Raw genomic sequence first — 135050 nt, forward strand, 5'->3', positions numbered from 1 at the left:
CTTGTTACTTCACTTCAATCTCATTATATCAGATGATTGAATGAAGGATTTTGATCCTTTGCAGTATCTAACAAATTCTTAGGTGGTCAGCTTCTAACAAGTCTCTTCCAGTAAATAATCATTATTCTCTTCTGAAAACCTACATTGAAAGCCTATATAGTTCTCATATAAGGGGATAAACTACATTAATCGAACTTCTCTATTTAACCACAGAGCAGAGGAGATGGGTGTAGTAACCAGTACACAACTCTCTACAAACCCACTTCTGTCTTCTTGTGGCAGAGCCTGTGTCCAGCCCATGAGGTACAGCAGAGACTCCTACTGCACACCATCATCATTTTTAAGATGTGGCTACACATCCACCACGTACAAGCTGTGCTGGCTTCCAACTAGTCCATCAGCAGCAACTTTGTCACCTCAACAACTTGCCTGGCTTCAGCATAAGAAAGTGCTTGCAGGTGAAAGGCTCCGTACTCCATCACCCATCACATGCCACCTGCTCCTGCCAACAGCCATATATTAATTGCGTAGCATTCACAAACAAGAGCTTGCTTCTTTGTCACCATTCAAAATCAATTCTGCAAAGAGCAACTAGACCTCATAAAGAACAGCTAATAATTAATTACACTCCAATGGTCTTCCAGCTAGCTCCCATACATCATAGGCCATTGAATGCTTTTAATCAAAGTGCTTCATTATCATATAGCAATGTATCACTTTTTTTTTTATTTTTAAATCAAGGATGACATTTTTATCGCAGTAACCTTAAACTTTCCAGCAACACATCTTATTAGTTAAGAAATGCCATGAACAACTACAGATATGATAGCAAACTATTCTTTCCTTTAAGTGGCATCCACACACTGTGGGGAGGGGGAGGAAAGAAATAATGGGTATCATATCACTTCAACAGGACAGCTACATATGTAAGGAACTTTAAGACAGTTTTTCTCTCCCCGCTCCAGATGAGTTACCCATTCTGTCCGCAGGGTGCGGTGCCACTGAATTCCCCGATGCAGTTCTACAACCCATATGGTATTCTCTATGTTAAGCAATCTTGTTCACCACTGGAAAAACAATTTTGCAGTTGAATTGATGTGTACCCTTGGAATGGGCATTTCTTCAGCATTTCTGAATATCCACAGCATAGAGCGCTATTCTACCAGCAGACACATTGAGAAGTTGTAAACAAATGGTCACAGTTTTCACATTCCTCCCAATTACTTTCCTGAGGGGGGAACGACAGGGGTGAGAACACAACACAGACACTACAGCTTGGAAAATCTGGTTGAGACAACTACCAGTCATGAGGTAAGGATCATGTCTGCTCACCTATGCAATATAGTTCTGCATTTTCTTCTGTCAAACAACCCAGTCCCTTCCCCACACGTCCGATATATTTCACCAACTACTCTCCAAAATGCATAATAAATGCTGTGTGAAATAAAGCCCCTTCTAAACCATTCCCAATAGTGGAATTCCACCCTTCCCTGCCTTCTCAAGGTTCACCCTCTCCACAAATGTCTGTTCTCAAAGAGTTGGCCTACAACTAAAAAACGTGGCTGATTTCCCTAAGACTCTTAATAACGTGGGGTTTTTTAACATTCATTTCTGCCCTGTTGTTCATCTATGGGTAGTTGATATGTTTTTATGGGAATTAGATATAATATGGAACCTTGGTAGATTTTGAGACATAGTAATAATCTGCTAACACTCTAGTGGAAAATTAATCACACAAGACCAAATATATCTAGCTTTTCTGTTTGAAAGGCCAGAGTAAGTGGCACACAAAATTCATATTTTGAGAACACATGGCCAGTTTTCTGTTCATCACCCACTTCCAAACCTGTTACATCTTCGGATGAAAAAACTTCTCACAAGAAAAAGTATGCTGAATACATATTTAAAGATCCCAAGCAGTGCAGAAAGTAAAACAGGTTTCAGGCTAGACAGACATGATTTATTAAAATAAAGTGATAAAGAAATCATTCAAGTTGTACCATTCAACTTTTCCCCATTTCTTCCTTGTGGAAACAGAAGGCAATTACCATTTTATCTACACAGAACAACACATGGGTTAAAAATTATATTGTGAAGATCAGCTTTTACCAAGGTTATACACAGCTTCAGTGTTTTTCTAGAGCACGTGGCCTTTGTAGCGTGCTTGGTAACTGCTGCTGCAACAAGGGTGCTCAGAGCTCCCACGGAGCAGGGAAGCAGTCAGCAGTACAGAGCTGCTACAGTTATTACCTAGATGTGAGCCATCATAACAGCTCCAAAGAAAACATTACAGTTTTTCTTGTAAAGCTTTCTATAGAAGAGTCATAAAAATATAAAACTTTGGCCCAATTCACTGCAATGGTTTTAAGGCTCAGCAAACATATCACCCGGAAACAGGTCTGTCTGCCTCTAACTGTGATTTTAAGTCCAGTACTGCTTTTCTTCATCATAAACCCTAGGATCTCATCTTTCATGTTTTCTTAAAGAGCATTCTGGACACACCTGGAGAAAGCACATCCATACTAATATCAGACAGAAACTAAGATGTAGGGTTAGTAAATAGCTGAAAAGGAACACCAACCAGCTCAGTTTTTTCTGCTTGCTTTTTAACTACCTATGAGGCATAAGTAGAACAGGGAAAATTTGATTCCATTCTCACAAGAGGAGAAATATCAAGAAACAAAACTTCATCCTAAATCCCTAAAGTCTCATCCATCTTGCTTTTCCAAAGAGCATCCCATAGATGGAGAAAGCATACCATACCAATATCACCAGAAATTTGAAATATCATCTCTATCAGATCCCATATTTTCATATCTGTTAAACCTAGTTAGATGTTAGAACAAATCAAGGAGAAACCCCTCCTGCAAATATCTGCATAGAAAATGATGGCTTCCTTCAATGAGCAATGTTTCACAAGCAAAACCAAACAATTGTCAGCTTCAGAGTATTTTAAGCAGTGGAAGCTAAGATCCCTTTCTGCTCTCACATAAATCTGCCCTGGAACTGAACAGGCAGCTGATATAAGTTTCTGGAGCACCGTACACCCTCACTGGCACTTGGTCTCAATGCTTTGCTGTTTGTGGTGTGAGAATGGTCATTCGCAGTGTTCAGGAGCAACCGATGTAACATACATAGAATTATTTTAAGGAAGCTTTCTGGTCTCCTCTTGTCCACCGTGAAACAAATTCTAAATTGTCCCTTTAATATATAGGTTATTTTTACATATGTGGTAATAGAAAGATAAGGAGAACATAGTCTAATGCTGAAACAGTGGAAATAAATTTAATGTACTGAAAACAAACACATGCTTTTACCTTTTGTCCTAACAAAAAAATGTTATCCTAATAAAAACAAAACATTATGTTATCATACAAGCCAATTTAAAAACGCTTAGAAGAGGTATTTTCAATTAATTCAGTCATATTCCTAGTCTTAGAACTAATCTTTAGAGTTCTTATGTCATTTGGTACTCAGACCTTCATTTCCAAGATTTTTTAAAATTCAGCTTCCTACAGCATTAAAGTAAAATGTAAGCAGTTCAGAAATATGTTCCCAATCATATACATTCAGGTAGGAATGAACAATTAAGCTCTGACTACCCAAGCTGCGGCATCCAAATATCTCCTTGGGTACAGAAGGCACAGAAAGTCTGTTCATGTGAATACACTAATTGCCTATGAGATGCACCATTTCCTGCACTTACATTCGTATAATTGCTTTCATACAAAGGTCTCACCGCATTTCATTAAAGCTGGTCAGTAAGCATCACTAGATTACATTTGTCCAAGTACAGGGGCTACTGCCAGCACAGCACACAGTGCTGTGAAAACAGAGACACAGCAGCAAGATGTGGGGCAGTTGGGCTAGGTGATCACTGTAGGCCCCTTCTAACTGAAAATATTGTATTCTATTCTAAAACAGCATCTGTGTCCTCTGACAGCAGGTGGCCAACCTCTTTCCCATGAGACAGCCAGGCTGAGCTCCAGAGAGTGCTGCCCACAGCCACAGCTGCCTCCAGGAGCCTTGACCCTCGGGAAATCCTGGCAGGATTTCCCTGTTTACCACAGCTAGAAAACCAGGGACATGGGGAACAGCCTTTCCTTAGACACATGCTCTTCTCATCCAGAATTGAATTGTCTCATGGATTGCCATTTCTCACCACGGTGACTCCAGCCAATGGTGCCAAGCTCAGCAAGGAGGTGAGGTGTTTCCCTTCTTCCTTCTGCAGAAATCAGAATCAAACCCTCGACCTCTCACATCGCCTCCTAGACAGGCTGTCCCCTCTCTGTGCTGACACATCAAGGACAGAAATGTCTGCTTCCCCCTACACAACTACAACTACATGATAGAGCAACTGGCAAAGGACGGCTCCTATGAAGGAGGGTTCCCATGACAGGCTTTGGTTGCTGGAAGCCATCTCCAGATGTACTTCACGTCGCTCAGCTCACACGGTTGAAGCCTGTCCCCTGATCCACACACCGTGCCTGCGTCTTCAGACTCGGGATTTAACTCCTTGCCATGGTTACTTCACTGACAGCCCTGAAAAACCTGGACGTCTGGCAGCACTTGGCAACCCTTGAAACATCATAAGCACTTTTGGTTCCTGCTCATTACAAATATTTAAAAGCTCAAGAACGCTTAGGCAGTGTCCTAGGGCATGCTCACACTGCAGTCATACCTCTGACATGGCCAGCTCGGGCAATTACAGGAGCATGCACCGCAGCCCAGGTTCATTTACTGATAGGTTCCCTCAGACATTTCCACCCTAGGCAGAAGTGTGTCTACTGGGTGTAACTCAGCTCCTGAAAATTGTCTTTCCTTCAAACCTGATATCTGCCAAATGAGAGATGTCATTATTCAAAACAAGCTGAAATAAGTGGAAAGGGTGGGGAAATAATTCTGTATCAAGAGTGTGAAGTTACCGCCACAAAGGAAAGGTCATTTCACCAATTATCTCCTGCACATATTTTGCATTAAATTCTGCATTATTCATGGCTTCACCAGGCTTTCTTCTGACTGCTATATGGAGAACTGAGTATTTACGTAGAGCATAAGGTTAAATTACAAGTCATTGAAAAATTATGATGATGGATTTCAGTTTAATAAGCAGTCACCTAAGGAAAAAAATATATATGTACATATATATATAAAATAAATATACCATGCTTAATTGATTGGAGAAGCCTGCTTTCCTATTCTAAGTGCTCTTCCTCCTGTGCAAGAAAAGCAGTGTTATAAGGAAGGTTTTAGGTCAGAATAAGCACTATCCTCTTCAGTAATTAGGCATTCCACATTAGGGCAGCTGAAAAGAGTTTAATTCCCTTTCCAACTTAATGTTCCGATTGATTAACTTTTCCTAATTACACCTTGCTAATCCTAACCTACCTCCAGTTACAGATTTTAGTACCGAACAGAAGTCTCTGAAGCCGTGCTTATAACCAAGCATTTCCCCCCCGCTTCTTTCAAACCAGCCCAATGATTTGCAGCAGAGGGGCTGGAGGGTGCCCCCCGCCCGCTCACCTACGACTGAGGGTGGCTGGGTGGAGGCCAGGCGCGAAGCCCAGGCACGAAGCCCACGGGTTGCTAGCGACAGAGACAGATGCCTCTCGGAAGCAAGCGCGTAGCTGTACAGATGGCACCAGCAAGAGATCTTTGGCTTCCTTAACTAGGGGATGTTATCCCACGAAGAAGTGTCTCTGAACAGATAAGAAGAGCAGGGTAGGAAGTATCAGCTTGCCTATCGAGTGGGAAAGATTTTAAGCCAGATTGAATAGCGGTGGATAACAAAATTCTCGTGTTCTAAAAGCAACGATCTGGCCCAGAGGGCTGAAATCTGGCGAAGTGATAAGAAACTGTAATAGAGTCTATCAGAAGAAGCAGCAGTGAGACACTTTGGGAAACTTACTTAGATGTCTATATAGTAACCCTGTGAGCACAGAAAAGAGAAAGGGAAGAATTAGAAGCTTTAATATTTGAACTAATATTAGAAGAGATGTTCTTGGGCAAATTCTGTACAGATGAGAGTAAATTTCAAGAGAATATATAAAAAGTGAAATGAGGAAAAGAGAGGGGAAAAAAAAGGAAAAAAACCCAAGAATTATGTCATTATAGGAATCTTAGCACGGCTAGATCAAAAACACATCAGAAAAGAAGCCACTGTTCCCTGATGCATAGGGCAGAGAACTTCAGCTAGGTGTGCTGGTAAAGCAGCACAGCACCACACCGACAAACTGGAATTCAATGGGATAACCCTCCCCCCGGCCCCAGAAAATGCAGAGGAAGTGCTAGAGGGGAGCTATTTCAGCTCCAGTCCTGACTAACAGGAGAGTACCAGTTGAGAATTTGACATATGGGGATAATAAATAACACTTTGGATTAAAGCAATCAAAAAAGTATGTGTATATATACATACATAATTATTTTAAGCAAAACAGCTTTTCTTCTGATATAGAGGAACAGACTGCATAGCAAGACCACCGAGGCCGTGCCAGAAGTTATTTAAGGCACTTGAAAACCGAAAGAAACATAAATCATATGTCAAAAACAAGTATACATGACTGAGGAATACAAAAGAACCGACATTAATCAAAGTGCATTAAAGACAAGACACAAAGCTAACTAGAAAGGGACAAAATGCATCAAGAACAACTTCATCAGCATACAGTAAGAAGGAACACCGGAAAGCAAGACCTTCTTCCTAAAGAGGAGTTCCTTGTGCCAGCAACTTCACCAAAAGGTGTGTAGTGTCCTCAGTCTCACATGGTACCAGACTGAGGGCTGGACAGGCGAGCTTCACTCAAGCTGTCAGACATGGACAACATTTCCCTGGAAGGCATCAGAAGCTGCAGGAGATGACCTCCAAAGCGGGCAGGAGTGCCCTTACAAGCCAACGGGGCACAGAGGGAGAGACTAGAGGGCTGGAGACAGGCAAACACAGCACCAACTTCTGTTGAGGAAAGAGCATCCACTGCTTGTCTGGGGACAGTCGATCACCCAGCCCAATGTCACTGCAAGAACTACCGCAGCTCAGTCAACACCAGGGACTCAGCACTTGGTGCCTGCTGTGATCCAAGTGGGCAGGGTTCCACTGCCAGACCAGCCTCTGGTCTGTTAGAGGGGCACATCACTTCAATAAAACGCAATTAACTCATTTGATGGGGTCCAACCATTAATAAGCTAGATAGATTTGTAGAAATTACATTCTTAATTTTAATAATAGGATATAATTCTCATTTTGTCTTTTCTCCCTCTCTCCCCTCCTTTTCCTCCTATACAAGGCCTTTGAAAGGTGAGACAGGTACTTCTCTGCAGTTCTTCAGTGTCTACTTGATTTCCATGGGAAGTTCTGCATTGATATTGGACAATTAGGAAATTTCATGCTGCTTAGACCTGTAAGAACACACATCTCTTTCTGTAGTGGTTAGGAAGTGGTAGGTTTGCTCCAATAAAACCTAAATTAGGACAGCATTCCCCTATCATTATCTTTGACTTCTTTGGGAAATCAAATCACAGAGAGGAAACATTTAATTGCCATCTCCAATCCAGCTGTGTTTGCACAACTGAAAAGGACCCAGTGCAGTCTCCTGGCTGCACTCAGGGCTGGAGCCCAAACCCTACTTGCCTCATAAACAGACAATATACACACATCTGGAAAACAAAGAAGAAAATTTTAAACAGCATTGGGAGGTAAACTACAACTAGTAACAGATCTTTAAGAAAACTATAGTCGTATAGGACATGTGAGAAAACATATCTTGAGACAGTAGAAGCTGTTTTTAATCTTATATCTCACTGATGCACAGTTATGTGGTGTTATGTTAATGCATTGCACGTCCAGTGAATATTATGGCAGGATTTCTGAAAAGGCTCCTTAGATTTTAAACAAACATTTATCTCTTCGGCAAATGAAAAGGATGGAGAATTCCCCTATATTTCTTGTTTGAAAACATTAGCTTAAATCAGTGTTCATAGGAGAAATATACTTTAATGATGGTAGGTAGAAAACATTGGACTGAGTTTATGCTTTAAGCATGTTTAACAATATTCACTGCATGAGTAATGTCAGGAGTGCATCAGAACTGATCTTTTAACCATTCATAGTTTAATAAATTTTACATTTTAGGCTGTTGTTACTGAAGTGGTAACTATAGTCTCTTTATACTTACTGTAATTTTCCATTTCATAGGAAAAAATTATTTCATTAAAGCTGTTGCTCACAAACAGCAGCTCCAAAAGCTTACAACTGCAAAATGGCTTGATACCATCTGGTCATTAGTAGTTAAGCAAGGAGAGGATGTCTCATCAGTATCACCTCAGTAACAGAAGAAGGCAGATGAAAGGATCTTGGCACAATGCAAGGGGCTGTAGACATTAGCCAGGTGATTTTTACTATGCTATAGGGCTTGTGGTCTATACATGCAAGGGCAAACAAGCTTTCATTTGCATCAACACACATACAAAGCAGATTTTCGGAAGGAACACCCTTAAAAACAGAACAACAAAACAAAACAAAAAAAACCCACACTAAAAACAAGAAGTAGATAAGAATCAGATCAATCAGACATCCATCAAGGCTGACTTCAGTACACTTGATTAGACTCTGGTGGACTACTGTTTTTTTCAAGTTCTCTCGATCTTTGTACTTCTACTCATCTATCTCAAGATCTTCTAGAAATCAAGCATGAGACATTGCGGCTGCAATCCACAATTAGGCATGAGACTGGTGACATATGGGAATTGCTTGTCATTATTTGATCTTAAATGATTTTCAATAATGCTTTGCTGTCGCAATAATTTGCACTCTTATTAAGATGAATTAAGATCATCATGTTGTATCATGACACACCTCATTAATACAAAGCAGCTTTGTACCTTTAACAGTAATATGCATTTTCACAAAGATCCCAATGTCCTTGCACTAAAATGATTATAATGTTAAGTTACCTACTCTATATTTTCTCCACATGAGCATGACAAATCCTTTCTGTGGTTTCTTTGTGTATTATAAAGTATTGCATGTACACAGAGGCAACATTTTGCTTAACAGAGAGTGGAAGCACAAGTATTGCATTAATACTACCCTTGTACTGTTTCTGGCTTTCATACCCAAAGATAAGACAGTGCATTAACACACTCCAGTGGATTTAGGTTAACAGCTGAGTAACGAAAAGATAAGATTTTATAAAACTTGATATGATATTCGATCTGTTTGGACCAAGACCAGGTATAGATGCCTTGTGTGAAAGTAAGTGATGAGGAATAGGAGACATTCCCTCTACCCTCATCCACTATTTTATTTTGACTTGGGATATAATTTAAAATGATATAATTTAAAATACACACCCTCCAAGCATAATGATGAAGAAATTTCCTCTTCATAAAGCAGGAAGTTATTTTTCAAATGCTGTCTTTTAATTTTAGAAAAGACTGCATTCAAGCTAGAAGATCAGCGACCAATATTTTTTTAAGTGATGTGAAGCATGACAAGCTTAGCCAGCAATAGAAAACCCATACAATCTATCCTCTATTGTCTGAGGGTTAATATGGTTATACGAAGCCTATTACTTCTGAGCCTCCTAATGAAAAATGTTCTATTTAACAAAGTGAACATCAACATCCTGAAGAGGTTCCTCTGCTATCTGTCTTCTACCTTTAATTTTAATTAAGAAAACAAATGGACAGTAAATTTGAAGCAAAGAATCAACATTAATCACTAAATCAAAAGGATTTATATTGAGATTACAATTAATCTCATGCATGAAATATCTTATTTAATAGGGTGATGCCCTCACTTACTTTGTTTAATCACTAAAACAATTCAATTTCCAAAATTAGAATTTGGAACCATTCCAAACATATCCCATTAAGATTATCAATCCAGCAAGAACAGTGACACTAAACCTCTGAAAAATAAACTCCTCAAAACTTTTTATTCCTACACTGAAGAATGTAAAGTGCACCCAGACAGAGACACCATCAACTAAAAATCAGGAGGGGTAATGCAACATCTAATCAAGGAGGTGACTCCAGGACATCTACACTAAAATTTGTTGGTGACATTACTCAAGATCCATCCAAATAAAGGCCATTAGGCCAGGTTTTAGCCTTGAGTAAGCAGATAAATTCCACCATATCCCTGGATTTTCCTCCAGTTACACTGGATGTGATTTTGGTTAATTAGTATAGAAAGGATTTTGCCATCATCCTTAACAAAGAGCAGAGAGGACACAGTCTTAAATTTGCACTTAGAATTACCAGCTGTCATGTGGGATATTGCACAGAGATCGGGTCTTGGCCCAGATGCACAGACAGGCTGTCATCAAAACCAAAACGTAGGCTCCAGGGTATGCCAGCAACAGCTTCTGCAGCTGGCTAAGCCTTTTATTCAGGCTCACTTTAAACCTGTTTCTTCAGCCACCTTATTCAGAGTTACCATGATCATTTTCCATGCCCCTCTGTTGTCAAAAACAGACAATTAAATATCCCTAAGAAGAATCCTCTGTTGTCCTCAAAAACACATGGAGGTGGATGGCAGGATATGAGAAGGTAAACCAACACACTCCATTTGGATTTAACTTAGCCATAATGTTTTAGCTAGCATACCAAAACAAGGCTAGAACAATTTAATGAAACATTAATTTACACACACGCATCTTACCTCAAGCCAAATCCCATCAGTCTTTAGATATTGCTTCAGCAAGATTAACACAAGACTATTCATTACGTGATCAATAAGCCTGTCCTCTTACAGGCTGTTTTTCTCTTGCCCCACTTAGCTCCCACTCTGTGGCAGGGTGGATTTACTTAAAGGTATGGTATACATTAACTGAAGACTGCCCAATGATTTCTGGTTTCCTTCTGTACTTTAGCACTGTGTCTCCCCCCTTTAAAAAACAGGCAGTGGGGAATCAAGAAGAAACTGGGTCTTGGTGCCATGGACACCCCAAAGCACGTTTGTAGGATAATGCATATCTTAATAGAGAAGAGCAGTCACACAGTGCTTTCTTACTTAAATGACACTTCTCATCTAAAAAGTCATTTTTCAAGCAGATTTTCTCATGCCACGTGCTCAGAGCCGCGCTGCCAGCAGAGGAGAACAAGCCCTTCTGGCTCCCTGCTCCCCTACACAAGCCAAATCTTCTCCAGTAGCACCTCAATCTTTTCTTCCTTCATGCGGCTCCAGTCACTCATTGCTCTGCAAACCCACTGGCAGACCCAGAAGAGCAAAGAGCACACTCAGCTCCAAATCCAGACCTGCCACTGAGACCCTGTCCTGGTTTGGGCTGGAATAGAGTTAATGTTTCTTTTTGGTAACTAGAATAGTGCTGTGGTTTGGATTCAGCGTGGGGTTGGTATGAGAAGAATGCTGATAGCACACTGATGTTTTCCACTGCTACCGAGACTTCAAGGACTCTCCGACTCCCCATGTCCTGCCCACACGCAAGGGCACAGGGAGCAGGGAGGGAGCACGGCCACAGCACCTGACCCAAATTGGCCAATGAAATATTCCATATCATGGAACGTCATGCTCACTGTATAGAGGAGGGGTGGTCGGGAAGGGGCTCCCTCTCTCACTTGCAGGATTGTGCTTGAGGGATCTTGGTATTTTGGGATCGCTAGCCAGGAATGGGCAGGGTATTGGTCAGTGGGTGGTGAGCAACTGCATTGTCCATCTCCTGTTTATATTTTCTATTACTGCCATTGCTTTTATTTTATTACCATTATTAAACTGTTCCTATGTCAACCTGCGAGTCTCCCTTTACCCCTCCAATTCCCTCCCCCATTCCCAGGTTGGGGGGGGGGGGGGGGGGTGGTGAGCGGCTGCAGGGTGTTTGGCTGCCAACCAGGCTCAAACCACAACAGATCCCGCTCAGCACTTCCACGCCTTCAAACCCATCTGCTGAGACCCCCGCTAAGAGACACCGATCCCCCTTGGCCAAGGGACAACCCCAACCACAGAAGACAACAAAATTTACTATTACCCCTCAAAACTGCTGGCCAGAACAGATGAGCCACTTCACTCCTTCCTCTAACCCTTAGGAAAATGCAAGTTTACCCATTAGAGCAAGGAGCCCAAAGGCGCTCTGGGACTAGCATCAGACAAAAGCAGACATCAGCATGCAGGAATACACTCCAGGCGTTTTCCTCAAGCATGCACTTAAATGCATGATGAAACCAACAGAGATGGCTGCTCGAAGAAAAACAGTGACAGAATTCAAGTCCGGACCCACTAAGAACCTTGACAGGTCGGGGTGACCCTGCACGCCACTGGAGAGGGAGGCTGGATTGCACAGGGGAGCTCACTGCACCCCGCTCCTGTGCCTTGCCCCGCGCTCAGTGGCTGCGGGTGGAGGTCGGGATTGGAGTAAAAATACTCCAAGCAGTTTAGCAGCCCTTTCAGTACAGCAGTTTAGCAGCCTTTTCAATACAAGCCCTGTGGGGAAAGCAGTAAATCCTGGTTACCCAGGGCAGGAGCTGAAGGGCTGTGCAGAATACTAGTCTAAACTCTCTCACTGAGAGCTGAATACTCTCACTGATTGGCTGAATACTAACAAAATGCAAATTGCATAACAAACTAGACAAACTTGCAGGACAGTAAGGCATGTAATTTTGTTGGGTGGAAATCTAACAAAGACATGAGGGGTTGTCATCATGCTCTATATTTTAGTGCTGTATTGTATTACAGGATTTTTATGAAGCTTCTGTTTATGTTTCTTTCTCCTAAAAGCTTCTTTAGGTAAAGAAGTTATTTCTATATCACCTACTTCTCTTTAGCAGTTCTTTCTGAAAAGAAGACACATGCCACATATAAGGGATTAGAGTTAGGACTGCTCTAACCAGACTTCTCATCTGCTGAGAAATGTTGTTATTTTGCTACCTCTGGGGACAATATAGGCTTGAATTTCCCTTGGTTTCTGATGCATGTGGAGGAAGTACCAGCACTTAATGCAAAAACGGGACCAGCTACTGGAAGGATCACCATTTTATAAAAAAAAAAGATAATAAATTATATATATATATAAAAAATCTCAGCCAGCTCTGCAGCTTGTCTTCTTGACATGTCAGCTACCATATTGCCTTCAGGCAAGAAATAAAGAATATTGACCAACAAATCAAGTAAGCCCATCTTCTTGTGTGCATCAAGATAACGGCTTCCTAAATAATTCTTGGTTTTGCCGGTGCAAAACCACAAGAAGGATATACGCAGAAGCAACCGATCAGACCTCTTCTGAGCACCCACAGCAATTTAAAGGGAGCCAAGAGCCAAGCATTAGGCTTCTCTGTTCCATGAAACCTATTGTGATAAATTCAGCAAGAAGACGCAAACATCTGAAACCAAAAGCGGTGACAAGAAGGCAGTCCACTTCATGAACCTGGGTACATGCCCTAGCATCACCACTTGTCCTTCCCTCCAAGTCCCCATCCCCCTCGAAGCGGTGCCAGCTGTTGCACCCTGGGGCAAGGACGAGGTGCTGCCCCTGAGCCCATGCTGCATTACAGTGACAATGCTTGGCTGAAGAAGACTTGTCCAGCCAGCCACTGCCACCCCGCACAGCACAGCTTCCTCACGCCCACAGAGCTGGGGAGAGTTGATTGATCACATTAAATGGGGGAATGGGACACCTCAGACTGGGGGGAAACCGATCCTTTCCAGTGGCAGTAGAGGCCCTGCCCGGAGTAGCACCGATACTAAGGAAAGTGGAGTGATTAATGGAGAAGAATTGATCTACCCAGTCCTTGTCAGGCAGCCAACTGCTGCCTGAAACAAAGAGGTCTATATATAACATTACCAGGTAGTCATTCAAATCATGCCACAGTTTATAATGCCCCCCCATACATTCCCCCACGTAAATTGTAAATCCACCCTTCCTTTTTAACAGCTACTTATGTACCAAATAACCTCTTTTTCTATGGACTTTGAAGACCAACAGTGAAAATACATCCTCGAGGTATGGCAGCCTTATTCTCCCAACTGCCCCCAGATCACATCCCACCTTCTCTCAGAAACAAGGCCATAAAATATTTCCAGAAAAATCAAGGGAGTCCAGGCCAGAGAAACTCCTTCAAAGAACAGAGAAAATGGAGGGAGGTCTTGTGAAGCTTCTCTGTCTGAGATAAAATTAGTCAACAGATAACAAAAGACCCAGGAGGGAAGATATGCATAGTTTTCCAGGCTGAAGTGTACCGTGTCAAAACCTGCCTTGGACTAGACACAGTGAAGTATTATTGCTGCCTGTTACCTTCTGGCAGTACGTCACATCTACAAAATATTTTTTTTCACCTTGATACATTTTCCTGAATTAACAAAAACTCTTTACTTAATTCCTTGTCATGGTTGGGCAAGAGAGTCGCATCAATCCCTCCACAAAGGGCAGAAGCACACCTCTCCTTCAGATTTGACCCTCAAATCTCATTAACTTCAACAGCGTCCTTAGGGCCCAATGTTTGCACATGATGTCCCCGAAAGGGGAAGGGAGGGAGGAGAGATGAGCGTACCCCCAACAAACAGACAGACTGCTGACTGCAAAGATCTGGCTCCCCTCCACCCCCCACTGTAAAAATCCCCAGGGCAGAGTTCTGCTAACAAAAAGGGGCTTTGCAAATAGCATGCTAGATAAGCACAGTAGCATATGCAGTATTGGCATCTGTTTATCATTAAAGATAACCTCACCTGAATAGCTGGGGAAACAACCCACCTGTTTTTAAAAATAGGTTTCATCTCTTTCTCACAGCAATCTGCCTGTGCTGAGTGATGCTTTAAAAATATACCAAGACATAGTGCTAACACTGAAGCATTTCCTTACCCAGCCGGCCAGGGATAAGATCTGCATCTCACAAAAGGCCAACATATGGTGCTGATAGCTCCCCGATTATGTCAACATTTATTAGTTAAGTAAAAATCACCAGTCTTCTTTAAAGGAAGGAGCCCAGATGCCTGCAATTAATATTTCTCCACCCCACCGAAGAAACTGTAACGTAATTCCTAATGTCTCTACTTGAAAAGGCTCAAAACTCACAAATTATGTCATTAGAAACAGCAACGGGTAACAAGAGGTTCAGTATAATGTATTTTCATTAGCCAAGGCTAATTGGAGCCAAATGAGTAAAACAATGCTGTAAGGGTGAGCAGCAGAAATCCTTGGGTCTTTAGGAGACGAAATAAATGAGGGTAATCAGTGGCGTATGCAGAATACGGCATGTTCAATTAATATAAATAGGATAGCAGTCAACTGCAGCACTCCGCCGGGGCGCAGATGAGTGCTGGTGGGCAGCAGATGTCTTATTATATTGTACAAACACAAGCAGTATGGCAGCCTAAACCAGAGAAAACACTTGGGTTTGAGGGACACCCAAGAAACAGAACTGGGGGGTTAAACAAACCCAACAGATTGCCGCAGGAGGAAATTCTGCCCAGTTGAGTGGAGGTGTTTGGAGAAGCCAGCACAGACCTGGGGAGGAGATGGAGAAAGGGGAGGAGGCAGCTGCCTGTCACGTTAGAGGAGAGACAGTCGTGGCAGCTCTACCCTTGGCAGCTCTAACACTTGCCACCTGCACACACAGATATTTTGTGGGGGTGGATTATCAGATCCATCCTCCTCCTCCTCCATCTTTTCATCATGTCAATTTAATTGTTACAGTAACGATAGTAAATTGATTTTGCAATTTCAGCTTTCAGACCCTTCTGAAGTGAGAACAACCAACCTTGTCTTTCACTTCAATCTTCTTCTCAATAAGATCAAGGCTGCCGTCCCTCAATTTTCTCTTCTTTAGAAGAGATAATAATGATGAGATCCCTCTTCAGCATTTGCTTCTGATCTAATCAGTGGCAGAGCATGATTTTTTTTTTTTTGTCCCCACTAGGCAAACCCCCTTTTTTAATATTATGCTTTGGGACTTAAGGTTTTCAAGATTATTTTATTCTATAGCTCAAAAATCACAAAATGCATGTGCTTTTTCAAGTTACTGACATTTTTATGCAATTCCTGATATATTTTTTTTCAGTTACAGAATATGAATCAGCAATAACTCTATTACTGTTCTCAAGCTACAAAGCTCAGAGGCTCACACCCCTGTACAGCCAACATTGAAGTCTACTCTACAAAAGTACTGAATTTAAGCAAATTATATGAAAGCTTGATGAGCTATCACTCACATACACAGACAACCAGCTTCTTCTCATCTTCTGCAAAACAGTAACAACATTCTACAACCATTAATAAAAGTACAGTTTCATGATCAAGTCCACACTGACTAATCTTGACTTTCATCATTTAGCATCAATAGATGATACTCTGGTTATTTAAGTAGTGTGTGATAGTCATGTTTTCAGTCAAAGACTGATTATGTCTTTTACCAATTCATTTATTTTTGTTTTAGCATTTGATACAGGGATTATTTTTGGTCTTAATGTCAAGACTTCCCCTCCACCCTTATTCTCCTCCAGAAGAAAATAGCTTTCATGCTAAAGAAACCTGGGAAAATATAGATGTTAAATACTAGGAAGGTCAAAAAGTCGTATCATTATGAAACTGAAGGTGAGTTAGCATTTTTTTTTTTGGTGCTGCATTGCATGGCTGATGTGTGAAGATTAAGGCAGACAGCAAATTACAAAGGAGCTATCTATGCAATACAGTTACAAGAAAAAAAAATAGTCAAACATACAAGATGGCATATCAGGAATGGTTGAGTAAAGAGTCACATACAGGAGCAAAGAGAAGCAATTATGTGTAGTAATTCATGCAAAATTACTGATAAGCAGCTGAACATTCATATCCATGAGCTGTTAAAATACGTTCCAAGTTCCTGAATTTTACCAAGACATTTGACTCTTAGCTCTATTTGTTGGTCCCAAAAATCTATCTATATCTAATTTAAAAAAAAAAAAAAAAACCTACTGCAAAATCAAACAGCCCTAATCCTGCAACAAATTTTTGGAAGAGGCTTGAGGCTGCATCATCCAAACAATGCTTTAAAACCCAAGCAGAGGCCGACTCATAGACCTTGCTACTGCTGAGTCTAGAATAAGTACATGAAATCCACAGCAAAAAGTTAAGCTGAAAGAATGAATTCCAGTAATCCACTAAATGCTTCACAAGCGGCAGTTGCTGGTGCTACTTTATTGGACTGGTGCAGAATAAATTGTGCTGAGAGACATTAACTTTTCTACTGTCCTGTGTGGAGGAAACAGAATGAGTTATAAGGCAGACTATGAAGATCATCTGAAATAAGTGAAAATGCATGTCTGAGCTGAACAAGCTTGTTGGCAGTGCAGACAGACAAAAGATCAGCTCCTTGGATTGCTTACAGACACTATACAAAAGACCACCAATTTAGGTTTAAATTATTTTTTTCATAGAAAAATGCATTCCAGGGATATTTCCCTGAAAAATACTGGAGAAAAAGAAACGGGAGACTGATATCCCTGCACTTCTTTTTTGTACTGAAATTGTTAGATTGACACTAAAACCAAAATAATTCTGCTCCCTTCTTCCTTCAGTGGATTATAGCAAAAAGAAACTGGAAGGAAGAATCTATACATCCAAGAGGAAATTCAATAACTTTAAGTTAGAGAAGAACCTGTGAGGAAAGGAAAAAAAATAACCTCAACATGTATTTGAGGTGAAATCCTGGTCCCAATTAGAATAGCAGTGAAACTCACAAGAAGTCTACAGATTTGCCACTTCTGCTTTCTTGTAGGCCTCCTGCCCTTTTTAAGCAATACAGCATAAAAATGGTAAAAAGGAAAAACCTGAAGTATTTCTGTAAAACAAAAACAATGCCCCCCCCCCAAAAAAAAAAAACGACAAAACCACAAACCAGCACTAATTTTAAATAGTATTCCCCCCAAATATCATAAAAAAGAAAAGCGACAGTTAAAAAGGCACGTGCAAATACTTTATGCTTTCAGGTAGACCAACTCTGGTGACACTTATTTTAATTTTAGAAATTAATCAGGATGAGTATTTCTACTAATAAATATTTAGAGATGGAGATGAGAACAATTTTCTAGAAACCCACAGAAACAGCATAAGTCAAAAGCTGTTATCCCCAAGCGCAGCACCCAATCCACCTTCAAAGTAAAATCTTACAGATTTCGCTATTATCTCAGTATCCAGCTTTCATACGAAATAACGGGCGAAGGGCTAGGAGGACGGTCAGAGGGAGTAAGTTGCACATTTGTCAGCACATAGCTGACGTCCACCTTTGTAAACACGTTCTCTTAAACCATCTCAGTTAAGTCCCCACTAGGAAGGGCTTGAAGGAGCTGCTTAAGGTCAGAAGTCAGCCAGCCTTTGGCTCCAGGAACCTGGGGGACCTGGCAGCCCGTCCTGCCCTGGGGCCCACGGCAGCCCCCTGCTTGGCCCCAGCCTCCCCACACAGGGAGCCCGGCCAGAGCTCCAGGGGGAAGAGAGCAGGGAAGATGCAGTAAGCAAAGAGAACGAAGCCTTACGTATCGGAAGAGAGTGTGTCTTCCTTCAGTCGATCTTTAAATCGGTGCGTTCACTATAACGACGAACGCAATCGGGACTGTTACTTTTTGGTTTTGAAGATGCTCCTCTGAGATCTTCTCCCTTCCCCAAAATAATCTTAACAGAGCAGACACTTCAGGTTTTCCAGATAAACAGAACTTGTTGAAGAATCTGGGTTTGCACATTATATGCACAAGTGTGTATAATTAACTTGGCTTAGCTTTTCCTATATAGGTCATATTATGTAGGGCAAGTAACTCGTGAGCCAGATCACCGCAACACCAGAGGTGCTACTAGGTGGTCGACCTTCAACAATTCGTTCTTCCAGCAGTGAGCCCATCCCAAAGGTTTATCTAATAGATTGCTTAGGTTAAACTCCTGTACTCTAGCTCACGTTCGTGTACATGTTTGGGCATTGGTGTAGAAAGGGTCCCTATTTCCCACCAGCCCTGACTCCTCAGCTTCCTCCTTGCCCGATACCATCTTTGATATGGAGGTAAAAGAAAATAGTGTCTTTCAAATACAATAATAGTAACTTTAAATCAGTGTGGCCTCTTCTATCTCAGGCTTGGATATCAACCGTAGAAACTACAAGGGCTGACCTAGTGACCTTCAGCAGCCTTCCCATCAATACTAGCTAGGAAAAAGATCTTTTAATTTTATTTTTTTTTAACCCGGAAAAATAAAAGCTCAAAATACTACTATTAAACCCAGAGCGTTGTATCACACTGTATAGTAGAAGAACAGTACAGGTATGGGGTGTTTGCATTTTACCATATTGCTGCTTCAACGAGACAAAAACATTAGTGAGCATTTCCACTGCACCACAGTCAGAGAAACCCATTGGACACTTAGCAATTATGTTTCACAGCCAAAGAAGATTAAGATACTTCTTTCAGCTGATGTTTATTCAACAGACTCACAGCTGAGGGTTCACCTCTGCAGTGCCTAAATAGGCAGATTAGCAAGACACCAGTGAATGTTTCTCTGCAGATCCTTTTTTATTGTTGAGCAGGAACTGCAGCAGGGTGAGGCTTTCTGGCATGACAGGCTACCTCGGGCTTTCGGTTTGACTGCTCACATGCCCTCCTTTGTCAGTGAACATGCAGACCCAAGGAGGCTGTGGGAAGAGTGTTCCCCAGTGGGAAGACTTAGGAGGTTCCAAGTATCCTTGCTCTGGTCATCATTCAGGAGTCCTGGGTCTGATATTTCCAAAGAAGAACACTTTATTTTACATCTGCCCTCCTTGGAAATTATGTCAATCATTCACCTTTTCCTCCTAAAGGAAAAACAGCTCTGCCAGTTCCCTTCAGCACTGTGAGTCTGAAAACTATGCTATCCACAGTTCATTGCTTTCCTTTGACGTATTTAGGATTTTATTCCAGAGAAGTAAGTTTTCTTCAGGGGCAGGGGAAGAACCTCAGTCACCGTGATATCCAAAACACACAGCTTTCCTTTCCCAGCTCCTTGGAAGCTGTGCTGCTAGCATCACAGGCATTTACAAGCCTGAAGAAAGTCTGAATAGTAAGTTACAGACAGTAGCAAGGGTGGGGTTTTTTTCCTCACCTTGTTACCACTGAAGTATTGATGAAGTTGCATGTCATTACCACCTCCTTCTACACTGACTCAGCTACTCTAGTACATCTTCAAACTCGGGTGTCCCAGTTACACAATGGAACTTTACAAGGGAACCTGCGTAAGTGGTTTTATTTAAATCTACATTTGATACAGAAGACAGTTTTCATATTACCACTTGTATGACATCCTTGTCCTGATTTCTACCTTACACTACTAAACTCACCTTTCCAAGCTACTAACGTGATACTGCATCAATAAACACACCCAGAACCTGGCTAAGATGAAAGTCCCCAAAACTCTCATGAGTAACTTCTACTCTGATGAACATTTTACAACTTTCAGGCATGAATACAGAGATACATTTAATCTGTTGTAAAGACATGTGCATTTCAGTCACTGTTTTCACAGCTTGTGCTTTGAACAGAAAAGCAGTAGATGAAGGTCAGCATGGTTTCTAACTACCCTGTTAGCATGCAAGTTTCAACTCTGATTTCTCTCACCTTTCTCTTACAACAAGAAGTGATTCTCTATCCTTTTTATGTTTAAAAAAGAGATTTTTTTTTTTTATCTTGAGCAATACCATTTGTAATTAAAGTTACAGAGTAGAGAAACTAAGGGATGGGAGCAAGAGAGAGAATAGAGCCAAGACTTTACCAAGGGACTTACCATAGCCTGTATGTAAGAGGCACGAAGGTTTTTCAGAAAGGTCAGTAGCTGTATAAAAGCACTAACACAAACAGAGGCTATATTCATTCCCAAACAAAGCACATAATCAAAAATGCCTCATACTCAGCAACACCATGACAATAGCAGAAAACTTAGCAGCCACTAGCTAACAAACCCAGAACTTTATTACATTGAAAAGCACTGTAGCAGCCTTTATGGTCATTACTCTGAAGCAGTTATCTCTCACAGCACGTCTTCAGACCTTTCAAATTCAGAGCACCTGAAAACACAAAATTTTGTGTTTAGAATACACCAGAATTAAGACTTCAAAAACAAGTTTCATTTTTGTAATTTCTGAGTAATTTCAGAATACTTTAGCTCAGTGCCACTAGCCAGTGTTCAGTACCTTTTTCTTCCCACAGATAGAGGGGGAACAAAAGCTGCTGCAACAGCTGATCATCAGGTCTCTTCTCGTCAGGAAGAACTTTCACCATGACAATGAAGACCAGGTCAATGAGAAGTTCATCATTCCATCCAGTATAGTCACCAGCTTATTGAAGCACACTTGTAAGTTTTACTCCAATACCTCACCCCAAAACAAGCTCTAATTAGTCTTTCTTTCTACTTCTAAAAATGACCAAACAGGCTCCCTCTAGCAATAATCTCTTTCTCTGATCATTATGGCTGTCACCATGTCAATTCTGGTGACCAGAGCCCCCGCATACCTGAAAGACCAACAAACAGGAAGAAGGACAAGGCAGCCAGCTCACACGCACTACTGGTGGCTATGGGGCCATGCAGAAATGTTCTTACCACCCACTGCTTTTTCCCCAATCTATACTCAAATCACACAAATCATGTGGGATGAGATTTTTATACCACCTGAACTGAAATATCTGCCATGGAACAGGATTGTTTGAAAGTTTTGAAAGTGCAGGCAATGGCTATTCTTTAGTCTTATTATTTTTATCTGTGCCACTAGATATTGGTATAAAACATCACAGAAACAAGCTTTGCACCCCTCTTTATGAGGGGTTCTACACCCACTTCCACCAACCTTCTCCCTTACAGGGTTTGGGGGCATGCCGGGGGGTCCTTCTCCTGGGGGAAAACCTCTGTCAACTCAACGAGGGCATCTAAAAAAAAAAAAAAAAAATCAAACTAAGCCTCACAAAAATCCCCATCTACTGTGGAAGAAAGAGCTTGACCTTAATTGCTGCTTAATTTTTGTATTACACTCCCATCATTCATTGCTATTGACAAGTCAGCTGTGATTAATCATACATGATTGCATAAACCAAGACACTCCACAAAATAATAATTAGTAGATTAGCATATACATATAACTTTGCACTCTCAGAAACACTTTACAAACATTAACTAATCAGGGCTTCTAAAACTCCTTTCACCTGTCTCTCACCTAGCTCCCTCCTTTCCATTTCCCCTCCTCTCTTACTGAGCTCTTGCTTGCATGTGGGGAAGCTCTTTCCTCTCCCAGGTGTAAAAAATCTGTATTCTACCCTTTCAAACCACACCTTTCTCCCCTACTCCCTCTCTTGTCTTCTCTTTTTCTTCTTTTCACCCTCAGGCATCCTTGATCCAATTAAAAACCCAGCTGGAAGAGGCCTAAATACCCTAATGAACAGTGAGATGTAACAAAAGAGGCATTTATGGCTTTACTATGAGGTGAACAACACAGAGAAAAGGAAATATGAACGACAGAAAATAGGGTGAGGCATGTTTGCATGAAAGTGAAGACAGCAGAGAGATATGGAGAAGAAACAAATAAGAGAAAAATGAACTGTGCCCATAAACATTTGTCTTTTCTTATCAAGATTTCATGTGTGGTAAACTCTTTGGTTGCAAGGTGCTCGTGGAAACACAGCACCATGTGAGCCTATAGCAAAGACCAGAAGCTCATGCTGACAGACATTTAAAATGCACGGAAATTCAACAGCTCAGGTTTCATTCTCTATCAGTTTCCAGACATCCACAGAACTGAATTGAGATGTGGATAAAATTCACCTTGTGTTCGAGAAAGAAAAAAAGGAAATTGTAAAATAAATACCAAAGATTCAAAATAAGTATCTTTGTTTTTCTGTTCAGTATGGCTTTTTTTAAAAAAATAGAACAACAGAAATTTCAAGGAGACGTAAGAATCATTTAATTTGAAGGCAATACATGCACAAAGTCAGATTGTTATAACTTATTTATGAATAAATTTTAAAGTAACCATTTGAAAGTTTCTAAGAATCAGAAAAGTGAAGTTCTCAAAAAGCCTTTCAAGCAAGATGATGAGGAACCTCTGTTGCATCAGCTCAAGTCTGATAACCTAATGGAAGAGACTGTAAAGAAAACAGAGAGATCCATAGAGACAGAAAGTTCAGCTGGTGTTACCAGACCCCCAGTGTCTCCAAGGAGGTTCAGAGAAGTTAATCACTATTAGTTTCCCCCTTGTTCATGCTGCAATGCTTCCACACTTCCAGGTGCACTGTGCTGAGACACAGGGTCCAGCATGGACTGTATTTTCTCCCCTGATATATAACTTGGCTTTTTCAATAAAATTTCAGGGTTCTTGTGAGGTGTTAAGGACACCTAAGGTGGGAATTTGCTTGTGCTCTGACTATCTGCTTTTGATATTCAGTGCTTGATTATCAGGTTTGAGGTAAGGAGTCTTCCCAAAGGTGAGACCTAGCAGGGCCATTTTGTTTTTAACTTTCTTCCACAAGATGCAGTATAATTTGACTTCCTAGGATAATCTGGAAATTTGACATAGGAAACCTCCCATTTTCCCAGGGACCCATGATATTAGTTGCTGACATCCCCCCTCCTCTGCTCTCATCCTGTGGCAAAAGGCAGGTGTAGCTGTTGGTCCTTCCTGTGAGGCTTTGCATGTGTTATAGCATTTTGGAAAACACCTTGGAGCTCGTGGAGAAGATGTTCTACAGACACAGACAGAACAGGAAGAGAAAAAAAAAAAAGAAAAAACAAAAAAAAAAAAAAAGAAAAAGAGGAAAACAAGGGTTAATATTTATAGAGGGGAAAAAAGAAACTTTGCAAATTTATTGCTATTCATTCTTCCCAGGCAGCAGGGCAACGTGCTCTGAGCCTGCAGCATATTTAGCTCTGGTCCAATCCCACTCACTCGTGCCTTTTTGAAGGGCTCCCCTGGTGACACAGAGTCCCCCCCTCCCCTGGTGACTCCTGCAACGGTGCTGGCTCTGCAGGCCCCCCACACATCCCATCCAGCTGCCTGGAGGTCCACAGACAGGGTTCAACAAGAAGGTAACCTGCTTCCTCCTGGCATCGGGGCAGCGCATCTGAGACCTTCCTGCTTTTCCGCATGGGTCTTCTGGATGGAGAAAATCTCCACAGACACCCACGGTGCGGGCAGGGACTGTACTGCTGAGCAGCATCTGCCTTGATTGCACAGTGTAATGCTGATTAAAAACCAACGTGTGGAATGGTCATGCTAGGAATTACTTCTGTTTTGCTGGTGATGGGAAACAAAAAAAGTATTGTGGTAAAACTGGCTCAATAAATTAGGCGCAGCAGAGTTAATGCAGGTGTGCTTTCTTGGCTGGGGCTTTATGTGGGGCAGGCAAGGGACTCAAGTAGTGACTCCGAGGCAGGGAAATTTGAGATTAGTGGTTTTGCCTTCAGCAGAAAACTGATTATTTGGAATTAATGTTAATAAATCTAGCTTTCTTTTCCTATACTTACTCCCCCCTCTCTCACACAGACTCTCTGCACACCGCTGGCTGATTATGGTAGCCAGTGCAAAACAAACCTCTTTCCTTTTCTTTGTGTCCCGTATATCCAATGATACAAAACCTTTGTGTCTCTTGCCATGACTGACATGCCAGCCAGAGCTAGCGATCTTCACTTGGCAGGAATTTCCATGTGAAAGGAATATTCTGAAGAAAGCCTGTGGGCTGGAGCCAAGGTAAAAGCTCCTCACTCCCCCTAGCAAATGCTGCTTTTCCAGTGTGAAAGCACAAGAAACTGCCTTCCGAACCGCTGTTCCCATGGATTTGCCCCAGGTTGGAGCCTGTCATCTTCACAGCGGGAGTGGGACAAGGCTTTTACAGTGGGATGGGGATCGCCAACAGCACAAACATTGTTTCTCCATGAAGGAAAACAAACTTTGGTCCAAGGTTTTGGCCAGTAATGGCTCTCTAATGCAAACAGTCCTCAGTCACTTTGCTCTACAGTATGTAAAGAGCCCTCAAGGGGAGGCAATGCCAGGTAGGGAAGGGTGACTCGGACTAGCAGGGAGAGATATAATCACTGGCAGTGGCTGGAAGCTAAATCCAGGTGATTTAAAATGAGAAGCAAGGCACACAACTTTAACAGTTACCCATTGAAGTGAACTGCCAGGGGGTAAAGCTGGGCAGTTTTTGTTTTGTTTTGCTCAAATTTCTCAGATCAAGACTAGATGCCCTTCCTTGCCTTAGAAGTCATTGCTTGGAAGAAAAGCAGACCGGAGCTAGACTTGTTGAGTTGCAAATATCCTTGCATGGGGTGAGCACTGCAAAAGAATGGAGCTTTGTAGAGCCAGGGTTTCAGCAGGAATATTGGAAATGACCAGTATTGGTACCGCTACTCTTTCAACTTGAGCCATTAGTCGGACCTGGAGTCTTGCCAACAACGTCCCTCAGGAGGGGAAGCAGGCGATGGAAGTCGGGAAAGCCTTCGCGCAGCTCGTCCCCGAGCGCGGGAGGAATTGCACAAGAGCAGGCAGTGACTTTACTGGCGAGCCAAAGCCCTTTGCAGTCACCTCAGCAACAAAAATCCTCTCTTGGCTTTCACTACGAGTATGCCACAAGCATCACCACCAGGTTTTCTGCTGCTTCTTCAGTGCATCTGATACCTGTCGCTCACACAGCTGTACCCCAGGCAACTCTCATCCCTACGTTTGCCTCCAGACTCTAGGGCAAAACTGCCTGTTTTTTTTGGTCAATAATTCGTACCATTTCAGCCATCCGTTCCTCGAAGGATCGCAGTGGCTTCCTACTTCCACGTGGAGTGAGGAAGAGGGAATCACGCTCATCGATCCCACGGGCAGCAGGCTGCCGATCGGCAAGCTGGGGCGACCGCGGGAAAGGCCCAGCGCATCCGTCGAACCGCGCGGGCAGCAGCAAACACCGCGAGGCGCCGCTTGGCCCAGCGCCGCCCTGCTCACGTCCACGGAGGTGACCCGCGCCCGCCCCAGCGTCGCCGCGTGGGCCAGGCCGCGTCGCGTGGGCCGGATCCTGTGCCGGGATCACACCCCGCAGCAGCGTTAGGCCGTGCACTGGCTGCGGTCACCCCGCGGCACCGCTTGTCTGGGAAACTGGCGCCCCCCCTCGCACCGCACGGGTGGGATGTGTGTGGGCTGCAGTGGGGGGGGGGGGGGGGGCAGGAGGAGACGCCGCCCCACGCGCCTTCTGTGACCCTTCTGCCGAAACCGGGTCAGAGCGTGGCCCAGGAGCGGCTCGAAGAGCAAGCCGCCCCCACGCAGGGGTTTGACACGCACGCCGCCATTCCCTGCCCTCCTTATGAACGCCACAGAAGTTGGTTTAATCCATGAGCGTCGGTGGCAGACGCCGCAACCGCACTGCAGATGAGATTTATTGTTCCGTACGCGAATGGCAATAAACACCGCTTTCCCCGCAAGGGCCCCGGGGCGGGCGGGAGGAGCACCGCGGGCCCCGCCGCGCCCCTTCGCCGCCGCGCTCAGCTTTGCCCGGCCCCACTTCAGCCCCGCGGGGGGCCGGAGCCGCCTCCCCGCCGCGGCGGGACGGGACGGGACGGGACACGCCGGGGCTCCCGCTGCACCCCACGGACCCCGCCGTTCCGCCCGCCCGCCTCCCGCCGCCACCGCGGGGCAACAGCACCGCGCCGCGGCCGCCGCCCGCACTGCGCCGGCGCGGGTGGCGGCGGGACGGACAGACGGACGGACGGGACGGACAGCCCGCCTCAACTAAAGCCTCCTCAGGCCGGCCCGGGACGGGAGGAACGCGGGCGGTCGCTTAGCGCCGGTTCCTCAGGCAGCACCGCGCTCGGCCTCGCTCCGCGGCGCAGGCCCAACTTCCCGGCTCGGCCTGGCTGTCCCTTCCTTGCCGGCGGCGGCAGGGCCCGCGGCCTGGCTTCGTCGAGGGTTCGCAGCTCTGACCGCGGCTTAACTGCCGCGGCCTCGGGTTGTTACTCTAAACTTCAGCAAATCAGGAATAGTCGTCGGCAAGCGGGGGTGAAGTTGCCTGTTGCTAACGCGGGCTGTTGAAAATGGGTCTCTTACTTCAAAGGGCATTTATTTTCCTAACTCTTAACGTTTTCCTTTTTGTCATCGCACCTGGTTTACTGCAAATTGCAGCTGAAGGGCTCTTTCCTGGAAAGGGATTCCTTTTTGTAGAGGAAATCTGGATATTGCAAGCTTTCTGCGGGCAATTACTTGGCCCATCCTCAAAGTGAGCTTCTGCAGTGTGCCACGACATTGTTCTGTGCCGGTGGTCATCGACTATGGATGTTAGTTCACTGGCCCCGAAAGAGATTATAGATTGCCTTTAATATGCATAATCACTTGAATCAAGGCTTTTACACTGTCTCCTACCACTTGCGCTAAGGGAGTCTTGCTTGTGTTTTTTTTTCTAACTGACAAGCTAGCGCTGACAAAGTATCCCATACAGAAATACTGGTGGTACATCACACGCACCGTGGTTTCTGTCTTCATGAAATTTGCCAGACAGAAGGCAATCACGTACAAATACCCACACCCCACTCGGGTATAACATGTTACACGTACAAAGGCAAATTTCCCCATGGTGACCCCTAGGAGCCCATGCCAGCATCCAGCCCAGTGCACCTACTTCCACCCTGCTCCCCCTGGTAGCAGATAACCAGATACTCCTTACCCTTCCAGTTCCTCTGCTCCCTATTCCCTTCACCCTATCAGCCAAGGTAATCACCAGAGGGCTCCTTATCTCTGTGATGATCTCCTGAATTGCCTTTTGTCTCCAACAGTTAATTGCCCTGCCCCTCACCTGCTGAGATCAGCTGCTTTCGTATTGGGAAAAAGAATAAAAAATGATCTCTGGGAGTAATAAAGAGTTCAGAAGGCTTTCAAGTTCAAAACTAACTAACTAAAGGGAAGGAGGGAGGGAGAATTGCATGCTTCTTTTGATTAATTCGCTTTCTTCCCACCCCCAAAGACCATGCGGGAAATAAAATGAAGTACAGTCCTGACAGACACAAACCTTGACTGTCTGTTTATAGATGGCGTGAGTGCCAATGTTCCAGCGGGACTGTGCAAAACGAATCTGTCAGTGAATCAGAGCACATGTTACAGAGTGTGAAGGTACATGCTTCACATTAAAAACAAATCCTTCAGAGTATGCAGAATACCCTAAATCTACATCTGCCACACTAGTTATTTCTATTACATTCTTAAAATTCATCCTGAATTTTATTTCCACATCTTGGAAGTGTTAGATCTGCAAAACAGTATAACAACTGCAGCTGTTGAGAAGTTCAGCTCTGAATAAGTATGTAGCTGAATGTTGGCTGGAATTCCGATTTTTGCCTCTGAATATTTCTCCAACCATCTTTTGGAAGCTGCCCAGTTTGAGAAAACCATCACTTCTACCTACCACTACAACTACACCATGATCACAGATACCTACCACATTTCAGGGTGATCAAAAGGTGCCATTTTTTCACACCTGACTCTCCCCTGCTCTATCTTCATCTTTTCCTACTCATTGTCTTCCAGTCCCTCAGCACCAACCCCCTGTGCTGCTGCTGTTTCTACAGCACCGTTACTTTGGCCCAAAGAGCCACATGCAACACTGTTGACTCCAGAGCCATTAGAATGAATTTCAAGGAGCAGAAAGAAGCCTAACATTTAGAGGCAAATGAGTAAATTTCTTCTTTATATCCTTGTCACCATTACCACCTACTGACAAAGGAAGCAATGCTGAGGAGTGTTTATGCTATACAGCAATTTACATAGTAAATTTTGAGTAAAGTCTTTGATCATACCCGAATGAAGTCATCTGCATTAGTAGGCAAATACAACAGAAGAGAAACATGTCCAATTATGAGATGTGGTTTAGTACTAGCTAATAACCTTATTGACTGATTTTTTTCATAATGAGTTACATCTACATTATACATAGTCACTTGCACTGCTCTGCAGTTTGATTTTTGAATTGTCATTTTTCACACGTGAGATTTCTATAAAAGCTTTCCTCACAACAAAAGGTATACACTTTCTATCATCCTCATAGGACAGCATCACAAGTTTGTATCTACAATACCAAAACATTTTAAAATGTTTTAATATATGCACAATCATGAATGCAGGTTGGAGCACAGCAAAAGCCAACCCCCTTTGCTGTTAAGAGCTACAGAACAAGCCATTTTTGCTCCCTCTGATCCCATTTTCACTTGGAGGTGGAGGAGAAGACTGAGCATTCCTTCTCTGCTCCTACACATCAACAGAGCTGGAAGCTATCACCTTCCGCTGGTTGGACTTTTCCAATTGAAACAGAACAAAACATTTTAGCTCAGCACTCCTGTTTTAGCTCAGCATTCCTAACTCACAGCTCTTCCTACAGGACTTTATCTGAAAAATCTGTTTCCTCAGAAAACAGTTCAAGCCTTTCCCACTCTCCAGCTGGAGCTAACGGAACCAGCCAAAGGCATCAGCACAACTTCATCAGATTTGAGCTGTCTCTGCAGAGTGTTCAAAGTCCTGACATGAAACAAAGCCTAAAAAATAGAAAAGAAAAAAAAAAAGGGGGGGGTGGGAAGTGGGAAAACCCTAACCCCTTTAACCTGTTGCTATGGATTCCAAATCTTGGCTCATGTGTCAGTTGAAAAGTATGAAAAAAGCCACACGGAAGGAATTGCTAGAAAATACTCTTTTTCCCTGACTTCTCAAAATCAAGGTCCTGAGCGCTTACTAAAGTTTTTTATATTATATTTTGGTATTATTGCATTTTCTCCTCAGGTGTCTGTCACAGGCGGACAGACCCCCCTGGCCCCTATGGTTCCCCAGAGCTCAGAGCGGCGGGGACCATCCCCTCGCCCTCAGGTCCATGGTGGGTCACGGTCCCCTCACAATTACACTGCCACTTTGTTTCCTTCGAGACATCTAAAGTTATCAACACCTTGACCAAGCAGCCTTCTTCCAGGGAAAGCCTTGGTTTCCTTTGTACTCCAGCATCACCAGGAAAGCACACGTGGATTGTGCTTATGCGCGTTCTCCTGCTACAGCAGCCGAGGAAGGAGGGCTCCCTGCGACAGCTACTGACAGCACCGGCATACCGCTTCCATGCCAAAGCCTGCTGATACTTTTGGGACAGCCATTAGCAGTTACCTCCAACACACACACCAGGGACTTACATAGGTGCAGAAGAATCAGAATGGGTTGGGCTGGAAGGGACCTTAAAGACCACCTAGTCCCACCCCCCCTGCCACGGGCAGGGCCCCCTTCCCCCAGCCCAGGTTGCTCCCAGCCCCGTCCAGCCTGGCCTGGAACCCTTCCAGGGAGGGGGCAGCCACAGCTGCTCTGGGCACCCTGTGCCGGTGCCTCACCGCCCTTATAGACTTGAAGGAAAGCCACCTAATTGATGCTGAAAAGTTGCTTTCCTGACCATGCCTCCTTGCATTAAGGCATTATGTGCACACACAGTAATAGTGTTAGATGAATATTACAATTACAGGCATATAAACTCTCTACTGCCCAGGTCACATAAAGTCAGGTTCACTCCAGCATTCAGACCTGTGTTTTTCAGATCAACAGACATTCTCCATGAAGCAGCTTGACCTTAGTGAGTAAGATCTTGCAGAATCATTAGGAATGCTGTGAGGGTGTTTCCTGCCCTGCGTGCATACAGAAGACATACCTAACTCACGTGCTGCTGAAGGAGAGGAATGGAGGTTTTTGTTTGCTCTCAAACCTAGCCAGCAAGGAAACAGAGGTAACAGCACTAACAGAGATCTATCACCAATCCCGAGAAAAAAAGTCAGACAAGGAGTTGTGTGAATAACTCTTCAGGGATAGCACAAAATTAGAAAGGTACTTGATCAATGCAAAATGTTATTTCGTTTGGGAAGAAAAAGGGTCATTTCTGTCTCTACATTAAATATAAGAACAAATGCCTTCCAATACAACATTTGACTTAACAACTAAGACAGCAATCACCAGTGCTACTGCAAAAGACAACTTGCTTCTCCCTTCTACTCCAGGTTTTATGATACACCTCTGGATTTAAAACAAAAAGAAGGGGAGAAAAAAAAAAAAAAAGGGGAAAAACCAGAAAACCCTAATGAGCTTGCAGTATTCAGTCTGGCACTGTTCCTTGAGGATGCTGCCTGGCATACACCCAGCAGCTGAGATATTCCACAGAGCACCAAAGCTAGAGCATAGGAGTGGGCAATATGCAAGTCAATAAGAAAACCAGAGAGCAGGCCACATACACGTAGAAAAAAAAAAAAAAGAATGAATGCAAGAAAATGGGAATTTGAAGCATACTAAATATCAGATGAACTTTGTGCTCCTGAATGTATGGTAACTTCCACCTGCAGAGATTAAACTATGCCATGAAAAAGTAGTTACAAATATGAATCCAATATAGCAGCCCTTCACTTTTGGCCTGGCATCTGAAGCTGTACTTTTCTGGCCCAAAAACTTCTGTTCGTACAAAAATCATATCTCTACAGAAAGTAGTACATATAGTATTCACTTCTGTACCTAGCAAGTCTACCTAAGATTGTTGGGATTTGCCAGATTAAAAATAGACATTAAAGATCTGAAGTGTGGCAAGTAACTTGAGCAACCACCATCTCCCACACAAAAGAATATTCCCCTTAGGTGATGGAAATTTTTTTCAAATGGATCCAGGACAGATATGCAAACCATTTTCTTACTGGAGTGAACTACCATCCATAGAGCAACAGAAGACTCCCCACATTAACGATGATGCACTAAGCACCCTGTGCCCAGTGGGTGGAAGCGCTGAGACATTTTCCCTCTTGACGGAACAGAAGATTAGCTCAGAGAAGCAGAAACGTTTTTTAAACAGCCACCGGGACTGGGAAAAGGGGAACAACCTTCCAGGACTACCATTTTCCTTTTGCACGCTGAAAACATTAGGGATTTGTCAACATGGAGTGTCTTACTAGCTTGTGGGGACACTGGGAGCAGAAGGAATCTGTAAGTGAAACAAAGAGCTTAGTATTTCAAGGTGAAAGGGTTAATCAGTCCTCCTTTTGTAGCTATATCTTTCTCCTGTATTGAGGAGGGAAGAAAAAAAAACAACACAGTAAGGGAAACAACATGGAAATGTATCTGGTATACAAGTTAAAGGGGTGAGAGCTAGAAGATAATGGAAGTAAAAATAATTTTCTTTTAAGCCTGTTCCCTGTTTTCTAATGCTTAAATTACTATAAGCAGATAGGAAAATACAAGGCCTCTAATTCTCTCTGGCCTTCTGCAGGGTGCCTGAGGTCAAGGGGAGCACACGGTGGGATACAGTGTGCTTTCTGACACAAAGCCCAGATTTAGGGCACTCTGCATGCAAGTGAATTAGGCACATGTAGCTGTCCCAAAACACTGCATAGGTAACTGCGCCACCTCCATGCAATTGAAACATGGCAAAGTGACTAATTAAACTTCCAAATGGATAGAATTTTTCTGCCTTCCAGCACACGAGAAATCACAGCTTCTTTCTTTGTGCAGAAGGAACCATCACATTACAAGCAAGCTGCAGAACGCTTTTGCTTAGCAACTTTCTACATGTGGAATCACACATCCAAGAAACACGTTTCAGGATAACCAGACGCTCTTCCCTCTGCTCAAGGCTGTTGGAGGACAAAGTCAGTCGTCTTTTAAAGGAGCTGTAGAGCTGTTTCTTGTGTCACAGAACGACTGAAAGGAGTCCTCTGCAGACCAGTCTCTCCCTGTGGAGCCTTTGATTAGCTGGAGCCCGCAGCCAGATATTTTCCGTGACAGGGTTTTAAAAAATTACATACATCATACATAGCAGTGACAGCTGGCTGCCAAAGTTTGTCAGCTCTAGCTTGTGAGCATCCAACTTTCTTCAAGCTTGAATCAAAGCCCTCTGTTATGTTGTAAAAGCATTAGAGCAAACATGGTGTTCACACTCCCAGTGCAAAACTCCTTGTGGTTGGTTCGCCCTGATGCAAAAACCTCTAGCGGTGTTTTAATTAGAATGCTTTAACAGAATATTTTTTCTGACCTAATTGTTTTATTGTCACCGCTCAGCATACCAGTGGCACTGCTTATGCGTAGAGCTCCTTGCTTACCAGCCAGCCATAAGCAGGTGGCACGCAGGGCTGAAGCAAGTGCTGTCTTGTCAGTCACTTTCTTCTCATTCGTGCTGCACTCTGCGAGCTCGCGAGCCAGGCGTCCTGGGCTCCGACTATAAAACCTCACACGTTCATAAGAAAATCCCAGTTTGGGCCAATAATCTGGAAGACCAACTAGCACTGAAATGCAGCTCACCTGGGGAAGAATTTGCCCTTCTGTTCTTCCCAAAGCCCTAGTCCTCACTATTAACCCTTCACTGGCATCAGAGTCAATTGTATATTATTCTCCTGCCCCCGTTAGAGTTCGTTCCCTTTATGTCTGTGGAAAGCAGTTGTTGAAGGCAGCTGGAAAGAGACTTTTATGATTATTATAGTAGCTGCAAAGTCTTATGCCCCATGGTAGCACTCAGATATCTATCAGTTTCTGTCAGTCTCAGCAGCACCAACACTGGTTTTAACAGAAATAAGTCCGTGTGCAGCTGGGGGGAACGCACAGCACCCCAGCTCAGACACGTTTCAGAGTGGCAGCTGCAAGGGGCTGGCAACACCCTGGAAGATGCAGGAGACCCGTGGAAGGAGACATTGATAGGGACACATCTTGGAAGGGGGTGCTCCATGACAAAGGGGTGTTAGGGGGACACAGCTGAGGGACCCTCGCTGGCGCAGGGACAGCCCCGAGGGACCACAGCCAGCCCACATGGCCAGAGACATCCTTGAGGGACCGTGGCTCCCTGGCCAGCCACGCCAGGGCAGGGGCACCCTGAGGGACTGAGGGTATCCCATATGGCAAAAGCAAGGGACAGGGAGGCCAGGAAGCTGTTTGACTGAAGTTGACCCTGGGGAAGGGAGAGGAGTGGGGTTTCCCTAAGTGGGTTTTTTAATTTTTCTTTCTTCTCAACCCTCAAATCAGCAATTAAAACGTTGTAGTAGTTGTCAGTAAATTCAATCATGTAAAAATTCCTCAAGTCAAGACAGTGTTGCCCATGACACATAATCCCAGATTAAATTTGCCCTTACCCTAGAAGGCTTCCATCTTATTTCACCCTGTTGTATACAAATCTTTTTTTAGAAGCGCAAATCTAACACACAAAGTACTGAACAACAATGTCAGGCATCAACAAGGCAGGTACGTAAAGTATTTCAACTTTACATTCCTTCACATTACCTTAGTAGTCAGTGGCTAAGGTTCAACAGGTAAATTCAGTCCTTATAACCCTTCTAGTGGAGGCATAAAGGGTGCATCCATTTCATGGTCGTAGCCGACGAGGACACATATACCACCATCTCCCTTTGCAACAGGGCAGTACAGAGAGCTCATAGTTTGGTCACTGCCAGTCTGTCCCAGATGCGATAATGTGTGCCATAACAACTATTTCTAATAGCAGTGTTTAAAGTGTCTGCATCTCATAAACTGAAGTTTCTAATTTCAGAAGAAAAATGGCTATTCATCTGAGCACTTCAGATGCACATCAGCTAGCAAGTAACTGAAGACAAAGTGTTTTTCTGTTATAAACCTCCACAATGAAAACACCAGAGTAAAATCCTAAAGTTCAACTCAATACATCACGCTAATCTTCAGAATGGGATTTTCTCACCGCTAATCTTGTTAGAGGTAGGGCACTGTGCAAATATATCTAAATGCGTAATTACTGAAGAGATATTTAAAGGATAAATTTATTTCAATAAAAAATGCAAACTTTGAGAAGAATTCATTAATACTCAAAATCCAGCCATGCAATAAGTAATACTAATGAACTGAGAAAAAGAGATGAGCAAGTATTGACACGATGTCTTATGCTTATTGCTGTTAAAAAGGAACTGACAATTACTCCATTTGAAATGTAATTCTAGCAAGGGAAATGCTAGAAAGTGAGAGAAAGACTTGTTAAAAATATGTATGTACATATATACACACATTTTAAAAATGTATTATGATGAAAACTAATTTAATGTAGTCCTAAGGAGGCTGTAATATCATTTTCAACACCCGTAAGTTGTGTTTACATTAGCAAACGGTGCTGTGCAACAGGAGCATGAAACATCTGTTGCTGAGATGCTGCCAGCACACAAACTATACGTACGTGGGGGGGTGGGTTACTGCCAGCTAGCTCCAGGCCGGTCCTGTGGACTGGCTGCCTTGCAGTGAGCAGGGTACCTTAGGTGCAGGGCTGGAGGATCTCTCTGGTTTTGCCCAAAGGGAACTTGGAGTGCATGCTCCAAGGGTGCTCCGTAATGTGAATCAAAACTCACTGACTGAGTGTGTGGCAGTTTAACAGGAAATTTTCTTCAAAAACAGCCTCCTGACTTGCACTTCCACTCTGAGTGGAAGCACTCAGAACCCTGTAGATGGTTCACTCTAGGACAAAAACAGCTAGCCACAGCAGAAATCTAAGTGCAACACTCCCCACATTACCTAGATGGTCCAATGACAATGAGGGGGTAGCTAAAATAGCGGTTTTGGTACCACTGGGCTGTGATAGCTGTCAAGTCAGAATGTAAAAACATGTTTTTCCATATGCTTGTGAGCTTCTGCAATTTGATAAGAGGAAAAAAAATCAAACACCTGGTTTGGTATTTTGGAATTATAAAAAGTCTATTCAAATAGCACACTTGGAGTTAGCCAGGCTGCTTCAATGGACACTTGCAATCATCTCTGATAAGCTTCCAATGCAGACTGAGACAAATCCCACCAATACCTGTACGTTCACTGCTCCTTACTTTCACTGGCATTCGACGGAAGGGAATTCCTGGTGCCTCAGCTGTGATACAAAGAGCAGGTTCATGTCATGATGGGATCTGCCACTGGCCACAGGACATGCTGCTTCTCAGGGGATTAAAGCTTTGCATATTAAGAGAGAAGACCTGGTCACACCTTATTATCTTTGAGGAATAACTTGAGAGGGACGAAAAAGCTGGAAATGCCAACATGCAAAAGACAGCTGTGATAAATAGGCCAATTACCTATTATTATTTTTACCACTGGAGCTCCTTCCCACCCCCATTTGCTTGTATAGTTGAAAGTAGAGTACCTAGGTGTCCTCAAATAAGTCACAGTACATCCAAAGACTCAAAATGCATGTTCAGAAAGCTGAGATACTATGATCCAACTAGATATGAGAGGCAAAGAAAACAAGTAGCAAAAGTACAGAAAATACATTAAAAGGAAAAAAACCCAAAGATTGAAAACTGCCCTGACGCTTAACTAAGTATAAAGAAGCATCGCCTCATTGTTTTCTGCCTGCCACCTGCAAGCTTTAATCGATTCCCCAATTCTTATGGCAAAGGAGGTGGGGAGCTACTAGTCCCTGCTGCCACCTCTCCTGGTGGAGGAGCCCTAATCTATTCACTCATTCCTTGCCTGAAGCTGCTCCTGGCCGCTATGAGGGACAGTAACTGCAGTAACTACTCTTCTTCTTTTGAGGTTCTCAGACACAACCCACCAGGCTTGTGGCACACTTCAGCAGCTCAGGAGGGAAAAAGCTCTGAGAGAGAAGATGAGCCTCTCTTTTGTTTTGTTAAAACACAGTCAAGTTATTAAAAATCACCATTTCCTTTCTCTCAGTAGTCTCATGTGGGAAAATGCTGGCAAGGCACCAAAACCTCATCCAGATGAGAAGCGTTGGCTGTTACTGGTCTTAAAATGAGTGATTTGTGGCGGCACGTAGACCATGATATTATTCCCCTTGCAAGTGTGCTCTCAGAGTGCAAAGAGGAGGTGGGTGTGCACGACTTACATGTCCCTTGCACCTTCCAGCAGATGCCTGCCTCTTCCAGAGCAGGGGCCAACTGGACCAAAGTGCAGAATGGAGGAACCGAACCGTCAGGCCTCATGCCGTTCCTCCTCTCCTTTCTAACCGCATAAACCTGCCTGGCAAGCTGCGAAACTACCTATATGAAAAACAACTACAGCTGTTTTAACAGCTAATGACTGTTAGTGGCTTTCTGGATGCTGTCACTGCAATTTTATGACTGAAGTCAGTATAGCTTGAACCATTGCCTCTCCGCACAAATAATATTATCACAAAAACCTCTGCTGTGTTCTAATCCATGTCTCTGAAGAGCCCCAGTAAGGATGGTTACTACTGGTAATTAGCCCAATAAATTTTACATTTTTGTTCTAAGTTTACCAAAGCAATACAGGAAGTTTCTTACTTCTCATCCTACTCTGTAAGAAATGTGTTAGGCTGGGCATTTCTAGCTTTTCTGCTCAAACACCATTTCTAATATATTTAATTTGGCTCTTTCCTGGGCTTTTTCAATAAGAACTGGGGAATCTGAAAAAAAAAAAAAAAAAAACAAACAAAAAACAATGAAGGTACACTTTGAACACAGCGTGACACAGAAGGCTGTGGACTACCTCTGAATGATGGCAATCCTCTTCTCCTTGGGTTTGAGAGGTGATTAAGATTTGCAGTTACAAGCAATATTGAGAAACAGCAACTATGCTGCCTTGAACAAGGCATTCTGGAGAAAAAAAAAAAATAGGGAAACAGATGCCAAAATAAATGCATTTGTTAACAAGTCAGCTGAAATTTTATTGCCAGGAAGCTGCCTTATCACCATAATGCTTCCCTCTACAACCCTCCAACAACAGGTTTCCTGAATATCACAGCTTGACATCAGGAATGGGCTGAAATCTTGAAAACATCCTTCAGATCCTTATCAAGGGCTGACTTCAAGCCTTCCTTTTGACCAGGCCAAGGGAGCCCCCGGCAATGCCAGGCCATTTCCATTTCGTTGCCAGCAATGAAAGAGGTAAAGCAGGCTCCTCCTGCCCTGTCCCCAGAGCAAGCCCTGAGCATCAGTGTGTGGTTTAATCAAGTGTACCGCCGGCGGCAAGCACCGAATCTGCCACCAGATGTCACCCAAAGGCCATGACGCCTGCTGAGCCTGAGCCCAGCCCCTGCACTGCCTGCAGACCGGGCAGGGATGATTGCACCACCGTTATTGCCCCCACAGTTTCACCAGGTCGTTCCCTTCTACTGCTAAGAGCTGAAAATGAGTTTTAAAAAAGAGGACTCCTGGCAATCGACTGGCACCACTGCACATTCCAGGTTTACTTACATGGCATAGAGGCTAATTAACCTTTCCAGAGAGAAGCTTAACTTCACATCAGTCACAAACTGAAACTCAGAATCTCAGATTAAGGATTCTAACACCAGTGGAAATGTTGTCAGTACCCATAAAATTCCGCTCTTTAATGTCTTCCCCTCCTCAATTAATGAGGCGCTCCAGAAAGCCCTGCTGTGGTCACAGCGATCAGTTGTCAGCTGCTTGTCCTCCAACTTTCCTGCACGTGGGCCCACATAATTTGCCTTATTTACCCATCTTTTATCAGTCTTCACTGATGGATGGACTAAATGAGTTTAGCTCTTCCCTGTCTCTGGCTCCTACGGTCCCTGCTATGAGTAGTATTTCAACTGCCAACTGCACTGTGTCATCACTGTGCAGAAGGCAGCAGAGCCCTATGTTCTGCGTGGGTGAATACATCAGACTCGAAACCGGAGCCTGACAGTTCAGAGTGAAATACACCTGGAAAAGCTGTTGTCAGCAGTTCCTGTTAATTCCAAGATGGGGGAGAAACACTACATTTAACTTAGGATTTCTACTTTGTTTCTTGAAAGAAGAAACTTTCAATCTGTGTTAAATCTTCAAAAACAAAATCCTTTGAACACTGAAGGACATTGCATGAGCTAAAGGCCAAATCCTATAACTTTTCCTTTCTTTACTGAAGGCCTAGTATTTCTCTCTTTACAGAACCTCATCACCTTGCAGAATTTACCCTTCTTGAACACTTAAGGGTAAAAGAACAAGCTATCAAGATAGATAACAGATTGCAAGAAACAGCAAGCAATGCAAAAAGCAGCAGAAGTGTCTCGTGACAAGGGAACATGGAAAGTTTCCTGACATAGTGAAGACGATTAGAACAGGAAAAAAATAAAAGCAGACTAATAAAGAAATGCTAAAGTTCATTACCTGGAATGCCTTATTTAGCTGCTTATGTCACTTACGGTCTTATAAGTGCCTCAACACTTAATTTCAAATATGAGCATGCATTAGAAGAAACAGCTAACAAGAATGTTGCACCTTTAGACTCCACTCGAGTAAGTATCTGTGACTCTTCAAAACCAATTTGTCAAAAGTGTGTGGCATTTGTCAAAAATAACTGGGAATTAGATAAAAATCAATATTTCAAGCAAATATTCTTCACATCCAGTTCTTCATACATAACAGTTAAACCCGTTGAGTTCTCTTGATTTAGTTTGAAGAGATCAAGAAATCAGTCACAAGCTAAAAAAAATATTGCAGCAGGTGGTGCTTGAAGACTGATACAAGAAAACACTGCAGTTTCTAGTAATGTCATGCTGGCAAAATAGCTGTATTTGCACATTATATGTAATAGTAAAACATAAAGGGAGAGCAAAGATGTAGTACTCTGCAACAATACAGCCTTGCTGCTGCAATCACCTTTCACATTTTCTAAGACCAGAATTTCTTCTGCCATCAGTTACTGCCTGGCATCACTGTGCAGGATGAACTTACTCTACACATTCCATCACCATCTTTAGATCTGTTGCTCTCTTTAAGCAATTGTGTAATTCATACTAAATCAGTTTTCAGCTGCAGGCCACAAAAAGCATTTGACTTACACAAATTATTTCAACTGCCAAAAAAGTTAGTGAAGATTTTATAAACCGAGTCAAATTCATACTATTTGAAAAGCATAAAATCCATGCCCGCAAGGTGTACTGCATTAAGAGAGTTCCTACAGCTTCTGAAAAAACACAGCACGGGCATCTGTTCAAACAACAGAGCAGAAGATGGGTTAAGCACAGCTGATTCTCCTGCAGACATCTGCCTGCCCCCACCTCCTACGGCAGGCTTTACTTCTGCCGCCCAAAGCCAGCACGAGCCTTTGCTGGAAGAAATGTCCTGAGTGGCATTCAGTGTCTGACGTACTGTTAGCTTCCCATTTCAAAATAACAACTACTAACTAGGAAATGCTTCTGGAGGTGTCCAGACTCCTTACAGAACTAAGAGCCTGTACTTTCATATAATGCTTAGCAGGGAAACTTTGTCATTTCTATTCTGCCTAATTTCAATTAAGATACAGGAAGAGGACTGTAGGTACTCTGCAGTCACTGTCAGAAATGCTGTTGCTTGCAAACATTTCAGGCAAGAAAACTATCACAATTCCAAGCAAATTGTTCTCCTCAATCCAGTGGTTTAACAACTGAGTTACTTCTGCAGCCACCACGAGACTATATTACAATAAATTTTTGAACTAATAAACTAAAGCTAATCCAAGATGTGAAAACAGTCTTTCCAGCAGCAACAAATAATCCACACCTTTCCTGAAATAAGCACTGGGGATTTTAAATTTGGGGAACTGGATGTAGGAAACAAGAGTTGAACTGACAGCTCCCTTAATGGTACATTATTAAACATTAAGAAAAACAGACAGGGAAGTCTGCAAAAGGAAATGGTCATCTAATTTTGCAATTTATGAGGGGAAAAAACACAACATAGCAAGTATTTTGATGAAGACTAGTCATCAACTTTAAGATTTCCTCCTCAGATTACTAAGCAAGCAGGACATAGATGAAGAATATTAGGTACCTCTTACGAATTCCTAAATACGCTACATTTCATGGAAGAAATAAGCATCCAAAGAAAACACATTTATTTCAATACTACTAAAAGCTCGATAAAATAACAGCAGTGGAGCACTGCTGGCTGTTTAGACCACAGACACGAGTCAGAACTCATTTAATGCTCTGTGTAGGGTTTCCTTGTGATGACTTCTCTTCTTCTGCATAAGGAGAGTAAGCACAGCCAACGCAGTACAGCATAACCTGCAGTGAGGCAGCTGGCCCACATGATCACAGAGGTTCTCCTCATATATTGCTTTAAGACATGCAAGCTTCCTACTTCAGAGACAAAAAAAAAACCCAACAAAAAAAACCCAACAACAACAACAACAACAACAAAAAAAAAAAAAAAAAAAAAAAAAAAAAAAAAAAAAAAAAAACCAAAACACCTGGTGTGGGTGATTAGAACAGAGGGTCACTATTTCCACTGTTTAACATTCATACAATTCAGAAAGTTCTGCCTGTTTTGTTGCAAGTCAGTATTTTGCTTACTACCAATTTACTTACCAGAGATAGATCTAGAAAATATAAATTTATCATTTCAGCTTAAGTAGTAGCAATAGACAGAATAAATTGTTATGGAAAATATTTGTCCTGAGCCTTGACAAAGAAAATGGACAGAGGAGAACTGGTGAAAACAGTTTTAAAAGAATCTCCTAAATGCAACTAAAATGGCCATTGTTTCCAAAGGTAAACCAACTAGAAGTTACCTCAGCTCTGAACAGCAACATCTGGAGGGAGTGATGAAAGCACTTCCATAAATATTTCAAGTTTTTTTGACTGTATTCCATTTAAACAGGTCCTAATTTTTTTCCTTCAAGTCAAGCTTAAGCTGAAAGTACCTTTTTAAATTTACCCTGCAGTTAGTGTTTTTATACTCTTAAAAAAAATTCTGAATGTGACAATTACTTGGAAATTGAATTCTGAACTCCTAGCCAGGATACTTAATATAAACAGTAATCACAACACCGGAAAAATACCTGTGATATCCTGTGGTGCAGTACTGCAGCTATGACCTCGCAACTCTCCTATGTCCCAAAAGGAACATGCCTCTACAGACATGAAATGTCAAGCAGAGGCACCATTGCCTCTCTGCCTCCCCTAAAACTGACTGCAAAGAGGCAGCAGCTTTCAAAGCCCAGTTCTGCCTCCTCACAAGATGGAGAGCCCGGAGAACCATTACAAAACTGGAATCCTTTTTTTCCAAGTGGAAATAAAATGCATTTAGAAGTGATGTGTACATTTTTGAAAGAGGGAATGCAGGCCTGGGAGGAAAAGAGGAAAGTGTATCATAGGATGAAAAGTCATGCCAGTTAATAACTGCAAAACCACAGTTACTCAGCATCATCTGACCGTCAGTGCCTGCCAAACATTCAGGTGGTGAGACTGTACAGAGCAGATCCTGTACCATTTTCTGCATTTTGCAGCATCAGCCTGGGATAACTGCAGCTCAGCAGCAGCTATAGACTGCTCATCAACTGCCGATACCAGCTGCTCCTTGGTAACTACAGATTGAAGTAACCCATAAGCACACATCAAAATCAGCTGCTGCAAAAATCAGTTATCATTCAGCAGCTAATGAGCACAGACTAATGTATGCAGATTCTTAACAGCATGATCAACAGTGCGAGAGCAGCAACTGCACCAACAGGTCTTCAGTAAATCATACAGCACCTACTCCACTCTGCAACACAACAGGGATTTACACAGAGGTCACAAGGCTGTAACAATTTAACGTTTGCTTGCATACTTTGTGTAGGGGAACTGAAGGAGTAAGGACAAATTCATGAGGTACCAGCCTCAGTAAAAAGCTGATTTACACAATGTTCTTTGCATTCAGTATTATGAAGTTATCAGGCATAAACATTTGGAATGTAAGAATTTACAAAACTGCTATTTGATCACTTCCTTAATCCCACAGAAATTCAGGTTGTCACCAAGAAGAACCAAACTGTCATCTCTGTTCCTCAAGCTGACACTGGCACTTGTGTGGCCAGCCTTTTTAGAGAGCTGATCAGCCTGAAGGGTTGCTGACAGTGCGTTATTTTTCACTGGGATCAGTCCCCACTCCCTCTGGTTCAGGGTTAGCACAAGCATCACTGCTGATACAAGAAGGGAGCAAGGGCACAGACCTGAGTGGACGGAGGAGACCACCCGCACCACGTCAGTTTAAAGCAATGATGAAAATTACACCCTTAGTCATGCTTGTATTTAACATGCTGACTAAGTAACTACGCTGCCAATTACAATGTATGGTTCTGAAAACAGTAAAATATTTAGTTGAATTACGGACTGTCATACTGGATGTTGGAAGGGTACCCCCATCTAGGCCTTAGGGAGGCTTTTGTCCTCACCTAAAGAGGAATGCAACTCTCAACACATACAATGAAATGGCTTCTTCCAAATTTTAAATTCAGATTGATTTTTATTAATTATACATCAGTAGCTGTAGAAGCCACGACACAACTGTTTATTGGGAAGGAACATTCCAACACAGTATTTGAACTTTCGCTTAGAAAATAAATTATTTTATAAATTTTTAAAGAGCACTTAAGATTCAGACTGTTCACAAAAAACAGTTCTGTGCATATCTGAATATTCTTCTTTCCCCTCACCCACCCATAATTTTACCATTTGTCATCTTTAACAAGTATCAAACCCAAAAGAACTTCTCCCATGTTATGGGGAATGTTTCCATTTTCACAACTTGTATTGGTGAAGCTATAAAATTAAAACAAAACTCCCAAACAATCCAAGCAAGCTGCTGAAAAAATAAGTTTTCATCTTGTTTCACCTCTAATCACTTATAAATTAGGAAAAAAAATTAAAAAATTAGAAAAACTCAAATTCTACAATGGCAAGAATTTGTTATGAAGTAGTAACTGGATTATTTATTTAATATCACCTGTCATTGTAAGTGCCCAGTGTTAACAAATTGACTTCTAGTCAATGTAGTAAAGCAGCACAGCCTATATAAAATTCTTATTTTGAGAAAACATACAAAAATCACAACTATTATATTAAAAACTCTCTTGTCAGTATATACAAAATAATTATCAAAGCATTTGGTTCATATAGTGCTGCTGTAAGTCATAAAATCAACTACTTGATCCAAGAGAGTCAGTGCTAGAAATGGATGCTTGAGCAACCATCTCAAATTTGTCTGTTTGGGGGACACAGATAGAACAACAGAGAGTTTGTCTATATTCATTATTCAGTTGGAACCATAAGGTAAAAGGAAAGGAAGCTATTAACCCCAAAAGAGCTCAACAATGCTAAATTCCCTGTATTGTCCCATTATCTACTTCTATTCTTCAGTGAGGGAACCACATTTAGAACATAAATGGCAGCAGTATTTTGTCTGTTCTCTCCAAAAACTCCTGTAGTGGCAGATGGTTTTCTCAGGACTTGTGTCCATTCAGACACTCACCAATCCTAATTTCTAAAAGCCAGATGCAATGACTTTCTGTTACAACTCAGTTAAGAGTTTAAACTGGAGACCTGAAGAGAAGCAACCTGCAGCTTGTGAACCCCAAGTCATCTAGTTCATTACATACTGCTGCCAACCCATGTCTGAATGTAACCATGTTTTGTAACCAAGAATAACTAAACTAACTCCATTACTAACTACACTACAAAATCTAAAGTAATAGTGTGAAATATTGTTAGCTCCTGGAAAGATGCCCAAAAGCATCATCTGTATTAATACTTTAGACTCTGTATCCCAGTTTGTCATCCAGCAAGTCTGACTCAAAAAAGAGACATCCCATGGCTACAACAATTTGAGTACTCAACAATGCACAAGGGGCGTGGTGTTCTCCCCCCTCACCCAGTCAACTCAGTTGTGAAAAAATTGCTCAGAATTTCAGAGGTTCAAACACCCAGTTCTTTGCCATCATACAACTCTTGCAGCTGGTTTGTCTCGTATTTTATGGAGGGTTTTTCAATCTGCATCCCAGGCTCCAGAGCATTCTGTCCAACTATATTAAGATTCACAACTTTTATTTTCCAGGTATTTGCCCTAACGGGACAGCTAACGAGTCCAAAAATTTGTTCGAAGATGCCCAAACAGGTATTGTCTCTATGTAGTGTGCCAGCCACTGCTACCAGTACTAACCCATGTCGAGACATGACACATTTCAGTCCACTGGCATGCAAATTAGGGTTGAATAGAAGATATTCTTCTTTGACCAGGGAGAGCAGACGAAGGCTCACCATTTCAGCACCAACATATTCTTCCGTGTTTTTTTCTAATGTGTTGTAACATAACTTCATTTTGGCATTCTCCCAAAAATGCTGTGGTCCCCATTTTTCTTCAGATTTTACTCCCAAGGGATGTTGAGAATTCAGGAGTTCAAAGAACCACTGACAGAATTCTTCTCCTAGACCATGAATGTCATCTTGTGGTGACTTTTGTCTCTCTTCATGACTCTGAAATCAAGCACATTTTTTTCTTAGAACTATTTAGCTTTAACATGTGAGATTACCACTTAGAACAGCATAAAATCATGTAAATATGTATTTTAAACATTCTAAGTCATCTTCAAGTGTTCTGAGACAGAGCACCTGAAGAAAAACAACAAAGTAAAATCTCATTTATTTTTAAGATCATTATTATCTTATCTAGAGAATCAGGGTAGGTTCTGTGAATTACAGTTAGAATAGTCCTTCAGTTTTGTCTTGGTCTACAATTTATAAACAAAGAGAAAAATCTTGGTTCTACTGAAAAAGGGCAGGGCAAGGATTTTTGAACAACTTCCATGAGACAAGATTCTCACACTGAGAGACAGAATTTTCTGCTGAGTAAAAAGTGCCTGGGTTAGTAACTTTTCACTGGCCCTCACATTTTCAGAAGGTTACAGACCCAACCTGAAGAGCTCATCTCACATTAAGGCATATCAATTTACTAAAAAGTGATTATAAATAAGCAATTGTGTCAACATGTTTTTCCTTTCTCATGTTGCCTTCAGTCTATTCTTTTCAGTACTTTTTAATTTGGTGAATTGTGTTGGCTTCTGCATCTCCATACAGATGGTAAGAACAAATCACATCTATTGGGAAGTCATCTTTTGAATATGCACATCCTAATACCTGAAGCTGACAGAATACTTCTGATTTCTGGGGGTATTTTACCTATGTCAGTGGAATTTGCTAATAAAATGCACAACTAATCCAGGAAGAACTGAAACTCAAAGAATTAATGTGTTCCAGAACTTTTTGTCCTCTAGGTCACGTGCCTGAATTTAGCCCTGTTTGGCAGTAAGACTGCCAAAAGTCATTCAAAAGATGCTTGCTCACTCTCACGAATTATGTTTGTAGGTCTTCACTGTATTTCTAATAAGAGCCCAAATCAAAGAAACCAGTAACTTATGTAACCTTTGCTCCTCCAAAAGAGACAAAAGTAATGAAGAATCTCACTTCTCTAATTGTACAACTGACCACTTAAAACAGACTGAGACGATATGACATTGGCATAGGAGGGCTGCAGGGATTTTCACAGAGCAGCACAGACTGGAATTATTACTCTGGGAATAAAGGCAAATCCATTCAGCCTGTCATAAAATCCGTCCTTTGGACGGTCATAAAACCCTTTGTTCAACACTGAATCTGCTGAGAAAGTATTTTTAAGTAGTGAGACAAAGTAAACATTGCTAGCAGATAGCCAAACCCTCAAAGGATAATTTGAAAAGGCTCAGTCAAAGATACTTGTCTTTTCTAGAAGCCTTAGAGAAGAACAGGCCAGTAAAAGAAAGCGTGAAACTACTCAAAACACGTCTTCCACTAGTTCCCCACAGGTTATGGTTATGTACAAGCCACCTGGGCCCTTTTTTGACTTGTTTTACAGAAGACGACACACACAAACTCCTAAAACAGATCCATTATGTAGGATGATGAGAAATACTCCAAAAGTAATACTTAAGTTTAATGATGGGTTGCTGAGACTGACAACAGAGCAGTGGGTATTAAGTTCTGAAGCCAAATTCATAGTAAGTGTCAAAAGCAAGTATCAGTGAGGAAGCAATGGTCATGTTATTAAAACCATATCAGAAGAGTGTGACAAACCACTCCATGTGTTGTATCACTAAATATGTACTCCAATAAAGTAAGCAGCAAGGTATTTTTAGATGCTATTATGGGTCAAGCTATGCAAAAAAAAAGTCTATTGCTTGCAGCTGAATTCTTGGTATGTCTACAACTGTGTAGAAAAGCAAAACTAAAGCACAAACATTTAGGAAACAAGTGGTTTAGCAATTAGATATTTAAGACAGGTTTTAAAGTTGATTATAAAAACACATTTGGTTTAGAGAACACTTCTTTCTAAAGGAAGCATCACTGTAAAAGGCAACAATTGGATGCTTAAGCAACAGTCCTGTGAGCCTATTTAATTTGTACATAAGTAGTTTGTCTATCCTCTGCTTTATCTTACAATAGGTAAGATTTTTTTGCTCAAGAAAAATCATCCAAGCTTTCCAACGCAAAGATATATGACCTCCAACTGTAAGGTGACGTGTTTTTTGAACAAGAACTAAATGTACAGTTATTTTGGAAGGCTTCTCAGTATTTGCAACTTGACAGCAAGACTCCTAGAAGTAAATCAAATGTCAAGTCTGCTAACATCAAAGTCTAGTGAATATTAACTTAAGTATATTTTAAGTAAATATTAAGTAATTAAGCATGAAAAGTGTGGAGACTTCTATATAGAAACGCTATATTTGTTTTACAATAAATTGTGATTAATTTCTAATTCAGTTGCTTCGGTTCATGTTGCCCATTTCTTCAAAATGATGAGGGCCACGAGAATTAAGAGAAAACAAAGGCAAAGAAAGATGTATGTAATAAACGTGTTGATTTTCTCATTCTTTGTGAATGCGTTTTGAACACTTCAGAGAATTTAATTTACCTCAATCACAAAACTTCCCTACAGGGTAATATTTGGGAAGCGTTCTTGAAAGAGCAACATTTTTATTTTCCCAAAGTATGCACACAAAATATATTTTGAAAACAATTCTTATCTAAATCATAATTCTCATCAGTTAATCCCTGAGGGAAAGCTCAATGCAATGTTATCAACAGCTACAGAGCTCTATCAGTCCAGCTGGTGGGGCTGTTGTCCATTAGGTCTCTGAAGTACAACACTTGGAAGAGCAAGGTGGCTATTTAGAACTACACGGTAAAGATCCAAGACAAATAAAACACTGAAAGTTCATTACACCACGAGGATTTGCTGAATGTCAACATTGTGAACTTCAAAATAACTTGTAATTGCCAAAATACATTTAGTTACACTGTATTAAGTGTTACTAATATCAAGGGGAAAAAAAAAATTACACGGACCTGGCACTGCTACCAACTTCACATTTTAATGATACAAAAACCTGCTAAAATCCACTCTGCACTCTAACTGCAAAAGGTAAAATGGAAAACAGCTTACGGACAGCGCTATTTTGATTGCAATGTCTCTAGAAGTAGGCCACTTACAAAAAGATGGTTTTCTTTCCATCCCCTCCCTCCCTCCCTTGTAACATTTCAGATCAGCCTGACAGACACCTGTGATCTACTATCAGCAATATCTCTGCTCTGCATCCTACCAGAGGTATCACTAGTGCGTGGTGAGGCTGGAGGATGTCTGGAAATCCTGGATCTACACCAAAAGCCTAAGAAGATCCACCAAATTAAGAAGTGACAACGGGCTTCTGTACCATTAACATTGCCTTCAGTTGTCCTTGAATCCACAGAATTATTTGTGAATACCCTCTATTTTAGCTTACAGTAGGACTTAAACATTAAAAGCATGGAGAAAACCCCACACATTAAAAGTTCAAATGCACTAATTACTTTACAAGACAGAGAAGACTGTGCTCTGCAAGTGATCTGTTGGCACAGACACCTTTAAATGATGTAATTTAAAAAACCCAACCAAACAAACAAAAACCAAACCCAAACAAACTAAGAGTTAAAATGATTCAGCACCTTCCTAAATACAGGTCAAGAGCCACATTTTGGATGTACATTAGAAGATTTACACTGGTTATCCTGCAAAACAGTGCTAAGCACCCTCAGGAATTTCAGAAAGCAGCACTCACCTCTTGGTGTGGTTTTCTCTCCCCTGACTCCGAGGCATGTTGTGTTGTGAGCTGCCCGCTCCAGTACTGCTTTACACGATCAATGAGTAGATGTTTCTCAGAGGAAGGAGGCACAGGAATTCCTTGGGCCGCCAAATACTTAAAAATTATTTCTCGATAGACTTTTCTGCGTTTCAAAAGTTCTTCTACATTTTGGCTGTAAACCAAAATGGCATGAATGGCTTCTGCAAGTAAAGAAACTGAAATTAGCACTTGCTTCTCTCATGATTAAAACCCAAACCTATGCCACTACTTAAATTCCTGGCCAGCACCTCCAAACTCAGTGCAAAACAAGCCTCAATGAAATGCAAAGACTTAAAAGTTTGTTTACAAACTGAAATCTGACCTAAACATATTAGACACAGAAGGTACCCAAAGACTTGGGAATATGTTTAAGAAGCACTGCTGTTTTTACTGAAGACTTTGCTACTTTGTAATCCCTACTACCAGTATCCATGACTGCATGGAATTTATTACCTGCTATTTGAGCTTGATGAAAAGGATGCAACTTTCTCTTCCAAATGAAATTATTAATATTCTTCAAGCATTTTCAAGCAGGTTAGAAATTTCAAGTACTTCATGAAGTATAGAGATTCTTGCACACAATGCATTTCAGCTGCACTTCCTGAGATTCAGCTAACCTTAACTTCAAAATAAGTTAATTTGACATCACATCATTTAGGGCTTCCTGCTTCACATCACCCTACAGCACCTTCATTTCTGAAAAGCTGAGCTTGGTTTCATTCTCCATTTGAAAAGCTCTGGGATATTTCAAAAGAAGCCATCCACCTGTCTCCTTGGAAGCAAAATTATGCAGACAGAGAAGAACCAGATAAATATTTTTTGGTTCTTCTAAATATGGAATGTGGACCTTAATTTCTGCATCAAATGGATAGTTCACATGATCTTGTCAGAGAACACACTGTTATTCCAAAGAATATGCAAGTTTTCAAATGTTTCCCATGAACAAAAAACTAACAAAAATGCAGACAGAAGAAATAACCAATGTAATATCCAATTCCTTGTATGCTGAGCAAGAATTCTAGTACCAGAAGTTTGCAGTTTTTCCAACAATACACAGTGTTTTGTGAAAGTGAAGTTCCATCTAGGTTTCTGAAGACTGATGGAAATGGAATTAAATCTGGTTTATTTCCACACTAATAACATTACTACTCCCACATTCATAAGAAAACACCATGGATCATAGCACAATGACAGTGCATTGCAATGTAACATTCAAAAAGAATCAGCTACAAGGCTCTGTGGCAAAACCAAGAAACACAACCAACTAAAATCCACTTTTAAAGTACTTCTGGTAGCCAGTTCTCATCTGAACTGAAGCTAGCTACTTGACGTGTTACCTATAAAAACTGTAAATTTAAACAAGAAGAGATTAATAACTGAAGTAAAAATAATAATACAGAAATAATTTAACCTAAAACCACTGCAAAAATCAGGTAAAAAATCAAGAAGAAAAACTACAGGCATAAGAACTTTTGAAGAAATGCGTTTGGCAAATCTAACAGATCTGAGTTACATCACATGAAACATACTCAAGGATTCTGGATGAGTGTATTTCAGGGCAACATACTGAGCGGCCTCAGGTAACTCTCAAACAAAATTAAGTTTTATGAAACAAATCTCAACGTCTACAAAGTGATGGGGGATGGTCACACCCGAAAACGCTCCATTCTGCAAATAAGTTCAATGTTAGATCCGCGGTTTACCCTTTCAAAACCTGAGAGCATGTGCCATTGACGAAAACAGCAAAAGACACCCGAGTTTTAAACATGTTTTTAAGCCCTAACAAGCGGCAGCAGCGCATGAAGCTCAGCGCGGAGCAGGGATGGGGACGCGGCCTAAGAGAGGGATGGAGGCGTTTGCAACCCGAAGTCTGCCGCAAGCCACCAGCAGCCCCCGCCTTCCTCGGCCCACACCAACCCCCAGCTCTCAGCAGCCCGATCCCGGGGCTTTCTGGCTGTACGCGGGCCCACGGCAGAAAACGGCGCCGAGAAACACACCACCCCCCCCCGCCCCCGGGCAGCTCCCGCACACGGGCCTAGCTCGCCCCGCCGCCCTGAGCCGGCCCGCCCGGGGGCCGAGAGGCGGCCCGCAGGAGCCGGCGTTCCCGCCGCGGGCTCCGCGCACCTCGGCGGCTCTCCGGGTGCACCAGGCGGTTGGTGACGGTGTCCGTCAGCGCCATCAGGTCCTCGGTCTCCAGAAACTCCAGGATCTGGCGGCAGCCGGCTTGCTCCCGCTCGCTCAGCCCCGGCAGCGCCATCGCTCGGCGCCGGCGTCAGGAGCGGAGGCGCCGCCGCTTCCCGCCCCGGAGCCGCAGCAACGGCAGCTTCCCCTCAGCGCTCCCCGCGGCCGCCGCGCCGGTCGGTAGGCGCCGGGTGGAAGTAGCGGCTGGCACTGAGGTTCCGCCCGGGAGCGGCGGGGCCGGGCCGGGCCGGGCCGGGCCGGGCCGGGCCGGGCCGCCGGCCTCCTCCCAGCAGCGAGAGAAACCCGCCCGGGGGGTCGTGCCCGCAGCCGCCCCTGGAGAGCAAGGGCCGGGCCGGGGAGGACCCGACAGCGGCAGCCCAGCCACCGGCTGGAGGAAAGCCCTGAGAAAGTAAACTTAAATGTACACGTTACGTATTATACGTATACGAAGGGTCTGTAATAATCAGCCTTCCAGCAGGTCGTTAGGTTGTCATGCTAATTTTTTTTTTTCCCCCACCCCCCTTCAGCAGTACTGCTGGAAGGGCGCTGGCCCCCGGGCCGGCGGTGGCTTCCCTTCCTTGTCGCTGGCAAGCCCACCAGCAGACGGAGGGGAGAGGAGAAAGCGAACCTCCCTCCCGTGTTTACTTGAGGGATGGTTTTCCGTCGCTGCTGCAGAGCCCACCGATTCACTCTTGTCCCATCTTGCCCAGAGATGGAGGTCACGCACAAACCAGGCTCCCAGTGGGATCCAGCTGTGCCCAGCGGCCACTGGCGGGGCCTGGGGAATGGCTCGGGGCTCCTGCTGAGGTCCGGGCAGGTGGTCGCGCTGGAAACAGCCCTTGGAAGTCTGGTGGTAAGCCTCAAGCCGTGGTAACATCCACCTGCTGTGGTCACTTCAGCTGGACTGAGCGATCTTCGGACAGCTGAGGTGCTGGCCCTGTGGCACCAAGCCTTCCCCTTGTGACTGAGGGAGCGGTTGGACACCTCAGGAACTAGTGCCGAGCACGTTACACAGGTCCACGAGAGTGGGAAACCTGATGGCACAGCACCTGCCCAAGGAAGTGAAGTCCTACAAGCCAGAGCTGCTTTTCTACTATATGCAAGGCTTGAACCTTGTGCTGCTCCTCCGCTGGGCAGTATTTTCTCTGTCAGGGGCAGCGTAGCTACTGATGGTCACACTTCATGGCTCAGGGAGAGAAAAGGAAAAGGAGGAAAGACGAACAAAAAAGGAAAAAGAAGATAGCAGGAGCTTCAGTTGAACTAATGAGTATAAGCTATGTGAGGGCTGGTGCTGAGGAAAACACAAGTGCCATGAGTGCTTGACCTGGCTGTGGCAGAAAAAGCATGCACTGTCATTAAACCCATGCTTTCATATGGATAGCGTAAGCAGGCGACCTTTTGGTGCTCAAGCTGCCTGTGGTTTCAAAACCAGGAAGACCCAGATTCTGTAAGGACACACAGACTGTCACTTGAAGACAGGAGTTAAAATTGCTGGTGATGCTTTTGCACAAACAGCTAACCACTTCTTCATGGTAGCCTCTGTTCAGATCCGTAGTAACAAATGCCTGCCCTCAAGAGCTTGTAAACCTTAGAACATCTACATGAACAGAGAACGCATTCCTACCCCCCATACTATGCATACAGTTTAGCTGATTGTTTCCTCTTTGAGATCTGAAAACTGTCCATGCAGATCTCCCAGGTTCGTCAGAGGGAAAAGAAACATACATTCAGCTAAAGTAATTAGCTGTTCTCTTGAGCTATAGCAATGAATTCAATATAAGCCAGAAACACCTGAACTAATTTTGCAGATGAATTTTAAGTCCAACTTCCAGATAGAAATTCAGTCCTAAAGCATCTGGAAAGATTCAACACAATAATGCTGTCTGCTGTGCCAAATTTCCCCTCATGTGTACATTGATTTAATATACTTCATGCCGTTAGAGCACCATGTAACAGCTTCTACTGACAAGATCAGCCTTATGTATAATATGCATGGCCTTGCCATAGGTATTACACATCCTGAAAGACCAGTTACTTGCATGCTCACATAAAAGAAAGACATACCACCACAATATGCAGTGCAGCATTCTGCATATCCATATTACAGTTTACAAAGCAAAAATGGTTCATAAAACATAGGACTACCTACATGACACCAGGGTTATTTTGCTGCTGAAATTTTGAATTTCTTAAAATCCTGCAAGCTTAAAATTAGAAAATGCATCTGAGAAATATAAATGACCTTTCCTTCGTTTTGTTCATGTTTCAATAAAACTATTTAGATTTGCAGTCTTCAGGGAATATCATCTGAATATTCTAGAATTGAGGGGGGGAAAATAAAGATGCCAATAAAGATGGTTGTTTGTTGTTGTTGGGTTTTTTGTTTGTTTTTGTTTGTTTGTTTTTTGTTTGTTTGGGTTTGTTGTTGTTTGGTTGGTGTTTTGTTTTTTTTTTTTTGATGTTTTGGGTTTTTTTTTTGGAGGGGTAGGTGGATGGGAAAGCAGGGTGCCTTGGCATGGTCACATGCCCATTAATCCTAAAAGAAGTGCATTGTCATCATGGAGATTGGAGTGACTCTAATATTCAGAACTGATGTTTCCCCCCCACTCCCTGCCTTTCTTATTTTAAACCAAGGCCAGCACTTTTATTAGGATTATACCTATACCTTGTAAGCGTTTCCCCTTTGGAGGTGGGGGGAAGAGGGGGAAAGGGGAAAATCTCAGAAGTAGGCTTTATTTTTTTGTCTTTCCCATAACTCAGAATCCCCTGTAGAGTTTTTATTCACACTTTCAATTGACTTTGATCACTGACCAGGAATGTAAACTGTCATTTATAAAGGCGAAGAAACAGAAAAATTATTAGCTTATATAAACAAAAGGTGACTAGAACTCTTGTAACATTAAACTGCTGTTGTAATTTAAGGACTCACTACAAGTGACCCTCTCCTTCCCCTTCTCCCCATTCAGAATTTTATTTACTGTAAATTATATCCCTATAATGTCAACCATCCTCTTATTTCTATGAGCACAGTGCAGAAGTCAGGCACTGAGACACAAAGTACTGGATTTAATGATACTAATACATAGGAATATAGCTTCAGGCAGTGCTAGATACTGCTCCAAGTCACAGAGGCACTGCTCCGGCACCAACAAGACAGCACAAATATATCTGAGGCTATTTGGATTGGCAGCTGAACTAAACTGGAACACCAGTTGCACGCTTATTTTTTTTTTCTTTTTTCTTCCTTTGAGAGCTAAGCAAAATAAATGAGAAATTACTGACTGGAACATAAACACACACAGATATAAATTTTAGTGTAATCTGTAAAAGTAGGTGTTTTACAGGCAGGCTGTCATAAACTATATAACTTAAAGATATTTGCATACATAATGACACTGGCCATTCCATTAACTCATTTTACCACTGCCATCCTACACTAAGTTTTCCAACAAGTTAGCTTATAATAATGTTGATAATGCTGATAAACGAAGATGACATGTACAGCCTGAAAAAAAAGTATATTTTCAAAATGGACAACAGTAGCTAGTTACCGTATGAACCATATCAACTGTACCTTCCGTGCAATTACATTTCATATCCTTGAACTAATCTTTTAAACCTCCTACCTGCCATCATTGACAGTATTTTTTTCTACATATTCTAAAAATCGGAAAAAAATAGTTCCCAATATGATCTTTTAAACTTTCAACATACAAAATTCAAGTATGTACAAACTTACCTGTATACTCAACAACCTCAAAGTTGGCATTTGTCTTAAACTTCGGTAGACTATTTCAAGCATCCTTGGGCACCTCTTTTGGTCTATCGAGCTGCTTCTAATTGTTAGCTGCTGCACTCATCCAGGCACCTCAGCCCTCCCTTGGGCTCAAAGCTCAGTATTTAGTCCTCAGAATCCATCTGTTTAAGACTGCACACCAAACTCCCTGCCCCGTTTACCAGCCACACTAACCTGTTGAGAACTGGGCCACCGATGAGAAAACTTACAACACTGCTCTGGGCTACCAACTTAGGCTACAATTCTATTGAGAAATCGCTTCTGTCTGAAATGTTAGCATGTCCAAGGAATTAAAACAATAATATCCAGGGCATAAAAGTGTACATTTGCTATATATAAGTATATTTTGCAATGAATTTATCAAATGGCTTATGTATATGTTGCCATTTTGATAAATATTTTGCCTACAACATGCATATGCCATAGTACCAGAGATTTGAGAACCCTTACGCTCAAACTTAGTAACTTCTTCGGCAAGGATCTTGTCAAAATTACAAAGTAGAAAATAAAGGCAAGTTTGAAGTTAGAAAAAAAAAAATCCCCATTCAAAATTTTGCAGAAGGCAGTCAAAATACGTGATCAAAAAACATCAAGAATTTACAGGACTGTGAATAATAAATCCAAACAATCCAGCATTTTCAGATTATAGTATTTAACTTCTTGAAGCAAAAGAAAAAAGCAATTACACTGTCTTTGTCTCTGGACTACAGCATTTAATCAAGGAGAATAAACAAAGCAATCAAAAATGAGTATATCACGCTGGAGGTTACTATCTCTACTAGCAGCATTATCAGAAACAAACATAAACTCATGAAGTGCAACAACGGAGGCTCAGCTATATGCCTTAGCGCCAACTAACCTTCCTGGGAGGTTTAGGCCAATATTTGGTACTTGCAACACAGAGACACTGAAGAACTTGAGCAATTTTATGATGAAGACAAACAACTAGAACCACAAGTATACCAAGCACTGCACCCAGGCTCGTTTGTGGCCCCAAGTCTGGCTTCCAAGCCCTATGCAATAGCTTCGGTGGTTAACCAACCCCGCATTTTGAAGCCATTGCCCCCCCGGGGGTAAACACCACAGAAGCCATTAAAACCAACGTGAGTCTGCTGATTTCTTTAAACACCACATACAATTTTTCCTCTCAAGCTTTACCCCTCCCAGCCCCTGCCGCCTCTCTCTCTCTGCCCTGCCAGACTTACCCGGTTCTGCGTACGGATGCCAAAAGCCACCACATGAGCCCTTCTCTCACCCGGCCAGGTCTCCACAGGACTGTCCTGCCCGGAGATCCCGGGTGATCGCTGAGCACACTCCCACTTCTCCTTGTGCTCCGATCGATTCCCTTTATCGGGGAGCGTATCATCTGAACAACTCCCGACACTGGTAAGTTACTTAGGTATATGCACTAATTAGGAAGCCTGGTCCCAGTGCATGCGGCTATTTAACTAAATGTTCTTCAAGTTGCCAGCGCTTTGAAGATGGTTAGAGCCAGTCAAACCTGACGAGCGGCGTGCCTGGTGTGTAAGGTTCAAATGCTGATGGAAGTTTTTTTCTGCAGTAGGGATGTTTCATACATCTCAGCCTGGTGACCAAAAAAGCTATTCTCCCTCACACACAGACGGGCTTCTCTCTTCAGCACTTACCTATCTGTAAAGAATCTATAAGAATACTATGACATTTTGACGACTTAGTTAAATAAGAGGTCCCAAATTTACCAGAGCAGGTACTTAATCAGCTAGAAGGAAGAAAAAAAAAAAAAAAAGGGTGGTTTAATTTCCTTGGTAATCCTCAATATTCTTGAATATACTTCAATAGATTTAATCTATATAAATTCAAATATCCACACACCTGGAACATCAAGACCTGGCAGCTTTATACAGATGCTGTGCAACAATCATGTACCAAACGTAACACGCTAACTACAAACATTGCAGCAGTATTTTCAGAGTGATTCCCCAAAAGACAAGATCAATTTCTATCAACAACAAAGACAATGTTTTATTGAACAAATCTATGTACAGTACAAAAAAGTTTTTAAAATGAAACACTACTGTTGATTTATTGCAGTTTGATGGCTCAGTTTTAATTTGTACTCTTATATAAAATGCAAAGTAAAATAATTTAACATTCAACAAGGAAGCACAAATTTCCTTTCTTGCTGAACCTGTAACAGCTTTTACAAATTAAGAGTCCCAAAATGCATACACTGCATTTAATCAGAAAGGTGTTATACAGTACCAAATAAATTAAGAAAATAGTAACACTACCACCCCCCTTTGAGTCTTTTGTCCATAGCACTGGTGTTAAACAATAAAAGAAATGAGTACAGCTGAACCTTCAATGTGATATTAAAATCACAAAGTTTAATGTTATAAATTATCCAAACTATACAATTTATATAGTTTTAATGAATATGGCTAAATAACCAAAGTACCAGTGACCTTTCCCCACAGATATGACCACTTTCGACCTACTTTCAGTATTTTTTTTTTTTTTTTTTTTGTGAAAGGTGCCCACCAAGCGGCAACGCTTTGAAAATTAGAATTTACATGACCTTTACAGTGAACTGTGATCGGGTTAGAGTAGACAGTCTTAAAAGGAAAGTCTAAATCCAAGTTATAGCGACCTAGAGGAATGTTATTAGAATACAGTGATCAGCAATGAAATGCACAAACTTTGATCCAACAAAGCCCCTAAGCTCATGTATAATTTCACACATCTTTTAGGTATTTGCATGCTTACATTACACATGTACTTCAGTATTTATTGAATCAAAGTGAGACAACTTGAAGAAGTATTTCCAATTATATCATTCAATGCTTAATGCCTGGGAAAAAAACCTTTCAATTCTAGATTTGGAACATTTTTCAGCCCTAGAAGTTGCAGGCTTAGTATAGGGTAGGACTCAACATACTAAAGAACCCTCAAAAACCACTTAGAATTATCCCACGCACATTACAAGTATCTTTTTGCTCCTAATTAAAGTTGCTTAGTACTGCAACTATCTGCAAATACCAACAGGTATCAAAGAGTAGTTTAAAAAAAAATGCAAAGCCTTCTGAAGTAAAAATCATTACTTAAAAATGGTACCACTCACTTGCTACTTTAAGTCAATTTAGCATATTTTTGATAGGTGTTAGGTGATGCTAATGTTTGCCTACGTAGGAATTCAGTTTTCCAGTTCTCCAAAGTGTGTATCCTGAAAACATGGTATAAACAAATGGTGGTGTCCAAGGAAAGTATCTTTGAACAAAAATGAGTTTAATGCAGGTACAAAAAATTATGGTCACAGTTTATGCATGTACATAGATGCATTTATCTACACACTTTAAACCAAAGAAAATACAAGTCTCAATCATGTTTTTAAATCATCTTCAAATACATGGAGTTCCAGAAAAAGGCAAAAAAGCACCAAAGATTAAAGGTACATTTAAAAAACTTTACACAAACATGTCTGTCATATCTATTAACTGAGTTTTCTGATTTTTAAAACTGTAATACTTTAACCTTTTTTCCCAAATATATTGAAGCAAATTTAACTAGATTAACAATGTTAAGCAAAGAAAGGGGACCCTGGGAACATTCAAGATGATAATTGGGTCCTTAAACATTAATTGGTAACTTGAAAGCAAAAAAAATGTGAAAGTGCATTTGGCTGATAAGGTCCCCTCTTAATTTTGTTTAAAATCTTTTAATGTATTTATATATGTAAATATATATATAATGTGTGTATATACTGATATATAACGAATGACGCACTTAAATCTGTTTTTTTGCAACTGCAAAAAAAAAATTCTTTGGTGCCTCAAATGTCATACAAATCTCTGAAAGTGGGCCAGTCATTGGTATTAATGTAATGCACACATACCTGTGATCATAATTTTATAACCTTTTCTGTTAATCCAACTCAAAGTTAAAGCAAAAATTTTCTAGAATTCAAAAAGGTAGGATTTTGAATTTGCGTTCTTATTACCTCCCAGGAGGGGAAAAGTAAGCAGAAATAATGCAAGTATCTGTTTAATTTCACAGAGGATTATTAGCAGAGGCATTACTGAACTATTAAGTTCCAGAACTACTTAACAGCCTATTTTACAATGAAACCCTTAGGTTTGCAAGTGTGAGCCATTGCTACAACAAACAGATCTTTTATATACCTCTTGATTTTTTTACTCATTAGTTTTTACATATCTGTTGATTTAAGCAAGTTAATCATCTTATTGTGCCATACACGCATTGTGTTGAACTATTCAGTAAGCAAACTAGCTGAGCAGGAACAGTTGGTCTTTGCTGTCCTACACTTCTGTGATGACTCCATTTGTACACACCAGTTTTCACCACTACAGCTTTCATACCTACAATCACATTAACATTTTCAGCTACCCACATAGAATGTGATCCCAAATAAATCATTTTTAGGTGGCAAGACAGTAAAAGATAAATTAGAAGATAAATTAGCACAGTATTTAGACAATGTGCATGTTTGCCACACCTCTGTTCGGGATGGGAAGACCAAAAACTCCAATCAGCATCTGTTTGGTTTCCAAAGTCCGGTATGTCAATGTTACATATAGAGCTGAATGACTGAAATTTCCTGTCTTCACATTCTGATTGGTTCTGTGAACAGTGACTTTTGGATAAAGTGCTTAACATTTAACCTTAACTCCTTCACTAACTTCTGGCAAAGGCTACCTTTTCAAGCGATGCTACTAGACAGGGTTGTAATGTGTCTTAAGGTTGAGTCGATACATACGTTCTCCCTTCCTCTAGACAGTAAATAAATAGTTGATGTACTGAGTTGTGAGCTACCATCATTAAGCAATATCATGTATGTGAAACAGGCTCTTCCTGATCTTTTTTTTCCAATTTGACATGTGCTCTGCTTTTGTCTGCCTTTTTTTAAAAAAAAAAAACACTTTTTTTTTTAAAACAGTAAGCCATCTCAGGTTCTTGTCAGTCACACCAACAGCTTAAACAGCTCTGTATTTGCATAAAATTAGTTTAACTCTGCCCTGTAATGTAAGCTTAACCCCCTTCACATTCTGTATTTGTTTCAATCTGCTTCTGTTAGTAGCCACAGATTCTGTGCATGTACTGCTTGTATTAGTTTTCCTAAAACAGATGTTTTACAGGACACTCTTAAAATACACATTTACCATAGCCATGAAAAGGGCTTCTCTTACATGCAGCTCATTTCCACTGTGTGTAACTTTCACACTTAATATCACATCAACTCACTTTTCCTTGCATGCTTTGTACTTCAAGTTTTTGACTATTCGAGCACTCCATCCATCTTAGACTTCTTTCTACATTCCTCTTTTAGGATTCTGAGTATAAGTTGACTAAATGAGCTTCACACTTTTTAACATAATGGAATCACATACTCAAAACTTGGAAAAAGGAATGTATGGTTCCTCTATGCGTTTATCATCCATTTTATAATAATGTAACACCTTGCATGATTCCTTCCCAGTTGTGTGGATGGATATCCTTTAACCACACATTTTCCAACTAAAGCAGCTTTTAGAATTGGCTGGTTTTATTTCCATAAGGCAATTAACACCTCTGCTTTCTCTGCCTGCTCAACTGTATGCCTTATTTTCCTTAAACCTTCATGCTAGAAAGACTGTGCCGCTTAGCTTCAATTATACATTTGGAATGAATGTGGCTTTTCGGATAACTGGTACTTTGGGGATTTTGTAGCAACCTTTCCGGACTCAAGACCTGCAGAGCTCCTATTGTTCCTCTGTGAGTTTTGTCTAGAAAATGTGCTTTGTCTTTATCAAGGTCATGTTTTTCTTTAGTAATTTGAGACTGCTTTACATTTAAGGCCAACTGGGAAACAAACTGATGCTTCTTCATGTAGTGTTTTCTTACACCACTCCTCCTTTGATACGTTTTCCCACAACACTGAATCAGGCACCTGTAAAAGAGAATGCATTGGGATGAAAATGAAGACTAACCAACCTAAGTAATTCTTTAATCTAGAACACTGCTTATGTTTTTCAACATGTTTGGTTTCAAACATTCAAGGAAAGACAGATTGAATTACCCACTTCTGTTCTATGAAAAGTCTTCCCTTAGAGCTGCCTACCGATTCTCACCACCTCTTCCTTATTCTAAACAGCATGTCCAATTTAAACCTCCAATTTAGCACAGCATTGTGTCTTAATTGTCTAAATTCTAGCATTCTACAATTGCTTCAAAGTCCTGTCTCTTATCAGGTTGCCTGTTTTCAAAGACCGTTTTCTGGTTGGTATTTACCTCCAAACAAACCAACCCAGAAAGACTGTAGGACTTACTTTCATCATCTGAATCGAATCCAAAGAGCGTCTGACACTTCTTTTGTGCAAGGTGAGCCTCAAGTGCTTCTGAATTACAGTAGATGGTCAAGCAGTTGCCACATCTAAATCTTTCTGTTGATTTGCTACAAAATGTATCTTGTTCAGAATGAGCATCTACTTCATCAGTCAAAATTTTTCTACGTTTTGGCATGCTAATGTATCGTTCATCAAGATAACTTGGAGGCAATGGTCTAAAATATGGTTTTGTTAAGATGACACCGTATGAAGTATTCTCTGTTGTCTGATTTGGTTTAGACGGTAATTGTGAGGCAGCAGCATTATTTTGTGGTGTATCATGACAATTCTGTAAAACTGGTAACACTGACCCATTTTCTGTCCTTGTTTCATCTGCCACTCTGTCCAAAGGTATTTCTGATGCCTTTGATGATGTCTGATCTAGGTCACTGTGCCCATTGACTAGTTGGTCACTAACAACATTACAGTTTTCAGAATTTGGCTGTAACACAGGTGTCTTTTGGTCTATCAAATTTAAAACTGTAGTGCTACCCTCAGATGAACTTTCATTACCGTTGTGAATTACATTATTTGCTTTCTTCTCAACACTTTGAATGTATGTCTTTGGTTCTGTAGAATCCTTCCTCGACTTCCAAGTTGGAATTGGTAAATCTACAGTTTCTTTTTCATTACTAGATTCATCATCATCTTGGTAACTACAAAGTTCTGAAGGATCATCTGAAGAATCTTTTTCACTTGCATCTTCCGAACATTCTGCTGTTTTATTTAAATAATGCTGAGCCTCATGTTCATACAGCAAAGGGAGCTCCTCAAATAGCTCACAGCATTCTGCAAAATTGCACTGTGCTTTAAAAACGCTATGACTTTTTGTATGTTCTGCAAGCTCAGTTGACAGCTTAAATCTCTGATTACAGTTAAAGTGTAAACAAAAGTAAACATTTGGATACACATGTCTCTTCAGGTGGTCTATAAAATGTTGGGAATCAGCAAATTTTCTCTGGCAGAACCGACATTTTCCTTTATTCCATTTCATTATGTGCTGCTGCACTTTCAGATCAGTTGGATGAGCTTTTCTTGCGTGTTTATTGAGGAATCTTATCTTTTTAAACACTCTAGCACAACCATTAGCAGGGCACTTAAAGCTTCCTTCCTCATCCATAGCATCAATGTCTTTTTGAGGGCAAAAAGCTCCATTCACTTTGTGCAGAATAGGTGACTCTTTACTGGAGCTTTCATCATCTTCAGGCAAACTTTCTGTACTTAAAGCATCAGGAACGTTATTAAAACAGCTGTCACTACTATTTTCAGTAGCATCATCCTGGTCACTTAGATGATTTTCCACAGCATCAAATACCTGTTCTGCATTCTCCTCCTCCACTTGGACGGCTTGGTCAGCACTTGGAGCTATTGTGGTCTCTGGTTCATTATCTTTGGAACCATCAGAATTCCCATTTTCAAGAGACAGAGAAACATCAGAACATTCTAGTTCATTAAGTACGGGAGCCTGCTGACCAGCCTCGAGAACTGCAGCAAGATGTTGCCTTTCTATTTTCCTGACATGGTTCTTCAAGTGCTTCAGCATAAGTCCTTTTTGCCTGAACTTCCTGGTGCAAAGTACACAGGAAAAGCTACCCTTTTTTTGGTGAGCTTGTGCATGTTTCACAATGTGACCACCAAGAAATTCCTTGTTGCATATCACACAGCGGTGCCTTGGTACAGTTTGATCTAATGTTTCAGATGACTCAAGAGCTTCATGGTTCTTTTTGGCATTACCTTTGGACTGGGCTTCAGAAAGGTCTTCAGGGTCAAGCTCCCCATTGCTTACATCTGTTGAACAGACACGTTCCTCGCTCAGAGCCCTATACTCTGTTATCTTCTCTGTATTTGCAGCAGTGTTTTCCAGTGTACTTTCACTTAAGCCAATGAAGGCTTTATCCCCCAGTAACGCTAAACAATTCTGCTTGATCATCAAGAAATTCCAAAACTCGGGATCAAAAAACAAACCTTTCTTCAAAATTGGAAGCAATTCAAAACGTACACGGTTTTGAACAGAACTAGTGCACTCATTGTATTCCTCATCTGCACATTTATATAAATGTTCAACAGTGTAGTAAGATTCCAAGGTACGCTCAAGAAAAAAAATTGAAAGAGCACAAATTCTGAGGATCTCCAAGTCATTTGGCAGAAAGTGAGCAATTGCTTTATAAATAAGACTTTTCATACTGGGATCTTCACGAAGGTCCAACTGTAGGGCACATCCACATATCTCAACACATATCTGAAGACCATCTTCACCAACCTGCAGAAAGGAAATTACAGTGTACATAATTATAGAGTATGCACAATGGTATTGTCCTTATGGGCTTACAGAAGTCTACAGCTTGAAAGTAAAATAAAAAAAAAATCAGACCCACAGACAAAAAAAACCCAAACTAGAATAAACAATGCCTAAACATCAACGTAGGACATATTTATATTCATCTACTTGCAAATTACTTATGAGTTCAGAAAACATCCTGCTAGTAAACTTTACCTAAAGGCATGCACATTTAAAAATAATGCTCCAAAAAGCCTATAATACACAAATTTACTCTATATTTTGTCCCTGTTCTAACTCATTTAACTTGCATTACAGAAAAATACAAGCTATATTGCCCTCCAGTTTGAACAACGACCACTAGGGAAACCACAACAACCCACGGCCAAGCATTCTAAAAAGCTTGACTTCTCAGAATTGATAAACTATCCTTCCAAAGCAGAATTCCTATTCCACACTTTGGGCTGGGAGCCCTGCCCTGGACATATAATTTGCAGGTAAGATCGGAATCATCCCAGCAGTTAGCAGATTAAAGTAAAAAGTTTCAGGAAATTTAGAAATAATTAGTACCTATCTATATTTAAATGTGTGTGAACAGATACATACAATGCTCCATATGTGGCGGGTTATTAAAAAAATATGATCATTCACATGAACAGTGCACTTTTCTGAAGCAAAATTATGTCTTCTCCTATCTTAGCCCAGCTTTTCTTTTATGCTACATTAAGCACTTCAGATTTGATTAGAACTGGTGAAAGGATTCAGAAGTTCACAAGGGTAGAAGGCAGATACAGTGGCATTACCTAAGTCCTATTTCCTTAAGAAGCCAGGCTAAAAAGAAAATCAACACACCAATGCATCTTTCACATTTACTCCATGTATTTATCACTGATTTCCCCATTTATTTATAGGGAATGAGATTCCTCAAACTTACTGCAGACAGAAAGGAAAACTCAGAAGAATTTAGTCAATTTAGCAAAAAAAAACCCAAAACAAACAAACAAAAAAAAAAACAAAAAAAACCCAAAAAAAAAAAAAAAAACAAAACAAAACAAAAACAAAACACTTAGAAGCGCACAACAAACCAAGGGCATTCATAATATTGAAGCACATTCTGGAACTCCTTCCCTACACCCTCTTCACTTTCCACAGAGAGTGGCCATTACAAAACATAAACATCACTGCTCTTTAGCTAGTTACAAAAAGAATGGAGGGTGGGGTAAAACAAACAAACAAGACTTACTTCATCCTTAATTACTTTCATGAAAGGGAAAATTACTCTGACATTCGTAGCAATTCTTAGAAGCTGGTAGCACTGGTCAACGAAAACTTGTTTTGATGGGTTAGACTTAAGCTGCAGTTTACTCCAAATGAAGATCAGGTCCCTATAAGTACAGAAGAAAATTTTGTTATTAGATTGAGTTTTAGAACTCTATCACTAAGCATGATGCATTACTAAGAACAACTATTTGCATATTCTGTAACTAAAATCATATTTGAGGATGTAATACCAATTTCATTAACACCACAACTGTACACAATGTGCACAATGGAAAATGCAACTTAATTACTTTGTTAAAGCATTCAGGGTATCTCCTATCACTGAGCCAATTAAATATTCAACAAAATATTAATGTATTCAGCTTAGTATCAGAGAACTGCATAATAAAATCAGATGCTACAGCACCTATCCCTTAAACCACAGGCAATAAACATTAGGCTGAACAGCAAGCTCTGTGTGGTCTTGGGATTAAGTTACTTTCAGTGCAAGGATAAGGAGTCCTTCAGGAAAACTGAATGTGGAAAATGGGAGCGTTGTAGAATGCTAGCTTCTCATATGGTCCATTGACAGGAAATATTGATGTTCTCCAGTTATACCTATTACAACACAATTTTCTTTTTTTACTGCTGTCACCACTGGTTTTTCTAGCCAATAGCAGTTACATGAAAGTATCGGGCTCTATAGCTATTCATACATCTCTATGATCTTCAGTCAAATAACATTTCTGACTGATACAAGGAAACATAAGAATAGATTGCTAGACTCTGCAGCAGAGCTCCTACACACAGGTAACGTGTTTAGTCTATAAAATACAGCTAATTGAAATTTACAGACTGTAAATTCCATGCACTTTAATTCAGAAACTCCAAAAGACAACTGGAGCTAACTTTTAGCTATAAGAAGATCTGCCAGCACAAAAATTTTATACAGGAGTAGATATAGTTAGGACTAGGCAGAAATCCCACTATAACATTACAGTGAAACCAGGGGACCAATCAATTCTCATTTTCTGAAGGAAGACACTTTTTAACTCCACCAGCCTCCTCCCTCAGAAAACACAAACCCAGTAACTGACAAAATATTTGGCTGATCTTTCAGAATCTCTAGTCTGTCAGATACAAGTCAGACAAACCTTTTGAGATTAATTAAGCTTGTCTTGTGAGGTCAGTGCCTGCATGAAGGGAAGTGACAGAACTGCCTATGACAAAACACCAACTTCACTTTTAAATTTAGGACAGCTCTACAATTCTGCTTGACATTTTAAGAGCTAGACAAAAGAGCTTGATTGTTTTCTTTCACTCAGAACCCAAGGAAACTGAAGTTGAAAGAAAGATCAAGCTTATATGGGAGAAACTGAAAAAGGAGTTCTTACAAGCAGCTCTACCCACAAAAAATTAGTTTACAGGTTTTCTAAAGATATAAGCTGTTCACCTCTGCCTTTGCCAGGCTGGAAATTTAAATTCTTGAGTCTTTGAAAACATCATGGACAAGTTTGAAACTAACTAGTGTCTTTGTGCACCAAACCATTAATTAATTAAAAAAAAAAAAAAAAAAAAGAAAAACAAAAACAAAACCCACAAAAAACACCAAACCCAAAAAAACCCAGTAATAGCCTCAACCTGAAGTATGAAAGAAAGAACCGAACATTTTTGCTGTCCAATGTTACAGCAGTTAAGTAATACAACTTATTCTCTGCTTTGTCTCACACCATTTCAGATCAAACCATTTCAACACTAATTCCAGAGAATTTGAGAAAACTTAAATTATTCTTCTAAGAGATTAGTGGTTAAAGTAGTTTGCCATGTGTTTAGATAAGTGTGCTGGCTGGCACAAAGAAAGAGCTGAGAAAGGAACAGAGAAAACTGAAGGTAGCAGGAGCAGCTCCATTGGTGAGGAATAAACTGTTAAATCAGTTTAACCACCATTTGACTAGACCCTGATGTGAAATAATATTTTAGTCTTATTCCTCCATATAGACATGGACGTTTCTCCTTCTCAAGCACATTTCTTATTTCAACCACTTAGATGCTTTGGATACCAAATTTAATGCTGAAATCAGAGCACTTGAGATATTTCTGTGTTACTGATGACAACACAGATGACAAACTTGAGATAACGAAGGCATGATTATTATTATTATGGCACAGTAGAATCGTACTTAGTGACATTTACTTCTTGGATAGTAGAACCTGATTCACACTGAGGCCTGTGCTTAAACTGTTATGGACATGTGTTGGAGCGATTTAAATTGTTACTGTGAGATCACAGAACTCTTTACCAGAGGCAGCCTGTTAATCCCCCGCAAAATACCAACACCATTGTGTGCCTCCATAGGAACATAAGAATATGATTAAGCCTGCCATACCTCAGCTAGATCTAAAAACTTTGCTACTGTTGATAAGTAGAAAGTCTATCTTTCCTTGGGTATAGATAGCACACTTTAGTAAAATGTTATCCAATTCACAAAATCTACCTAAAGGCCAAAGACAGAAGATGTGGGAAAAATTCCTTGACTTACTGAATTTACTGCATAGGAACCACCTGAAAACAACCAAAACAGCATTTAAAAATAGCCTGGCAGAGAAGGCAAGCCATTCTGCTATGCCTGTTCCATCAAAATTTTGTCTGTCTCTCTTCAGAGACATCTCTTTTTGATACTACAAGGTGATTAATCACATCATTATGGACTGATCTATTACCAATACCTTGTACACAAATTTTTCTAGTAAGACCAAGCACAGCTTGCTTTGTAATTAATCTGCAACTGGGTTTTCACCTCAGAAAAATAATTCAGGTCATCCGAACCTAGATTTTATTCTTAATGGCTATGAAAACAGTAACAGTTTTGTGACAGAGCTGCTTAAAGTCCATATACCTCCGAGATAATATGAGAGCTAATGGTTTCAGCATGAAGATTTCATATAAGCTGATTCACATGAAGTAATAGCAAACATCTGTTATTTACAGCTTTCTAATCTATTTTGGTATCTTATCTGTACTAGTAGTGTTTGCTGCTGGATCCCTGATAGATCTGCAAGATCCTCAATTCCAGCCAAGTCAAGATGATTTATGCTGTGCTGAAGACACTACAGTCTTCTCTAGGGAAAAATACACAATGTGGGTTAATTTAACCTGGCTCCTACCTCTTCAAAAATTTGAATTACAGTTATAGTCATATCTTCACAAGCTTTGATCCAGTTTACATTATCTATTACACATTATGCAGATTTCTTTGTTGGGTATACAATTGTTAAGACTAGGCATTTGTAACGAACGAAACAGCTATTGTAGCTGCACAGACACAACTGCTCTGAACTCTTGTTCAAAGATCCTCAAGTTCTATGTTATGAACACAAGATTAAAATACTAAAGTGTCAAATGGTTTCCTTGATAAACAGATATCAAACAGTACTTTAGCCTCTTCTGGAATTTCATTTTTGACATCCACTTTGTAGAATGTAAGGACAGACATCTTGTTTTGACTATCAGTTTTCAGAATGGATGATGCAAGACCATCAACTGGGTAAGAGCAAGGTTAACATGTTACTGCAGCTAAAGGTATGAAAACCGGATTTAATTCCAATATTCAAAATGCATTTCTTAAAAGACTGAATCCCTCAAATAGAAAGCACTAACCATGTAACTACTATGTATAGGTTACACCTGCAAATTTCCTGATCAGTAAGAAGTCAGGAAATGCGGCATTTGGGCAGGAATCAGCAAAATTGGACTCCATTCCAAAGCTGGCTGTTGGGCTCACACAAACCATATACATTTTTGGCTGAGCTTCAACTGTCCTATGAGAACAGTCTTGCCCACCTTTTTCCGGACAGACTGAATGAAAAATGCCACTAGATTGTATTAAAAATGGGTATCAGTCATAATTTGAAAGGTTTTAATTCAACACAATCAATTACTCATCCAGTCGTTAAGGAAAAATTTTATTAACAGACCAAGAGTTATCATGTCTGACCTTCATTATTTCAAGAAAGAGAGACACATCTTACTTTTCAGTTCCCTGAAATCTAAGAATAGGGAGATCCCATATAGGTTCTAAATTCCACATGAAAATTAGTTTTGCAGATTGATAATTTAATCTGTTGATTTAAAAAAATAATCAAATCTTTGCCAACTAAACCTTTTTGCCTTAGCTGCATAATCAAACAACAAATTTAAGCATACTTCATCAAGGAATGCAGATGTTACTTTAGGTACAGAAATTATATAGCCTAAACGGAAGGATTGTCTTCCTTAGCTATCTTTCAGTCCTCAAAATGATGAAATTTGTTTCAACAACTCTTTAGAAAATGCTTCTTAGCAATATAAACATCCAACTATTAAGCTGATTCAGTCTGTATGAAGACATTCTTACTTAAATGTTTTCTAAAGGACCACCATTTACATTAGGGCTCTGTTCATGAAATAAAAGCTTGCATAATTCACAGAACATTTTCAGAATCATATATTCTCTTTTTAGACACATTGGTGACATACTACAGTTTGGTTATTATAAGCAGTGTCATTTAACTAGCAGAACAGCAAAATATCTGCATTGCCAGAGAGTCTACAGAATGCATATTGTTACATATTGCTAATAATAAATGCCATATTTATAGCCTAAAGCACTTAAAGGCTCACCCTTCTGTTACTTTGAAACAGTGAATAACTGTTATGTACTATGTAGGCTACCACTGTACATGACTGTGTGTAGAAAGGCAACAGGCATAACAGACGTACTAAGAATGTTTAGAAATCATGTTAGAATGCTTTTATCCGATATTTTAAACTTGAGCTACATCTCAAAGTTAGATGAGTTTCACTTTGGCAATAAGCATTTATTATCTGCTAAGCTGCTTCACCAGAAATAAAGTATTTACCATATACAATACATGTCCCCATTTTGAAGCTGTGGGACTAGGAACGATTCACATAGCTGTAAGGCTAAGGTAGTCTTCCCTTCTTTTTCAGTGTTGCAGATGATCTCAATTCCACTCTTGCAATCAGTCCTCAACAAGTGCTATACAATTAAAATAAAATCAATTTAGATAAATTTGCTAACATGAAATAAAAACCTATCAGACCTTGCTATATTAAAGAAGCTACTGAAAAGTTCAGGAATTGCTGTTAACACAGGATTTCTTTGGAACAGCTATTGTGTAGGTCTGTAAATAGAGATCTGGGAGATATTTAAAAAGTGCTCTCATATTTGTTAGAGTAATGACAACCAGAATTGCCTGAGAAATTGAAAGTACACAAAAGCACTTTTTTGCATGGTGGTAGCTTGTTCTTAAGGTTAAGAAAAGCATTGTTATCTAGTAAGTGCTATCAGTGGTAAAAGTAGGGCCACATTCAGCTAGTGTGTCATTTTACATACTGGGACATCATTTAAAGAAAAACTTTAAGGCTAACAAAACTATATAATGTAAAAAACACTGGACTGACATCAGTTAGGCTCAAGTGCTTTTGCTAAAATAATAGTCAATAGTAAAATACTCAATACACTGAAGTTACAAAATATTAATGATTCAAGTTATTTAGGGAATATATCTACAAGTAAACTTGACCAAAAAATTGCATTTAGGTCAACAAGATTTGTAGGCACTTAACATTTAACTTTTCAAAGCTTAAGCCAGCACTAAGTTAAGCAACACCAGTGTAGTTGCCTGATTTTATGACATTTGGTTCTACAAAAACAGAGTTTCATATACTCCTCTTGACAACTTGTACACAGTTAAGTATAATCTTCATTAAAAAAATGCATACTGACAAACAATACCTCCTGGAATAGCTGATCTTCTAATGGTGACATATAAAGACAGGTGAAAAGAGCTTGATGGAAATACAGATCTTTACTGATATCTGGATGATTTATGCAAGATTTGATAAGAGCCATTGCCTCAGGGATGCGTTCACAGGCAATAAGGTATCTGGCACGTAGTTCAAAGAACAGTGGATTTTCAGAGCTTAAATATTTGTTAACTGTACAGAAAAGAAAGATTTAAAGGCAATTAGAATATGAAGTCCAAACAACAAATATATTTAAATGTAATGTTGTTTTTAATAGTGCAATGTCAACAAATAATATAAAAAAGGCTCTGCTAAAGAAGCTACCATATTAAATACCATCAAGAATCTGTTGTTCTGCTTGGAAACAGAAATGGTTATTTTTCTTACATCAGTAATCTAATTCAGTATTTTGCTTCTAGCAGATCAACACTAGGTGCTGCAAAGCATTAGTAAAATATACACTATATAGAAGTAGATACAAACATTTTTGAGAAAGAAAATTCCCTCCTTTCTCAGCACTGTAATCTGGGTGATTGTCTGAAGTATAGGATCGACATCCCTTCCAACGCTATAATTATAAATATTTAAAACAGCTCAGGACACTCATTACCCATTAAAATGGAAGAGCTTGGAGTGGTGAAAAAGTTAACTACAATTCACGTTCTGTTGCTTTAAGTAGCTTTGAACACCTTGATTTTGCTTGGAAAAATGGAAGAATGTAATTTTTCTTACTCTTAAAGTGCTACTGTGCATAATTCTAAATCCCTAAATATCTTCAAATTTTAGGCCCTGATTTCTGGAAATCTGTTTTTCAGATCTAAAAGCTAATCTTAAAGCTAACACTTGAATGAAGTGGTTTCAACTCAGGTACTCAAAATACTTAACATTTAAGTAATTGGTAAATTATGAAATACATCGAAGACATGTTTTAGATCTCTATTATAAAAGATCACACAGATTCTAGTGTCTCAGGATTAAAACGTAAAATATCACTCAAGGGTACAAAATGCAATAAAGTTGCTTTTATTTTGAGAATTGTTTGCATCTTGTCAAGTACATGCCCACTCTGCATAGTGTGTTAACATTTATGTAATGTATTGGACAATATGGCCTGATCTTCCTCTTATATTCTCAACAGCTACCTTAACAGAGAAAGTTAAAATACCACAATTTCTAGTGCATACCCTGTAGGACTGAACAGTTTTTCATATAAAAAAAAAAAAAAAAAAAAAAGAAAAGAAAAGAGATTGTCAATGTAAAGTCAATGAAGGCTAGAAGTGAGCATGGGAAGTTTTACACTTTAGAAGGAACTCATATTAAGAAAGTTACAAGCAACTGAAAGTGACACTTAAAATGATTAAGAAAATTTAAGTGGTTACTGAAAACCACAGTCTGAACAGTTAAGAGATTTTTTTTTTTTCCAAAATAAAAAGATTACTTGTATAACAAGCATTCACTTAGACTTTTTTTTTTTTTTAAAGGACACCTGGCTTGAAAGACTCCTTATACTCAGGGTTTTTCTGGCATCTTTATTTTTACACAAGCTAATGGTATTTTATGCTAATGAGCATTTAAGAAATATTATTTGAGGTGATATAGGGTTTTAGATGAGATTTGTTAATAGATGTACCGTAAGGTCCACCATAAGAGAAAAATCTCATTCCCACTATCCTCTAGCACTTCTGGGTACAAACTTAGTAAAGATGATGACAAAAAAAAGCCAGTGTCTAACAGTCGTCATTATCTGCAAGAAAACGTGATCACGCAAAACAATCTAAGGCCAAGTAAAGGCCTCTCCTTTTTTGACTTAACGTACTTACAATAATAAACCCAATCATCAGTTTCATACGTAAACATTAGCCAACAGATTACTGAATATTCACACTGAAAAACTAGGTCAGAAACACTTAGAAGTCCACAAAACAGGTTAAATTCTTATATAATTCCCACTTTCTGTGTGGCGAACTCTTAGGTCAATATACCCCTCTGCTCCATACATGAGCATCTCACTTCTCACAGCACAAGCTCCTGGAGAAAGGGATCTCCTACACCCTCCAACACTGTTTTTAAACAGTCTGCGAGTTCCAGCTATAGAGCTGGCAGGACAGTGCTCCCTCCTGTAGTGGAATGTCCTCTTTCCCCAAGGCAGCATTTACAGCTCTTCTAACCCCCCAAGCAAAAGATAACTGCTAGCTATAGTAGCATTTAGCCAGGACTGTGTTACCTTAAAAAAGGCTTGTGTAAAACAATGTCTATTCTTGTCCAGGCAGCACGTGTGATGCTTTGCGTTAGAGCAATAGATGCCAATCATCAGCTTAGAAATTAATTAGATGCTTACATCAGAGTGTACCTCTGGTCTGCAATATTCTTCTAGATGTTCACAGCAGGCTGACTTACTCTCCCATATCTACTAGAAGTTTATTGCTCCTATGTTTCAGCCCTGTTAGTGTTCTTTAAACTCAGACTGCCCTCCTTTCCAGCCATCTCAAAATAGACCGCAACATGTCAAAGTATACTACAACTCATGTAAAGAAAGACACAGAGAGGTTTGTCTTGGCCTAAGAGTCTCCATGTAATTAATATATCCAAGACAGGACTATGCAGTTCACACAGCACATACTTATCAAACTGATTTTTGCAAGTAACGGTTGGTGATTCAGCAATAATAAGCAGTTTTCTTCATTTAAAATAGTGACCCCTGAGGGAACTACGTGGCCAGGTTTCAAAATATACACCAAACACTGCCAGCCTATAAAGCAGCACAGAACGTTTGCTTTGTGTAAGACTTCACAATAATCAGATTTTAGAGGAAGTGAGACAAGAAAGAAAAAGCTTCCAAACGATATTATCTAAAGTAAAATGTTTGTCATCGCAGATGAGACATGTCAAGGGGGTGCGTGAGGATACTGGAAGATAAAAGGAGGAAGCAGAGGGTAAGGAGGTATGGTCTGCAACAAAAGGAAACAAAATCATCCTCTAGTGACAACAGGCAGTCTCATTCCTACTCTGCCAGGTTAAAACTAAGCATAAATCTTCAAACTGTTACCTATCATACAGAGGCTTCATGATGATCAGAGGAATCATTAAGGCAAAGGACTAAACTAATCCTTTGATGAAGAGATGGAGATTGAGACCTAACTTCAGATAACCACCAAAACTTCTAGAGTTCGTCATGCAATGCAGAACAAAACAAGGATTACCCTTGTTTTCATTTTGTTCCTGTAGGTATTTGACTAGAAGTTTATAAGATATATAATAGAAATCATGGGCAAACGATGTTGCTCAAGTGCTTGCTTCAAAAGAGAGACAAAACACAGACTACCCACTTAATCACATTAATTTGCTATTAAGATACCTTCTCTGGTTAAGGAGGCAGATCACTGAGCTGTTCTGACTTACACATAGTAATGAATTTGAATCATGCATTATACCACAGTAACTAGGGAAGAACTAGTATTTTCTATCATTATCAAAGAGAAACAACTTTTGAAGAGGCCCTCTGTGAACACTGCTAGCAAATACACTGCATAAGACCTTAGTAAAGACTTTACTGCAGATTGACTATTTTCCCCTTATGAACTTCCATTAACATTCTGGTCACGTTTGTTTCCACACACTGTTAGAAGTGCTGGTTTACTGTGCAGCCTGAACAGAAATCTTTCTCCTACTCTAGGAATTACACAAACAAAACCAGAAAGCAGCTATCAGGCATAGTCACAGGCCTCATTCTAAACAAAACCAAGAAAAGCCACAAGCCTGAGTATTTACAATTTAAAAGAACAACTCAATGAGTCAGAGTGCCATGAGACAGAAATACACATTAGGTCCTCCCCTGAACATGTTACTTCAGTAGCCTAACTGAAGTCAAGTCACTCTCCATGCTCTTTCAGCGGCTGAACACCTAGATTTGGTAAATTCATTTTGCAAGTAACTGCTCAGTAGCATCTTCTATCCGAATAATGTGATCTCTACACTATAAAAGTAGACTTAAACTACTGGCAAAGAAATTTAGTTTTCTTTCAAATAAAAAGGACCAGTACATTTTACCATAGAAAAATAGTAAACTGTGTGCAATGCCAGCTGACAACACCTAACCCTATCAAAAAAGCATAATTTTGCACATTTTTTCAGTACTCTAAAAGATTAACGTGGTAAATGAAATACCTAATTCCTGTGATACAGGCTTTGCTTTAAGAATTGCTTGTAATACTGGATCCTCCCACGGTCCACCATCTCGGATGATGCGAGTCACTAGTTCCAGGTTCATATTTCTGTATCTATTTAGAAGATTTTGACATTCCTACATGCAAACAGAAGAACAATTAGAAAGAATAAAACCAATGTTGTCCAATAATAAAGTTAGGCCATTTGAAAGATAAGAAACAAGAAAACCCATGCATGTTTAAATATTTCCTCATTCAGTAATTCAAGTACAAAGTCTTTTATTGACCAGGCCTACACAAAGCCCTAAAGCAACAACTTAAATTCCCTAAAAACACTAATACAGAACTGTGTAAGCCAGAATGATCATGTCTTATATGAGCACACTGTCATTTGCTTAACAATGCAAAAATGTCCTTCTTTGAATTAGAGATATTACTGGCATGCACTGTGGGAGAAGTCTTCTCCTCATGCTAGTCTGCACAGATTTAGACATGTTGATGCTGGATTTGTGATCCAGAGATGGTGTCTGAATTCTAGGAGGGGAAAACTGAATTAAGCCACGTGAGTCACCAACCCTCAAGCAACCATTTTTCTCCAATTCTCCTAATGTCTACGTAACAAAAATTATGCTTGCTTAAAATAATCCAGAAAGTTTTAGCCACCCATGGTTTTTACATATGCCAAGTTCCACCCCCCATCCTTGTTATCTGCTGGTAAGTGTCAACATTAATATTAATCAACAGTAGACTTTTCATCACAAGACAAAGGTATCTAACTTTGAAACAAAAAGATATAGCTGAAGAATGGCTTCTATGCACATAGAATTAACTTCTCCACATATGTTTTTTTGTTATAAATTCTTTGTTTCACCTATTTTTTTATTTTTTTATTCAGATTAATATGTTTGATGGTTAAAAAATGGTCAACTGAAACAATGGTTTTCACTACGTTTGGTTATACAACCGATTCAGAAATTCTCTGTCTAGATAATCATGTAAAGATAAGTTTTAATACATTGTTTAAAAGTCAAAGTAATTGGGAATTGTAATTCAAAAGCACAGAAGAAAGTATTATACATCACTCTTTTTCCTAAATTCTTTCTTGTTCATAGACAGCTTTTGAAAAGCACTTACTGCAGGACTGCCAAAACCTCCCATTACTCTTATGGAAGAGACCCTACCCATTCCTGAGGCTGCTAAACCACTCCTTGACCCCATTCTTCCACCAATTCTAATCAAGAAGGATGTCATTCCTGCTGGTTTGATAATTAAGTAGTGCTGACACATTAATTTGTAGCAGCAGTAACAAACAGGTATCAACATAAAAATCACAAAGGGATAGCTATTTTTCCAACTGCAGTTCCATGATCAGTATTAACAGAAGAAACAATTCTGTTTGTCATCCCTCCTCTCCCTACAAAAAAGTTTCCTCTCATGGTGACACAACTAGTTATGGACCCATGCAGTGATTTCAATTCTCAAAATCAATCCAGGTCACAGAGACTTAGCTGAAAAAATGAGTTAAGTTTTTAAATCCAGGATCATTTACCTTATGCAACTGTACATAATCATACAAAACCTCATTCCAGTCTAGCCAAGAGTACAACAGTTTTAAACAACAAGTATTTATGCTGACCTGAGGAGTTCAATTTCAAATTTACTGTTTAAAACCACAGAGGGAAACTTAATGTTTCATGTCATGAACTGGTACATAACACTGGATGACACCAAGTTCTAATGAGATATAAACCAGTAGAGCTTCCCTCGTCTATAAGGGAAATGCACAAAATAGGTCTTTAACAATATCAGCATTACAAACCAAGAGTACATTTTACTTAGTCCAAATAGATTCAAATAGCAATACTGGTAACAAATGTAAGAATGAATGGCTTGAAATATCCTTTTTTTTTTTTTCCTTTGCATATAAATGTAAGTAAAGCACCTACATTCTTTCACTATAATGGCATGTTTCCTCCAGGTTATATATCCACCAAAACTGTCTTTATGTGTTCTAAAATAGTATTAAATGTTTATATGAAAGTAGGCAACACTACCTGGATTGAACCTAAAATATCTTTCAAAGGATCTTCATAGAACTCATCCTTTCCAAAGAACAGCAGCAATTCAAAAAAACTCCTAAAAAACAGAAGTAGTAACAAGTCAACCAAACTAAAAATATTCAAAAAATGAAACTACTGTAAGTCTATTAGTTTTCACAGCACTAAGAACAAAATTAGGACTTTCATAAGTTCTAGACCTGTGCCCATGCCAGAGTCACTGTAAAAGTCTGGCTAAAGCCCACACTCTCTAAACACAACTCATATTTTGAAAATTTTATGTTGGTCTGATACTTTCTACTGGATGTTGGCAGTTAGACTTCCACACACACCTCCCAAACACATTTTTCATCAGGCAGCAAGTTGCAAACACAATAGGGCTATAGATAAGCTATCAAGACCAAAACAGTAATAAAACAAATTACACTTAAACACAATTTAGAATCCCTTCTGCCACACCTTTTCTGTAAATTCAGGGCATTTAGACTCACAGTACCTGCCTCATCTTTCCCCCCAAAGAATTCTTACAGCCTCCATAGTGCTGCTCCCCAATCACCATTACAAAAGTGAACCTTCCTCAGAAGCAAAAGCATGTCAGATATGCAGCAATTTTGAGGAGGAAAGAGGACAACTGTAAAACTACTCTAGTATGCACAGTGTATAAGGAGTTACATTCAAGGAATAGTAAGTTCACATGAATTCAGATTCCCAACAATTCATACTTTCCAGTATGAAAAACGCGTTCTACTAACACATTTCATTCCATTTCAGCCTGTCTTGCTGGAATACCCACTGAAGTCTCTCTATGAAGATGCAGATTTAAAGGTGCTATTAACTTCATGTTTCCAAAAAAAGTCTTTGAAGATTATTATTTTCAAAAGGAGAGCTTTTGTACAAATGGAACTACATTGGTCTTCTGCATGACCTTCAAACAAATTGATAAAACTTCAATTTTACCACCAACATATTTTTAAGCAAATCAGGTCTGTGTGCATGAATTCACCAGTGTTACCTCAAAAGAGGTGGCAGATAAGGGAGAAGACAAGACAAGACTGATCATTTCAACAGCAGCCTAGATTCAAACCGACCTGTGGCCTCCATGTTTTCCATCATCTTAAAATACCTGCCTAGCATTTTATTTATTTTTAATACAGTGACCGAGACAAACAATCCTTATAGCAGACTCAGAGAGGTTGGTAAAAAATTGCTCTCCAGAGCTCAAGTCATCTTAGGTCTTCACGTAGAGAAGCATACTTCCAGATGCTACCTGCAATGCAGTCAATTCAATCAAAAACTAAGTAGCCCCATCTCATGGATATGCAGACAGCTCCAGTGCACCTGCTATTGGTCTGCCTTAAGAATCTGAGAAATTTCATTTCTATTTGGAAAAGGTAGCTACCAAGTATTGCACTAACATAATCTGCCAGTGATGGTTGAAAAAGTCACGAGCAGCAGACAATAACTGAGCAACTCTGAGAGAAAGATGGTACTAAAAGAAAAACCATGCATCTAGGGCACTTAAAAAACCAGGACTGAACAGCAAAGGCTTGAGTCTTGTAACAGAAGAAACTAGGAATAATTTTCTTTAATATTATTCCAGACATTTTTTTTCCAAATGAACAGAGAGAAAAAGAAGGCAGAGAGGGAGGAGGTAGAAGATGACTCCTGATAGAGGTTCCAGCATTCTTCCAACCTATGCATTTTTGAGACTAGATCTTGCTGATGTCAATTTCTTTCACAACTACAGCATTTAGTCTTTTGTTGTGACAGCTCTTAAAACAAAAGGCAGATTTTCACGAACAGTTGGACAAGGAACTCTTCTGCACAACAACTAAATTCACTGTAGTTACCCCCAAATTTGAAGTCAACATATTTGACATTAATGCCCAAAGTATTCCTACAAAACGTTTCCTTTTTAATAAAGCTATTTCAAAGGAGTTAAAGACTTAAGGCAATTTTTGCTCTCAGTAACATTTTTCAGAAATACTGTGCATTAAAAGATCTTAATATTTACATAAACAAAATGAAGTTTTATATGGGAATAATGCAAAAGTATAAAAATATCAGGTTTCCTTTAGATTATGCTGCAGTAATTTTTTCACCAGTGATAAGCTATGTCAAAAACAGATCTAGAAAATTTAAGATACACATTCATTATGTTCAGTAACAGAATTTTTCTTCCGATTAGGTCCTCAACTCTCAGCTCAAATATGGAATGAAGAAACAACCAATACCCAATTAAGTACTATGTTTTGAAAAGCACTATCTCATTTCATGTTGATAAACAAAATTTTGCAGCATATTTGACTCTCAGGAAAGGTCAGGCATGAGTCACATCATGATCTGGAAAGCAGCCAAACTAGAACTTAAATAATATGACAAAACCAGTTATAGCAAATGATACATGCATGTGCTTTCATTTGCTTTGACTGATTTAAAGAGAACAGGATCTTGAAAAAAAAAAAAATCTGGAAATTAGTAGCAAACAAGTATAAACTACAGTTTTCTTCCCTATCAATGCACCTGCTCCACACTCTTATCAAAAGGAAGCTATCAAAATATTTCTATTTCCTCATCACCAGTCTCCATTCAGTTAAAATTACTGTAGTCAACTCCAGCTTGGCCCTGTTATCTTAAACCAGTTTGCAGCATTGCACATGCACACTTACATCCATCCGTTTATAATAAGGGTGCTTCTAGATTTATCACCTATTTCAATATTACTGCCATCAGAAGATTGCCTAAGAACACCAGTATGCTCACATTGTTATTAAACCCCCCTGATATTAATGGCAATAGAGATGTTGCTTCATTTATGATGAACAGCAAGGCTAGTAAGTCTAGGAAATGCAGCAGTCGTTACCTTTAATAGTTTATTGTCTGGTTACCAAGGAAATCTTAACTCGAGTATGACAATACAGTCAGGCAGATTTTAGCTCTTCAAGAACTAAGACTTAATATACACCAAATTTTCAAAAGACATTCGAGCTAGGTTTCCCAGGTAACTGCAGCTATTAAGCCTCAGGATCCCTTTATGGTATTACATACAAAACTATGCCAGTCAGTTCAGAAGAAAAAAATAAACTGCCATTCTAGAATGGAAGAAAATCTCAGTCAGTAAACCCAGCTCCAAAAACCAAGACAGACAAGGGTGACCAATTCAGTTCTAGATTATCAGGAAGTGACCACCCTACATACAACAAATACACAAATTTTTACCACTTCTCCTCCTAAGCTTTGATACTTAAAAGTATATAAAAAGTGTGGCTTGAACTTTGAAGGTTTTTTCCTAAAAAACAGTAGGAAAAAAACAGAGGTCACCATGTTTTGATGCAACTGCTAGTCATTCTCTGATACCTGAGCATTCCAGTTTTAAAAATCATGGTCATGATTACATAAATAGTCCACGTCAAATAGTTTCATACACACACAACACAGTAAAGCTCTTTGGTGAAGTTTCACCAACACTTAAAGATAGCGTATACTCTGTAAGCATACAGAATAAAGCTTTGACTCTTATGTAATTAGTATTAATAGCTCAAGAACAGTGGAAAGAATAAGCAACCCAGTCCTCCTGACAGAGTAAACTAAGACAAGAAGACTAGGAAAGCATTCACTTCTGATGACAAGGTGACATGGGAACAAGACATTCCCACACAAAATTCTGAACTGAGATACTGAGCTGTATCTGAAAGTACCTATCAACAAGAAAGCAGTTAAACCAGCTGGACAAGTAAATCTGATTTACTCAAACCAAACTCACAAAGCTAGCTTTTAGGTTTTTGTCCTCACCTGCTGAGAGATCAAGTACATTGCATCTCAGCTAAGTATATCTAACTCACTTAATGATTTTTTTTTTTTTTTTTTGCTTCCATTCAACATTGAGGTTTTGAAACCTGAAAAGTAGGTTTCTAGAACAAGAAAAAAAAAAGTGGGACTTTTACTCATCTACTGATCATCATTACCCTGACACTTTCAGTCTTCACATGATAAAGCCACCAATGCATCAAGAAAGATTAGAGCAAGATTTATAACCTAATATTTTGCAGCTCCATTTTTCAAGTTGAATATGACTTTCTGTCAGTTAACTGTGTAACGAGACATTCCCATAAGCACTTTGATAACTCAAACATAAAAATCCATTTCTAAATTGACTCATTTCTTAAACATTACAAAGAAATGTATCCTAACCAATACTTACTTAGCTTATTACATCACTAGAGGTGAAACAGTAAAAACTTTAGATAAATTATTTACAATTATGTACTGTCAAAGGTTGGTCTTCAAATATTACAAAATAAGATTTTCCAAAAATAAGTCTGTATGGCAAACACTTATTTCTTTAGATTATTGATTTTGCCAGAAACCCTTATGACACAATATTGTAATACATGACTTGAATATTTAACAAGGACATAAAAAGACTAAACTAAATTCTAGCTTTTGTATCCTCAGTTAGCAATTCTTGGTTCCACATACCTATGACACCTGGTAAAACTACTCTTAAAAGCTCTGAGGACCTCCTATTATAAAACTAACATGAACAGTCTATATTGTAAAGTAAGTAATTAAAAAAAAAAAATGTACTTACAAAGCTAGGCTACTCAATACGTATTGTACGTGCTCACATTCAGCTGGGAATGATACACAGGCAGATGTGAAACAACAGAGCGCCGTCTGAAGCACCTGAAGCTGAGGCAAAGGAACCTGCCATCTTCCAGCATAGTCTTCAACAACCTAACAACAAAAAACATTGACATATTACAACAGAAAACATTATCTTTGGTCAAAAATAATCAGTAGTTACTACTGTACCTGCTTTATCTCCCCTCCTTCTCCCTCAGAAGTAGGGTTTGGAACCAAAAACATTGACCATTTTGTGTTATCGAACCAAAAGAAAAGTAGTAACTCTGTAACCCACATTATAAAAGATATATTACAAAGGACCTTCAGCTATTCTTTTCAGAGGGGAAGGCAGGAAATACTTTCATCTTGCATACTATCACTGTCGATATTGCACTCTGTATTTAAACACAAGTTACTATTTTGCAAGAGGATGCAAATTAGAGAGTCTATAACAATATCCAGACATTCCATTCTAAAACCTTCTAAGAGGGGAATGACCAGACTGCACTTTTCTAGCCTTTATGTCACCAGAGGAAGTCACAAACATACAAGTCTCTGTTTCTTATCTGATCAAATAAGTAAATTTGCCCTTTTTCATCCACATGGTGGAACTAAGGTTAGTTATGCCCTGATCTACAGCTACAGAAGTGCACCACTATTTATAGAGAAACATGAAGGTGAAAAAGAGATTGTTTTAATAGAGAAAATGGAGAAAAATCCTTGCCTGGTCATCTGGTCAATCTTGTTTAATAAATGCAAATTTCTGGTACTGCCTATGCCCACATTGGGAGGCTCAATAACTCAGCACCATCTGACACTTCTACATGGGTGTCTCTACTCTGAAGTCCTCTGAAAGGCCCAGTCCATTTACACACATATGTACAAAACATACAGCACCAAGCTTAGCACAAACCACAGCAATAAAACAGATGTCTGTAAAGGCACCCACCAATTCTGTGACAGACCAGTCATTGTGCTACAGTCTCCCAGAAAGTAGAAGGTCAAGGGCTTTAGGTTGTCTCTTCTTTAATCAACAGCTTACTCTAAGCAGAGACTGAAAACCGTATTTCTTCCATGCTCTGGCACATAGCTGACCTCCTTGCACGACAGTCAGGCTCCCCTTGCTCACTTACTCTTGCCTTACTTTTTTTTCGTCATAACAGCACAGCTTCAATATAAGCAGAAAAGTGGACTAGCTGCACTTCAGGGCCTAGGGCACTCTTCTCCAGCTGAAGAAACCTAACTGACATCTATATCTTGCGAAAGTGAGAAGCAGGTGAGGAAACACAATGCCATCAGCCATGTTGTAAAGAGAGAGCTAGAGCACTTCGTAGCATATGGAAGAAACAAGTAACAGGCTTCAAGAAAGCTATGAAGTGCCAATCCTAGTTACACCTGGCCACCTATCTTAAGAGCCAGGCTGGCCAACAAAGCATTGGCTAAATCAAAAACCAAATACATCCCTCTTCAGGATTCCTTTCTGACTTAAAAATCTGTTAATCTCACTCAGATTTGCCTAATTCCCCATGAACTAAATAAAGGGCTTAAAAGTCAGGTTAAGTGGCCTGCATGTGTTGTTCCAAAGCTGTGTGCCTACCTTTGTTAAGGGTCTGCAACATGAACAGGCCAGTGTCCCATTTCTGACAGTTTGGTTATAGCTGCTCCAAAGCAAAGCAGTTACTGATAATGGGACCGGTAACTTTTTATCCTCACCAACAACAGCTCAGGCTGATTTATATTTTCTAAGTAGATTTTGACTTTCCACCAAATTTACTTTAATGATTCGTGTCTGAAAATATGCTTAATGCAGCAAACATCTAGGTCAACTGGAAGAAAATTAGCAGACTTTTAGATAAGTACTCTTCCTCTTACAAGGAAGAATAAACACTTGATAAAATAGTACTGTCTCACACATCTATTGTGTGTTCTCTGAAATACTTTTAACAAGGTCCTTTGTATAGGGAAACACAAAAGCCTTAGAAACAAAGTAGACAGAGAACTAATATCCTTTAGCAGTTTTAGTCTCCAAATGGTCAAATCACCATGGTTTAAACCCAGCTGGCAGGCAAATACCACACAGCTGCTTGATCATCCTCTCCCACCCTAGGGGAACGTTGCAGAGAGTTGGAGGGGTAAGGAGACTGGTAGGTTGAGGTAAAAACATCTAATAATTTAAATAAAATAAAAAAAAATAATGGTAATAATAACAATACAAAATACAAACAAGTAACGCACAATGTGATTGCTCACCACCTGGCGACCAATGCCCATCCCACTCCTGGCTAGCCATCCCAGAGAAGCAAGAATCCTGAAACCACAATCCTGAAACCAGAGTGAGCTTCCCAATTAACCCTTATCTATATCCTGAGCATGACATGAGATGACATGGAATATTCCACAAGCCAATTTGGGTCCACTGCTCCAGTTATGTTCCCCCCCCAGCTTCTTGTGTACCTGCACACTAGCAGGACACGAGAAGTTGAAAAGTCTTTGATTTCTTAGTAACAACTCAAAACATCAGTGCATTATCAACATTCTTCTCATACCAAATCCCACACTGAATCCAAAGCACAGCCCTATTCTAGCTACTAAGAAGAAAGGAAAGAAAGAAAGAAAAATACAAGCTCTATCCTAGTTAAAAAACCAGAACACAAAGGTAGAAATAAAACATCAGTTCCCACGATGGTGTTTCACAACACTTTGACCTGAGAGGCACAGTATAGATGTGTCCATAAATTATTTCAAGTAATGAGACAATATTTTGTGATACTGTTTTTTTTTTTTCTTGGTAGCATAAAGTGCTAACTGTAAAGAACTGTAGAAAGGATTTATGACAGTGAGCATTGAAATTCAGCACAGACGAGTGCACAGTGGTACATGGGGAACAATACAATCTAAACATGTAATGTTATGACCTTCAATCTGACAATTGCCACCCAAGAGCAAGACTATTATTATGGTAGATGTTTTAATGAAAAATCACCTCAAGGCTCATCACAATAGCCAAGAAAGCAAATAAAATATTCAGAGAGTAATAAGATAAAATAAAGCAGAGTTCTAACTGCTCAAAACAATAGCACATCCCCACAGCTAAAAAATTGCATGCTGGTTTGCTACCGATCCATTCCTATATCAAAAGAGAATACAGAAGGCCTAAAAAAAGCTTCGAAGGCAGGCAAGAAATGCTAACTAGCAAAATAAATTTCAGATAAGGATCAGTGCAGCTAACTAGGACACATTAAGTTGTAAAGAAATGACAAGTGGCAGGGGGTGTGTGTGGGGGGTGGTACGGGAAGGGAACAGACTGGACATGAGACAGGACAGGACACCAAACAAGGCTGGCAAGCAGGATCAAAATAAATTACAGGAGGTAGTCGGTAGCCCTTAACACAGTGTGCAGTCAAGCTGTGCAGCTCCTTACTAAAGGGATGCTGTACATGCTGAATGGCTACATGAGTTGGAAGAGGCTGCATGAGCTGAAAAACGTATCCCCCAGAAGTTAGTAACTGCAGTAAGTTAGCTGAACTGAAAATAACTAGAGGGGAAGTTACTGTATTTGCTGGCATATATGAAATTTTGACAAGATTCTGGTCCTAATGTCAGTGTATTGCTTCTGCAAATAATCAGCACTCAAAAGCAATACAACAAAGGCTTATGCCAATGATAATAGTTAAGACACTGTAGTCTCTGAAAGGGCAGTCCTACTACCAGGCTTTAGAATGGCCTACACAGTCCTACTAGTTGTCCTTGCTGCACCTACAGTGATCACCTGAACCAAAGCAAGCTAGTTCAGGAACTGACTGGCAAAAAACAGCCTCCTCTCCTCAAAAAAGCCATCAGTCACTGTCCGTTTCAGCTCTCCAAACTGGCCCAACACCCTGCCACAGAAGTACCAGAGGCACCACAGAAAGGGAGACACTGCAACACCAACATTGCCTTAGATAGGCTGTTAGTCTGTCTCTCAAATGCATCCACAAAGGATTCGCAGCCCCCCACCCCAAATTGGTCAGGAAGAATATAAATAGCATTCTTATTTTCTGAGCATGGATACCTGAATCCACACATTTGTCAGTTCTGGAGGGGAAAAAAAAAAACAAAACCAAAAATGTCTAAAATTGGTCAATTCTCAGTAGACTCGCAACAATCACCAGTAAAAGATGAGGGGGGGTTGGAGAAGAGAAAAAAGTAAACGAAGTACGAAATAAATTCCAAATCACATTCCACACACTATCTGGAAATGGGGGCGGGGGTTAAAATAACGTATGTTTGGTTTGTAATTCTATGTATATATTGACATCTGGTTTTAAGTGATCTCAAGAAATTGCCTTTTCTATAATAGATACTAACACCTTTTTTTGTTCAAAATAATCAACATGCCATGCTTTGAAACAGGACTGTAAACCAGAACATAAAGGTTTATACCAAAAAGAACCCCCCAAACCAACAAAAAAATCCTGGAAAAACTTTACTACATCTGACATTTTTCAAGGAGAAGTTGAAGGGGCATGCATATGTTCACTCGCATGTTGTGAAGTTGTCATCAGAGCACTTCAGAAAATCACATAGATCATGCTGCTAAATGCTTTATTTGGATTTTATGTTTATCAGCACATTTTTAACAATCACACTGATTTCAATATAATGAAATCAGCCAAAAAAGAAGCACATAACATTGTCAAAACAAAGTGACCTGTTCCTTGTCCAATACACAGTGCAAAAAAACAGAAGGGAGGTGACATTTTTATGTGACTTTCTGCTACAATTCCCTTCAAGAATTCTCTTGGGGTGCAATTTTTCTATACTTAAAAGACTCCCCATGCATCGTTCCCCAGTCTGACTTTACCTTTTAAATTACTACCATCCATGAAGAGACTGTGGGGCCTTTTGTCTTCCCTTTCTCATTCACTGCAGACACAGATACTGAAAGGGAGGCTGAAGCATCTTTCTGACATCCATCCCCCACCCGCCCCCAATTCAGCTCTACCTTTCTCCCACACCATTATACTACTTCCCCCCCTCTTTAATATGTTTGAGTAACTCAGAGGAAAATCCACATTCAGATGTGTCCTATTAAGTGCAAAATAGAGACCAGGCTAATCAGCCTCCTATAAGAAGTTTCTGAGTGCACAGCTAAAGGATCTAACTCCCAAAATAACGAGGTAGTAATTGAAGACCTGAGCCAATGTAAAAAATAATTTTCCCTGAGATATTAGTAACTAATTAAATATAAACATATATTTTAAGTGATTAAATATAAACATATATATAAAGTGATTTGACACATTCCACACACTTAAGAGAAATAACATTGCAAATAACTTGATTTGCAAATGTGTAGGACACAAGAAACAAATGTTATATGCAGTGCTAGGCCTAAAGTTGGTACAGGAGTTCCTGTGCCTCCCCACAACAAAAAAAGAAACTAAAAATAATGAAATCCCACCAATTTTAAAGCTTTGTCATGACTAAGATTTTAAGTGAAGTTGCTCCCTTAACTTTTTTGTGAGATGTAACATTAAAGGAAGTCACCACAGGATTAAAACCACAACAGTTCTGTTGAGTGCTTCTGTTTATAGTTTTCTGAAAAAGAAAGCTAGTTAGCATATATAGTGGTTGTCACAGAATAGAAGGCACCAAAAATTTTGGTTTTAAAAAAAAAGCAAAAAAGGCACATGCTAAAAAAAAAATTTCCCTGAAAATTAAAAACCATAATTAAAAGCAACACCTACCATGGTTGCCTGTTCAGCAGAAGTACCAGAGTAGCTTGGATACCAAAGTACAGTTAAAGAAGAGAACCTGAGTAAGTTTACTCTACCTGGAAACATCAGAAGAAATAATCACACCTTTTTTAATGTATTTTTAACCTATTTAGTGGATGGCCAAGCATTTTGTTCTGTTTCTGCATACAAACGAGCTGTGTCCTTACAAAAAAAGGATTCCATTATCCAAAAGGAGAGTAGAAAAGGCCTTAAGATTTTAAGATAACATAAAACATTACTTAACAGATACAAGTTTGAAATGGTTTTATGTGGTATAACTAAGAAAAAAGTATGTAAGCAATGGCTTTACTGCAATTCACATGTGAATATTACATAAGAAGTAACCAAACATAATCACACTTCTGGCAATAGAAAAAACATCACCCAGCAACAGCATGACACATCCTATGAGGCAAGTTTCTGCCAAAACTCTACCCTTAAAGCTAAATGCTTCCCCCCACCCTTAATCACTGAAATATCATCATTTACTCAGCCTGCTTGAGGCAAGAACATTATCTAAGACTAGGTTCCATATATCCACTACATTTAGCTACCCAAAGAGCCAGTTTCCATACATATTTACAGCCTGTCAATCGCACAAAAGTGAAAACTATATATTAATCCTAGAAAAGCAGTTTTGGCTACTGTTAGCACCGTAGTAAATGTGCCTGTATAAGATTTTATGACTGAAATATAAATATTTATATTAAAAAGAAGTAATATTCCTCCTCACTTTCTGATTAGTGTCACCCTAGAGTGAAGATCAACTAATTTAAAGAATTGGTTTGATTATATATGGATGAGAGATGTGACAATCTTGTGAACACACACACAAATGCATCATCTCCAGGTCACCAGTGATATTACTAAAACACAACTTAAGATCCATTTCAAGTAAAAAGTACAATTACTTCTTTCCCTCATATGAACAACTCCTAGCCAGACACACTTAACTTTGATTTTGTAATTACCAACTGCAATAAGTGTGCCTTTTCTTACTTGAAAAAGGCCGTGTAGCAAGGCTACATCAGACAGACTGAGCTACAGAGGCATCAATTAATGGAGATCCTTCTTTTTAGGTTTAAAAACCTGCAATTCCTTTCTAAGTTACAATCTTGATATATTTTTCCAAGCAAAACTCAAAAGCTTATTTTCATACAAAAGTTAAACTCAGAGGCAAGACGCTAAAACCAGGAGAAGGAGCAATATCGAGAAGTTTAGAGAACGTGAAACAGAAATGTACAGAAGGAGAAAAATGTTACAAAGTTCAAGGAAAATTTACGATGTATTTGTACATTTGTGCAATGTTTCCTTTTTTAAAATACTAACTCCTTAACTCTTTTAAACGTTAAACTGCTTTAAAACCACCTCTTTTAAAACTTAAAACTGCTTTTAACACTTTTAAAATAGGGAGATAATTTCTTAGGGTAAAGCTAAAAGGACATCAGGCACAGAAGCTAAGGAGAAGTCAGTACCTAGAAATAAGTGAGCATGTGAATAAGAAAAGACATTATAACGTTAATGACAAGAAGAGGGAGTACTTCAGCCTACTGATCTGCAAGTAAAGCGGTTGCAAATCAACTACTATTGTGAATTCTCCCAGGAAACTGAAAACAGCCAAGTGCATGACACACCCCCCTTAACCCAGTCTTGAGTGATAGTGGCTTATCAGGTTTACCATCAAGTGTCAAGGGAAAGAGTGCCACCACCTAACCCAGGACACCCTTTCTTCCCAGACAGGTAATCCCTCAGCAGAACTGAGGGCTCACACTTGGCGTTCAGCTTGGGAATAAACACGACCTGGTGCTAGCCACAGCTGTTGTATAAGGATGCCCTTTTAAACCTGAACTTTGCTTGAATTTCAAACAGCATAATACTAAACTGCTAACTAGCAAATCGAATATGCTTGTTTTCACCAGCCAAGAATGGAAAAAAAACAAACCAAAACAAAACCACACAAACAAAAAAACAACCAGTAAATAGAGAACATAACAGGTTGATTGTAAAATTTATACTGTTTCAAGTAGTTATACACAGGTAAATTTAGTTACTGCAATGTATGGTTGGTCCTTTACAAGCTTTCATGTAACTAGCAACGCGACACATTTGTAAACAAGACAAAAAATGGCAGCTAAATCAGTCAAATGTGACTTTCAACAGTGCTCTCTAACTGTTAAGCCACTAACAAGTATTAAGAACCCTAGAACACTGCAAATGATTACAAGAAAAAAGAGGTGGTTAAAAATTATATATTCTACCTTCTCAGAGAAATAAGCTTCAAAGAAACTGAAGAGATCACTTTTCACTACTAGTACTCATGTTTTGCTTTGTTTGTTTGTTTTTTGTTTTGTTTTGTTTTTTTTTTAATAAAATATAAAAGGAGTTTAACAATTTGACTTGAAGTTCAAAGAGTCAAAAGCAAGTACTTGCAAATCTAAGCACATCACAAAATGTGAAAAAATATTAATCCCCAAATCAGGAGAACAAACATTCAAAGAAATGTGTGTTTTTCTACCTTCATCCCCACAAAGCAAGCCAGACAACAGTTGAGTCATACACCCATGTAATTTTTTTGTCTACTAAAATAAAGCCAGGGAACACTATCTTCTCTAGCACGTTACTAAATTTTACTCCTTAGTTTTCAAATTTATAAACCAAAGAATTATTTTTCCAGCAGTGACTCAAGATGCCACTAATTAATGTAAGCAAACTAGGTAATCTTTATTTCAGGAAGTCAGATCATACTGGAAGGCTGTAAGCTGATGCCACAGTAAGATCAGTTCAAGTAGTGTTTACCCCTCACAGTATTACCTTGTTAATTTAGATCAGAGTCCTCTTGTGTTTTTTTTCAGTCAGTACTGAACAACATAAAATAACATCTAGTACAGTTATGCAGCCATGTGGACAACTACAGAAATGCTGGGAGTAACCTGTAATATTTTGATAGTGTTTAACATTACGAGAAGAGATTTTGAAAACAAAATGCAATTTATATCTGATAAAACCATACCCACTTAAAGTGCAATAAAGTCAGCTACATCCTTTTTCCAAGCTCTCTGTTAAGGTCTGTTTTCAGATCAAGTAAATTTGGAAATTCATCCTTCTAATTATAAAAATACTCCCTCTGCCCTCATACCCAAAAGTAATCATCTATGCTACTTTCTCTGCCCTTCATTATTTGTATTTCACTCACACAAGAAACTCTCAATGGCTCTGGTCCCTGAGAAATCTCATGAAAGAATTTCAAATTCTGCATATAACGCAAGCTGAAACTTGTGAAGCTCTTCCAAATGCTCAGAGTGAGGGGGTTCCTGCTAGGTACCACCTTTCAAATTTCTTTAAGCCTACAAAGTAGCTACAGACACCTTGTTCTTTTGCTTGTCGAAGCTGGGAACAGTAGACTTGCTTTTCCCAATGTCTAAGTGGGTTCAATACATGGTGAACTTCACAAATAAGAAGAAATGCCAGTTCAGTAATTTTTAGAAAGTAACATTGGAACAGCTGGTGAGATGCATGAACTGGGCACTGATCTCAACTTCCAACTGTCTCCTTTCATGCTCAACCACAGAAATCTTGATTTTTGGTTTTCCCATGTCATCAATCTCAAATAACAATCTAAGAAAACATTTTATTCCACTTTGCCTTGGAAGATTCAGGCTGCAAAGACTCTGTACGACCATGCATGCACACCTACAATACAAAAATCAATCCCAGAAACTATACATGGGTTTAGAGGCTCCACATTCTGACTTAAAAGATATGTGTAAACACAATTTAATGGACAAGATAAAGGAAAATGCTCTGACAACCCAGTCACTCTTTTATAACTGTTACTTAATCTACTATCTGAAAGTCAAGTTCAACTGCAATACTCCAGGCCTCAATAGTACCAAATCTGGCTGTTTATAACAATATTTTACCTTTCTAACCTTTCAAGGATTGGACACGTGTGCACACCAACGCTTTTCAAGGTCTCAGCCACTCTTATACTCTAAGATCAGTGAAGACGTCTTTGCTTCTGTCTCCAGAAAATGGCTCTACAGACCAAAAAGGCTTTCCACCTTGCTTCAGTAAGAGCTATGGGAAAAATGAGAGATGTGGATATGTGTATACGTCACACAGGAGTATAACTAGAAGCAATCTAAACAATATTCTTTTCAGCTGACACCAAGCTTCATCACTATGATTGAAGCACAGCCATATATTTTAATAGGCTGTTATTCTGAAAATAAAAATCTTTATTTTGGGTAGTTCAAACTCATGGTATTATCGCTAAGCAACTATTTCCACAACTGCTGTTTAGCTTTTGACAGAAGAACAGGAACATAGGAAGCAAACTGGGACATTTAGAAGTGGCAAATAACCATTAAGACAAGCAAAATCAGTGCAGAGCAGAATGAGGTGGAAAGGCTTGATCTGCACAACAGACCTTCAGAAGATCTGGATAAAAAAGTATGAAGCAACAGGCCCTGACAAAAACTAGAGCCAAAGGGAAAAACTGCACTAAAAGACATATCTTGGGGGGTGGGGTAGGGGGCAGAATATAAAGGCTAAATCTAATAAAGCAACACAGTATTTAAGTGAGAAGTTTTGTTTTACAAAAAATGTTATGCTGAAAAAGAGGGGACCTAAACTTCATGATACTTTCCGAAGAAATATAAATATGCTTCATCACCTCTTAAATAGGCTGAGGGCCTAGCAGCCCTCTGTATGTACAGGTATATATAGACCAGTGTAATTACACCACTGCCAATCTCATAAGGCTAAGTGAGATAATGGGAGGCACGCACAACCTCATTTGTTGTCAAACCACAAAGGCCACGTAGCTACTAGCTTTTCATACCAGAACACTACACTGGCTAAGATCTTGTATTTATATAGTTAAATCAGTAGAAGAATCCATTACTAAAAAACATGCTGAAACAAAACATGGAAGATTATATTTTGAGCGAGCACATGACTGCTGATGACACCAGGCCAAATTTAAACACACACACACAAAAAAATAAAATCCCTGGAGACAAAGTATTAATACATTAACTCACTTTCATAAGAATTATTTAAACTATCCATTGTTAAAAAGAAAATTTAAGAAAAAAGAAATAGAGCCCTTTATATGCTCGCAACACTGGCTGCCCATGTGGAGAGTTCATAAACTCAAAGCAAAACAAAGTAGAGGAGAGGGCTTGGCAGTCTTTCTACACAAAAGAAACTGCAGAAGTCAAGGTCAAATAATTTAGATACTCTACCAGTAATAACCGTGATACAACTATTTTGTAGGAAAATTCTTTCCCTGGTCTTGTCCTCTTCTGTTCCCTACTAATTCCTAGCTCTGTCTAGGAAATGGGATTGGCATTAGTACATGAAACTATCAACCTGCCCGCGCTTCCTCCTTAACACAATGAATTCAACGCTCAGCAAGTGTGGCTAGAAAAATTTAAGACAAAACTCTCAGTGGTCAGCCGAAGCAAACGTCTGTCCAACCTGCCAACTTAAGAAATCTCAACTGTATTTGATTACAACTGTCATTTACACCACGCTTCCAGAAACATTAACTTCTCCTTTTACTGGCTTCACGATTTTTCTCACACATACTAGGTCTAGAGAAACCACTAGACAGAAAGAAAATATAAAAGGATCGATAAGACCAGAAGGCAACCTGTGGACTTACTGAGCAATATGCTACCCGAGATGATTTTAAACATGTATTACAGTAAATAATATTTCAAACAGATGTTTCATGGAGTGTTAAAACAGGAAGAACAAACTAAGAACATAGAAACACATTTATTTAAATGGAAGAAAACAATCATAGTGGTGAGGTACACAGCCAAGAAGTTGATTAAATTAATTCCATACTAAACCCCTCTAGACTGTGTTTCAGAAACCAGCAAGCAGCGTGCCTGAAATACACCCAGCATAACTGATGTTTCACCAACACCTGGTGATGAAAGCAACTGGGGAAAGCAACCTGTTGTTGCTTGTTACTTCACAAGGTATACATAAAGAAATTGCAAAGAGCACACGAATTCCGGACCTGTGTGAAGAGAAGCTGCTTTTAAACGAAGAGAAAAACAAAACCAAACCAAAACTAAACCCGGGTCTAATTTAGCCACCGTCACGGGGCCGGTTTGCGAGGCCCGGCTCCCCGGCAGAGCCACCCGTGTTTGCACTGCCCACCCCACCACCACGCGTGTCCCAGCTGGCCGGGCCCAGCGGCGGCGGGGGGCTGGGGGGGAGCCCCCACCCTCAGACGCCCCCGGCTCTTCCTCGTCCGCTCCCGCTCCCGCCCCCCTGCGCCGGGAGGAACCTCCCCTCACCCCCCCCCCCCCGCCCCACGCCAGCCTCCCTGCCACCCTCCCCACGGGCCGCGCCGAGCCGGGGGCACTCGCCACCAGCACCCCGGCCGCCCCCCGCTAAGGGACAGGCGTCACCTCACGTTCTTCCCCCCTCCGCCTGCAGACCCGGGAGCGGGCCGGGCTCCCCGCCCCCCCCCTCAGCGCTGCCCCGGCCCCGAACCCCCGGGGAGCGGCCCGACCTCCGCCCCGCCGAGAGCCACGGGGGCAGCGGCCCCGGCGAGTCCCCTTCTCCGACACCCCGAAGGATCCGGGGAGCGGGTTGGGGGGGTGCCCGGCCACGCGGCTCCCCCCTCCCCCTCCCCCCCAAAAGAACGGGGGGCCCCGGCGCGCCCCACCCCCGCCCGCGGGGGGGGAGGGGCGAGGAGCAGGCCGGGGGGGCGGGGCGGCTCTCACCTGACAGAAGCGGCGGCAGTAATACTGGCTGTTAAGGAGGGCCGGCAGGCCGGCGGGGAGTCCCGGCGTCACCAGCGCCTCCAGCTCCTCGCTGAGCCGCTCCGACTCCTGATCGCTCTCGTCTTCCGCCATGCTGCTCCGGCCGCCCTGCGCGTACTGAGCGCCCCGTTGCCCCCGCCCCGCCGCGCCGGAAGGGGCGCACCCCTGCCCGCCGCCTCACGTCCGGCCACGCCCATCCGCCGCGCTCCTATTGGGCCAGCCGCCGTGCCGATCAACGGCCGACGACGGGAGAACTCGCCGGTGACCCCCAACCTCCGGCTCCTCCCTTCCACCCGGCCCTGCCGAAGCGCCCTTCCATTGGATCAAAAGTCTCTTCGTTACTTTCTCTTTCCCTTACCATTGGCTTCTCATCCCGTCTGTTACACCTCCCTCCGCAGCCTCCTGCCGCCCACTGGCCAAAGCCGCCGTCTGCTAGACGCCGCCGCCGCCGCCGCCCACTCTGACTGGCCCGAGCACATCTCCATCACGGCTCCGTCACCCGCCCCCTTACTTCGAATTGGGTAAAAGCGCCGTCCGTCTCCGCGCGCCCGGGCCGCGGGGAGCCAATCACCGAGGGGCTTCTCCCGCTTGACCGCTCTGTGGCGGCGGGCAGGAGGCGGGCGGCGGGCGGGTGCGGCGGTTGCTAGGCGGGTTGCTAGGGCCCGCCTACCGCGGCCGCCAGGGTGGGTAGGTCCGTCTGGCTGCGGCGCGGCGGCCGTCGGCGGCGGAGCGCGGCTGTCCCGCGGCGTGGGGGCCGGCGGCGGCGGCGGAGCGGCGGCGACAGCCCCGTGGCGGCGGGGCGCGGGGAGGCCGCGCGGCCGGAGCGGGTAACGGCGCCCGGCAGGGGGCGGGCGGGGGCCGGCGGGGCGCGGCGGGCGGGCGGCGCTGCCTCGGCGGGGCCCGCCCGGGGCCGCGCTCCGCCGCCCGTGGGGTCCGCGGGGCCGGGCGGCGCCTCCCGGCTGTGCTCGTGGAAACACCCGCCGTGCCGGGGCGGGGGAAGGAGCGGGGCGGGGCGGCCGGGGCCGCACCTGCCTGCCGCCGGCGCGGCGGGGGGAGCGAGGCCCGCGGTGCCTGCGGCCGGGCCGGGCCCTCGGGCCCCCCCGGGGCGGGGGAGGGCGAGAGGTGGGCGGCGGGCGGGCCGCAGGCCCCGCCGCTCCTCGGAGGCCCTCACGGGTGCGATGGCGCCGTCCAGCCGGCGGCCGGGCCCCGGGGAATAAACACGGCGAGTGTCGGCTCCCGGCGGCGGGGCGCTTCCCCCGGCACCGAGGGGAGCGGCGAAACCTGTTGGGCGGCTGGAAATCCAGAGTTGTTTTCCTCTTCCTCCCGGTCTGAAGTACTCCCCGGTGGCACCGCCGAGTCAAGGGGCGCTCATCCGCCCGCCCCGGGGCGGCTCGGCTCCTCTGGAAGCCTAACGGCGGGCGTCTGACCCGCACCCGCACCTTCCCCCGCTCGTGGGAACCCAGAACTAGTCCAGGCAGGAGTAGCCATCAAAGAATCGATGCCAAAACTGGAGAGAAAAAAAAAAAAAAAAAAACAAACCAAAACAAAATGACACTCCCGAAGTTCCGTGTTTCAGTAGTTGTACTGTTCGCAGAATTCCAATGGATTTGGGTATAGTGTAAGTGTGAACACCTAGTTTGGTGGGGGGATTTGTTTTGATGTTTCAGAAGCCTAAGCAACAAGGTTTACATTAGGTTACAACTCGTTTTCCGCTTGATTCCAGGAAACAGTTACTTAGAAAACTCATGGGGATAAATTGCATAAAGCAATAAAAAGAATGAACAAAGTTTTATCAGTGATGGAAAAAGATTGCTTATTTTAGTCTGCAGTGTTGTGCAGTATCAGTCAAGACTTACAGTTCTGGAAAGTAGCAGATAGTGCAAAAAACTTACTAGGAAAGTAACTAGTGGCAAGATTTTTGTCTCTTTTTTTTTTTTTTTTTTTTCAAAGGGTTGTCATCTCTATGTGTAGCAACGCTTTAAGAAAAAAGACAATTTTGAAGACTGAATTCTCTGTTCCTTTATTTCCACAGCAAGCGAAAGGCATTTTGGACAGCAGAAGCTCCATTCAGTCCTTAGAGCTGGACAAGGTCCGATTATAGTTGCTTTAGAAGTTCTAGTCTTTTAAAGGCAGATCTTTTAAATTGCTGCAATATCAAACTCTGGGTGTGTAACACAATAAGTACAGACAAGAATACATCTAGAAGTATTCTGATCTTTCAGTCTGCCTTGTAAGCAGAGGCAGTACAAAATTTTTCAAAGTTGTTCATGCCCATAAGTAAACTCCCAGACAACCTATTACATTTCCTCAAAGTATTTGCCAAAATATGTTTTTTAAGAAAGACCTGTTTCCTTTTTTTTTTGTTGTTGTTGTTAAGGAAGTGGGTAGTTCATGTGATGACCATTCATTTTGGTCAGAAAACCTCAAACCTGAACAGAGCTGTTTCTTGACTTCAGCTTTACTGTGAAAAAGGACTTAAATTACTGTTCCATTTCTCAACAGCAAAGACATAGGTCCTGTTTGATTTTCGCACACTTGACTAGGTTATTGCCTATTTTGATAACAGTGTAATTTACAGTGAGGTTAAAAAGTGTCCAGCCCTCGTAGTTCTCAGTTACCTTCCTCAGAGACATTGTCATCATTGAAGATACAGGTTCTTATTTTGCATTGAAATGTATGCAATTTTCTGTTCACATTAGCTGTTTCAGCAGTCTCTGGTTGCAGTGATAAAATTATTTGCTTTTCACACTGAGTTCAGGTTCAATCTAATAGTTGTGGTTTGAGCTGGGGCAAAAGTGATGGCTGCTCCCAAATGAGTGCTAACAAAGCTCAGGTTTGGTTTTGGTTTTTTTGGGGGGTGGGGTGGGTGGTGTTTGTGTGTGGATTTTGTTGTTGTTTGTTTTTTACTGGCTTTTCGAAGTGACAGTAATGGCCTTCTTGTCTGATCCTTGGACAACTATGCTTTTGCTAGAAGGATTGATACACATTTTCGGGAAGTAAACAGATAAAGTACTAGCTCAACATAAAAAAAACCTGTCGAATATGTTGAAAATACTAAGGATATAGCACCATTTACCCTAAAGGGTAAAGGATAAAAACTGCCTTCAAAAAAAAGCAGAAAGTCTGTCTCTTTGGCTTTCAGTGATCAACAGATTGAGTCTTGAGGGTTCTGTTGAGCTTTGTAGTTGTAGAAACTAAAAAGTATTTTACTCTGACCCAGGAGGAACTTTGGTCTACTAAGTTCTTCGGACTGCAAGATGAAGAACCTTTCAAATAATAGTTTCACACGTGTATCTTACATGTAATTATCTTTTAGATGTCAGTAAGCACTGTGTTGGATATTGAATAGACTGCATCCAGAACTATTTGGTTGGAATCATTAGCTCACTTTAACAGCATTTTTTTTTTCTCTTCCAGCTTTCAGGTAAAGCTTATTGAAGGCAACAATGGAACGTTTTGGAGTGAAGTCCGCTCCATCACGTAACCGCTCGAAGACTGCTTTGTATGTAACTCCTCAGGATCGTGTAACTGAGTTTGGCAGCGAGCTGCATGAAGACGGAGGAAAACTCTTCTGTACTTCCTGCAATGTGGTCCTGAATCACGTTCGCAAGTCTGCCATCAATGACCACCTCAAGTCTAAAACACACACAAAGAGAAAGGCAGAGTTTGAAGAACAGAACGTCAGGAAGAAGCAAAGGACTCTGACTGCCTCCCTTCAGTGCAACAGTACTGCCCAGACAGAGAAAACCAGCGTCATCCAGGACTTTGTGAAAATGTGCCTGGAAGCGAATATCCCACTTGAGAAGGCTGATCATCCGTCTGTGCGAGCCTTCCTGTCCCGCTACGTCAAGAATGGCAGCTCGATACCTAAGTCAGACCAGCTAAGGAAAGCATACCTGCCTGATGGGTATGACAATGAGAACCAACTCATCAATACCGAAGACCGTTGAGAAGAAAACTGTTTTCATCATCGTTGTGAAGTTTTACATATTGATGGTGTGGTTTATTTTTATATTCATGCATATATACAGTGTTACATATTGGTTTTACAAGCTATTTTGTATTATTGTAGAAATGACAATCTATTTGTGAACTTAGTGGTATGCCACAGACTTGCTAACCCTGCTGTAGACTTCAGAGCTACGCTGATGTAGAACTCGTGATGCAAGTAGGGAACATACCTGGCATACACCACAACTGTGTTCAGTCCAGCTGTAACTGACGCTAAGAAAAAGGCACTTGGATGGAGGACCTTGCTTACCCAAACTGTGCATCTAAATACTTGAGGAAGATGATGCGGTAGGGATTGTTAATCATGTCGGTGGATTGCTTTGTCCCGTATCCTGTCCACAAGTGACCAAGAAGAAGTACTGCACATGTGAAATGCAAGAAGCTGTAGAATGGTTAGTTTAAATATAACTGCTCTGTTGGGGGAGGATTACTGCCAATTCCTATTCAAGTTCGGTTTACATTCTAAAATGAGAAACAGTTTTCTTCTAGAATACTCTCTTATCCTCCTTGGTGTGACTGTGGATGTATTCATTCTCTAGCTCGCATAGCCGGTCTCTTGCACTGATCTCTGAACTCCCCTATTCTCATGAAGCTAGGAGTTCCGCAGGTTTACCATGACATCTTTTTTGAAATCACTGTTTCATTGTCTCAGTTTAACATGACCCCTTCAGTGTCAGTGCCAATCTTCAAAGTTGAGTAGGCAAGCCAGTCACTGAGTACGGTTTGCAGTGCAGCTGCTAGCGAGAGAAACTTATACTGGACCAAGGTCTTAGCAGAGAGGATTAATGCCTTTTTCTTCCTAGCAAAACAAAGGATGCTAAATCTAAATTGGGGGTGCGGGAGGCATGAAATTCTGGAGTTGAGAAAGCTTTTCTACAGTGCACAGGACAAGAGGCTTCTCCATCTTTCCCTGAAGGTCTTCTACGTCTCTGGCCTTGTCCTCAGCCGTTTAGTCAAAGGTGGTGGAGTGATTAAAATAGTTTTCAAAATAGTTACTGCAGAGGCTATTCAATACCTGTAAGCGCAAATAGGAAGGCGTACATACTTTGAAGCTATACTGGAATTATAGACTTGGGCTGCATTTCTTATTCTGTGTCAAGGCCATTTGTATTTGACTGTCAAAAAGTAAAATGTAAAATTGAAGAATTTCAATAATATTACCCTCTCCTGAGTCTATTAAACCATTACTGAGCTATTCCAAATTATTATGCCAAATAGTCCACTCGATGTAAGTGCTCTATAAAGTTTTTGAGTGGAATGAGGGAGTATTGTGCAAAGTGTTGGAATACGAGCAACTCCTGCCTGCTCTAGATTTCTTTTGAGATGCTCTGGGTTCAGGGAGGTGCCAGGCATCATCTAGCAGCGCAGAAACCCTCCCCTCGGTGGATACAGCGGTGTAAGCATGCTTTAACTCCCTCAGGTGGAGCCAGTTGCTCTGTTTAGCTTCCTTTCCCCAGTAGAGTTTCACAGTATCTGTTTCTCATTATTTCTTTTATTCCAGATATTTACAGCAATACTAAGTAATTACTAGAGAGAGACAAAGTAACCTGCTTATTTTGTTTCTGGAGCTATTTCCCTAGCTATTTCTAGACAAGTCTCTTTTGCTGGATTGAGAGAGATTTACATACTTAGTAACGACTGTTTTTTGTGCAATCAGCCTCTACAGAAATGCACTTGTGTTACATTATAACCATGTCTTGTAGCCTTCTGCTGGGAGACCTGTTTGAATAAACGGGCGAAACTACAAAGCAGAAGGCTGCCTATCCAGTGTACCAGTCCAGGGGTACTCAGTACACTGCTGCACCTTTGGTCCCTGTTGAAGCTACCAGGACAGTCATAGCAATCCTGTCAGTGATACTGGTTGCTAGTTTAGAACTTCAGGCAGAAATAACAGTAGTAATTTTTTTCTCTAATCCTAGATATCAAAAGATGCCTTCCAAAATTTTGTTTGTTATTGCACAAGCTTGGGTGTAGCTTGAGATCATTAACTGCCTTGGGCTAGAACTGTTTTATAAATCTTCTTCAGCCAAGTGAAAGACACACTGCCAATAGCCTTTTCTGTCCTGACAATAATTGAAAGTGTTCTTTTACGGCTGCTGTTTCATTACAGTGAAACAACATCCTTGCTTTATTTTTTTTTTTAACCTTATGAATGCTATCTTAGAATTGAAGAAAATAGAAAACAGTGGAGGATTGAGAAAACAGGCTTCCATTAAACAAAAGCATCTAGAGAAAATGTTATGATTAAAAGGTATAATTTGGGCTAGTTAGCTCAGGTCTTGATAACATGGGATTTCACAGGCTGCACCCCCTAAGCATTTTATATAGGATTCAATGCTGTATGTTTTTCTCTTGACTGTCAAACTGAAAGACATTTTGAAAAGCTTAATGGTAACATTAAATAGGCTCTTGCACAACTGAAAAAAAGCAAGTAACTTCCACTTACATGGTTTTACATAAAAATAAAAGTTAGCAACATCAACAGCTTTTGTTAAAAAAAGAAACCCAGTCATTTTCAATAAGACAAAGCCATATTAGAACACTTAGTTTCTAAAAATCTTACTCTACTTATAAAGCAGTCTGTGTACAGAGCCTCAATTTACAGAATTAATACAATTCTGTAAGTATTTCCAGTAATTATTCTAGTACCAATTTATTTTTTATGCAGAACTACTGCAGAGGATATGAGCCTTGTGAGGAACCTTATCAGTGTAGCCATAGGCTACCAACTCATAACAATTCAGAAGTAAAAATTGGTTATCAGGAATTGTATGACACTGACTTAATTCCAATGCACAGCAGTTTGTAGGACACTGGTGTCATAATAATTGGATATTTTGTTTAAAAAACAATGACAACAACAAAGAAACCCCACAAAACAAAAAAAAAAAAAAACAAACCAAAACAAAAAACAATAACAAACAAACCAAAACCACAATATTTTTCAAGTTTTATGAAAATCAAGCTACTGATCTGTTACAACAAGCATTTTTAATGGAGTAAACTAATGAAAAATAAAGCACTTCCAGGTAATGTAGAAATAATAGTAAGTTTATATTCATGGATATAATCCAGATCATCAACAAGACAGTTACACTTATTTTCTTTAAAGTAAAAACTGTTACACTCAGTCTTGGAACAGACTCTTGCAAACACTCAAGTTCAGAGCATAATTCTGCCCGTGTGGCTGTAGTTGGATAAAGCACAACCTTGGTTTAATTGCAGTTGATCTTAGGGAAGATTTACAGTGGAAGTTTTGTGGTATATCTAAACCTAAGTAATAACTGATTCCTAGAACAGAGGCTGTGGTTAAGTTGTTTAACAGTCTCCATGGGGTTTTCCCTTTTTCTGCAAGAACACTGCATTATTTTTCCATATATTTCCTGTAAAGAGTACTTTCAGAAGTAAAGGGAGGATGGTAGCAATGTCTGCTTTTCATTTTACGTACATATGTAGGGACACACTATAAGGGATACTTTTTGCCAGGTGGTTTTATTAATATATTTGAAGCTCTAAATGTAATATTAAAAAAAAAAAAAAAAAAAAAAAAAGAAAAAAAAAAAAAAGAAACATTTTCTTCTCTGACCATGTACTTATATTTGTTTAGCCAACTCACAGCTAAAATTACTCCGAAGTGCTTTTCTTGAAACAACAGTTTCAAAGAGTAAAATACAAACAGGAACATTCTCTGGTTTGTGACTACTTACATGTATGCACCATGTTAGTTTCAGCTTGCATGTTCTTGACAAAACGTGAGCAACTTCTAATATTTTTAAGCATTTTGAAGCCTGTCATTTGGCAGGTCCCTAGAGGGGGTGAAACATTCGACATAATGAAAGGGAAAGCTGTTTTTCAATTGAGAGAGAAACTTGGTTCTGCAAAGTATGAGATATTCTCATGATAGAAGGACTATTTTTAGCCAGAGCCCCTTTTAGCACTTCTGTTGAACTGAACAGTGAAATGCTCCCTGCTAGGTTTTACAGCATAATGAGCTGGTTTTCAGGAAAAAAAAAAAAAAAAAAAAGCTGGAAGTTTGGCAAGGATAATCTATTTATATTTACCTATAAAGAGAAGCAAGACTCACTGTTGTTGTGTTCACATTGTACTCACTGCTAACTGTGTAATTTGAGTGCTTGTTGTCTTTGTACAATTTTAAGGTTGTGTCTAACTTTCAAAATAAATTTTTTTTTTTTTTAACAAAGCTTACTGTAATAATGCTATTAAAGTTTAGTCTCTTTGGGGATAGTGAAGATGCTTTATTTTTGGTTTGGTGGTAGGGATGTTTTGCTGATGGTAAGTGGCCACAGAAATGGTTTTATTTAAACAAGTGATGAACTTATGATTAGATACTAGGGTGAGGCTGAAAATACCTGGGTTTTGCAGTGCCGCAAGACTACTTGTTAGAACAGTAAGACCAGAGTAAGTGATTTAAGTTTTTATATTAAAATATTATTGGAAGAGAAATACTTTACTTTGTAAAGTTTTCACTTGGTAATGGAAAAATGGTCCTTTTTTTAAAAAAAATAAAGGAATTCCTTTTTCATAGAGTTTATGCACGATCTCTTATTTTGCCAAGAAAGTGGATTAAGAACATGTGGTAGATCACATACAATGGTAATCTACATGCTGTTGTTGTAGTTTAAGGTAGTATCGAACTACCAGTCGGAGCAGTTTGTTGATGTATCTGTACAGTCACACTGAAGTCGGGGTCAGGACTGGTTATACAGAACCCGCTTCCTGCCAAGTATGTCACTTTCCTCACTGTTACGCCTTCTGTTGCAGATGAACACCAAGTGAAATTATGGTATGCATTTTGACATTGCAGTAAACGGTATCTAGGTAGAGGCTCTTGCAAAGCTGCCTAATACTTCAGGTCTTTTCAGGGAGGGCTTCTGCAGTGTGGAAGAATCAGGCTTTTCCAAACTATCTGCAGAAAGGTCACAGTTCAATCCCCGTCTCCCTTAGGGACTTCATGAGAACTGAGCAAATAACATCAGACCATCAAAATTATCAAGTGCAGGTTCGATTGTTTACGCCTTCCTTTTCCTGAATTCTTTTCTGGCTTGATGTCTCATGACAGATCAGTGATAAACTTGTGCAACCCCTTGACTCAAATTTATTAATCATTACTTTCTCATTTTCAGTCATTTTCAGGTCACAGCACATTAAGATCAAGTTGCTTTTTGTTGCCCTTACATCAAAATGGAAAAGCAGAATAGACATACTGTTTTAAAAGGGGTTTTTTTGTGTGTGTGGACAATTCCTCTTTGAAACAGCATATATATACTTGCAAAATCAACGTGTCATTGAGGATTTGTATAGAAGCTGATGCAGAATCGGGTGAAGTATATATTTAAAGTTTAGTAATTAGGCCATGCTGAATTCTTACAATGACATTTTACTTTCCTAACTGAATCATGCGGTTTAATCCATATCCAAGATGCAGTAGGATGAAGAATGCATAACTGCTTTTAGTCCACATTTATACTGATAATTAGGTTTGACATTTGTCACTTACATAGGCTGGACAGCAGAGACCGGGCAATAAACAATTTGTGGCAGTTCTCCTTAAATCAGTAAGGACTTTTTTTTTTTTTCCCATCCTTTCACTTTTCTCTTTCTACGAGGAGTTTGGAATTTGTGGGTCTTCTGGTGGTCAAGGCCACCTCTTTCACATTCAAAAGCAGTTAGTACATCTCACCAGGAAAAGCACAAGGTGCAGGCTCTGAGGTACCACAGCTGTCACTCAGGCTTGGCAGAGGGCAGCCGCAAGACCAGTGTTGTCCCTGAAGCTAAATGGTATGTATTAGGTATACTTAATACAGTTCTATCAAATAAAAAATTAAGTATAAAATAGAAATTATAAACAATTATTGAATAGCTATTTCAGCCCAAGTTTAGCTTTTGGGTGTCCCAACTCCATGCTCACTTTAGGTTTCCAAAGCCAGAAACGCTTGAAGATTTAGTCTTGCAAAAGAACATACATTTTACTAGATTTCTGCTAGACCTAGAGGAGGACACAAGGAAGATTACTGGTTTCACTTGGTATGCAAAGCCCGTGTTCAGCTGAGCCAAACACAAGCAGTTTAAATTAATTCATCTTTTAGACGTATCTAAGTACTTATCTCTCTTTTTGTGTCTTCTGTCTAATAGTGCACAGAAAGGGGAGATAAAAGCAGAGGATTACTTGTGAATGTAGTTACAGTGAAATGACCAGTACTCTCATATTGTATGTGCTCCATGAACACACTAAATAAAGAGTACACATTTGTTAGGAAGTTTCTGTCTTTCAATGGATACTTCTACTTTTTCCTCTTATCTGATCCTTCTGTTCAGTGACAACTACTGTGTCCTGGAGGAAAATAAGTAAATCTTGCATTTTCTCCTAACCGATAGAGTAGCTTACAACAATGCAGTGAAGAGAGGGTATCATTCAGCAGTTCTGTTCAAAGCTGGAAGACAAATAATTAGAAGCTTTACAGGTTCTTAGGGGATTTTTGTATATTGGTTTGCCTTGAGTGTTTTTTTTAATCTGTCCTTTGGTGTACAGAGTAGCTCCCAAATTCAGTATTAGATTTCACTGCAGTAAATGAGACCTCCTTACCTTTAATTTTTTTCTGAAGCCTGTCATTACCATTAAGACGAATTCAATAAGTAGAATACCCATGCTTACACTTAGATAAGTGTTTTATATACAACAAGACCCTCAGTAGATTCTTAACCAACTCTATACTGAATGAACTGACAGCCCCTGTGAGAGCATCCAGGCCCATGCTCAGTCTGCATTTTAGAACCTGGTTTATGATGCGATCTTTGATTTAATAAAGCTTAGCTCATGTCGTTAAACTGAAATTGCTCGGGAAAAAGCAGGGAGATACAGAGAATCTCATATTGTGGAAAGGGAAAGGACTTGCATAGAAGTGAAGTATCTGATCTCTCAGTCAGCAGGGAGTTACAGCAGTAAGGAATGAGAACAGGCTGCAGGGGCCACCCATAGCTCATGCAACAGCACAGACTACTGCAAGCTGCACGGTCAGTAATGACAGGCAAGGCTGGATGGGACACTAAATTATTGTTGTTCCTTTAAGACACTAAAGCTTCTTCATGTAGTGTTATGAAGGTCATTTTCAGTAGGCTTACTGGAGCCCACTATCTGAATGCCGTGTCTCTCTACGTGGTTAGAGTCCAATGCCTAACCACCTACAAACAGGGAAAATGCAATCCCAAAGCACAGCCTTGGTCTTGTCAGAAGAAAAACTGAGGTGGAACAGAAGGAACATTGTAGAGATTTTTTATTTTTTTTTTTCCCACTAACATTTGGTAAAGCGGCAGCAGACATGACAAATTGGACTGAATGAGGTGAAGAAAGTTTCTGTGAATAGCAATCTTCAGGTACAAATTTTACTCCATATCTTTGGAGCCTCTTCCTGGAAACAATAACCAACACACAGAGAACTGTACTAACTGTTGCATTTGGATTGCATTGAATTCTCTTAGTTCTTGAAATACTTGGTGTTTGTTAGGATTCAGCTGAGGTCTCATTTGCATATAGCAAAGCAGTTACTGAGTTTCTGCAGATAGTGGAAATCAGTGCCATCTAGTGACGTCTTTTTCTGCCATCTTCAAATGATATCTTAAATGCATATGCTCCTCCCTCTGATAGTTATAGTTTTAGATTAGGACACTTATTCCTTTCTTTGGTAAATAGTTATTTCATATTTATTTAGTATTTACTCTCCTTTGAAACATGCTTTTAAAGGAAAACTAGAATATTTTAGTGTCTCAAATTCAGGGACTGATTTTCTCAAAAAAATAGGATATAAATTACCATTTGGAGATCTAAAAGAAATCATTGATAACTTAATATCAGAAAAATGAAAAGTATCCTGGTGAATGTTTCAAGGAGGTAATAAAGTCTTAACAAGAAAACATGAAAAATTCAGATTCTTTGATATCTTCAGTCAGATTCTCAACAAAAAAAAAAAAGAAAAACCCATTAAAAACCCCCGCAAACAACCCTACTCATAAGGAGAAAGGAGATAAAGGAGGTAATGAAATGTCAGCAGTGATAGTAGAAGTTGCATTTGCCAAAGCGTTTTTAAGAAAGGGACTCCAAAATACAGATGAGTGTCCAAGATATTTACTATTAAAAAAAAAAAAAAAAAAAAGGAAAAAATCCTCACAAGCCACATACAGTATGTTATGAGGATGCTAAGACTAAACAGTAGAAGCAGTTATCTTTTATAGTGCAGATTATTGTAAATTAATCTACTACAAATTAAGACTATTCAAACGTGTTTCTGACATCTACCACCTTGTGAATAGTGAATTTGTTCAGCTTCTTAATTTGTTAATGTTGAACTAGAATAATACACAAGGACTGAACAAGTTTAAAACACTGTTGTGCATCCCTTCTCTCTGCTGTATTGCTGCTTGTAAAATCAAAACCTCAGTTGCAGGAGCATCACTGAAAAAAAATATATATAAATCTGCAGCTATGTCTGTTACACTGTAAGGGGAGCCAGAGAAGAGTGAAAGAGGTTTTGCCTTGAATCACAGAGGAGTTCTGAGTTGATGTGAAACAATCAAGCAAACCATGTTTCAACCACACCAAAAAAGACAACTGTGTAACTCATCAGATTTTTGCAGATATATCGCTTCCCCACCCCTTTCTGCGCTCTCTTGACAGTAGAAATAGAAAAAGGAATCAGCTCAGACATACACCCTGGGTAAACCTAACAGGATGCAAGAAGCCATCTGAACTGCACATTTTAGACCCACGGGAACCCCTTCTCTCTGCCCTGCCCAGACAATGAAGGCTCCTCCAGTCATGTTGATAAAAAGGATCTTACTGTACATCCTTCTACTAATGCTGGCTCAGAGCAACTATCAAGTTTATGGTAAGATGTGGTCTTAAAACTTAACCTGTCTGTAGTTATTAAACTTTGCAGGGGAAGAACAGAAGCCAAAGCAGTGCTTAGTGTACGTCAGATACAATGCGTCTTATTTTATTACCATATCAGAGACTTCTAATTCAATTAAGGACAATGATGATGACAATAATTGAGAAATACTGAGTAGCAGTCTAGACCAGAACTCTAGCACTTCAGGACCAAATACATCCGGCTTTGTGGCCAAAGGCTCTGCCTTCAAGGGGTTTGGCAGCATTCAAGCCTCTGCTTGACATCCAGGAACCCCACTAGCTCTGAACTGGATCCAGCAAATTGTCCTTTCCAGATAAGCGTACCCTCAACTATTTAGCTTAACTCCACCTAATTTTCATCCTGCTTTTAACTTTGAACCTCCACAGTTTTTAATGAGAGAGATTCTCCTAATTTGGACTGATATGAGAACTACGCTGTGCCCAGTATACTCCTAATATTTTTACTAAAGATTATTTTATTTCAAGTTCTTCCATGCTAGTATCATACAGGAGAAATAATTTTAGTATTGAAAGGAAGGTGGTCATACAGAAAGGATAATAGCTACTGTAATGGATGTGCTCAGCTGCTGTTGATACATTTCAGATATACCAACTGATAAATTGATTAAAATAACATTTGCTGTAAGGCACTGCTGAAGTTACACAAATGAATTGGCTATGTGAAGCTTAGTTGATATGCATGAATAACTCTTCAAATCTATAGCATCTTTCAACAGTCCTTCTTTTTATGAGTAAAACCCATTATTAATACTAATAGGAAAGGTTAAACAAGCATTCAAAGCATCTGCCTGGGAAGGGAAACACAAACAATTAGTTTAAAAGATATGAATTACCAGGTCAGTCAGATGCAGCTACAGTTTCTTAATCAGGGTGTGATCCGAGTTCAGGGAGGCTACTGAATTGCTTTACATTTGATTTTCAAATGAATAAACTAATATGCTTCTGAAGGGGGTGTATCTAGATCTGATAACTGCCTAAGCAGAAGTATCTTATTTTCTTGTAAGAGTTACCTATTGTTTCTATTTACCTCACTAAGTCTGCCTGTGTTATTAGTCCCTCGCACAATCACCTCTCTGCATCATTCTGTATAGTTCATTAATCCACTGACAAACCCTCTATACTCATCTGCCAGGTTCCTAGATACTGTTTTTAAAACAGAATGTAATTTCTGTTATGCTGCTTATAGCACGTATTTTGTTTAAACATAAATTATTTCACTAGGTTATATTTTTTGATCTACGTCAAAACTACTCAGCGTCCTCTGAGAACAATACTACTTCCTTCTATACACCCATATTACTACAAACATCAGAATCACATTCATAGAAACATTAGAGAGAAAGGTTTTGTAAGTCTGTCTCTACAGAGCCCTAATGTAAATGTTTTTTTTAATGTATTTATATTTTAGCCATAAGTTTTCCAAGCTTGTTTGGTTTTTATTTTGGTTTGAAGTAAGCTGAAAATCTACCCAAAGTTTCCCTTACTCCTAACAGAAACAAAGTTGACTGCTCACAATTTCATATGCAAAGTCAATAACCAGAAAATTTTTTCTAAATTAGGGATGGAGAAGTAAGCTTGTTTCTTATAAGTGACAAAAGCAGAAGTGTCTTCTCCCCCCTCACCTCAGTAATTTTAGTGCAGTTAGACCCCGTTTCCTCTGTAACATCAAATATCAGGTTGTTCCCATCCAGCCTCACAAAGAGTGGTTGTTGCTGGCTGGACAACAAATCATTTCATCCCAATGAAAATAAAGCCCAACAAACCTCTCCTTGCCCCAAGAAGCCCCAGCTAGTAACTCCGTCCGTGCACACATGCCTGCTAACGGTGGGCACCATTCTCATCTCAAAAAACGCCTTACTGTTAGACCTTTTCATGGGATCGCCTGCACATGCTAACATTCAGCTAAACAGAAATGTTCTGTCTTGAAGCTTCAGTCATCAAAATATAAAGACATGCTTTCTGCACTTACACAGCTTTCCTCAAGAAATTGTTAAAAAAGTATGCAACTCTCCATCAACTACCTCAGCAAGCAGGTCAGCTTTACAAATACTACCACTGGCAGAAAAAAACCCTAGAAAAACGGCATGAAACCCAGAAAACCCTTCATTGTACACCAAGTAAACAGAAAATGTGCATTACTATATCTTTAAGATGACATGGGAAAAATTAAGTGAAAAAGACTAAAATTAAATTTCTATTACCAACATTACAGTCTTTGAAAAATCCAAATTATGATATAAATATGTGAAATGACTAAAATAAAATTTTACATCATTCCTTGAAAAGCCTTCTCTGGAGCTGGGAGAAGTCTGAAAAAAGGCCTCTCCAGGTATCACTTAGTATGTCTTCTGAAGTGTTTATCTTTCTAAATACACCTTACCTAAATTCAAGGAGGGAGCATATTTTAACCCGAGTTCTCCTCATGTTTCCTTTTTTGTTGTTAAAATCAGCAAAGTCATGAAGATCTCACTGTTAAATGTGAAGCCCCCCCAAAAAGCAATGCACTTTCTGGTGCAGTTTTGCTCTATTACCCTGACCAGAAATGTCTCAGAACATTGGACCTGACCTAAAACCATTACTAGTCCTTTGCCAGTTTTCACAGACTGACCCAAACACAGAATTCAAAACTAAGCGTAGACATTTATTTTTCATTAATAATTGACATTTTATACCTCAGTCATAATCTGACGCAGGGAATGATACAGGATATGACTTATATTCTATCCCATCCCTTGTTCCTTTTTTTTTTAAAGGGAAGAGATAGGGAAAAACAAAGTAAAGATAAATCCTTTTAAAAATAAATGCCTCAGGAATTTCAATTAGTAAATTTTAGTTTGCTGGAGCTGTTCTGAGTTCTTAGACAACCAGGTGTGAATGACGCCATTTATAATTCAAAGATTAGAAGGCTCAATTTTTAGCTATTATTTTTCTATTAATGCCTTAAGTTACATAAGTGGAAAGTCATCTCCATTAAACCTCTTTTGTTTATTGGTGAGTCATGTCATGACTATGTTTTCCAGAACATAAGAATGAGAAAATAATACAATTTATTTTTATAAAATAAATTATTTTCATGGGTATTTCCCTATTGTACAAGTTATGGAATACATGCTTTCATTTGAAATCCTTATCTTGGAAGTACACTGTACAGAAGATTCGCCTTACCTGTGCAAATCAATTCTTGGTGCAATAGAGCCTGGCTCGCCGCAGCCTGTTCAGGACCATGCTGAAGTGATCTGAAAGAAAATGTGCTTTTAGTCAATCTGAATCTTACCAAGGAATGTAAGGTTGAAGATGATATATCAAGCTTCCATATGTTACAGATTCTTTTACCCTCTTGAAAACGTCACATTCAGATATTCATCAGGACCACCTCTATGCGTGACATTGAAAACTTAAGACTTGGTATAAGACCTTGTAACTGGTTTTAGGTCTTAGCTCATAACAGTATTAAAGAAAGGATAATTAAATTTATGTCAGAAAGTGCTTGCACATATAGTATATAACTGTCAGACAGTGCCTATACTATTGACTTCTCATAAGGCACAGGAGATAGCACATAGAAAAAAGGTAAGATACACCGTCACAGGAGAAGTACACCAAGCCATGTTTGTGCTTTCATTAACTGAAGTTTATTTCATGTTTGTCTGCCTAATGACAACAATTTAACAGAAAAGCTTCCCTCTCATTGTCAGATGTGTTGATTTTTTAACCTGTTAAAAAAAAAAAAAAAAAAAAAAAAAAAGACATCTCTCATTCTTTAGGATATTATGATTTTTATTGTTATTTAACCCCAAATCTTCACTGATACCTATTCCTGCCAAGTGGCCTTTACAGGAAAACTGTGAAAGATACTTTAAAATAAGTTTACCTTAAATATTTTATTCTACATAAAAAAGAAAGGGACAAGGTTAATTAGAGATTTCAGGGCACGTTCATTATGAACTCCCACACTTAATTGCTAGAGAAAAAAAGGCTGGATTATAGGCAAAGGATTTTTAGTTACTGAAGTTCAAAATAATTCAGACTAAGAATTTCCCAAAGCCTGAGAAAAACATTTAACTTATTCACTCATCTCCTCTAATGATATTGTTCTAGAAGGTCCCCAAACTGATGACTAATGACATTTACTAAGGACTATGTTTCTTCCTAGCAAAAATTTGGAAACCTAAAGCCCAAGTCATTCAGCCATCAACCACTAACAAGTCACAGAAACATACAAAACCAATTGTGATTATTTTCATGCTCCAAGCATTGTCTCATAACAATTAAAAAAAAAAAAAATGCATCTTAAAGTCCAATTGTTTCAAGCCTCTGAAAGGAAGATCCTTTTGCCAGCTCTGGAGACAGTCTAGAAATTCTCATACCCACTGAAAGGCAAGTAGTAGCTTGAACAGCTCCTGGTTAGGAAGTTTAAAAGATTGCTCTATTTCACTGACAGGAAAAAAAAAATACATCACTGAATAAAATAACAGTGTTTACTTAGCAGCCACAGGCTTCTTCTAAGGGATACACAAACAATAACTAAGAAAATTAAATCAATTTTCGGTAGGCTAAATATTTCCTAATGAGTCTATAGCTACATTATCAGAAAGAAAGGGAGTGAGAAAAAAAAAAAAAAAGGCACTATGAACTAGAGAAAATGGAAAACCAACTGAAACCCAGTAGCCTCAACTCCCACTTACTTTAAGAGAAAAGAGGGAGAGGATTTGTATGCTTGGGTTAATTGACAGCAGGCTGCCAAACACTTTTACCTGCAGCAGCAGCCAGAAATGAAGGTTAAGGGCCAGCAGGTGTGTGTAGGCTGGTGTCGTGCAAGCTTCCACCTGAACGTGCCTGGAGGGTCGGTGGGATGCTGCTGCCCAGGAATTGTGGGCAGGCAGTAACACTGTTGGGCTGGGTAGCAAGTGCAGTAAATGTTTTCCCACGTGCAGTTCCCAAAGCTCTGTGGCACATTCCATAGGTAACCTTTTGGAGAAAACAAGAGTGCTGGAGTCGGGCGCACTCGATGGCAGGGGTCTGGAAACAAAACTTCACCAGATCTGATTATACTGAAATTACATTACTAAGTGAATGATCCCCGCCAAAACTGAATGACCACTACCAGATGAAGGAGCAAAACTGTGGCACATGTTGGCATAGGCACTTGGGAAAAAAGGAAAAACATTATTCCAGCTCACCTGACTGAGATGTACTAGCGCATTTTATTTGAACTCTCTTAAAAATATACTGTAAGAGGAAAAGTAATACTAGTAATATCAATGCCAGTGGAACTTTTTTTTAAAAAAGCAAACTGTAACTAGGTAAATTCTTTGTTAGCAGTCAAATAGCTCCTTATGACTTGGTAGTAGTGCAGGAAGGTGTATGGAGGGAAGTTTCTTGTTGTGATGTCAGTGCAAGCTTATAACACTTGAACTGCTTATACATTTCACCTACAGAGCAAGGGCTGCACAAAAACTAATCTAGAAGTATATCCAGACACCAGTAAGGATTTTTCTCAGGAAATTTATATATTCCCACTCAGGATATGGCTGGAGGATAATTCAAAACTTCCTATGCACTCAGTATCAGTGTTGTTCCCCCTCTCCGGGAGGTTCTGCCACTGAGTGTTGCTCCAGGTTACACTGACCAGTTCAAGACAAGAATTTCTTTAGAGCAATATTTAATACTGAGAAGACATTTTAATTTCCAACTACCCACGCAACTAGTGTCCATCTGAATTCATGAGGATTAGTAACCCTGTCCCAGAGGAATGCTGTTGGATGTACAAAATCTGCTCAATGCTGATTAGGTGTTTCTTCCAAAAGTGACAGTGGCAGTGATGTATACTTTGTTGTAAAAGCACCAGATGGTTCAAAATCAAGGAAAACATTACTTCCCTGCACTGCAAAAAAGATAAGAATGGAAGCGGTACAACAATTCCTGCTCCTGTCCCTGGTTAATAATGATGCTGAATGAGAGAGTGTCACTGAAATATGTTTTAAAACTTTGAGAGAACTTGGACATTTGGAACATTTTAGAAAAGTTTGCACATCCTTCTGATCCTTCTGGAAATACCTGTTACACAGAATTATATCAGAAAGAAGACTACGATCAGGGCACAACCCAGGCTTCATAGATACTTCCTGAAGTATTATCTTCCCTGGTAATCATTGCTCAAAGAATTGAAACCTCTACTTTCTAATCTGAGCTTTTAGTTGCCATTTTCAGACTCTTGATAACCATGTGCTGCTACTGTGGTGGGACCAAAATAGATATGGCCTACTGGCCTGAAAAAAATTCTCTTCCATTTCTTTTAATCAGAGATAGAAGAGTCTAAGTGAAAGATAGAAAGTTAAGTGGTCCTGCTTCATAACTAAAATGTCTTTCAGAGTGATCCTACTCAGGGTAGCAGAAGAGGGACTAGATGACCTAACACCCAAATGCTACCTTGCGAACATGGCCAGGCTCTATATCTTAGAGCTGTTGCTACTGCAATATATTTGCCACAACATATACATAGCAGTAAAAATAAGTAAATAAATAAATATTTAATATATGAAATACGGCATTTAATTATTTTATTCACATTAAATATAATACAATATATTAAATTTTATATGAAATATATTAAATATGTTACTATTCCTACCACATCCAGATGGATGGTCCCTAGGAGAATACCTCTTCCTGTACATCACAGATATATTTATAATCAGGATCTACTATTGAGACAGTGCTGTGTCAGAAAGCAGATCATGACCATGTCTTCTGTATCAGTGGAAACCACATAAGAAATGCCATACTGCCTAAGACCAGTGCTCGCTCTCTGGCAGCAGAAAGAAGAAAGGCTGTTCAGGGAGAGCAGATGAGCACAGGCATTTTCTGTGGTCCATTCCCCTCCTGTCCCCTCAGCAATGGAACAGCTGCATTGGGGACATCATCATGTTCACCATTCCTAAGTTCTTTCTGTGTCCATTTATGGACCTGGTATCCATGAACTTGACTACATGACAACATACACTGACAGTTTAGAAGTTAAATTCAGCTGTATTATCCTGACAGATGTCAGTGTAGGCTAGTCCTCAGAGCTGTCAGTGATTCTACAAGCTTCCACATAAACCAGTTCCAGAATTACTGTTTAAACAGTTCAGAAGTTTTTCAAACTATGTAATCAACCTTCCTTACTTTATTTTTAGCCCATTATTTCTCTATATACTTAACAGAAACATGAAAAACCACATTATTTCATTTTTCCTTTATGTCTTTGCATTATTTTATTATGTCCTTTCCTCTCATTGCTTTTACTTGAGTGAAACAACCCCAAGAATTTCAAGCTTTCCTTTATGGCCTTCTTATGCTCGTGGTATTTGCTGGCTTCTTTGGAGACACTCCAAGCATTGTCTCCCTTTTTTCTTGAAGAGCAGTACAAAAGATTGGACAAGACCCAGGTACACTTACCAGTCCTTAGCAGAACACAGAGGTTATTGTGTATCCACTCTATGTCTTCTTGAACTGACTGCCTTTTTACAAATAATTTCTCTGTTACTTGGTAAATCTAATTTACTGCTGGCAATCTACTGATAGCTTTCTCTCTCCACTAACTAGTGAACTAATATTTTCTTAGTTTTACAATCAATATACTTACACTTGATGTGTTTTACTAAGTGCATCTCGTTCTCTGCCATGACTTTCCAATGTTGCTCAGTTCTTTTATGCCACTCCTTAACAACTCAATCCTTCTCTGCATTTTTGGTGGTTCTTTCTTGTCTCAGTGAAAAGCTTGCTCTTCTCTTACTGCACTGCTGTGGTGTAGATGCTTAGTGCTTGTACTCTCATAATTTATTGGATGGACCACCAGCTCTGTTTATGTCCTTTTCCTTTGCATTTACATCTGATTAGTTCTTATCTTCCGGGTCATCAAACATACCAAAGCTTTCTTCGCCAAACACAACTATTTTTATTCTGCTGCTCTCCTTCCTTCTCTTCTTAGGGATATTGAATTAATCAAGGCTTCTAGTTCCCCTTGCTTTTTACCCAGACGTTTTTCTATTAATAAAAATAAATTGTTTGTACCCAGAGCTATTTTCTTCTTTGTTCATTTTCTCATTTTCATCCAAATTATTTGAATTTACTCCACTTACCCCTTCTGCAAGGACCAATTTTAAAGTCCTTGTCCAAGTTGCTTACCTCTGTGCTTTTGCCACTCTACTCACCCCACTTCAATCCTCATTTAAAGCCATCCGACTAAGGGAACGTTGGTATACAAGGATGATTTCAGATTCGGACCCCTCAAAGCAGAAACTTCACAGGATGCCAAGTCCTGTGAGCAGATGAGTTTCTTTATTGCACATGGCAGAGATATATCAGAAACCACAATTTATCGCAGTGGCTAAAAAAAACAGCTTTACAGTGAACAGCCTCTTCCTCATTATCATGCAAGATCAGGCACATTTGACAAAGCAAAATGAGTAAAGATGTAGATTTAGAAGTGGATGAACGTCACCTAATTTTTAGACACCTGCTCCCAAAGTCACCTTAAAGAGAGCAAACCAAAAAATCAACAGCAGCAAAGCGTTAGCTCTGCTATAATGAAGGCAATGAATACATTTATGCTCAAAACTCAGCATTACCGAGTGGTCTACAATTTCTTTATGGTACGGAGTTGTCTGAGATTTGTAGAGAAAAGGCTGGCAAACTAGAGGCCATAAACTAAAACTGTTAATCCGGCCATCCTAAGCTCTTGAACATACTACCCAGGTTTCCACAAGGGTTGCTATATCATGTGCAGAAGAAATCCTGGCTGACGGTGGAGGCGAGGCGTTCGGGGTCTCAGTTATGTGCAGAGGCTGCCTGGGGGCACAGAGGCTCCGTCCCTTGAGACAGCACTGGCTGCTGACAGACAGACCCTTCTGCCCCCCACCACTGATCTTTCCTCCCCTACACATTTCTCCTCCGTACAAAACTTGCCTTCAACATACTTTACTATTTTTTTCTACTTCCCTCTAACAATTGGAAGATACAGGTATATTTAAGATTTCCTTCTCTGGTCTTCTGAGCAATCACTCTTCAGTGCACAAGCACGGTGCTGTAAGGTAGGGAAGGGAAGTAGAGAGCACACGGGTATCACATAGTCTTTGTTACTTTGACTTAGCCAGAGAAATAAAGCACCACAAGAAACATGAATCTTTAATAAAAGGTCAGGACATTCAATACCAAGACCCAGAGTTAAGATGACACACCATGGCTTGAACACCAAGTTTAACATAACAAAAATTTTTAAAAAAATAGAGATAAGGTATATTTACATTAAATATAATGCTTTTCAATATTACACTTATAAAAAACTCTATCAAAGAAAAGTCTTTACCTTTTCAAGTTAACAGTTGTGAAGTAAACAATAATCTGAAGTAAATCTAAAAGTAATAGAAAAGGTCTGTGAGAGGATGACACAGGAAAACTTGCTATGTATATTTTAAGTATTCTCTTTCTAAACTATTGAATTTCTAACTTGACTGAGATATTGAAAAAAAAGGAAAAATTCATATCAGAGGGAGAATGTGCATTTTAACAATCCTCCTAAAAATGAATGAACCAGTAGTATTGATGTTATCTGCTATCGCTGTCCTATATAGAGATCTGATCTGCTGCAAGTAGACGAGGGAAGTCTTGAGTCAGGAGAAAAGAAACCGTGATTAATGTTATGGGGAGTATACAGCAGACCCCCCCCACCACAAGTTTTTTTATGTTTTTCTTCTTTTCCAGGATTTGATGACAGTGATTGTCCAGTTGAAATTCATGTTAGAAGACACTCTGAGTACAAAATTAAAGTCGGAAACTCTTTGATTATAGGCTGTCCAGTTCATTACTGCAAGAAAAAGCCAGTCATGGAGTGGTGCAAGATAGAGGTGGATATATGTGTGCAGTTGAAGGAGGGCAAAGCAGAATGGAAGTCCAGTGTGTTTACTCTGGAGGTTTTCCCAGTTCATCAGAATGATAGTGGACTTTATCGTTGTCGAGCAACAGTGGACAAATTTTTCAGTGAAAGCCATGGCATTACAGTAATTGTTGAAGGTGAGACCCCTCTATTATGAAAGAATCTTTTTAAACAAAATGGTGGCACATACAGAAGAGCTCGTGCATGCTGGATGATGTTTTTTCCCAACATGTTTGACTGGTAACATAGTTGTGCTGGTACTTACAACCTTCTTCATGCTTCTATCCTGCCTCTTGGTAGGACAGAAACAAAAAGAAATAACAAAATAAAGAAATAACAGAAGGATCTGGAAGAGAAAAGCAAAGCTGGCAACACCAAACAGCCATCTGATACAGATTATTTGATAATAAAAAAATATCAGTTGGAACAAAAGAAGATTATGGGAGGACAGCCTGGTTTTACATCACATGGACTAGACAGGATGCAAGTGATCATGTAGTAGCAGTCAATGAGGCCACACAACAGTAAAGAGGAGAAAGCAATTCAAGCACCTTGTTGTGAATGGTCTCTCTTGGAACAAACAGAGAAAGTAGTTCAAGAGCAGGGAAGATTACAATAGCTTTAAAAGATCCGAAGGGCAAGTGAGGCCTTCACATTAATTTAGGCAATTGAGATGCCATGTCTAGATTATGATGAACCATGTCTGCCCTCCCCAATGTTGCTTTGCAGCTAGAAGGTGATCTGTGGGGCCGTAATGTCCTACTGACCCCAGGCAGCTGAGTTGTGATATTGCACTGTTGCCAGTTCCTCTTCTGGTAAGTTAATGAACTTTGAAACCTTGTTTATTGCCACACAAAATGCTGCAACAGAGTAAGTAATATCAAAATTCATGGCTGTAATGTGCTAGCACAGTGTATGCCTAGCTTATGATGCAAGTTTCCTTTGAAATATGTTCTGCTGATCTATTTGAATGCCAAAGAGGCCTGAACGATAGAATTACTCTGTTGGCAGCAGGAGACCAACAGGTCATTCCCCCTCCATCCAAACCACCATACCCTTTGCTTGTTGCATTTTGTTCCCTCTTCCATCAGCAGATTGAAGGCAAGCCTTGCGAAGACTTCAGTATGTGGTGCAGAGAACACAACTGCAGTGCAAAATGTCAAGCTGCTGTTTCATTTCCCTGTCTTGCTTTTGTCTTTCAGAAAATTCTGAAAACATTATCACAATCTCACCAGAAAGTAAGTTCTGATTCTTATTTCCTCTTTAAGAGAAAGGAACTAATCTGTATTGCTACAAATTTTAGGTTAGAGTGTTTTGTGTGGTCAGGACAAATTTAAACTCACTGCAAAACTACAGTTGTTTCCTTCCCACTTGAACAAAATATAGTCTCTCAAGAGTCACAGTTTTCAAGCCTAGGACTGTCCAGCATTGAGCATAAAAGGGACAAAGTCAATCAAATTACTTTCTGGTGTTATACTCTGTGCTTCTGACATGCTTTTTAATATCCCAGTGATACATGACTTATAAAGTGTTAAGAATCATGCTGTATCATCACTTTAACATAGCCTGAAGTATGGTTTTCATTCACAGTTGGTTATTGTTTACAATTATAATTGCAAAAATACGTTGAAAGTTCAGAGCAGTGCCCTAATTCTGACCCTTTATTTGCTTCTGCCAGCCTTCTGCCATGCATCATTCATCAATTACACTTTCCTGTGCAGTTTTCCTTCCAGTATTTTCATACTTCATAGAATGGTCATGAGATAACCCTGTCTCCATAGGATGCTGTACCAAGTTACAGAATGTTTAAGTACATTAAGAATCTAGTTGCATCAGAAAGACCTAATGCTAAAAGAAAAAAAGAAAAAAACAAAACAAAACAAAACAACACAAAAAAACCCAACCAACCAACAACAACAACAACAACAACAACAAACAAACAAACAACCCCTCCCCCCCCAGTCAAATATTTCTCTACACTAATGCATGCTAATGCAATTTTAGATGTCACTAGCATCTTAGAAGATTCCCAAGAATCTGGAAACTACAAGACATTGCACATTATTTATGCTTCAGCATCTCTGGGTGTCTGTTGTCCATTCATCGTTTTATGCATGTTTTGGTGTCTAAGGAGGCACCATGGTAAGTAGTTTTACCATCTAAACTTTGCCTAGTGTGCATATGATTCTGCTCCTTTTCATAGCTTCACAGAAGCTGTATTCAAAGCTCTATGAAAATCACCTAGTAATTACCCCATCTGACTGTGAGATGTCCTTGTCAAGTGCACCAGTTAGGATACTGAATCTTGAAGAATTTAATTTTCCCCATGTATTGTTCCCTTCCAGAGACAGAGGAATGGAAGTAAAGTAAAAACATAAAAATCTCAGATTTTATAATAGTTGGAAATTTTTCTCCTGTTTTTCAAATAATCAAGTTAGAAATAAATAGGAGTTTTAGCCATGCAAATGCAGCCAAGATCTATCCAGTTACATTTTATATTCCTACTTTTCCCTCTAAATTTTCAAATAATTACAGTATTAATCTCTCCTGTTTTGGAGGAACTCTTACACAGATGCCATGTCATAAATCAAGAATGGAAGTTGGAGTTCCCTATGTCTTAAGTGATCTTGTATTTGCCTATTATAATCTCATGGATATCTTTTTTTATTTTAGGAAAATGAAATGATTTCATCTTCCAACAAAATTTAACATGCTTGTTCATAGGATGGCTTTAGGATTTTCCATGCCTTTTTCTTCACACCCAGTTCACTGAACACAGAGAAAACTGGTCACAAGTGTACTAGGAGTTTTTTCTGCTCCTATTCAGAGGAGGTCTGTGGAACACAGAAACCAATTATATAAATATATCAGTCTGTGTTGATTAGCTTTTGTCAGAATAGTTATTCCCAAATGCAGTTTGGAAATAGATTTTTAATCTTTCAGGTCCACTAAACAAGGCAAGGACTCCTATAGTAATTAATACTCCCTCCATAAGCAGAAAGGCACCTTCTCAATGCTGATTTATTGAAATATCTCTTTTTATTCTTTTTTCCCAGCAAAGCAAAAGAGAACTCCATTAACCCAACAGAGACAAGAGAGCCTGGTAGGTTTAAATCCTTCTATCATCAAAACCTGACCATGTCCTGCATAACCATGTACTGATAAAAAATATTTGTGTAGAACAAAATGTGACATAGGATCAGAGACAGATTTAGTGACCCTTTTGGTGCCTGGACAGCATGACTTGTCTGGTGTGAAATATCACCATGGCTGAGCTGAGGGAAGGAGCTTAAGGGTCTTAGCCACAAAGGTACTTTAAGAATCCAAATTGCTGTTAAAACACACTAATTTATAAGTACCATTCCAGTAACAATTTAGGCACCTAAAACACCTCTCTTGATCTGGTTCAGACTGTCTGCATAAGACAACAAATGACCCACAGAGTGAGAAAAATGATTGAAAAAGAAGACTTTCATATGTGGCTAGCATGAATTCACACAGGTCTTGCAACCAGTTCCAGAGAAATTAGATGGGCAGAAGGCAGAACGCAAAAGATGCAACTGGAGCTGACAACCATCAGTCATGGGGGTAGTGTTGGCAGGGATCAAAGAGCACCAAACAGGTGGCAAAGCTCCCAAAGGGCAAGTTGGAGGAAAGAAAATTAAAAGCAGTATATTCTAAGTGGCTATAAAAATGGATATCAAGAGGACTTTATTAGAAAAAGATTAATTTATAGAGGCATTTGCATATTTTGGAGAAGGAGAAAGATTTATTTGGAAAATAATAAGACAAAGAAGGTAAAAAGCAAAAGATCAGGAAGTGGGAGAATGGGCCCAATGAGGAGAAGATGGTTTGGGGTTTGGAGGTGAAAATAAAAATGATTTCCTAAACTGAGAAGGGAAAGCCTTGAATGAGTGGCATAGAAGAGCTCTCACAAAATCATCAACCAGTTTTGCCTTAAGTTGGCAACTTGTAAGAAAAGACATGAGAGTTGGTGAAGGGAAATGGAGAAAGGCAGGAGATACAAGAATGATTTCTAAATTTATTTCAAAGATCAATATAGAATCCAGTGATGAGGTGAGTCCAATTCACCTGTAGTCAAAAGCAGTTTTAAGGGGATAAACAAACTTGAACAAAATCTACAAGCCTCTTATTTAGTAGGCGCACAGCAACAACCAGATATGCAGAGAATTGTACCCTGTTCTGTTTTCTGCAGGTCAGAAGTCCAGCAGCTGCTCCATCCCACGCTGCTGGGACATCTCAAGCTTCAGAAGAAAGCTCCTCACTTTACTATTGCTCCATGGCTAGCCCACTGCAGGCCTTGCATGGCAACATAATTTATGACAACAATGTCCCTCCCTGGAACGCTCAGAGGACAGCACCTAACACACATTGCAATGATCCTGTTATTCCTTCCATCCCGGTTTTACTTGAAAGCTCAGATGCCCTCACATATGCTGCACTAAATCATTCTGCTTCTCCAGAAAGATGCCAGAGAAGGGAACTAACCGTAGAAAACGAGTTTACAGAATATGCCTCCATTAATGTAAATAAATAAATGTGGCAAGGAGTTCTCCAGACAACCATTTTGTGTGCAGTTCTAGCTTCCCTCCAGGATGTTGTTCCTTACTCTTTCGGGAAAACTTCTGTTTTGTTAAGAAGAACCTATGGATGCTCCCCTGTAATGCCAGAATTCAAAACACAGCCCATGTCAATAGGTGGGTATTTGCATTGTGTGTTTTTCTCTTAAATGCAGGAATAAAACCAAATAGTCAGCTTTCTTTTTTTTCCTTTTTCAGGATTCTGCTTCTAGTCTGACTTTGATTTGGTTATGGTTTGAATGTAGACAAAGAGGGGAAGGGAAGGTTTTCCTAGGATAGAAACAAGTAAAATGAATCTGTGAGGAGATGATACTGAGTCATGTTAATTTCTCCCAAGGAAAAGCTAAGACTGTGGGGGAATTTTTCTCAGAGTTTCTAAGAACATCCTTCTAAGGATTCAGATTTTCATTCCAGTTTATGCTATCTCCTTGCAAAGTTTTCTGAGCACCATGGATGTCTAAAGCTATTATTAACCAAAATAAAGTGAATACCTCTGTGTGTGTGTGTGTGTGTGTGTGTGTGTGTGTGTGTGTGTGTGTGTGTGTGTGTGTTGTAGAACACAGGGAAGGAGGAGAGGGTTGTTTTCCTTTTACAAAGAATTCTCACAAATAATTTGTGAGAAAATAATGAAATATAGTGCACTCTGTTTTTCTCTTGGTGAGATGATTAGTTAGCTAAGTTATTGCACATTGCTTTTGTCCATGATGAATCAATGGAAACAACAAATGATCAGCAGTGACTGACCTCAGTCAAAATAAAAAAAAAAATGTTCACAGGTAACTGTATATAACAGTGTCATGCCAAGTCTTTGTCCCATCACTGGCACAAAAAAGTGATTATACTTCATGCTCAAGTTTGTGGTAAAGATAAAAAGAAGATAAAGACCAAGGTGCCATTTGAAGTTTGAAAAGAACACTCACACCCTTCTTCCGCAGCACTTATTCAGCTCTAGCTTGGATACCATGTATCTGCTCTTGCAAAATAATGCTCTTAAAAATTACTCTTACTGATATTTGCACCAGAGGTTAACAGCAGCCAGCAGAGAGTCTTTACCTTGGTTAAAAATTTGCACCAGTTGAAAAGGAAGGATGTACTAGGTGTCAGGTTGCGCATAACAGACCAGATGATTTGCACACAAGTTAATGGAAAAAAGTAGAGCTCTGCTATCTTCCTATTTCATCTTGGTATCATCCCATCTAACAACAAAGCTGTTAAGCATGTATGCATTCACCCTGGTATTTTGGTAAGCTAGATGGTTTATTATGCTAGATGGTTATATTATGGTACACTTGTGTTCCACTTCCCCTCCACCTTTAAACTCAGTCATGGTACCTGTGTGGATAAAAACCCATGGTAAGTGTTTCTGCACTAAGTTTCACTAAGTCATTAGTTCAGGTCATTAGATATGTTGATATTTTGTTTTGGTTTGTTTTTTTTTAAAACATATAAATTATCAATTCACTAAATCATTGACAATCTTCATCAAAAACCCCAAGTATTAGAAAACTGCCTACTAGAAATATTCAGCTTGCTCTTTTTGTTTTAGTGGGCTAATTCTTGTATGGCTAGAGCCAAATTATTTTAGGTGAAGGACTGGGAAAGTTGGAGAAAATTAGGCATGAATAGGCCCAGAAATAGACCCTTAATTGCATTTATTACTCAGCTGATAAAGTTACAATTATTTTCATAGACTACAAGTAGCTTTCAGAATAAGAAAAAAAAAATGTTTCTCTTAAACAGATTCTACCTCTGTGGTCTGAAAAACAAGTACAGCCATTCAATGGAGAGCCTAAATGGGTTTGAACAAAAGGCATGAAACTTCTCTAATTGTTTTCCATGACTTGGATACAGACCTTGCAGGTGGAAGGGAAAGAGTAAAAGGCCATCCTTCCCGAGAACAAGTATTTATGAAACAATACGGTTCTCAAAGATGCTTTGCCATACTCTGCTCATACCACAGTACTTGCAGGGAAGAGTCCAAAGACCCTCAGGAAGGCGAGGAGGGCTGCTGGGGTTACCTGTTTGAGTTTCCAACCAGCTCTGTGGTGCATTCATCTGGGCATGTACAGCTTTCTCTTTGTCACCCCAGCAAGCTGAAAGCACTAGTAGGTCTGTTCAGAGCCACCCCAGAATGACAACAGGCAACTGGGACCTAGAATGAGACTGAACACACATGGAAGAAGTATGGCACCATCAGCAGATGCAAAGGAGAGTGGAATCTTAACATGGCTTGTTTCACCCATACAGCAAGGCTGAACCTTGACTTAGAGGTCCCCAGAGAGACAAGTTTGATTTGGAAGATGAGATTTTTATAGATAAACAGGAAGTACCTCAGCACCTTACCATCAAACATGCTAGCATAGAAAAGTGGAACACAGCAGCCTGTAGCAGGTTCACTTTTTTAAGTGAATAAATTGAAAGGCTGTGCCTTTCAAAGCAGGGAAACAAAAGGTGATGACTGAAACCATCTGCCTCTTAAGGTGCAGATAATCCATTCAGATAAAATACAGCATCACTCAGTTTTCACAGCCTTTTGAAATAAAATGTAGATGTTGTTATTCCCACCATCCACTGGCTGTAAAACTGGCCAGTGAATGGAAGGACTGTACCATGTCACTTAAGGTGCTACATATTCATCTCGATCTTCTAGTACACCTCCCAATAACATAATGTCACATTTGAGACATCACACCCAGGACGGTTGTGTTAAGGCTTGGTGGACGGCCTCCAGATTTTGCAGAGTAGCATCCTCCTGGAGGGGCAGGACATCAGTGGGAGCAGAGCAGTGTCATGATTCACCCTGTGAACTCAGCGTGTGTCTGAAAGGAGCCACTACTGGGTTAAACCATGCAGTGAAACCACGCAGTTATGACAATGCACTAAAGGAAACAAGCTCAGGACCCATGTTGTGGGAGATGTGCAGCACCTGTGCAGGTTCCCTGAGACATGGTCTGAGGGCCTCCAACTTATATTACATAATTTTCTACTTCTTGTCTTTCCTTTGTTAATTTTGTACCAGCTATGTTGTAAAGGTACTGTCACACAGGAAGACCAAAGAACAGAAACAAAGCTGTACGGCTCTCAGTTACACCCACAAACCGACATGGAAGGAAAATAGCGAAGTCTGTGGAGTTGAATGTCAGCAAAGCTCGTTATTGCTCTTCATTGTAATCTCTTCTTGCAAGGGAGGGATATGTAACTGGCCACTCCCTCCCAAGCAACCCACACAGCGCACAAGCCTCCTACAAGATTAGATGGGATGAGCAGGCTCTTAAACAATAAACACATGAACCATCCTAGTTTCACTTTAGCCAGCTACTCTCCCTCCAGTTATGCTTCCTTATAAAGACATTAAAAAATTAGAATTGTGTGAGGTTTATTCATTTGCCAACTATTGGGCCCCAAATGCTTATCAGACAGGGGACTGCTTCTAGCAAACCACGAACTTTTTCATATTGCTAGATCAAGCAACAGCTTGCTGGGCCTTGCTTCTCCATCTACCTGTTTTGCAATACTTGCCCCCACATTCCCACAATGGCCTGAGCCCCATTTTAGCTCACAGGGCTCACAGGCAGTGAGAAGAGTGAGAAAGGAGTGCTACAGCTAAAAGTACATGAGAAGCGGAGCTTGCACCTCCAGGAAAAAGGCATTGTTTTACCTTGCTAAGTTTCCTGCTGCTTCCCCTCTAAGAGAGTGGCCAGGGCTGTCAATTGTAGGAGTGCTCCCCAAAATAAATAAATAGGGTGTACAGACAATGTTTGCTCCTCAGTTCACCTGAGCTGCTACATCTAGGTCCTGCTGTACCTGCACCATTAAGGCAGTGAACTCAGGCAGAAAAAAGGGCATCACAGACAGATGGAAACACAAGATGCTTTGGGACTCAGCAGCCAAACTCCACACCAAAGCCTTGCTACCTTCACCTCAGCCATTCCCCACACTGCCAGCTTGGATCTTTCCAACCTCCAGGCAAGTGCTAAAATTCCCTGGGTCTCCCTACATCCCATGTCCTCACCGGGGGACAGAGGACACAAGCCTGAAGCTGAGCCCTGGGGCCAGGCCACAGCACCGGCCCGGGTGCACAAGCAGGTTGAAGGAAGAGGCAAACACCCATTCCCTTGACTAGGCTATTCCCCATCCTTGCACATGCTTCCTCATTCTGCAGCCTCCATGGCTCTGCTTCCCTACCTGGCTTCGTATCAACAAATGTCAGCCCAGGCAAATGGGAACCAGAGACAGGAACAGACAGATGGACGGTGGCCAGGGAAGAGAGAGCAGCAGATTTCAGGGGGAGACAGAGAGCAGGAGAGGGAGACTTGAACAGGCATCCAGAAAAGGATCCCCAAGGAACTTCACCAGAGCCTAGAGGACAGCAGAGTTGGCTACAAAGCTTGAGATGAAAACAACCCCATGTGCCTCAATACAGACAAAGTGAAGAAATCTAATTTTTCTGTGAGTTTGAAGTGGCAACTACTATTCTCCGTTAAAAAAAGCCTATACTAGACCAGGCCTGCTCATGCACAATTCCAGCTCACCTAATGAAAAGTAAAATGCCTAAGAACCACATTAGGTCACATTTCCACCCACACTGGTCAATGACATATGTCAGCCACGTGAATCAACTGCACTCATACTCTCTCAGTTTCACAGAGGTGATCTTTCCATGTCCTTTACATTCCTAATCACCGTGACTACATATCTAGCCAGAACTCTAATTTCAAACTTCTGTTGCCCTTTCTGCCTTCTTATACATACATACATACACACCTCCAGGGACCCATGGATGGAACTCTACTGCCATAGTTACTGTAATAACTGAAGCAACAGGGAATAATCAGTATTGGAAACACTGGTAAGAGGACGAGCTTCTAACTATTATGAATCTTGGCCTGTGAAACAGAGGAGTTCATGTTATAATGGACTTGTATAATTAATTATGCATCTTGTATAATTGATTTTAATCAGGAGACATGCTCGATCAACTGAAGTTTGGAGTAAAGAATATTCTTGTCATGAGATTTAACCAGACTTAACTGATAACACGGGAGTGATCATTTTGGATGACTGAAGAGTAAAACTTTTCTGGCTTTAAGCTAGCAATATGGTAGCTGAGTTTTCATCCAAGTGGCATTCATTCCCAGGTAAACCAGCTCGAATTCTCTTTTCAGATGAGATTTTCTAGGCAAACTAGTGCATATACATTACTTTCTAGTTATCACACGTCTGCACGTGGCATTACCGAGTCGCCACTCAACAGCAGAGCTGTGGTGTTTGCTGCAGCTCAGCCACCTCTGCTGCTGAGACACAGACCTGTCATCTGGCAGTGAATCACATGCACCCGGTTTTCACACTGCAGCTTCAGAAAGGGGTGAGGCATTCAGAGGCAGGCGTATTTGACAAAGCACACTACCCGTGTACGCAAAGGGATCTTATGATACTGTGGTTAGAAACCAACAGTAACTAACAGACAAGGTCTCCAGTCCATCCCAGCAAAACACGTGCACTGGGACTCAACACTTCCTAAAATCAAGCTGCCTTGGCTAATAAGGATCACTTAAACTTATTAATAACCATCCATCTATTTCTTTCCATCTGAAATTGTGGGTGATAATATTTTCTGTGGACAACTTGCCCCTCAGTTGGGGTAATATCTAGAAAAATGCACACCTACCACATACACAGCATTTCTGCACGTAGCTAGATGCACCGACATATGTCTGTTGTCTGAGACCTGGAAGTCAGACCACATCTCTTCAGCTCTCGGCACTGTTCGCTTTGTGGTTACAAAGAGCCAGATTTTCACCTAACACAAAGGGTTTCAGCATCATCAAAATCTATGGAGCTAGTTCACCTCACACCGGCTGGTGTGCAGGTGTTTAGGTTTTACAGACAACAGTTCTTCAAACAGAGCTCAATAAAGTCACTATTCACAGATTTCTGGCTGCAGTCTCAGAGACTACATTTATTTTCTCTCATGTGATCTGTTTTAAAACAATACCTGCCTCAGTAAAAGAGATGGGATTGTTGACTTTCAGTGTGCACTAAGAGACTTGCTTACTTTCTAGTGTTTCTGGATTATGGGAGGGGTGGGGAAGAAGGGGTGGCTTCTGCTAAATTTCTTCCTTTTTATAGTTGTTAATACCCCGAAGTCTTCTACCTAAACTTTACAGACTTTGCTCAGAGAGAGACTTTAATTGGGTCAGGTGGATGTGCAAGGCTTCATGTTCTCATCTTATGAAGGTTTGCCACACCTGCCCGTGGGCAAGAAGATGTCTGGTATCAGAATTAGCACTGCAGCATCTGTCACTAGCACAGAAGGCCTTGGGAACTTTTTTCTCTAGTAAAAAAGAGAGGAAATGTAACTCACCTCTGAAGTTGCTTTTGTAACATATTTCCCAACATGTTTTGCAAAAAATGCACCCACTTCACATCTAGGAAATGTGAGTGCTAACTGATTGGAAATCAGGCAGTTTCTGGCTATCAGTTCTGATAATGAAATGGAACTGTCTTCCTGAAATCCATATGTACACATTTTTGACTAAATATGATACATCTGCTCTTAGTAAAGCCACCTAGGGCTATGCTTAAGATCCCAGAAGATGTCACATGGATGGGGTGCTCTGGCCACTCCTTTGTCCAGCCTGCATTTTAACTAGGGTCAACTCTGAGGGTACACTAGGTTGCTTGGGTCTGAGTGCTTTTCAACACTCCAACTTTCCTATCTGTAGAATGAGTGAAATGACATTATGACTGCAGAGTAAAATACATGAGAAGGAAGGCTGGGAAGGACAACATGATCCAGAACAAGATCACAATACTGAAGCCATCCTAAAAAGACCTTTCTCTAACTTGTTTCTAAAGACCTTTAGCGATGGTCTTGATCACTCAAGACCATCTATTCCAGCATCTTATATTCACTATCAATAGAGGCTTTTCCTAACATTTAGCCTGAAAATACTTTTACAGACTTAAACACATTACTTCTTATTCAATTTGAAGTAGATACAGAGAACATTTACTCTCTTCACAGGTTTGCATTTGTGTATTTGAAGACATCATATCTCACAGGAGAGTAAATGACCCCAAGTCTTTCAGTCCTTCCTCAGACTAGCAGTCTTGCTGCTGTTCCGTCTGCTCTTTCAAATTGGCTGACATCTTTCTTGAAGCACAAGATCTAAAAAATCTGACTCGCTACCTTCTGAAATCCTATTTCTCTGGATCAGCAGATACAGTTCTCAAATAATTCCTTAGTTGCTTTACAGGGGAGAAGAAAATCAAGTGGTGCCCTATGCTAGATAAAAGATTGTGAATTCATACATCTGGAAACACCGTTCTTGTTCCAGAAAACAGACACGTGCTACATAATATTCACCCTGATATTATAAAAACAATCTTAAGGCCATAATGTCAAGGGAAACATGAATTGTGAAAACTCTTTATAGGGTTAAAAATGAATTTTCAAATTATATGCTTTTATCCTGCCAGTAGTTGTGATAGTCCTGAGCCTGGACACATGTGACAACACCTACTGTGGAAAGAGGATCTAGGAACATAACTTATTCCTTCCTTTCCCTGCAGAGATGACTTAATATCCTTTTACCTTGGAAGCAGGAGAAATGCATCCTGATTAGGCCAAGCATATAACTGAGCTCTTTTGGTGGTGAATTTGCACGCAAATAGCTCAGCTCATTCCTCTGTGGTTGGGAACCACAAGAATTCCTGGCAAACCCCATCCTGACTAAAGGTGATCGAGTCACTTGCTCTGACATCTCACTTAGGTGGGATAGGGCCTGAAGACATACCAGAAAGAGAAGTTAGCTTAGATCTGTTGAAAACTTTGCTAAAATCTATAAAAGCTATCTAGCAAGCACGCTCCTAGATACACTGGGTGAGGACCCTCACCGCAAAAGTATAGTTAGGAGAGGGTCACCAATGCTGGGGAGGCTGCACCGCCTGGCTGGACACTGCAGCTGCCACAGCCACCATGGCCACTTGGTAGGCAAGAGGGAGATGGTTCTTGTCCCCTTGGTCTAAAACAACCACCGCCAGCAGAGAGAGCACCTCTGCAAAAGAAGGGACAAAGGCAGAGCATCCAACTGTGCTACTGGGACCACAGCCAAGAAGCTCTCATTCTGGCCACAATCATGCACATCTTCTCCATGTCCTGGGGGGTGCATCAATCACCTGTGGCTTGAACTGTTAGGTAGCAGATCCCATTCGAGGGCTGATGTCCTATCCCCAGTCCCAGGGAGGTGCCCGATGCCCAGGGCTGGGGCTGCCCCCAGTGTCCCCTGGCTGCCCTGCTCCTGGCTGTGTGGTGGGATGGGTCCTGGCTGCCAGACAGGACTGCTGCCAGCAGCTCCCTGCTGCTCCAGGAAGCCCCTCGCCCTGACACAAGCACGGAAATCACCTGCCAAACTACTCCACTGCTGTTAGATACACTCTGATTTCTCTGAGGCAGGAGGTGGGAAAGGATATAAATAAAAAAGACAAAGCAATCTCCTGTTTTTACTTTATCTCATTACCGTGAAGGGTAAGGTGGAAAGTACCAGACTTGTAAAGTACGCTATTGTCTTTCATTTTCTACATGTGTGGAAATTTTGGACAAATGTGTCAAAGCATCCTACTTCCCCTTGGAACTGTTTTTACTAAAATCCCCAATAATCTGAACCTGCTTACAAAAACAATACCCCAAAGGTTCAATCTGGTCAGTATTACTTTCTGTATATAAAGTGCCTAGTGAGTTTCAAGTGTAGGGCCACTGCCTGTGTAAAAAGCTGAACGCACATTCAAGTCTTTCCAGGGAAAAATAATACACTTGAAGTCTATTCATGGTACCAAAAGTGTACACAAATCAGTTTTTATACTTCCTGCAAACGGGTAAATAGGGGTGGCTGAACTGTCAGATGAACCCACTCATGTACGTTTGCAAGTCACATTTCCTCTTGTAATAGACACTGACATCTGAGTTCCCCACCCTAATCAAATAGTTATTCTGAAATAGTTAAGTGAGGGTAAAGTCTCACAAAAAGAGTGGATGCTACTGAAGGAATACATGTCAAATACCAAGGAAGCCCACAGCGGGGTTTGCCTACACCAGGGAATTTTTTCCCAGTATTTTACCTGGCCGTTGCTATGCGGGAATGGCTGGTGGCAACGCCGGGAGCACAGCCATGGCCACGCTGACCACAGCGGGGTGTTCCAGCCTGGAGGATGCTGCTCCACCCAGCCCCGTACACCAAGGACCATAAAAACCTGTGCTGTCATACCACCATCCCCCGCTTCAGTGCTGGCAAAACCCTCAGTTATTCAGCGACCACCAAAGGTAAAACTTTGAAGCCCTTTCCAGCCGAGACAAGGTCAGGACGAACGACCAAAAACCTCCGCCACCCGGCCACGTTCTGAGGAGAAGGAAGAAGCCCGGGCGGAGGGGAGCGGGCGGGAGGATGCGGGAGGGGCCGGCGCCCACCGGTCTCGCTGCTCCCTCCCCCGGGCACACAGCACCCGCCCGCTCCCCGCAGCGGGTTTTTAACGCCCTGAGGTGCTGGGCGGAAGGCTACTCTTTTGGTAGACCACTAGATGGCAGGGAAAGGCAGGGGTTGGGCACCGGCTGCCTATTCCTCCTCTGCGGAGCAGGACCCCTTATTTCCAACCCCCCCGGCCACCCCCCCCCCCCAACTCCCCCTCCAGCCCCCAGCTGCGAGCCAAGCCTGCAAACCGGCCCTCCTAAATTCAATGAGTGCATCAGAGCACAGGCACAACCTCTCCACACCCAATAAATCCCAAATTAATTTCCTCTTCTTTTTTTTTTTTTTTTTTTTTTTTTTTTTTGTGGTATTTTGGGGATTCTTTGGTTTTGCTTTGTCCTCCTACAGTGCCGAAAGAAGACATGGCACCTATTTTGAGATGCCACTGAACTGTGGCACGGTGGCAGTGCATGAACAGAGCCAGTCCATTTTAGGGAAGAGCAGGTACTTTTCTACAGTTCTTTGGAAGACATGATGACATGCTACCAGCTAAAAAAGGTCTTCATTGATTAAGAACAAAACAAAAACCTTGCACCTTAAGTTATATCCTTAATTGCTCACCCTTTTGCTCCTTCTCCTGAAATGTTATGTGTCCAGAGAGAAAATCCCACAAAACTGTTGAAATTTCAGGCCTAAACAGGTTTGCTTTGAGCAGTTTCCAGCACTACCAGCTGGGGTATCCTTGTTTATTTGCATTTTTGGCCAGGACAACTCACATTTAACCAAAGAACACCAAACCCATTTTACAATATTTATTCTGTTTCATGTCTTTTCTCTAATTCTATGCTTTTAAATTACCCTGGTGTCAGTGAAAGACTGTATCATCCAAAAAGTTGTATTCCAAGCAGAAACAGAGCAAGATTCTTGCAAGAGTATCTCTGCCACCACCCATCTTTTTTGACCCAGAGGAATCCCCTACAGGGATGAAAGCTGGCCCCTGTCCCATCCCTCCCTTGAGCCCCAGCTGTGTCTGACCACGTGAAGCCAAGGTAGGGAGCTGAATGTTTTTCATTTCGGTGACTCCACTTGCCACAAGTCCCAGTCCCCACCCCCAACCTGATAACTGGCTGCCTCACCTGCAGGGCTTGCTTCTACTTGGCTGTTCCAAATTAACTGCTAAAATAATTGACTTATTTTGTTTTTCTTAATATAACATGTTTCTTTTGAATTTAATTTCTCTGTATTTTCTACTCCCATCCAGCTTTGTCTCTGACAGCATTTCAAAACATGGTCATCTTTCCTTGGAGTTTCTTTCTCCTTCAGGAAGTAGCTAATCCAAATGTAAAATAAAACCTTATTTGCAATGTGGGATATAATCAAGCACCCCAAAACAGACCGTGTCATCTTCCCCCTGGACCTCAACTTTGGTGTGGGATTCATCCTGCCCACTGCAGACAACTACAGTGGAATGTTGTATCTGAGCTAAGCACCACCAGGGTCCCTCAAGACTCGTGGGAGAAAAATTAATCATATTGCACAATTTGTACACATTATAGTTAAGTGGGCATTGGTTGAATTACCATCAAAAGGCTGATTCACTCCTTGATTGTGAAGAAAGACTTCCCATCTGCAGAGTAGGGATCCAGTGACTTCACTACAAGCTTTACCAAGGAGAACAAGACTTCCTTTGGTCTGTTGTCATGCACTTATTTTCTATCATCTGCAAGCCTCCTTTCCCACTGCAGTGAAATACATCCACCTGGATCAATTAAGACAGGTGTAAGAATGTTATCTGCTCACCTGATCTGTATGCTGGGTCTGAGTTTGATCCACTGGGTCTAGATCCAGGACTGAAGATCCTCAATCCACGTTAAGTTGTGGGCATCCTGCTACAACAGTGGATAAAAACTGAGCAGGAAGCAAAGCTTCTACCATGAACCATGGCAGAAAATATCTGTCTCAGCACTTCAGACACAAAGGAGTGGAAGCAACTGAAGCTACAGGATTGTTCCCAGCAGCTCGGAGCAGTGAGCGTGACGGACAATGTGAGGAAGGTCCCACTGCCAGAGCTGGAGGGCACCCCTCCGCGATGCAGAACAGAGTCGCCTTCTTCCCCACTAATGTGAAGGTGGCAGCAAAGGGAAGTCAAAGATTTGTATGAGTAAAAAGCTTCAGGCCAGCCCATAGGTTTCCTCTGATCCGTGCAGCATCTGAAGCGAGATTAAGGATTTTTAGGTAAACAAGGAAAAGTACGGTGGGTCTGACGTTACAGTTTTCATATCAGACAAAGTGAGTACAAAAGTTAGTGATGGCGAGAGATTGAATCCCAGATTTCTCTTCTGCCACACAGAAAAACAATTTGGTTACAGCTTGTCCCAACCATATTCTGGGATAAATACCTTCTGAGGGCTCTTCGTAGATGAACCAGAAGGAAGAAAATAAAAAAAAATAAAAGTGTATTTTTAGAGTTTCATGTTTGTCTAAGCAGACAGCGTTTGAGGGAAGCAGACATACTACGCAAGTTGTTGCAGCTACAGTTAACCTCTTTCCATCGTGGAAGAGGACAAATCGTTTACATTATGCGGGGGCAGAGATGTTAAATTTCCTGGCGTGATTTACTGTTAGAGCAGCTCTATTAAAATCATTGCAAGATAACAGTTAGAAACACTCAAGCATCACTGTAGAAAGTAAAAGAAAACTGAAGACTAAATCCTGAACTACTGCTTCTCCCCTTCTTCCTTAGCCAAAGACAGGGCTACTGGCAGAACCATCAGAGAGCAAAAAAAATTCAGGAGAATACCAGGTCAGCTATTTAGCATAACCTCTCACGAATTACAGAAATGGTGAGGAGCATGGAGGAAGAAAGAAAGGGGATTTACTCAAGGCTCACTCAGCAGATTAGCACAAGCACGGGCAGAGCAGCCAAGCCTGTGGCTGACAGTGTGCGCTTGGGATCAGTAGCAGAGCTGAGGAAGGCTGCAGCGTAAAAATTTCCTCCCTGTATTCACCATTCTAATCCTTGTAAAATGCTTTACCCAAAGGACTGTCCCAGCAAGGTACACAAAGTACAGCTTTCCATAGCCAGAAAATACAGTTGTTGCGCTTAATTATCACTTATCTCCCTAAGAAAAGAAAACAAACATAACCTATTACAGGGCCCCAGAGAACTATAATTTGCCCAAATACAGGGGGAGGGAGACTATACATTCAGGCTTCAAAATTTTAACAAGATGTCTAAAATTAATCTCCCTAGCATTCTCATGGTTCTTTTCCCATAAATAAATATCCTTTTGCTACCGTTTTCTTCCAGAATAAGGGCTATATTACCAACACTTGTACCTTTGATTATTAGTTGCACAGGATTAGAGTATCTTTAAATTTTAATCGTTCTTGCTTTGTTTTGACATTCTGACATGCTAGATACACTCTCTAGTAGGTTAGTACATTACTTAAAGGCAGATAGACTTGGTTTGAAAATTGTGTATTATCAAAGGCAGTGTTTTGAAACAGCTCCTACTTTTGAAATACAGAGTATAAATTTCTACTGGTACTCCGACCTCTGCTTCAACACCATTACTACAGCGACAATTCCATTACAGGAACCATTTGATGCCATGAAGCAAATTGCATATACTGAGAGGATACTGTGACCTATGAGTATTTTTCTGTCTTACAGAGTTTCAGTCATTGGTGAGGGCAACTGAGACGTCTACATCCCTGAAAAAAAAAAGGTGGCAGTCAGAAAAATTCACGTAACGATGACTTCTGCAGTCAGCCAAGCTAAAAATACTCATCCCAAATCCACACATGCAAGATTTGGGCTCCACTAGCTGAGGCCTGCTGGCTGTTAGAAAGCAAAAGCAAAATGTGGCCTCCTCAGGCAGTGCCCCTGGTCCTAACAGCAGGTAAAGCTCACAGGAAGACTCAGCACCTCCCATGGAGTTATGTGATCCGGCACACAGCTCTGGTGCAAGTTCCGATTTCCTCCAGACTCCCTCAAAGGTCACAAAACCCACAGGAAGACGTGAAGCTGCCTACGTTGACAACACTCAGCGGGCAGTGTCAGAATAGACCATGGGTGACGGGAGCAGTGGGCCCCTGGTAGGTCTTCCAAGGAAAACAGATCTGAATGATGAAGTTCTGGTTTCCTTTTACAAATGGTGACTGCACTGTGGCCCTCCCCAGAGCGGAAAGACTATGATAA

General features: G+C 40.6%; 4 protein-coding genes across 9 annotated transcripts; 2 read left to right on the forward strand and 2 right to left on the reverse strand.

The window, feature by feature from the left end:
- Positions 1-43089: 43089 nt before the first annotated feature.
- Positions 43090-51240, reverse strand: CUNH3orf38 (chromosome unknown C3orf38 homolog). Its single transcript, XM_042788956.1, has 3 exons — positions 50956-51240; positions 48769-48992; positions 43090-45115 (listed from the first exon to the last, which is right to left on the reverse strand). The coding sequence occupies exons 1-3, from the start codon at positions 51086-51088 to the stop codon at positions 44558-44560; spliced, it is 915 nt and encodes a 304-aa protein (XP_042644890.1). The 5' UTR covers positions 51089-51240; the 3' UTR covers positions 43090-44557.
- Positions 51241-57159: 5919 nt separating this feature from the next.
- Positions 57160-94333, reverse strand: ZNF654 (zinc finger protein 654). Of its 3 annotated transcripts, none has more exons than XM_042788513.1 (9): positions 94269-94333; positions 81326-81471; positions 76732-76813; positions 74679-74814; positions 70504-70706; positions 69605-69744; positions 64689-64830; positions 61111-63427; positions 57160-60731 (listed from the first exon to the last, which is right to left on the reverse strand). In XM_042788513.1, exons 1-9 carry the CDS (start codon positions 94269-94271, stop codon positions 60724-60726), a joined length of 3177 nt encoding a protein of 1058 aa, XP_042644447.1. In that variant the 5' UTR covers positions 94272-94333; the 3' UTR covers positions 57160-60723. The 3 variants fall into 3 exon arrangements, with proteins under 3 accessions (XP_042644447.1, XP_042644446.1, XP_042644448.1); XM_042788512.1 differs by lacking the exon at positions 94269-94333 and adding an exon at positions 93872-94033; XM_042788514.1 differs by lacking the exons at positions 76732-76813; positions 94269-94333 and having other exon boundaries at positions 81326-81352.
- Positions 94334-94366: 33 nt separating this feature from the next.
- On the forward strand, positions 94367-101985 carry CGGBP1 (CGG triplet repeat binding protein 1). 4 transcript variants are annotated; one of them, XM_033005239.2, is made up of 3 exons: positions 94689-94737; positions 95943-95999; positions 97328-101985. In XM_033005239.2, exon 3 carries the CDS (start codon positions 97357-97359, stop codon positions 97858-97860), a length of 504 nt encoding a protein of 167 aa, XP_032861130.1. In that variant the 5' UTR covers positions 94689-94737; positions 95943-95999; positions 97328-97356; the 3' UTR covers positions 97861-101985. The 4 variants fall into 4 exon arrangements, with proteins under 4 accessions (XP_032861134.1, XP_032861131.1, XP_032861130.1 ...); XM_033005243.2 differs by lacking the exons at positions 94689-94737; positions 95943-95999 and adding an exon at positions 94367-94431; XM_033005240.2 differs by lacking the exon at positions 95943-95999 and having other exon boundaries at positions 94684-94737.
- Positions 101986-106638: 4653 nt separating this feature from the next.
- BTLA (B and T lymphocyte associated) lies at positions 106639-121561 on the forward strand. Its single transcript, XM_033005212.1, has 6 exons — positions 106639-106821; positions 116610-116918; positions 117984-118019; positions 118786-118923; positions 119838-119884; positions 120998-121561. The coding sequence occupies exons 1-6, from the start codon at positions 106734-106736 to the stop codon at positions 121337-121339; spliced, it is 960 nt and encodes a 319-aa protein (XP_032861103.1). The 5' UTR covers positions 106639-106733; the 3' UTR covers positions 121340-121561.
- Positions 121562-135050: the final 13489 nt, after the last annotated feature.

This window comes from Tyto alba, unplaced genomic scaffold (genome assembly GCF_018691265.1).
Source record: "Tyto alba isolate M040663 unplaced genomic scaffold, T.alba_DEE_v4.0 Super-Scaffold_14, whole genome shotgun sequence".
NCBI classification, from domain to species: Eukaryota; Metazoa; Chordata; class Aves; order Strigiformes; family Tytonidae; genus Tyto; species Tyto alba.

What these genes read in the sequence shown, in the direction of transcription:
- BTLA (XM_033005212.1), top strand. Translation starts at nt 106,734, where the DNA reads ATGAAGGCTCCTCCAGTCATGTTGATAAAAAGGATCTTACTGTACATC. An exon ending in GAGCAACTATCAAGTTTATG is followed by an intron (nt 106,822 to 116,609) that starts GTAAGATGTGGT and finishes CTTCTTTTCCAG; the next exon opens with GATTTGATGACAGTGATTGT. An exon ending in GTGTCTAAGGAGGCACCATG is followed by an intron (nt 118,924 to 119,837) that starts GTAAGTAGTTTT and finishes CTTTTTTCCCAG; the next exon opens with CAAAGCAAAAGAGAACTCCA.
- CGGBP1 (XM_033005243.2), top strand. Translation starts at nt 97,357, where the DNA reads ATGGAACGTTTTGGAGTGAAGTCCGCTCCATCACGTAACCGCTCGAAG.
- ZNF654 (XM_042788512.1), bottom strand. Translation starts at nt 94,003, where the DNA reads ATGGCGGAAGACGAGAGCGATCAGGAGTCGGAGCGGCTCAGCGAGGAG. An exon ending in GTATTGAGTAGCCTAGCTTT is followed by an intron (nt 76,814 to 81,325) that starts GTAAGTACATTT and finishes TCTGTTTTTTAG; the next exon opens with GAGTTTTTTTGAATTGCTGC. An exon ending in ATATTTTAGGTTCAATCCAG is followed by an intron (nt 74,815 to 76,731) that starts GTAGTGTTGCCT and finishes GTTTGCATGTAG; the next exon opens with GAATGTCAAAATCTTCTAAA.
- CUNH3orf38 (XM_042788956.1), bottom strand. Translation starts at nt 51,088, where the DNA reads ATGGCGCTGCCGGGGCTGAGCGAGCGGGAGCAAGCCGGCTGCCGCCAG. An exon ending in GCACCCGGAGAGCCGCCGAG is followed by an intron (nt 48,993 to 50,955) that starts GTGCGCGGAGCC and finishes CTTTACTTGCAG; the next exon opens with AAGCCATTCATGCCATTTTG. An exon ending in AGAGAAAACCACACCAAGAG is followed by an intron (nt 45,116 to 48,768) that starts GTGAGTGCTGCT and finishes GCTTGATTTCAG; the next exon opens with AGTCATGAAGAGAGACAAAA.